The sequence below is a fragment of the Anopheles ziemanni genome, chromosome 3, assembly GCF_943734765.1.
Source record: "Anopheles ziemanni chromosome 3, idAnoZiCoDA_A2_x.2, whole genome shotgun sequence".
In the NCBI taxonomy this organism is placed as follows: domain Eukaryota; kingdom Metazoa; phylum Arthropoda; class Insecta; order Diptera; family Culicidae; genus Anopheles; species Anopheles ziemanni.
Genome location: NC_080706.1, coordinates 22,656,424 through 22,800,602, shown reverse-complemented (window position 1 = coordinate 22,800,602; position 144,179 = coordinate 22,656,424). Strand labels below are relative to the sequence as shown.

General features: G+C 46.3%; 4 protein-coding genes across 5 annotated transcripts; all 4 read right to left on the bottom strand.

Annotated features, from left to right (window-relative positions):
• Nucleotides 1-47,683: 47,683 nt before the first annotated feature.
• Nucleotides 47,684-48,701, bottom strand: LOC131284681 (general odorant-binding protein 83a-like). The gene is made up of 3 exons (XM_058313544.1): nucleotides 48,542-48,701; nucleotides 48,045-48,301; nucleotides 47,684-47,701 (listed from the first exon to the last, which is right to left on the bottom strand). Exons 1-3 carry the CDS (start codon nucleotides 48,699-48,701, stop codon nucleotides 47,684-47,686), a joined length of 435 nt encoding a protein of 144 aa, XP_058169527.1.
• A 13,504-nt stretch (nucleotides 48,702-62,205) lies between these two features.
• On the bottom strand, nucleotides 62,206-78,924 carry LOC131286192 (protein obstructor-E). 2 transcript variants are annotated; one of them, XM_058315114.1, is made up of 5 exons: nucleotides 69,617-69,659; nucleotides 67,285-67,494; nucleotides 65,314-65,502; nucleotides 65,026-65,236; nucleotides 62,206-62,260 (listed from the first exon to the last, which is right to left on the bottom strand). In XM_058315114.1, the coding sequence occupies exons 1-5, from the start codon at nucleotides 69,657-69,659 to the stop codon at nucleotides 62,206-62,208; spliced, it is 708 nt and encodes a 235-aa protein (XP_058171097.1). The 2 variants fall into 2 exon arrangements, with proteins under 2 accessions (XP_058171097.1, XP_058171096.1); XM_058315113.1 differs by lacking the exons at nucleotides 62,206-62,260; nucleotides 69,617-69,659 and adding exons at nucleotides 64,223-64,367; nucleotides 78,882-78,924.
• Nucleotides 78,925-122,086: 43,162 nt separating this feature from the next.
• LOC131284352 (putative odorant receptor 83c) lies at nucleotides 122,087-123,476 on the bottom strand. Its single transcript, XM_058313207.1, has 3 exons — nucleotides 122,604-123,476; nucleotides 122,360-122,449; nucleotides 122,087-122,299 (listed from the first exon to the last, which is right to left on the bottom strand). Exons 1-3 carry the CDS (start codon nucleotides 123,474-123,476, stop codon nucleotides 122,087-122,089), a joined length of 1,176 nt encoding a protein of 391 aa, XP_058169190.1.
• A 1,814-nt stretch (nucleotides 123,477-125,290) lies between these two features.
• LOC131284351 (uncharacterized) lies at nucleotides 125,291-126,493 on the bottom strand. The gene is made up of 3 exons (XM_058313206.1): nucleotides 125,849-126,493; nucleotides 125,564-125,653; nucleotides 125,291-125,503 (listed from the first exon to the last, which is right to left on the bottom strand). Exons 1-3 carry the CDS (start codon nucleotides 126,491-126,493, stop codon nucleotides 125,291-125,293), a joined length of 948 nt encoding a protein of 315 aa, XP_058169189.1.
• Between the last annotated feature and the right edge of the window lie 17,686 nt (nucleotides 126,494-144,179).

The window sequence follows — 144,179 nt, the reverse complement described above, 5'->3', positions numbered from 1 at the left end:
AAATTATGTATGCATACTTTCTTGTGTTTACTAAATGTTGTTTACGATAGTAAGCATGACAGTCTAATCAACATTTTTAGTAAGCAATGTCTCTATATTGACCGTCCAGCACGTATTCCCACTGGTTAAGAAACAAATACTGGATGAAAAACGAAAAATCCTTACAGCGACAGTAGGTGAAGTTATATAACTGAATAAATTATAAAACGTACCCCAAAATGTTGACTTTCAAAAAACGATACCAAGTGCTGACAGTTTGTTAGCTTTAGTTATTTAACCCTTCTCGAAACCATTCTACAAGGAATTGCAAAACACTTCCCAAGGAATCCATCGATGGCTAGAAATTACGAAGCGACGCTTTACTGTGTGACATTCTATTGCACTAACTCTTGACACTTGCAAAAGAGGGGTGGAAGGAAGGGGGTGCATTACTTGCTTCCTTTTATTGTTCCTCGAACGTAGGGTAAGGGACATTTCTCCGGCCGTTGCCACTGGATAATTTTCCCTCACGCATACTGCTGGTCGGCATTCCGGATGTCGGTTTGCTCCGGAACATGGCGCTTGTGTGCATTTCTGCGGCCTTGTCGCATTGGTGACTGCTGCTGCTGCACAGTTTGCTGCGATAATAATAATAATGATAATATTAGCAATAATGGTGGTGATTACAGTAACAATAATACCGACAAAGGCGCTTCACAGGACACGGCTGAGTCGGCCCGGAAAGCGACAAGGAAAGTGATGGAAGTACAGACGGAAAAGGAGGAGCTTTCCTACCAATACCCAAAGCCTCCGGGGGGCCATCCGGGGGAAGTGTGAAGTCGAAGTGCAAATAAGGAATTGCAATATCACTTCATTTCCCCTACGCGGCCACCCCACTCCACTTCCACTCCTTTCTCTTACGTTGAGCGTAGTATGGAAGCTGACTTCGTCGGTAATGCACATTGCGCCGCCGGAAGGAGCACTCCGATGTCCGATGAAAAGCGCAACAGTAGCACATGGTGGCCCTTCGAGCCGGGCAGTGAAATGTGAAATGCACCAACACACTTGCCTAGGCGGGTGGTGGAAAATTGGTACGGTGCGAAGGCGGTTGTGCGGTGAAAACGATGGCATTCTCATTTGAATGCGTTTCTCTTTTGTGTTTGAGCCCGCAAAAGCGCGACAAAAACGTCACAACGGTGACCGTCTCCGTCATCCGCTTGCATGTTACAAGATGTTGACGAATAAAAATGAATGTTACATTACTCTATTCATGTCGCTTGCGTTTAATGCGCTCCTTTTGGTTTTATTCTACCGTGGTGTCTGGCGTGAAAAAGAGTTTATTAGATGAACCGAATGAATATCTTTTCAGTGGCGTATAATAAGCAAACAGTTAATTAGCATTTACACATTTTCTGTGGTAGATAAACAATAGTCACCTGATTTAGGCATGTTACAAGTGTGTGTGTCAACTACAAAAAACGATTCAGAGAGATACCAACGATTTTCTTGAGGTGAGGTAGGACAAGCTGCGTGTATAGTCAAGGTAGAAATTTATATAATTTTCATGGAAAATCCTTCTTCAATTTAATCCATCCAAAGCTTCTGTATAAATGTTGAGGGTAGCATGATTAAACTTTGAGAAAGAAAGAATATTCGACTGAAGAGTAAGCTTTGCTTTCCCAAATAGAAACATAACGATCCTTGTGTTTTCCATCGAAGCTCTTGTGAGCTTTTCCTCTTGTTTTGCCTGATGCTTCGAAGCGCTGTTTCACATAGCAACTTCTCAGGTCAGGGGTACAACAGGGACACATTTCTTGATGATGATGCCGAATGTTGCAGCGTGAATGTGCCGGAAGTACGCGCTCGCGCTGGCGCTGGCAATTGCCCAACACCGGCGCACCGGGTCGGGAAAGCGGAAAAGCGTGGGCCGAACATCGGACAGCTCAAGAATGCATTCATTTGTTGTTGACGCTCCCCCACTGCAGCCCGTTCGGCGCGGCCCCTTTGCATTCCCAGCGTGAATGCCTTTTTGCGGAGGCCGGGAAATGCTTCGCTCGAGGCCCTGTCAATCGTACCGAGTCCTGTGCAGCCGGCTTGAAGGGTGAGCAGGGCCTTTCGGGTGTCCTTTAGAATGCCTTTTGTCAACCGTTCGGGGTTGCTCGTTTGCAGTCCGGCCAAAACGCAAGAGCGCTGTGTGTTTTGATCGCTCATCTTCGCACCCGGTTGGCGAAACTATTGGTGCATCTTGGCGGAGTGGAGTCGAGGAAAAAAAAAACGAAGGAAAACACGACCGGGGAAACTCGGAGTTGCAGTTGCCCTTTGTGGTGGCCGGTGGCTCGGAACATTCCGAGAGCTAACGTAATACTGATAGGAAGGAATGAAGTGATAAGGATGCATATTGTCATAACAGTTTATTTCGTTGCGATAGGGAATGTCCTGAAAATTGTTCCCCGCATAGCAACCCCAGCTGAGGGTGTGTGCGAGTCCGTTTGCATGCCACGCGGTCTTGGTGGTGGCCTGCATTTGCATATGAACTGCGAGGAAGACGAAGAAGAGGAAGAAAGTGAGCACCCAGCAAGAAGACCATTTTTCATGCTCTATTTCACTCCCACCTCCCTTGACCGGTGGCGTTTCGTGACGTTTCGAACTCGCCGGCTATTATAGACGGGAAAGCGAGGATGGCGGCAAGAGGCAAGAGTTGCTCATCAGTGTGCGCAGTGCACATTTCCCCGGTGCCACACACTGCATGCCGGTGGTGTTTTGCGAAGGAACGAGCATTGAATGAAGTTTTCGATTTATGAAATATTTCTTTGAAAATTACTGTGCATATCAGAAATACGGGCCCGAGTTTACCATCGCTATCTCCTTCTGGGAACCCTTTTCTTTCTCTCACCCTCACTTATAGCCCAGTTTCAAGAATCAAGGAAAAATGGAATGGGGGTTTCCCTGAAAACCCTCACGGCTCAATCGATGTCCCTTTAGTGAGGGAGGAAAAGTTTATTGTACGCCAGTTTCGAGACGGGCCATGTCGAGTAGGGAAGTGGCAGAAGTTGCGGCGTATGCATTAAAAGGTTTTCCATCTTCCGATGTTGTCGTTCGATACGTCGCAATGGCGTCAGATGATTTGTTGGACCAATGCGCTTCGTGGAATGAGAATTGTGAAAAGGTTGCTTTGCCCGGGGACGTTTGAACGTAAGGAATAGTAAGTTACGGGTATGTAAATATAAAAATATTGTGTCATTACAGAACAGGTATTTTTTTAACGATAGTTTTACCTGTATTGAATAAAATGCCAAATGAACGTGCCAAGCAGATGGATATGTTGATTTGCTTTAAAATCAAAATTCAACGTGAAACAGGTTGATCACGTTGGCTTTCTTAAAATAAATCATTTAAAAACTTGTAGTATGCTTTCCTCGATGTTTGCTTCAACGGTACATCTCTTGTAAGTGAACGACATTTAACTGCAAAGAAGTTTGAATAGTTTATATTTATGTCCACATTTCGGCAGATTTTCTTGCCTTATTATTATGCTTATCTTTTTTACAAAAGAGTTTCTGAAATTTTTCAAATAAGTTATTTTTATTAATTATGCTACAAAAAGCATAAGCGATGAGAAAATTGAGTTAAACTTCTAACAAACCAGTCAATAAGAAAGTTTATCGCTGGTAGCGGAAAAAAGCTAGCATGTAACAGAACATTCCATCGTTTTCTCATAAAGCATCACTTATTTGGTCAGCGTCTGCCGACCATGGGGTCAAAAGAAAAAAAAAACACATTAATGGCCGCGGAATGACCGGCAAAGCATAGAAATGGCGAAGCTTTTTCACATCGCTGCACCCAAGCGACTTCCGGTACAAACAGAAGAAAAGAGGATAAACAAACGACGAACCGTTATGTCCTGACCAACCGCTGCGAGCCTGTTCCAGCTCATCTGTGCAGCCGGAGCAAACCCCGAAAGCGGATCGCTCGTCAATATTTACGAGCGGCCATTAACGCTGAATTTATCATTGATCATTCGCACTTCGCTGAAAGCTTCCACTGGCGTCTGGCGTGGCCGTCTTCTCATTTCCCACCGAAGATGCCGGTTCGCTCATCCTTCTCGGGAACGATGTGCTTAATGCAATATTCGATTTTTATTTGACATTTCTTTTATGAGGAAATTGCCAATAAATGTGTATATTTTAATAACTAATATCGTTATCATAAAACTTATATTTTACTCCAATAAAATATTTATGTCCGCCGCTCCAGATGGAGGCTTGGTCGCTTCACGGGCCTGCTGTCTCTGCCGCTTCCTCTGGCCAGTTTTGAGGCAGCCTTGCTGCGCTACTTAAGATTCAGATTCGATTCCTAATAGGCAATGGTCTCGGGGGTACTCAGAGAAGGAGTGTCGAAAGCGTCGATTGGCACATAATCGACACACTGCTACCGACCAGCAGGTTCCGTTCCTGACTACAGACTTTTCCGTTTCGGCAAGCTCCTTCGGGCATTGGAGGATAGCGAACGAAATTGATATGCATATGTATGGAGGTCGTGATAAATTCGCAACACGGCGCATTTTCCGCATTCATCGTGTGCCATCCTAATCGCTCGGGCTTTGGCGCAGCTTTCAAACCCGCTGGCGGCCGAGCAGCTTTCGATTTCCTTTTCGCGTTTACCGTTGCCGTTCGGGTTTCCCACTGCCGTTGCTAACGCAAGCAGACCTTAGGTCGGTATAGTTAACTATAAATTTTCCCACAATAATGGGTTTTCCGGCACAATGGCGCGAAAAGACGGAAGACGCCCGGTATGGGTTTGGCTAAGATTGGAAAAAAAGGGGAAAATGTTTTCTGTGGCTGCAGTCTTTTGGTTGAGGAGCTCGGTCGGATCTATTTCTAGGCCAAGCGCAGTGCCGATTTGTGCCAAAAAATCGATGAAAAGCGTGTTTGTTGTGGGTTGCTACTGCGAACTGGGCTCGCCGGTTACTTCTGTGGAAAAAGGTATATGCTATGGAGAAGGCATGTTTTGAAAAGTCCTGTTCTGAATGATGTAAAACAAAGGCCGGAGGGTGCAGAGAAAACACAAGCTCCGTTGAGACTCCCAAAAGTTTGACTTTTTTCCGAATGGGTTCAAGTCGACGCTAGATGTTTTGCTTTGGATCTACAGTCGTGCTTTGCATCTACAGACTATAATCGTTAAGTATTTCTGGCACCAGAGAGTTCAGAAGGACAGCTGAAGAACAGTTATTAACTCAATTTTAAAGTAGCAAAGTAAATTGGTTTTTCATCCCATGTTAAACAAATGTTGCCTAAAATGGTGCTTGCCAGTTATGGATCGCAGAAGCTATCACATAAAAATATAAGATGCAGTGAGTGCCGAATTAAAATAGTTTAGTAGAAAATTATTCCTCAGAGTTTTTCATTACTTTGGGTTGTCCTAAACGCCGAAACACACCATAAACGAATGCAAAGTATCACACGTTGTAGGATCATTGGACAAACTTTGATGGATTTTCAGGTCCGAAATTTTCCTCTGCACCTTTCACGCAATAGTTATGGTGTTTTTAGGTGGGTTTAGAGGTTTGTGCATTTTGTTGTGGTTGTCATAAGAACGTTCTACGCCTCCCACCTACAGCCGGACTTCCATTTGGTAACGTCTCGTTCGGTTAAAGTAGTTGAAAGTAGTTGGGAAACTTTTGATCATCTCTGGATCGGCAAGATCGAAATGCCGATCGGGGCAACCAAAAGAGCGAGACCGAACCGCAGTGAAACTGAAAACCCCAAATCCTTACCCTCAAGGTACCCGAAAGGGCTTTGGGTGAGTTCACCTTTCGCCCCGGATTGGACTGTACTGACGGACCAGAAGTTGTGGTCTGGTCGCGGCCAAAGTTTCTGCTTCATCTGCCCGTGTTTTCGATGGTGTCGAAATAAGGTGTGGACTATCGTTTGCCCAGAGACACCGACGGAACATCCGGCGCCCGTCCGTGCTGGGTTGGCCACCGTGGGATGAAACTTTTACCCCGTTTAGTCACCGGCTTGCTGCAAGGATCCGCGATTGCATGCTCGGCAAAACTTTATCAGTCATACCGGGCCACCACGACCCCGACAGTGTCACCCGCATCTAGCTCTTGCGTCGAGTTTGAACCATGTGGTTTTGTTGTCGTGCCTGATTTTTTCCTTTTTCCACGAGGGAAAACAAAAAGTTTTCTACCCATTCCCACACAGAATGAAAACTCTCCAAGACCTGAAAAGCACAAGCCCGCGGGGCCGGTGTCAAGTTATATGTATAATGATGACATTTTGAATTTATTGATCCAACTTTCTCTAGTATACTTCATGCATTAGGGAAGGCAATGCTGGTCCGCGTAGGAGGGCAAAGGTGTCCGGTGGGTCTGCGGTCCCTCATTAGCGCCTCCATGAGTCGGTTACTGTTCACTGCTCGCTACACGCAAAATTATTATCCTGTGGTAACGTGGGACGCTTCGCGTTCATGATTTAATGAGTCTAGACACCGGTTGAGAGATCACCATTTCCGTTGCATACGTCCCACAATGCGGTGGGGGATGATGTTCGATTGTGAAGTTTTATTGTCATTTGAACTTCCCGTTCATATTTCGTTCCCCTTTCCAGCTGGCGTCGCCTCGTAAGGGATCCTGCTTCCGAGATCTTGATGGTGAGGAATTTTCTGTGCCTTAGCTCTAGCAACGAGTAAAGTTTGTACATCGACTTCACCTAACAAATGGCTCAGGTAGGAAAAGTTCTATTTCCAGACAAGTATTTTTCATCCCATCTCGTTCATACTTCCTACTGTCAACAAGCGGATTTTCCTACGGAACTCTTCCAACCTTTTTTAACGATACGGGTGTGCCCACTTTGGTGCGAACTCAAGATGGTGCGGTTTGGAGAGTTCGCTCTATTCGATCGAAGGGAGTGAGATAGGGAAAAAGGAAGACACAATTCGCGCGATGATGGGAATGGGAATCCATTTCCCATTTTCATCGTACGAACGTGATTGTTTTGCTTGTTTGTTTTTCCGTTCACAACACGATCGAAATCCACTCCATAGGATAGTTTTTACCGAAGGCGAAAAGATCGAGCCTTCAGATGCACCAGATCCCAAAATCGACCGCAAACGCTATTGCGTCTTGTTCAAGCAAGTAGGTAAGGACGGCCTTAGGTTCTGCTGCTTTTGGTTATAAGGATGTGCTGGTAGTGAAAGGGCTGATGCATCTCGTGGAAGTTTGCAGCGGGTTTGAAGGATGCATCCACAAGTACTCCAAAACCTATTGACAGGCTTGTTTGAAGACTGTCTGAAGAGGCCGATTTCAGGATTTGCTGCACTTTATATGGCGTGGTGCTAAGATATAGATCACGCATTTAGAAACGGCAATTGCATGGATAAAACTCTATTCAAATTCATAAATCTAACAAATATTACATTACAACGAAGCGACATTTCGGCGGAGGATTACTCAACTTACGATAATTATGAGCCAACGAATAATTCTTCGTTTACAGCAACAAATCAGACGCAATTGGGCTCACGAGGCAATGCAATCAGTGTCATCCGGACCTGGTCCCCTGCTACTATTAGCATGCTCGTTAAAGCGGACAGAACGATTCCAGCGAAAAACATATTGCAGTCCCTCGATGACGAAGCCAGCCTGCGCTTGACAACGGATCGATCAGAGCTGATTGCAGTCCTCGCTCGTACGGCGCGGCCTTTCGGGGGCAGATACATTTATCAACATGTGCAGCGAAGCGGCTCAAATAACGATGGCAAACCGTGTGGCAGTGTGTGTGTGTGAGGAAATATCACATCCACCGCGCGGGTTTGACATTTTCCGAACCGATTCTGTCAATTAGAGCCGTGTATTTAGTGGCGCATAATCGCGTACGCATCGGTGAACGCTACATTGCACGGCACGATGTTGATGGCACGGGCATGGCCCGGATGGAGGATGCGGTCGCTACCGGAAAACCTACGGCAATTAGCTGCCGGCGTGAGGCGGACCGGCTTCCAGCCGACTGGATGATTTTAACGATGCAAACAATTCACGGCCGACATAGGACCCTCGAAAGCAAGGAGCTTCATAATTATTTGTGCATTTGTCAGTCGATAATTTGAAGTGAGCTAGTAAGTGCATCAATTCACTGCGACCGTGCTCAATTTTGGGAACAAGTTTCTACGTGGAATGTGTGGCGAATGGGAGTTAATTTTACTTCCATCAATTCAGTGTTTTGCCGGAAAATAATCGTGAATACTGCGGGTCATATTTCTATGAAACAGAGATAAATGTCATTGCGATTTTGAAAACATTATTTAAGGAATTTTGAAAACATTATTCTGTTTTTTGTGTTCAAGGTTACTAGCACTATTTTTATCACGTTGTAAAAGTAGATCACTAGCAAACATTAGGAAGCAAACAATTTTCCAAAATTAGAAACATGTGTTTTTCAGAATCAGAAATAGAATAGAACTTTGGAAGTTTTGCATTCAATAGTTTTTTCCGTATAAATGTTTTAAGTCTTCATCCAAGACCTTGTTGGATAATGATGAGCAACATAATCATCACACTTTTAGGTTTAATCTCAAAGAGAATATTTTTCCCAGCTTCGGAAGATGATTAAAATGAATCAAACACTCATTTGTTAATTCAAATAGGAAGCCTTTACACTCAGTTTGTGGAATGAATTCTAATAAGAATTCCACAAGAGTACATCCGCACGGATAGAAGGCGAAACAAGTGAGTATTATTGAAATGTTTTATTTATAAAGTGGAAGTATTTTGTTGCGTTCAATTTAAATCCACCCTCTACAAAATGACACAATAATTCCGGGCGTCCTCTGTTGCCTCGGTCGTAGCTGTTACTGCGTTTTAGAAGCAATCTGTTGGATGGTAATAAATTTCTAATGGGAGGGGAATTTCTAATTACAAGTTCATGAGCAATTTTGAATTTTTAATTAATCCATCATCGCAACACACCAGCGAAAATGTAAATGGTGCTCGCATCCACACTCACTCAGGCCGAAGTTTGTCATGTCGAACGGAGTTCGCAAGCGTGAAAAAACGGGGATAAAAAAGTCATGCCACATCCTCTAATGGTCCGTACGATATGATTAATGTAGCAAATTCGGAAAGAACTGTTTACCGTGCTGTAAACATGACTAGCTGATCAATGGCACAAGCTGCATCCGAGGGTGGATGGGGGCCCAGTCGTATTCCAGTGTTGTTGTTCCGTCTCGTGAAGAGAGCAAACAAGTTTGCATACGTTTCAAAGTGTGTATGATGAACAGGTCGTCGGCAACGCGGGTAGCAAGCGGAAAACTCGCTGGGAGACGCCGGGGTCGTCGTTTCAACCATAGCCCTATGAATTATGCAAACGAAACAAACCGAAACCATGAGTCAGCAAACGTGTGGGCGGGCACGGCGAGGGTGGGGCGACTTTGGGCCCTAAATTGGCCTTCTGCTTCGTCGCCGGATGCCACTGCCCTTTAGCAGTGCTTCGGGTACGGGTCTGTGGTCTCGTTAGTATGCACGGGAATATCATCCAGTTGTGGATTTTAATCCATTTACAGGAAAGTGAACAGCCCAATTTTCCTTCGCCCCAGGTGTTGCCCGGCACCGGGAGTTCCATCGACCTAAACGGTGTTGTTGATTTTTAGCTTTCCCTGAATGTTTGCCGGATGATTCCACGTCGGTGCGTACGTAAGCTTCAAGCTTTGCCGAAAATAAAGGTTTACTCTAGGATTTCCAACACACACTTGCACAAACCCTCTAGCCTCTGATCTAAACATATCCAAAACCCTTGCGTGGTTGTGCCCTTCCACTAGCATCACACGCCCTCCTTCCTTTCGCATCAGACCATCGAACGCGGGCTAATACTATCGAACGCCAGCAGGTTCCGGGATGGAGCATTCATTGGGTGAATTCCGGAAATTCCACTCGACGTTTTCAATAGAAGATCTGGGTGAATTCCCCTCATGTTAGCACATTCGAACCGCCCGGTGCGGCACGTGTGCGTTCCCTGACAAAGCTATGCAACGGCTCATCCTTAAATCTATCGGCTTCAGCTTCACCGCGAGGTTCTTTTGGTTGTACTGAGCATGGAGTGGTAAGTGGAGCTGGCTGGAAAGACGTGCACCCCGCAGACATCAGCTTAGGAATGCCACTCCAAAGAAAGGGGGAGAATTTTTCTCGGTTGAAGGGTTTGCCATCGAAGGAAGCTGCAACAAGTGGAATGCTCCGTCGTGAATGGTAAAATGGGATAGTGAAAGAACGTGTTAGTATCGAGGAGAAGTGTACTGGAGGACAACATTACATGAACATATAAACTATAGTACATTGTTGCTTGCCTGGATGTATGGAATATTGCTGTTACATATGCTGACCAGTGTTTTGTCGTATTCACCACAGTTTGTATGCTTTGGAAGGTTGTGTTAATCACATTGACATAGGTGAGTGAGTTAATTAAGTGTAGCATAATCTTGAATGTTTCGTATTTTTGATGTCCCAAATAGATAATAGAGAAAGTTTTTACAAATGCCTATTTGAATAAATAAGAAGCTCATCTAATATAAAAAGTATGTTATGTGATCATAGTGTGGATAATAGTAAGATTAGTAACTAAGCTAGTTTTGTAATTAATCTTGAGTTCCCCTTAAATTAAAAGCTGATTGTAACACCTAAGTCCATTTATGTTTTAATGATACCATTTTCAGTTCAACAATTTCTGCTTCCATTCCAGCATTTCTTCGAACAAAAAGTGAACAATACGTGGTTTGAAATTCATCAATTTTCATGTGTGCTATCCATAAAGAGCGGGGTAAAGCATAAGAAATGACCCACGTCTGTTGGGGTTAAATAAATAGGCCAATGATCGATGTCATTTAATTTAACTCTTTTTATTCAATTTTGTTTTTTCGGAGCCTCCCAGGGAAGCGTAGCGCAGTGGAAGAGTCACGCGTTTTTAACGGTTGAAATATTCGTCGTTTTCCGCGCATCTGACGCAACCGAACCGCCTTCCCCGGCTGCCGTTGAACTTCCTACCTCTTGCGGCAAACCTGTCCCCCGCGACAGCTGAGCGAACCTATTTGCGTACGGATTTATAACGCCTCCCGACATGCGACTAAACGATCGTTCCAAATGAAACCATTCCGGGCGGCTGCCAGGACGCTTGTTAGGGCCTGGGTCGGGCGGCGTTCAGCCGAAAGAACAACAGATCCCTGCCACCTATCATCATCATTATCTTCAGTATCTTTCTGGCACCGATGCGAACCTGGTCGCACGGATTGAAATCTGTCACAGTACCGTGCATACACATCGGGGTCGTATCTTGGCCAAATCCAGGGCCTCCGGCGAGCGGATGCGCGGTTGAAGCTCGGCCACATTAGCATACATTTGAGCCTGACGTTTATGATAGACAGATTCGTATTTCGTCAAACATTTGACAGGGCGCATCAGTGTGCCAGTGCTGCGGAAAATATTTGTCTTCAGTGTCGCATTGTAGCCAGTAGTCTCTCAGCAGCTCCTCTGCACTGCTCTGGAGGCTCCTCTCTCTGTACTGGAAGATTTTCCTGTGCGAACTGGGGAAGTTTCGAAGGTAAAGAAAAATCTCCCCCACATCCGCTCTAGTCAGAAAATTTCGAGGTCATCGACTGAGCCGTCAGTGGTCTCCTGAAAAAAGAAGTGTGTATGTGTGTGTGTGTGTGTTGGTGTGTTTCAATTCCCGAAAAGCACGAAACCCCGACCAGCGGGGGCGTTATTTGACGCGACATCGCGATAAGTTTTTCCAGCTTCTTTGGATTTGTCAACGAGGTAAAGAAATTTAAATTGCTTTTCGCAAGATTAGAATCTTTTTTACTTGCGCGGTACAACGTTCAACATTTCCTGCTCATGCGGCGGAGCGTCAAAAAATGTGTGCCCGGAATAATGGCACCCGTGGAAATCTCCGCTACCATCCATATTCATGTGCTTGGTGAAATACATATGCATCTTTCTTCTAATTTTTTCTATCGCCTTTTCTCTCTTTCTCTCTTGTAACATCTTCTTAGAACAGGGAACCACAAGAAACTTGGAACACATCAAGATGCTTCTATGGCCATCACCAACGGACGACCTGTGTCAGTTTGCATAAGCCATGGGCGTACTTACCGGCTTTGGCGGCCTCCATTTGCATCCAGCAACATGGTGCATGGGGTAAGCTTTGGTTAAGATGAATCTTTCCAATCGAAAGACGTTTGCTCGCCAAAGCTTACAAGACGATCCATTATGTCAAACTGGACGACAGCTATAGTAACATTTAAACCTTCTTCTTTTGTTTGAACATAAGAAAATAAGTCACCGATTCGAGTTTATATAGGTTTGGGATAGAACCAAACAAAAATATCACGGATATGTGTAATGAGAGATCTTGATTCAGGTAGTTGAAGTAGTTAAGTATAAAAGAAAATAGATTGGAATACATAATAATATATCCTGTATTACTTTGTTGCGTGTTTTGAAAGAAGCAACGAATGTTAGATGAACTTGAAGAAAGGACACCAAATGAAAGGCCTTTCTTCCATAATGACAGGAAAGTAATAAGGAGTGCTTTTCTTGCTCAAGTAATTTCTGGTATGAAAAGGCAGTTTTAAGCCATGGAAAACGAATAGCCCGAACGAGACAATCTTGACAAGGCAAATGCAACAGTAAACTACAAAACTCTATGCTTACCTGCAATAAAGCATTCCATTGTAGCTAATACGTTTTTTGTAGTCATGTTAAAAAACTTTCACCTCGTATGAATGATGATTCAAACGATTTGTAAAGAAAATTGAATTTGAACTTCACTTCCTTTGCAACGTTTCCCTTGACTGCAAATCCCTGCCCAAAAGATGGCAAGTCACTACGGTCACAAATTCTCTGACATTTGATTCGAGGGTGGCATTTCTACGATCGAGCTTTCTTTACAAACCCGTCATCACCTCGTTTCGCAGCAACGTTCGGTGCAGCAAAGAAGGACTTCTACGAACTGCTCTGGGCAAACGAAGAAAGCTTTGCTTCAATGTAGCAGCCAACATCGCCAACACACCGGGAACGTCTTACGAGCGTATTCGTGCCAAATTGCAGCTCGAGACGGTATCGAAAATATACACTTTCCGAACGGTTGTGCTAGCGGTGCGGGTTCGTACAGGCAGTGTGTGGTGTGGAAGGCGATGCAATGAAATACCATTCATGGATTTGCTGAACGACGAAGCAAAGGTAAATACTACCTCATAAAAGTCATGAAAGGATTTATTGAAAGTAAATATTTGCCCTCAGAACCCGCCCGCCTTCGGCCGACCAACACCCGGATCCATATCGTCGATGCAATATTGATTTGACTTAAAAACATCAAAAGCTAAATTTGTGAAACTACTGCACGGGAGCTGCACGAGGCAGGATCAAAGAGTAAATATGGGTAAACATTGGCGATGGTTACGGAATACGGGGCTGGAATGCTTTGAAAATTAAAAGCGCTTGAATGTTTCAATTGATTATCGAAGATGTGAACATAAATGCCAGGCGATAACGTTCGGATCGGAAAGTTAAAGGTATCGTTAAGTAAATCTAGGTTTGCTTGATTCAGTTCAGTTTTTATATTGATACTATGACTTATTTGCTGACTAGTCATAGTATTGAGTACTAAACGAATAATCATGTTAGGTAATTTAAATTTGGAATCATTAGAAAACGAAGGATCAATCGGTATCAAAAGTTGCTCAAGAACTTAAAATACTATGAGGAAATTATTTTGGCTTGAAAAAAGTCAATCACTGGAAAGCGATTTCCATAATAACCAAGGGTTGCTTGTTCGAACGAGGCAAACAAACCGAATGACAAACTTCTTTGTAATTTGCATTGTACAAGAAAGGTAATTCCTCCAGCTTGATGAATTGTTCCCGGTTTGTTTGTGTTCAAGCAAACGGGGCTGGTGGTGTAAAAATGTTCAAAAGTGCACTAGTGTCCTTTGCTTAAGCAGGGGAAACCCGAGCAAATGGCGTGAAGTTCCGTCACCACCGAAAACTACGGGGAAAAAACTACGTCACTTATCTATGTCGATCCCGCTGGGGATGAATTGAAAATGCACTTTTACCAAGATTACTTTCCGCGGCCGGCCGGAAAGATTGGAAAGAAAAGAAGCGATTGGTGATAGAACAGTTCTGTTGGGTCGTTTTTCTTCCGTGTGGTCAAACGACCGGAACGACGACGCCCGGTCGCTCGGGTTCTGGTATGCAAATGTGCGGTTTTACCTCTCCCTCATTTCCGTTTTGGGTAGGTTCCGTCACTGCCATGGGTCAGCATCGATTGGTAACCGGACGGAACGATGTCCGCTTTAACTCCACTCGAACGTTACCACCCTTTTGCTTTATGTAAATGTGTCGGAGAAGTTTTGCACAATGTTTTCCACCCCCGCGGTGGAAAGCGCTCCGTTGCAGGCAGGCAATCAAATGTGCAAATGTTTCGATGCAAACGAGCGGTCGGTCGAATGCTAACAAAAACCCGCGAGCGAGTGAGTGGAGGCAATAAAAATGCAGGATTAAACGAGAAAATGGCCGGCGGCGTGGCTCGGGATGCAATTGACTTTCGCTCCGTACGCCTGCCCGCTGGGCGATGTTTGTTTATGCGGGGAAAATCGGAAAATACACGATGCTTTGAAGATGATAAAATTACAAAGTAATTCAATATCAATTTGCCTCGAGGACGGGTGAAGTTCTGGCCAAACCATGTTTGAATCGAGTACGGAGGCAGAGAATTGGATTGCATAGCTGCACTTCACGAACCCCAAAAATCGTGAAGAGTGCAGCAAAAAACAAAAAAAGGAACAGCAAGGAGTCAATAAGACTGCGAATGCAGTGAAATTGGTAGGTTTGGGAAAAATGATCGACTTAACTGTGAGCACGTGCACGTAAATATGAACCTCTGTACGGTTCATGGAAAATGAACGATGAATATGTACGTCCGTTCGCGTCACGAGCGCGGGTGTTGGACGATTATTTTTGCATGATTTTCGTGATATACAAGGGAAAAATCCGATCAACACGCATCCAACCAACGCGGACCAAAGCGTCCAATTTCCAGCTAAACCTCCGGACTTGTGCCGGACTGGGCGTCGTGCGATAAGACAGAAGCAGGATTGACAACGCATTGGAAGCGAGGGAGAAGGTTTGCTTTGCAACGGGACCGTTGATGGGATGCCACTTTTAGTGCCAACTCCGTTATTTAACCCCGCATCCAACGTCGAGCTACTGGCAGTCGGTTGCGAGAGCGCAGCCAAAATTACTACAACGAAGCGCGTTTCGTCTGGTTTTGGTAGCGTTCCGATTTGCTTTGATCACGGGTTCGATTGGAGCTGGAAGCTGGTGAAACGTAATCCCCCGCTCGTCGGGTTCGATTGCAGTCACAACGGCATGGAAAATGCACTGCTCGGGCAGCTATTCCGAGCGCTTATCATGACCGATGCACTCAGACGGTCCCAACCGCACATAGGATCGTCGAGTTTCCCGAGAACGGGATGCTTTGCACCGGAAGCCGCCAGGATGATGCAGAATTGTTCTAAGGTGGACGGGGGATTCGTCGAACGACGCCCGGAATGTGGGAAATTTTATCATTCGCCATCCCGAAGTAAGCGTTTCCTTTGCGTTTGTATGGAGCGATTGTCCATTGAACTAGGATCTGGCTGTAGAATTTGGGAAAGCGTACTAAACTCGTAACTAAACCAGTGAATATTTTTACTTTCATCTACAAATGTAATGTAAATGCTGTGCAAATCGTGAGATGCTTTGGGTTAAATGAGCGGCCATTCTTGTTGGGAGAAAGGTTGTTGCATTGTTCAATGCTTTCGTTGCTCATTGGGAAAAGCTATAAAAATGTCGAAACCGAAATTACTTGCAGGTATTGTTTTAATGTCATCCTGCAAGTTGTTTTCATGTTTCGAGCTGTAATATCTGTTTGTCTTAGCAATTGACACACTTAGCACTAGCTCAGTTAAATTAATGAACAACTAAAACAAATGTTAAATAATGCATGATAAACTAATTCAATCTGAACCAAACACATCGAGTAGCAATCAAAGACTTAGCAGTATTTTTGAGACATTTCGTGCTGTTTTTATTTTAGTGTCGATAAATGTTCATTGCAAACAATGTATGAGAAAATATCACATTATATAATCAAATAAAATCCGGTTATTCTTTGACTTTAGTGATATTAAAACCAACAGAATTGATGTGCAGTACGGTTTTCAAATAAACAAGACTTGTTTCATGTTTTTTGTCCATCAATTCTCATTAAATCCAAACAAAACAACCAGTTTAAGGGATACTCCATCAATAAGCAAAGTTTGTTAAAAACAAACTGTTCCATAGAAAATCATATTCATATCAAACACATCTTCGCTGGAAAAGATACTTTTCTTATTTCTCGATGTTGGTCCTTAAATTTTAACAGTAGAAAGCCTATATTTCTATCAAAAGTCTTATGACTACTAATAATCGTACCGATTAATTGGTTAATTTTTGCCGAGGCAATAATTTATTTTCATCCCGCTTACGCTTATACCATTCCAACATCCTACCGTGAAGTGTTCCGATTATGAAACAATCATCATCATTTTAATGCCTAATCCATCCGATTGTTCACACAAAACCGACTGCGACCATCGTACCGTTTGAGTCTGTTTTGCTTGAACCTCCAACATGATTGCCCAGCCTTCCGCTCGAAGGAAAGCGTTCGCTTGTATCCGAAACCATTTCCCAAGTGGATGATGAGTGCCATCAGAGCGATAAACTTCCGCCGAATGAATGGTGCGGAAGAAAGTTTTCCTACCGAGCACACACTTCATCACTTTTCGTGCTCCCCCGCACGGAAGGAGGCTCGCCGGTGCGGTGCTGGTACGCGTGTTCCCCGGGAGGCCTTTGAGCAAGCTCCCCCTCTAGCCATTGGAACCGTCCTGTGTTGAGGACGATCCACTGGCGAAAAGAAATACACCCAAAAACATCCCAAAACCTCCGCCTTTCCATCTCGAACAAACACACACATACACTTACGCGAAGGCAGAGTTCGCAATGCAAACGGATCATATTTTATGGCTCACATGTCAGCGGCGACACGGATGGCAGGGGATGGGCGCAAGGGTGGCAAACAACGGGCAGGACCCACGGAAGGAAGACGCGCAGAAAAATGATGATTATCATCTTTCATCACTCGGGCAAGTTTTTCCTCCGCACGGCGGACCCAAATTGACGGTGATGGGGGTGGGGTGGGTGGGTGGTATGGGTGGCAAACGGCCACACACCGTGGAACCGGCGTCGTTACGCCCCTCTGCTCCGTGGGGCCGCACTGGGTCCATGATTTTTGACATATTGCTTGGTGGAGCGTGTAGATAAATGGCATTAGATTTGGCTCGAGTGTGCCATAAATAGTCATTTCAACTAACTCTTTTGGACGGGCGTGCAGCCTCACCCGCGGAAGACAAACAAAGGAGAGGAAGTAGCTTAGTGGAAGACGAAGAAGACCAACATGAAACGACCACAAAGGGCGTCCAACGCATGTCCTCGGTCCCAGCCATAGGGCACACCGCGTATTCACTTGAAAATGATTCACCACGAATGATGATGTCGCAAAGGAACATGCGAACCAGGCAATGCGCGGTTTGGCAGGTGCAGGACGAGAACTTTCGCATGGAAATCCAATAAAAGACGCGCAGCTGTGCGTGGGGTCGGAAGAGGCGTCCCAGCGGAGCTCGATTGATGTACGGCGATTTTCCACCTGTTCCGTTTCATTACGCAGATCGGCTTCGAGTTCTCGCCAACGACAAAGGTCGTGCCGAGGCATGACGGATGATAGCAAGAGTTGATCGATGAAAAACGAAATCAACCGGCATAAAAACTTTTGAAAACAATTCAACATTGGTCCTTGCTTTAAGCTACAAATAGATGGTACTAAGGTCTTTACCATTTCTATCACATTAAAAACATCTTCTCTACTGTTTACACCACTAACAGTTGTACAGTGTTGGATTGTTCTTTAAACCCTGGCTTCGATGGCGATTTGTTTTTCCACAATAAAATGCTCCAGTGGATTAGTTTCCCTTCCGGTGGTTCCATTGGTGTTGGACATACTGTCCTTTCGGTGATTAATAATGTTCGCTTGACCACCCTGACCCACCCCAGAACATTGTGTCCGATGCCGGTACGATCTTCAAAACGGTCGTCTCGTCGTATTTCGGGCGCACCGCACCTCGCGGAGTCGATTTTGCAACAATTTTCAGGCCATCGGCTCGGGGCCAAGTTAGCCATAAATTGCAGATTATACGCCGAATGCGATCGAAATCCGGTCAAGCGCAGCTGTGGATTTGTTGCGCATGGTTGCGCATGGCCATTTACGTTGGAATCCACCGTCGCGAACCGGCCGGAAGCGGTACGAAAAGTTGTTAAAGTGCTCTTACCGGAACATTTCGTATGTTTTCTTTTCGAGAGTGGTTAAAAAAAACGGAATGGAATTTTTAAATGTTGCTTTACCAAAGAAAGGAAGCCAATTTAACGTTTGAGGAAAAGTTTGGTGCACGGAACTGTCCCGGACAGGAGCATTCCGACAGCGTAGAGTCGCGTACGGACGTACGCACCCAAAACACGCCGTAAACTAGTTGACGAAGGCTATCGCTCCTTTCGAAGGCCAGAAAGTCGTAAAGAAAATCGTTCAAAATCTCTCCTCCGATAGGAACAAAAAACCGAAGCCACGTTCCGATACGGGCAAGGGTAGGGGAGGCAAAAGGCAAAAGGCACCCAGACCAGCACCCCGACGAAACAATCGCTCGGTATTATGTGTAAATATTTATTCGAACCGATTGTAACCTTCGCAATAAATAAGCCACCGTCGACGTGTAGAGAGAAAAGTTTCGTTCGAGCGAGAAATTTAGTTCTTTGCCAAGCAACAACAACAGGAGGACACTGATTTTTTTTTTCAACCGTCCGTCGGAGGCTGAAAAGCATTGTTGCGATGGTTCGATTTTTCCGAGGCTTTACAAACACAGTAATCATGATCTTGGGTCGTAAATTTCGCTCTTTACAGTCGTTGTGCGTAAGCACGTGGCGACAGGCGAACGGAACGGGAAGGAATTTGGTAAGAATGAAACTGAGCGTTAGAAATGACAGAGACGACATTAAACGACGACTCAGAAGATTGCCGCAGTCGATCGTGTTAGATCGAAGAATGTGTACTGAACCTTTTCTTTAACTTATACGCTTTTCAAGGAGTTCGTAAATTGACACTTTTACGATGCAAAGTGGTTGGTTTTATGGCGATCGTGTAGACAGTAAGTGAAGGGTTTATAGGGTTTGTGTAATAAGCTACGTTTATACGTGTTTTTGAAACATGTTAAAAATGTTGTTCAAAGAATAAATTTAATATGAAGAAATAAGGAGAATAAACAAAATGAAAATAAAAATTTCGAAAAGGTTTCTTCGAGGGATTATAACTATTGAAACAAGATATAGTTAAAGACCAAACTATTATTGCGAAGACATACAACAAAGTAACGTTTTCTACTTTGTTGAAATATTATTCCTCGAAAATCAACTGTTCAGTGCAATGTTTAATTAATTCAGGGCCTGTGCGACAGAACAATAGGTAAAATGTTATTTTACCACAATCATTGCTTTATTAATTTCAACAAACCCGCATGAGATATGCTCCATTGATGTAGCGCAGCATAAAAAATCGAAACAGTGCAACTGAATTAACTTCGCCATTCTTCACGCCTTCAATCCACCGTGCCCGGCAAAAAACATTGTACCCGGGAGGCAACGCTACATACCTCACGAGTTCTTAAAAGCATTCACAATTTAACACCTCATCGTTTCGAAACCGGTGGGGTTCGTAACGTCTTTTGCCAGGGCTTAAAAAATGCGGTGCTCTGGTGCGTTTTTCCTCCTTTTCATCGCACTCCGTTTCGAGACACTTCCTTGAGTTTACTTTGTAGCTGCAATATTCCGGACGAAACGGGGTTCCGTGCCCGTAGCACGTGGGGCAAAGAAGTTTTGCAAAATGCAGACGATTGCGATGCTGAAATGCATCGCTGCTTGAAGGATGGAAAAAGAAAAACCTCCTGCAGGATGGAGCAACTCAACAAGGGTACGGTTTCGGTGAGAAACCGCGAACACGCTTGGCCGGGCGTTTTCTAAGGGGTAGGCGGTGGCGATGGGACTTTTTTTTTTACTCTTTATCAAACACCCCACATCACCATCAGCAGCAGCGCAACATCGTTTGGGAAGGCAACCAGGATGGCACGGCAATGCCCGGGACGGCACTACAATGAAACACTTTTTAATAATTCTTACTCAACCTGGTACGCGTGAAAGCTCTTAGGGGTTCTGGGTTGGCGCAAGATGTTAGTTGCAGCTGCCTCCTCTTATCCTCTACATCCCTCCTCGCTATCGCTCCGATGCTACATGGGGTTGTTTTGTTTCATTTGCACGAGAATCTTCACCGCTGCGCTTGGGGGCTGGGCCGGTCCGAACTTCCGGCCGATCTAAGGGACATGCCGTAGCCTGTTGGTACGCTTTTTAATAGGTCCTGCGACATCCGTGGTCTCATTCCGGCCGGTGGTTGGATGTTTCGCCGGCATAGGAAAAGCGCATTTTGAGTATCCTTGGGCATCCGGTGGTCCCTGGGCCTTCGCTTTCCCGCCGGCTTCCCGTGCTGACCTGTCAAGAGGCGCAGTTCGTATACGGAGGACACTGCCAGGAGGATGCTTCGTCGAGTCATAAAAGTCTTAATTAAAAAAATTACATTTATTCCACGTTTCGCAATAAATTACTTCATTTTAATGCACGCGACGATGTTTCCGTTGCTTTGGTAGTTATTTTTTTTAATTTTTTTGTTGTCTTTGACTGGCTTCCAAGTACGTGTCATCTGTTGCCCGGATACCGTCGTGCTTGAAACTTATGCGGAAATTGTGTGGCATGTCGCCTTTGGTTCATTTTTCTCTGCCCCCACTGGTGGGGAACACCCTGCCCGTTGACAATCGGGGAAGTGACTTCTGAAGTTAATGAATAACATGGGTATAGAAACAAGAGAGGGAAGAAGAAAACGAACGCACTAACGAAGCAATTTCAGGCCACCGGATATTTCAAGCGGCCCACAACGCGATGCAGCGTGAACACCACCGGAAGCACCGGACCGTTGAGGTGGTACGTTGATATTTGCTGAAAATTGTCTGATCTCGTTTCTTAATTTTCAGCCTCATTAAAATCTCCTTTTCCTAATTTTGGGCGCCTCCGCGCGCGCGCTCCGACACGGCAAGCCTTCCCTGTATCGCGAACCGAAAACGGACGAAAGGAAACCGAATGAAAAACAAAAGTAACAAAAAAAAAAAACGACGGTTGAAACAAAGTGTCCACGGTGGGAAAAAAAGGAAACAAGATTGAAGTTAATTTTCGCTGAATTAAGTGTAGAAAAAGGGACGCAAAATTGGATGAGAAAATATGGACCGTTGGCTTCCGTATTGTTTTGTGTTGTTTCACCTCGAGCAGAAGCGGAGAGAGCGAACCATGGTTCGAAACAAACCGTGCGATGAATTGCTTTCATGTGCTGATAAGAGTTTTCATTTTCTCCTCCACACGCCCGGCAGTTAATAAAGCCATTGGGCGTTGGAGGATTCCAAAGTGGGTCTTGATTAAACAACCTCTTGGGAGGGACGTAGAGTTCGGAGCCTCGGGTTGAAGAAGGCGTGTTGCTTGAAGTATCCAGCCAACTTGAGAAAGTTGTTAAATGGTCTCTCAGAAAAAAAATAAATGCAAAAAGACAGATTAAGATTCTCGAGAATTTTTCAAATTGTTTAATGTTCTAAAAAATCTTCCCATCCCATCGTTCAATCATCAAATTGTACAGCATACAATAAAAAATATAGCCTAAACCAAGCATCCTTTACGTATTCGACTGAAATTTTCAAATCAAATAGACAAGACGCCTTCGTAATGATTTCTGAAGGGCAGTTTCCCCAAACATTGCCTTCCAAATTGATGGATAAACTAATTCTGACTAGAACCATAAGTTTTTGCCCGCTGCTGGTGAAACTTTTCCGAATGCATCAGATAAGGAAGCCAACTACAAATTACATTACATGACACCTTTCCTCCAGAAGTAGGTTAGTGCTGATGGTGGTGGTATCATCGTCCTTCCAAAAATCGTCTTACTAGCAGGAAAAGGGCGGTCCTACATCCGTGACTTCGAGACGGATGCTTTCGGGAACAAACATCCTCCCAAGGCGATCACAGGAAGAAGGATCTTGGTCGGTTTCTCTACTAATCACCCTTGACTGAATCTCCACTTTCCTTTTGCCATTACCTCCCACTCGCTTTCCCCCCTCCCATCCCCCCTCTCCACTGGAGTCGTTTTTCCCGTGTCCGACGAGCCGAAAGGATAGATGAAGAAAGATTTTAGTCACCAGCTATTATCGTTATCTAAACTACCGAAGCATGACCGGTTTAATTTCCACCCTCCCGAAAACGGTGAGGCGAGCAGAACGGCAGACTCCAGTGCAGCGTGACAACGGACCGAAGTCTTACCGGGGAGCGGGGAGGGAGGGGGACCTTGGGTGGAAAGTGTAAAAGATAAGTTTCGTTTAGCTGCTCACTAGGGCGAATCAAGGAACAAGCGGACCGGGCCGAAGCGACGACAAACGACGCTCGGAAGGGTTGCGGTGGCCAGGAGAGAAGTGATTCGTTGCCGCAGATGGATGGCTTCCGATCGGTTCTGTACCGGAAACCGGGCGCAAGGGAAGTACGGACGATCCTCCAAATGCAATCAACAAATGACTTCTGTTCGCCGTAGCGAAGTTATCTTCTCTCTTCCAGTCATTAGCCACCGGATTGCCGGATGGAGTGGCGAACCCAATGCTTGACAGTAGTTTGCCCGGGACGTTGGACAGTTGGCTCTCCCGAGCCGGATTTAGGGTTGGGAGGTAGGGTCTGGTTTCACCGGCGTTGTCAAGAGTGTCACGTATGAGCGGAGCTGATCAAATCACTCGTGTTACTTACTGCCGGATTCGATGGCTCTCGTGGGTTCGTTCGTTAAAATGGGTACACTTACCAAGAAGCCTGGTTTTTTTTTTGGTGTTACTCCCCCGCAGTGGTCAACTTTCTTTTCCGCTTGCCATTACTACGCCCTGCCCGACAAGCGACTCTTAGACAACTGACTGTTTTAATGATGTAAAAGTGGGCCCGTCTTCGTGGGTCCTTTGTTTGCGCCCGGTTCCGCCCCCGTCCAGTATGTTGTCAGCACTGCATGATGTGATTTATGTTGTCCATAAGATGGCCGGGCATGAGAAATGAGCGAGTGAAATAACGCAGAAGCGTCCGGAGACCATGGGGAATTTCGTCTAATGCCAGCGAAGAATCAAACACCACGAAGTTGGCGGACGCGGGGCTCCAAATTAATTCGTCGGCCAACACCCCCTTCACATGCACACGCACGTCACACATCGCACTGCTCCGTGTGTTCCACACCTTTCGTTCCTGGTTCCCCACGCCAGGACGCGAGGATTGATGGTCGTTTCTGATTTAACAAATTAACAACGCCGAACGAAGCGACTGATAATGTTCGGAGATAGCGCGTTTGATATTGTAATTATAAATCAATACTAAGTGGAAATTAATGGCTTTATTTATCAACGTCAGTCGATCGTTATCGGGCGCGTTACTGATTGCTTTGATGAACGTTTCGAACGCTGATTAGGAAATATTTATATTGAAATAACGTGGGAGCTCCCGGTGCAAGTCGCGTGCTATATATCTATTTGCTTTTTTTCTGGGAATAACAGCAACTATAATTGAGTTTTCATTAATACACATGAGCTATAAATCTTGTCTATTGGTGATGAAATAGTTTACACGATTATTTCATTTGTCTTTTAATAAAGGATTCATGAAAAAGTCTGTACAGTGTCCCTAAGAAATTTGCACAAAAACTAAAAGAGATAATGTAAAAAGGAAACTAAGCTAAAGATTTTAAGTCACTGCTTTATTTGAAATTGTCACCTTGAGTAGCATACTGCTGGATAGTTTACGCCTCACGCAATTTCCCACCGGGTGGAGTTAATAGCATTAAAGTGGAAGAGTAAGCCCGAAAGATGTTTTATATTTGTGCGACACACTTGCATTAACATGGAGACGCCTCGCCGCACTAAGGATGTGACAATAAACGGCGCCGGCTTCGCAAGAAAGAAAAGAAAAGGGCTCCGGAATCGCAGCGGATAGGAAAGATAAATCATTACCGGGCGCGTTCCCAGCGGCGCTGGCAGCAAACGCAAGATGACAGGAAATTTGCTCGCTTCTGGTGCTTATCACAAAACCCAACATTATGTCCTAAGTAGTGCGGGGCTCGCACGCCGTCCGGATTGTGCTGCATCTTTGTGTGCAGAGTGCTGTTCGTGAACGGAGGTGTGCAGAGTGCTTGGTAGCGATTTTTCACATGTGCGCTATTTAATCAGTGATGCTGACGCTGGTGCGCCCGTTGCGAGGAGGGAGGGGGGGGGGGGGGGGAGGGTGAGTGTTGCATGCAGACAGAAACACCCACATCCCTACACCTGCTCACAATGGCGGAGTCGGGCGTTTTCTTTTGTCGTGCGAACAAACAATGGGAGGAAACGGATGGAGCGGGGTCTTGGGTTCCCGGACGGCGGAACGTGGAACTTGAGTACGGATCCACACCACCGTCCCACAAAGGGCAATTGCGCGCGTAAGGGGTTGGCCTGTGGGGAGTGGGGCAAATGTTGTGCATGGCGTCTATAATTCATGCAATGCGAAAAACTGCCGGTGACAACGGCATCAACGGTGACGTCAGCTTCATTGTGCATCTGCGACCGTACGAGCGATGACAGCGCCCTCTAGGTGGCACCCGGTCTAGCGCCATGCGATGTCATCTGAGTGAGCATGTGGGAACCCCTGCACGGGCACGTCCCCATCATCGCCATCATCGCAGCTATCTTCTTCGCAGTCGGCTTTCGTCGGAAATCTCATCGTCAAGGGGAGCCATTCTGGATAAGGGAAGAGGGACTAGTACAAATGAAAAAAAAAATTTCAGCAAACCTCCGATTGCACGGTGGGAATGTGGCAGAAGGTTCTGCGCATCCTTCCATGTTGAGTGTGGGGCAAGTGGTTGCAAGAATTGCAAGATTTCGCGTGGAAGAAATGAAAGGACCGAAAAGATGCAAGATGACAAATGAAGCCGTCAATTATCAAGCGATATCACTGCAACGGCTTGCAGGATATGAGTGAGCTGTTCTTCATTAGAAAGTATTTTACATCGCTGTTCAATGGAGGCGCATGGTTGTTCATGTAACAAATGTAAGAGCTAGCATAACTACATTTCATAACACTTTTTAGTCTTGTTTATTTGATTCTCTTTGTTTAGATTGAAATCATCTGGTGCATCGAATATGATTAGGTGTTCGTCATTGGTTATAATTATGCAACAAAGTTTTAATGGAGGCGCCTGGTTGTTCATGCACATGTGCAAAAACTCGGTGAATTCATCTCCCATCTTGTTCATGTTTGGCTCGGAATCATCTTCCAATAACAGTTTCAGATTGAATGAGGTGAAGTCAGGTTGAATGAGTGAAAAACTCAATTTATGGATTAGATGATTGAGCTTTATTGTTAGACCATTACATTTTCTGTCAAAATCCATTTGATAAAACATTTTACTAACAATTTATTTAATTACGCCCTGTATCAGACTAGTTATAAAACATGTTTAGCGTCTAGTGAAATGCAAAAAACTTTCTTTTTATAAAACTTTTTCTATTTTTACTTCAAATAACGTGGTGGAAAACCAGTATAATAAAAATTTATAAAAAGAATAAAAAAATTTACATATTTCTGATCTAAAATAACAACTTCAAATCTAATTTGTCTCTTGAATACCCAAAATGCAAGTTGATGAAAAAAAAGTTGCCCAAATAAACTAAAAAGGCTGAGCGAAAGATTTTAATGCAATCTATTGTGGCATCGGTAGCGCCAAAATCGTGTTACGTGTTTCAGGTTCGTGCCGCTGTTTTGCTCATCCCATTTTATTTTTGTAACAATCCTCGTTTAGTACCCCCGACCGACGCTGCCACCATGCACATACAACGATCAAATTCGCCAAAAGGTGCGCGAAGGTGAGTGTGCGCGCGTGTTCTGATTGGGTCGATTGAGTAATAGAGAAAAAAACATCATCACCGATTCAGAACGCGAAACGGATCGAGGAGGAAAGTAATTTCAATATTTCGTGACAGGAACCAGTGAGGCTCGTAATGGTGGAAAATTGATGGAAAGCTTTCAATATGTCGGAGAATTGTTGCCGTTGATGATGCGTTCGCCAACGTGGCTTGATATGTCCATGATGTGCATACGGAGGTGGTGGGAAAATTTTGTACACGACGGGGTCGTAAAGTTCATTCAACCGGGGGTGGATGAATGGAAAAACGTCTGTCTATGTAAACATGTTCTTCAATTATCTGGTTGGCCGTTGACGGTATTATTGAGATGAAAATGGTGTATTGCATTTGCAAGGATTGAAAATAAAAACGATAATGAAAAATAGTTTGTAATAAAAAGAATGTTAAAATAATCGTTGTTTTACAAGTTTTTTCACTTTTCTTAACCGTTAATGTGCAGAAATATACATTCAAAACGCTTTAAACTAAGTGTATGTTTTCGATAGTTACAAAGCAAATCTTTCCCCATAAGTCATGCATTGAAATGCTCTTTACTTTTTTTAGTACATGTTAAATAAATTGGTTTCATTAAACAGATTTGTCCACCTTTAGAGTAACGAATTTCCTTTGGTTTAAATCCTCCAACGATTGTTGTAAGATGGTTTTTTCGAAAATGTTTGATCAATTCTCAGAAAACAACAATCATTACTTATTCAAATGGATGCTAACACACAGAAGACGAGCTCCACCCCAGTCACATCCATACTCCCTTATGATTTATCGTGTACCGTGCATCGTAGAAAAGGATAATCTCCCCACTCGAGCGTGCATTCTATGAGCCGTTTAAACTTTTCCCTTCCAGCATTACGGTACATAATCGGTTGAAAGCATCCCAAGCAGATCATTTATGGATCTATTTCCTTTCGCCGTTTGTCTATTGAGCGTTTTCAGATAAATTGCTTCACAACAGAACCAGCCGGGGATGAATGTATGCACGTGCGGTGCGTACCAAAGGTCTCTAGAAAGCTCCAACTGCCGGTGAGCTCGTTCCCCGAATGCTAGCAAACGCTGCGATGCATCCGCTTGACCGGCTGCAGCGGGGAAGTTATATTTTCTTTTGTTATTAAAATTAAGCAGAAAACGATGAGTTGACATATGATGGACGTAAATGGAGTTTCATTTTATCTGCGCCAACACTAAAGATCCCTGGACGGGGGGCGGAATCCCTAGGATGCAGGTTGCAATATGAGCATGTCCGTTGGAACGAGTTCCTTTTTTGTGTTCCGGCTCTGTACATCTCACACACACACATACACACCCAACACAGAAAGGTGTAACGCTAGCTATGGCGTGTGCAACGCTCAAGCATTTGGATGACGGATTATATTTAGCTTCATCCACGGGCTCGTCTTCGTGGAATCGGATGGAATCGGGGACACCGTACGTAGATCCAGGAGCGTGTGCACTACCGATGCTTCCTGCTGCTTGGGGAGCAGCGCACTGCACGAGAGGTTGCAATCTGCCTTCCGTCCAGTCGACGCGGCGGTGGCCTTTCATTCGTTTGCCTATTTTTTAAAACCATACCGAGAATACCACTAAATGACTTTTTTCCAGGTACTGCAATAGCTGAATGGTGGTAACGGTGTGTGCGAGAAAAGTGGCCACTCGTCCCGGGCTGGGATTAAGTGTAAACATAGAACCATGGAAGGCCGGGAGGACGTGCCGGTGTGCATTCGCTGGGGTGTCGTTTTGCCTGCCAGTTGGCAGCTGGGATCCGGTTCCACCCGGCCCGGCTTGACGTTAGTTAACGCACCGGCAATGATTTAGTGAGATGCACGTTACTTCCTCCGTCCCCGATGGGCAGATACACAAACACACCAGCAGGCAGGTGAGTACGCTCGGCCAATTTCATACTCGCGTTGCAGCTTTTTCATTAGGCCGATCATGGGAGGCTTTGAAATACGCTGCGAGAAGGATAATCTGCAGTTACTTTCGTATCCGTAGCTTGCCGTTTACCTAATTCTCTAGTGAGCAAAAGCTTAATTGTAACTAAATATCATCTGGCCTAACGTGAGAGAAAAGTGATTCGCTGCTGGGAACTTTTCCTGCTGGAGGGTGAGTAAGTGGAAAAATACGGTAATATTCCTACAGAATGTTGTAACTAGTTCATACCTTCGTGTGTTATTTCCAGCGTCCTCCCAGCAATGTAAGCTATTTGTTTAATGTATGCCTTTTTATTAATATTTATTAAAAACTGCTATTGACACTGGATCCCGTACTTTATTTCTGAAAACACTCAATAAATGTTTGCTGAATGCAACAAATGAACAACAGCTGAAAAGGGTTTGGTAAAGACAAATCAACAGCTGGAAGTTTCAACTATGAACAAAATTATGTTTTGATACCGTGAGCCAGTCTGTTTTGTTCCGCTTTTGATTTCCGCTTCACAAACGCGCTCAAAAGCGGTATGAAAAATTAATTGAAGGATGCTGCGCTGTCCGTCGGCGTGTTGTTAGTGTAGGCTCGTTCTGCGCGCGTATGTGTGGCCATTATGCTTGAATTAAAAGGTAAATGTAGCATCACATTCATCGAGTGTGCCCGTAGGCATCGTTACAAAGAGTCGGCAAGCCATGCGTCGGGAAGCACATGTGAACACGAAACCGCAATGGATCATGCAGGAAAACCAACCCCCTCTCTCTCTCTTTCTCCCTGCGACTGGCCTTCACTAGCTCCTTTTCAGCATCCTTTCGCCGCCCGAACCGTATCCTGGCTAATTCCTACTTGCACCGAACAAAACGACCGCACTGTTTGTACACATCGTCTTATCGTCGTCTCATTACGGGAACATGACGCCCCTGGGCGAAGGACGTTGGCGGTCGGGAAGGAGGTGATTCGATCGCCTGTTTCTTCCCATCCCTCCGAGCCGGTGTTGAAAGCGCATCCGATACTGGGGCTTAAAACCGCATTCACGACGTCGCCGGAACCGGTCGCCTGCCCGGACGACTGTGTCAATATGTGGCATGTGGTCCAATGCGACGAGTCGCTTATCGACGAGCTCCATCTCGTGCCCGGCCGGTGTGCTTTGTTCCCGGGCGGAATTACTGTTTGTGCAATCGGTATGTGCGCCGGAGGCTGGAGCATGTAGGGTTTCAGGGGAGGCGAGTCGAGGGCGCGCGCGAACCGAAACTCTATCTGCGATGTGGAAAATGTATTAAAAGAGCCGGGAAAACACAATCGTCCTGTTGGCGCGCGTTGGTGTGCAGTTGCGGGCATTATGCGTTGCACAAATTCCAGATAAGCGAGATTATTTTTAGTGCATGCCGAGTCGTTCGCCGGGCAAGTGGAGTGTTTTTATATCACGTCACCATATCAGCGTGTAAACGTCAACTCGATACTGTTACGACCAATCAGATCCTTGCGCTGGAAAAATTAATATGAGAGACATTCAATCTCAAAGTGATACAGAGCCGGAAAGTTCGTTGAATAGGATAATTTATCTGAGACGCATCTATTTGTGTCGTGATAGCTACAGGCCTGATGATATGAAATTTATCTTTCCACAATCATTTATTGATAAAGTTATCTGTTCTTCTTTATTCAAGATAGTTTTTATTCTTTCAAGCTCATCAAGCTTCATCTGTGTGAATTGTTTTGCTTATCAGTTAATTCGATTCTATCAATCAGTTAAACAATATGCACCTGTAAATTTAGTGAGTTACCTACTAATCGTACAGATGTGCTTATTTTATTTGTTGAAAACTTTTCAAACGATTGAAACTGCTATTGTATCAATAAAACTGACCACATCTTTCAGTAAACTTTCAATAATGATCGGATCAATTGTGTTGAAATTGTAGAAAGACAAATTGAAGGCTCTAGTAAAAATGGCGAAGGTGAAAAAAGGAGAAAAGAGAAGGTAAATTAACAGTAAAATTTGACATTTAAAATTCGGTCTGATAATACTCAAGCATTATTTATTTATTTTAAACGAAGAATTATGCGATAAAATACCTTTTGAGAACTATTAATGATAATGTTTAAATTGAATTGAACAGTTAAATGTCATACAATGCTACCGATGACCAAGTTGTACATTGCATTGAATAAAAAAAGATACTGTTTCACCCTGAACCGAGGGTTTGTAGAAGCAAACCGGGGATAAATAAAAGGAAGTGAACGACCTATCAGCAGCAAAATCGAGCAGGGGCAGTGAATAAATAAATGTTAGAGTTTAGTACACTTCACGTCCGCGATGAGTTATGGGTCTGATTTACTGCAATAAATCTGAAATTTATTTGATGGACCCATTTGTTTGCACGCACGGTGATCGGGAGCTGCTCGAACTGCTATCGCATCGAATATTTTTACATTCACTTTCCCGATGCCGGCTGGCCGGGCGTTTGTGAGGTGGTGAGTTTGAAGGTACGGGCACCGGTCAGGGGTCGTTTTTACCACCCGATTTGGCCGGTCGGGCCGGTCGGAATCGTTCCGGTTGCCATGGTGGGGTCTGGAGAAAAACAAAAACCGGCGCCAAAAACAAAAAAAAAGCTATGCATGTCGTATGCTCGATAAAGTCATAAGCCCGCTGGTTTATGGTTGGTATTTTCCAGCGTCAACTCGCCTCCGCTTCACCCTTTTTTCCAATGGGTAAAACAATACGGTGCTTCTGTTCCGTGGCAATTTTGTGTCATCCAGCGCGCGAGAGAGGAAAGGTATGAATGTGGAGGGGCTTTTGATTAAGGAGAGAATCGAAACGAAAAAATTCTCGATTGAAAAATCGACTGAGACAAGCGGGTCTAGCCCTGTTCCGCGTATAATCTATGTGCCCGGTCCGATGTGGCAATTATTTATTTTTATTCATAGTTTTTACTATCTATTGCTCCATTGACTTCGGCATCGGTTCGTCAGCGCCGTTTTGGGCTGTCAGTGGTTGCAATATAGTGCAATGAGCGAAAAAAAGCAAACGGCTCACCGAGCGTTGTAATTAATGGACTTCAATCGTGTGTGCACTTTTTAGATTGCATTTTACGTGAAATTTTGCTCTCGTTGTTTTCCCGGCCGAGTAGATTAACTTTTTCTCGCTTTTCACAGCTTGTTGGCAAAGCAACGTTAAAATTGTTATGAAATAAGTTTTATGAAATTTTTCTGGTCGAATATTTGAAAGTGATTTCAAAAGAGATGAACATGGAGAATATGTTCCTCGATGAAATTATTATTTATTTCGTTAGATCTGACGACACGCCACCGCAATAATGTTTCCTTCCGCTGAAGGAACAATCCAAATTATCTCCATCGGGTTGCCCTCAGAATGTGCAATTATGATGGCATGTGCCGTTAGTGTGGCGACAAAGCGGATTCACAGCTCCCCCGGCCGTGCCTTCGGAGGTCGGAAAAGCAGAATGTAATCAAAATGTTTTGCTCGGATCTAATCAAAAAGTGCTTTACTCACCGAAACGCTCGCAGCACTGGTTGCTAGCTTCGCTGCTCCACCTGCACTGCTGTAAACCGAGTTGGCACGCGGCGTCTCCACCGTCGGCCGTGGCAGCAAGGGCCAACCCCATCACCAAAGAAATTTTCTTACGAATTCCTGCATCCCCCGGATGGAGCGTCCCGCGTCTTGAGCTTTTGTTCTCCACCCTTCGGGTAGCAAACGTCGTTCACTCGACCGACACCGTTTTGCAAGTAAGGACAAACATGTTTTTCAATCCGACTCCACCCACCCAGTGGCTGCACAGTGTTTCTGATGTAAATGGCGTAAACAAAACGAAAAAGCTGATTTATGGATTTAAATAAGCTCCAAGCTCCAAGGAGCGCCACCAACGCTGGCAGGTGGGAGGCCGAACCGGTGGCAAACACGGGGACAATAGACTCCACACACACATCCGGCGCGGGCGATGGTGGGCTCCACACAAATACACATTGTATCCGAAGCGGATCCAAAGCACCTCGCACCGGCGCACGTCGGAGTGTGGCTGGAAGGAATGCGTTGGGTGAAGTGGGAAAATGCGCCCATACACCTGGCGCTACCGTTCCGTCGAGATAACAAGGTGAGTGGGTGTGTGTTTGGTAAAATAACGGGACGGCGGAAACTCCGTGCCGGGCCGGGGAAAAGCAACAGGGCCGGCGATAGCATCGAAGCCCGCCGCATGCACTTCCATTTGTTCGCACCGATGGTGGCTACAAAGTCGCGATAATGCCTTGCGCCTGATGAGTGGCTGGCAAAAAAAAAGAAAACAACCGACCATTTCCAGCAGCACAATTGGAAACCCGAAAATGAAGCAAAGAAGAAAAAAAAACGAGCGCACCATCACAAATGACTTTTTCATATTAAAAAGGCATTCAAATTTCACGGTTTAGCGCGGTATGAATAATTCAGTATTTATGTCACAGGATTGAATGTGCTTTTTTCTCTCTCTCCCTTTTTCATCTTCCAGCTTTCCTCCCGGGCAACTGGGTGCCTTATCGTGCGGTTCCAAAGTGCGCGAGTGGTGGTTTTTATCCTGTGCATCCTGTATCCGCCCGGTACACGCAAACAAAAGTCCTTCGCTATCGTCGTTTCCGTGGCACGCTTGGCGCTGCTGCATATGAACTATTTTATTACAAAGGAGAGCACGTAGCATTTTGCGTCGTCCGCGCGACGTAATGGTTGCATTGTCAAATGAAGCACCGTTTAGAGATAAATCAGAAGAGCTGACCAGTGTATGTGCGTTTCTTTGTGGGAGCTGCCAGCGAAGAATGCCCAATTGGATGGTTAGTAATGGAGCCACAGCCAGTACTGTTGATTAAATATTTTTTTCAAACGGCAAGTGCATGTGAAACTATAAAACAGAGTGATAAAACAACTCATATCACTTGTAAATATTTTGCATAAAACGATAAAAGGGAAAGAAACTATAGTGAAAAATGTTTTACATGCTTTTAGAAGATTATGAACATTGATTATAAAAATTGTGACAAAGAATGGAAAAGAATGGAATGGTTCCGAGGAAGAATGGTAGCCGGTAAGTGAAATACTTAGTACAATATTTTATTTTGCATAAAAGGCTCCGAAAAAAGTTTGAGATGTTTACTTAAATTACTTTGAGGAAAATCCCCCTCTTCATACGTATTAAACCTTAAAAATAAAAGCAAAGTATGTTCACGCCACGACATTCGTGAGTCACAGTTTGAACGACAGTGCATAGCGACGAAACGCAACAGTCGGGGACAGATCCATTAAATCGGGTATCCCATGACGCCCCGGCAACCATCGGAACGGTTCTTTGTAGCCACCATAAATTGTATCGTTTATGCTCAGCTTTGGCTAATTGTTTGCCTGAATTTCAGTGTTAATTTATTTCCGCCGAACGCGCAATGAAAACTTCTTCTTACGGGCCTGAAACTGTTGCCGAACGGCTGCACGGAGCGAAGGAAGCAAACTGCTTAGCAAAGCTACTTTTCCCTGCTCCGAGACGGCTGACGTGTGTACGGTTTTTAATAAGCCAACCCCGGCGTGGTGCAGCGCGTTTTCCCGGCCCCTCTCCGACCCGGTCCGTGCCAACGCGATAACGGTTGTGCGAAATGACTGCGACGACACTGCACACTGATCATCTTCGCCATTATTTTCATCGCCATCATCACCCGGCCATCAAAAACCGAGCAGAAAAACCTTTGCGTTTTAGGGGTGGGCTTTTGGGTGACGGGGTTCTGTTGTGAAGTTTATCCGGAAAAATAATTCCGATGGTAGAATGGCAGCCAGCTAGGCGGGGCAAATCAACGTCGCCCGCACAAGGATGACGACGAGCAAAACATCTGTTCCCGGAGCGTTTTCCCGAGTCCCACGAAAATTTGAACGAAGGGGGATCTCGGCAATTATAAAACTTGTTTCGCGAAATCTTGAGCGCTTTATTTCGGAGTGTTGCATTTTCTAGTTTCTTTTTTCTTTTCGAGTGAAAAGTATAAAACACATGAGATGTTGAACCCATCAGCATACGTTGGAGCATGAAAGGGGGAAACATAAATTATTCTGGCTAATGAATAGAACATGTGACAAAGTTTTGTCACGTTTCGCATCGCAGCGTTTGTTTCCTTCATATCACGAGTCATGACTTCATTACGCTTATTATATGCGGAAAAACGAATTATCTGTGTCAAAAGCTGCAATTTGTCTATAACGTAACAGCATTGACAACATGCCATATAATACCATTATGTTATTTTTTGTTTGGAATATACGCTAGTTGAGAGATATGGATATTGTCTAACGTAAACAATGGAATGACAATTTTGATCACAAACTTTGATGTGAGGAAAACAAAAAGTTACAAAAATTTTGCCCTTTGATAGAATCGTGTTTGTGTTCTAATGCGTCATAAAAACATAGATATTTTGAATGATTCATATTTGAAACCTTCAATAGGTTTAATGAGCTTGAGCAAATTTAATGAACCCACCCACACTATGACATGCCTTTTCAACTCACGAAGGTTCGTTGATGTTCGAGATGCTGTTGAAAACATAGTCCAACTTCGTCCGCCTTCATTTCTTCTGCGAGTTTGTGAAGAAGTGTAAAAAGAAGGAAAAATCCTAAACCAACGCACAGCAAACAGTTTAACAACAGAGCAAACAATTCAGTGGCCTTTGGCAAAAGGACGATAGCGGCAATTTCCGGCAAATGACAGATTCGAAAACCTGAACCCATTTGTAGTATAGTAGGTGAGGCCGTTTCCAGATGTCATCCGCGCACTATACTAAGTCGTTTCTCTTTTCCTACCATTGGATACATCTAAAAACTCTGAACTGTCCTTGTGATGGAGTCGGTGGGCGTCGGGATCAGTAATCGTGTGATGCCATACTCCTTCTCCTCTCGTAGGGAAGTTCACAAGCGACACGCTTTTTCTCGGTAGGAAGAAGGTTCGAATGTTTCCCAACCGAAACTTCTGTCACTTCTACTGTGCTAGTTTTTCACTTTCAAGGTAGCAAAAGTTCACGGGCAGCGCCAATGATCGATAAACGAACCAAACTGAAAAACTACCGAACTGACAGAAATCCTAATGATTACACTTCCACCTTCGGGGTCGTCGTGTTCCAGCTGTGTGCTTTCCCTCCAGCTTTGGTGCGGATGACTTTGACCTGAACTTTACACCTTTCTTTGTACGCCCGTTCCCCCTCTCAGGTCAAATGTTTCGATGGTTCGATAGGGCGAGGCAATGGGAAGGGGGTCTCAAATATGTGCTTCGGCTGCCTTTTTCACTCCTCGTGGAAGGGACAAGGCAGTTTTTACTGCCCAAGAAAAATGGCAACCACACCGATATTGGAGAAAAACATCGCAACGAACAAATTCATCGTTGTTGAAGTACGTAAGGCGAACGCAGAATGGAAACCAGACAGGACACAGGGTATCCAACACGGTGAAGAGTGAGCGAAAAAAGTCTGTGCAATGTTAGAATAAAAAAAGAAACGAAACCAAAGAGAGAGCAGATAGTGCGATCGTCGACAAGAAAGAGTCATTATCATCTCCGCTCGGAATTGCGGAATAAATTGAGGAAAACCATTCCCAACCCCAAGTCCGGTGGCTGTCAGTTCGGGCTGACAGCGGTGGGCGTGGGGCCGCCACCGGGAAGTCGGGAAAGTTAGTTAAAGCAACGGTTTCCACCGAGAAGGGGCGGAGTTTCCCTCACGACATCGGCCTTCTCGATATGAGTGGCACGAATCCAATTTGGCGAAAGTGATAGGATAGGGCGCACGAAAGGACATCCATCGGGAAGAATCGGACGGATCGGATCAGGCCGAGAGCGGCTCAACGGGAGCCTCTTATCGTTTGCGCCCACGGCGTTCCGGTGGTGGCGCTGCTGATTAAGCAGGAAAACTTAATTGAAATGGCAATTACTGTGATCCATTGTGTGCGAGGGATTGTGGGAGAACCGGAGCAAAAAACCAAAAAAAGCGAAAAGCGGCAAACGGCTGCATTTTCTCGGGGGCCCTCTGGGGGAGGGAGCTAATGGGCACACGGGTGGGGGAAAAGTTTTCCCGAACGCCAAAGATAAGCTCAAACTTTAACAGGCTTTCGAGCGCCGACGACGTGTGAGTAACGCATAATGAAAGATTTCGCTAATGTGGCTGAAATGATACTAACTCATTATTAAGGAAAACACTTTCCCCTGAAAATTTTTCATACAAATACTTTTCATTTCAAACATTATTTACTCAGTTTTTCATGTTTTCTTACACACAAAAACCTCATCAACCTCGTTTAAACTGTTTGAAGTTATGGGAAACAAAATTTGACGCCATTCAACATTGCTATCCAGAGTGTATGTAAACTCGGACACGAGACTACACTAGAAAATCTAACAACGTCGTGTTTACACTGCATCTGTCACCAGGACAGGCACTTCAATTATGTCGCGAATCGTTTGCATGTCCACGTCCTATTATTTATTCGATGGACGTGTTTTCGGAGTCGAATGCTGCAGAACCGTGCTTAAAATGAACTTCTGACCCGGTCCGGAAGGTTCGTAGGACGGAGCGCGCACGAAAAGTAATTACCATATACACCGCATCCGGAAAAAGGTGTCCACCAGCACACGGTACGCGCCTCACAGTAATTGTACGCTCATTTTTCACCCATCCTGAACCAGTAATTAACGGCAAATAACGGGTATGCCTGGCGCTTAATTGTCCGTCACGGCAGATCAGCCACCCAGGGTGCCACCGGAAGCCCGCCGTCGGAACGGAAGTAATGCACGGATGGGTCGTGGCGTGCCATCAGTCATCGGTTAATTTGTTTGCACACTGTTTGACCGATTCGCGGGCCAAATGAGTTGTCACCCACGCTGCACCGCGATCCCGGAAGAGCGTCCGCGAGATGAGCATTAATTCGTGGCCCCACGAAACAGTTGTCAAATATGCATAAATTTTCGACTCCCCCACCCCAACGTCCCGCTTGGCACTATCGGACTTACCGGCTGGCGTAAAAGTGACTCAATATGCGAAGTGTGTGATTTATGCTTCACCGGCAGCACGCTTGGATGGTCCGCAAGGGGTGAAAAAATACTCATCGGGCTAAAAGTGTCCCGCGTTTGGAGCCACCGGGGTTTGGACTGGAGTCATCCTCTATTGCAGAGCGAGTGCTCTCGACTCACGCATTTCCCGCCGAGCAGGGCAATAAGCTGATTTAACACCCATTAACTGAATTAGCCAGAGATTTATCATTTAATGAGCATTTTAAATCTCCGCTCGGGGTTCAAGCGAATCGCTGTCCATCCGCCGCGAGCTACTACGACCGGTCGCGGGCACCTTAATGCCTCATGAAATATTCCCGAACACTCCAATAACCGGAGCATCCAGCGTCCGCAAAGTGCAGCGCCGGTGTTATGCGCGCCGCCCGAGTCAGCCGGTTTCAGCTGATCCCATTCATAATTTCGATACTCTTACGCCCGGCGTGAAAGTGCATTATTATCTTTCGGCCAAAAATGCAGCACCATCCAGGGGGTGGATGTTGACCGCCGTGGTTTGCAGACTGCCGGACTTTGATAGAGAAAGAGTGCACGCCGCCGCGATCCGGTGCTACTTGGGGCTCATCATTAAAATGGAATTTCCGCTGCGGGGACTGGCGGCAGTTTATTCGGTATTTATCATGCCCGGAATCCCAACCGCGACGGCGATCCGAGGGATAAGGCCGCCCGGCTATCCTGGTATTTTCCAATCACCCAGCGACGTGGGTCCAGCGACGAAAGGCAATTAGCAGATGCCGAATTAATGCCACCACACTACAGAGGACAGATGGGTTTTAGTCGGGAGGACACTAAGGCGCAGGGTTTGTTACATAATTTTATCGGGCCACTCTCCTCGCCTTATTGAATTTGAAAGTATACTATTTCATTTATGATAATGAGGAGCACGCTAGGAACGTTGGTTGTAATAAAACTCAGAAGAACAAGATTAATCACTTATGTCACCCCGCCGTCCATCGCTAAGTAGCATAAAACGCTTATTATCAAGCGGAAGCGCATATTTTTTATTTGACCTACCTTGGCAAGCACGAATTGTTATGGTACTTGACACATTTTTCATCAGTTCATCAAGAAATGCCCAAATGCAGTTTAGAATGTGACATTTTTCATAAAAATTAAGTTGATGCTTGATTTTGCTTATTTTGATCCTGCGAGCACATATTCTTAGTAATTTTAGGAACAAATAACTTTTAATAATTGAGATTTGTTTATATTTTTTTAAATATAACGAACATTTCATTTTATTTAACTAATGTGATTGATTACTTTGTTAAATAACTGATCTATTTTTGTTAAATTTCAGTAAGAAAAGCTAAATAATCGTACAATGCAAAAATAAATTTGTTTGAATTCAAATACAGCGTTTCCCGGTTTTTTATTCCAAAGTCCCATCCAAACATTAACAAGTGCCAGGTTTCATCTAACAAGTTGCGCTTTATAATGGCAACATTACCGTTCTACAAAGCCACATTCAATATCTAACATGTTTCATCTCGCTATCGGTTTGACAGCTCTCAAACCTTAATTTCGGTCTTCGTCGCCTACTGGACGCAAATCGACAGCGCGATGAAACATGTTAGATATTGAATGTGGCTTTGTAGAACGGTAATGTTGCCATGCCATCGATGATGCGTTGTTGCCATTATAGAGCGCAACTTGTCAGATGAAACCTGGCACTTGTTAGTGTTTTGATGGGACTTTGGAATAAAAAGCCGGGAAATGCTGTAACTCTATACTCTACAGTAAGCTTCCAGATAAAATGTTAAAACTCTTGTGCATTCGAAATTCTAGTGCTTCCGAGTGCTAGTTTTATGTTTTCCTATTTAAAGGGTTTCTGTGAGCCAATGTTTGAACTTTAAATTGTTCGTCATCATTATGTTTGGTGCATCATGAATGGTGCTTATATTCCGATTATAAATAACCATTTTGTTTCAAAAATTTATCTACGCTCGCATCATAGTTACACAACTTATGAAACCTAGGATTTAAAATTATGAGCCGTAATGCGTGCATGATGAACGTTTATGGGCATATCTTTCCGAGCATCAGTTAATAGGAGCACGCACTGTTTATTTTATCGCTTGTCCAAGCGCTGGATTGCGTTTCCCACCGACCTCGTTGCAACTCGCCGAAACACCCCAAAAATATTCCACGAACGAAAGGTTACGATGGGTTTTGATTATTTATCGCTGATAGGAAATAATGATCTTCAATCTTCCTCAGCTAGAAAGCGCCCCGAAAAGCCCATTACGGGCGCCCCCTTAGATAAGCCGTTTATTAAGGGGTTTTTCCACCGACCGGTCAGTGAAACGAGCGTCTTATCCGTAATCCCTTTCGCCCGGGCTGCTCAGGGGGCCATTTTTTCTCATATTGATAATTTATGCCCAACCGGGCGGGCCGGCTTCGGTGCTCACCCTTTCCCCGACCGATCCCTCCCGGGAGCGATTTTGGCAATATTCAACCGATCAGTTTCTGATTGGATGAAATTGATATCGTTTTTCTTGCCTTCTTCACTGGCACTGGCCGGGCAACGGGTTGGTCCCGATGTGGTACGCTTTTTTGGACACGCCGGCGGCTATCGGTGACCGATCCTCCGATGTCATCATTATCTGCCGGCACACCTTCCCTTCCCTTGCGGAAAGCTATTCCTGGTAGGACGGATCATAGAAAAACCGGTCCCGGAGGAATTCGTTGCCCCGACTTAATCCCTGGTCTTGGTCTTGAGAATCACTGTGGCTCGTTCGAAGCACCCCGAGGGTATCGAACGGTCAGCAAAAGGAAGCGAACCAACAACAAAAAATAAAAACGAAAAACACATCTCCAAACGTCCAAAAAAGGTCCCACAAGAGTGGAAGAGTTCTTTGACATCAAGCTGACCCGCCGAGCCAGCCGAGGAATCAATCATGAAGAACCATTTTTGTTGCCACGTCTCTCAACGCCTTCAAGCGCATTAGGGCGCCAAATAGGCGAATGGGAAAAGGGCGAGCAAATTTCTGACATCAGGTGTCACACACTGCTTGACTGTTGACGAAGATACGCAAACCCTGGCATTGATGAGAATTTCCCATCGGCGTCGTGACAACTACTCCCTCCGTGTGCTACGCTTTTCTTCCTTCGCAAGGCTAGGGACGTGCCAGGGGTAGCAGATTATCGAAGCAGAGTGCGAGTGCGAGTAGCAGGTGGTTTTTCCGAACCAACACTGCCGTGAATGGATTCATTCTGTCGGAGTGCGTGCTGTCAAATATTCATTCGATTTTGGCTCGAACACTGGGTTTTCGTCGGCACCAGGCGGCTGTTTGCTGCCCGGGCGTGTGTTAGTTTTGTGTGTAGTGGCACTTTTTGTCACACCTCGCCCCAAGGTAAAGATGCTATAGCGCCCTGACAGTATAACGTCTTCGATACTTCGGGCGAACCGGTACGACTGAACCATATGGGGTTTGATTTGATATTCAAATTATGAAATGAAAAGGGGGTTAATCGAGTTTTAGTTCCACCGTCACTGGTGGCTTTTCCATCTGACGTTCCGGCTTGGCAGAAGACAGGTTCGATAATTGAATTCGTCGTTCGGAAACAGGTCATGATGAGGGCAGAAAAAAGGAAACCAACGGGTGTTGATTTGAAAATAGAAAAATATTGAAACATTTCATGTTCTTGGCGCATCTCACTTTTCATACAGAATTTAACGATTTTTTAGCACAATCTGGAACGATAAAAAGCATAAATAAATGCATCAGTAATTGAATGCATTTGCAGAGGGTACAATTTAGATTGATTAGTTTGAAATCTTTATTTTATTCATTTTAAAATTTGTTATGCCTTTTTGGGTAGGCTGGTAAGAATTTGTTCCCGAGTCACGCTCCATATACTTTATCTCTTTTGATAGCAAAATATACTTTTTATTTATTTATTCACTCACATAGTCTAAAAATTAATATTTTTGTCGGTGATAAAATATTCAATTTATTCTTAGACTTACATTCGGAAACAATTGTGTTTGCTGAGATAACTTTCGCCTTTTTGTGAGTGTAGAGGTAATTTAATTGCATTCCTCACTACTCAGTTTAACACACAGTAAAAAACTCCAAAGCGACAAAGAGTTCAAAAGAATTTGAGGCACATGTTTATGAAAATACGAGCTTAAAACGATTGCTGGCGGTAAATGGATCCACCGTCTTGACGAAGGCTGCAAAGTAATAACCGAAAAGAGAGAAAAAAAAGCTTCGAAGAACTAACCAAGCAGTCAAAAAGGAAACTGTTAACAAATGTGTAAACAGTTCAGCAGCACAAAGCGGTTCGCAAAAATTAAAAGTGAAAAAATGTCATAAACAGTGACGTCTTTTATGGTACGCCTGGCAGCCTGAAATCCATCACCATTTATGCTGTTGTGCCGGGGTAATGTTTTCTTTCGTTTTTTTTTCTCATTTTCTAACGTCGGCTCCGGCGCTGTCGGTGATCCCTTTGGAAAGCTTGGTTTTTTTTCCACCGGCGGAGACTCGCGCGAGCGCACGCTGCCACGAGCCAAAACTTCTTTTCCTTTCATGTGCTATACCTGTAAGTGAACAGAGTTTTTGTTATCCTTTCATTTTCCTCAGCCACTGCGCGGCGAGAGGGAAGCATGTGATGATGTTCAATCTTTCCACCCTCGGAGCGTTGTCCGGGTGGATGCAGAACAAACAACCCGAGCCCGGGCTGGTTGAGGGGAAAGGGACACCGAGGGGGAAGGGAGTGTTTGAAAACAAGATAAAGGATCGGTAAGGCACGAAACGAAATACACACACACACACACAACAACAACAGCAGCAGCGGTAGCAACAACAACAAAAAACACATTATCATCCAGCACCCCCGGAAGTGCAATGAATATCGTGAAATTTCGCCTCGCTGGGAAGGAAAAAAGCTTCACCTTTCACGTCCGTGAAAAATAAAGCCTGCGATAGCGCCCGGGAGCGGGGGAAAACCCATGCGGTGGGCTTTGACCCGGGAAGATTGGAAAATGTGCTAAGAAAAGGCGCCAGGCGGATGGATGCGCCGGATGAAAAGGACGGAGCGCGTGCGACAAGGCCACATTAAAAGGCGTACCGGGCCGGCAGAGGTCCAGCGAGAACCGGCGCACTTAGCTCTATCCGGTAGCGATGGCTCGTTTTCTTTCGCATTATTATTTTTTCTTTGTTCGAGCGTGTCCTTTTATCCACTAGCACCTACACGCCGGCAACATACGGGTTTCCGTTTCGAGGTAGCGTGGTAGTGTATGTTTATGTGAACGAGCGTGCCGACAGGAAGCAAAAAATGGAGTCCAATAAAGCAGCGCAGAGGGCTTACAAAGAATGAAATTAAAACCGGGAGAAATCTTTTGCGGAATGGTTTCCACCGAAAGCTGGCAGTAGCACGCTTTCCTGTCATGTTGATAAGCTAATATCGCCGTTTGGGGAAAGAGTTGGGAGATGTTTGAATATCTATCTAACCAAACAAGCATTTGCTCACATAGAGGAAAATGAGCCTCGTGAGAAAAGAAATTAGATTTGTTTTTCGCGAGCAAGATGATGTCGATAAAGACTTTAAACGGATTTTCATTAGATTCGAAACGCAAAGTGAATGGAGTGCTATTGAAGTTTGCACTCAAAAGTCTACCCAACTCTACAGTGTTTCTCCTCAGCACCGCAAACACATCGGGTTCAAAGCACTGGAAAAGTGAAATTTCTTAGAAAATTGGCATAAGTGCATCTTAAATAACCGAAGCTGTTAAAAAGGGTATTTTTTATAAGTTCACAAATATCCTAGTTCCATTCATAATCAGCTCGTAAACGAAGTTACAACAGTTGGAATCAAACATAGCTGGAAACAGTATTCAGTAACAGTGCTTCGTGAACAATTTGCTTTAATTTAGTTATGTTGTGATATACATTTTAATTGAATAGTCAAACTCAAAGTAAGTTGTATTGCTTAAGGGCCAGTTTTCGTCAAATGTAATGCTCAAACAACCAATCACAGATTTTCTTCGCTCGACTGGCAATCACGCAAAGTTTCGCTAATGTAGCGAGTGTTTTAGTGGTGCGTGATTTGAGTGCACAACAATTGTTTGATGCTTTGGCAACTTTTCGTCCCTCGTCCGTTAATGCGACACCAACTTCGAGCAGAAGCGGGAATAAAAAGTATTTCGATGATTTTATAACTTTTCGGCCAACTTTCCTTCACGCTGCCGAGAGCAGGAGGGGTGAAGAATAAGACGAAACCCAGAAATACAAACAATGTACCACGCAAACAAACGGAATCCATTTAATTCAATTAATACAAACTCGAAAGTTGCACAGCCGAAGTTCGTCGCCGGGCGGAACCGCGTGCGCCTACTGGAGTGTGGATTCAGATTCGCCAAAACCAAAACATCCCTCCAGAGCCACCCGAGCGTCCCGGTCACGCCCGAGCGAGCAGCGTGCGGCCGTCTCAAAGTAGAGAACTATGTTCACGCATTCAGTTACATTCTATCAATTATTTTCCCGACCCGGGAGTGCTGACCGTCCGGGCCGCGCGCTACCGTGAAACATTTCCATTTCCCGGAAGCTGCCGGGGATAAATTTGCTAGAAAAACGAAGCCTTACCCGAGCGCAGCGGGCAACGGGTGATAGACTTCGTCAATGAAATTTCCCGTGCACGGCCACGTGGTTGCACGATGGTGGCGCGGGGGTGATGGTTTTTGTTTCCCAACCACTTTTCCGGGCATTCCGGGGCCACTCAAAGTTCTGTCCCTGGAAGCTGGTAATTGAATGTTTTTATTAAAATTCTTCACCCAAAGTTTCGCCGGCAAGTACCGGAACCACAGAATGTGCCCGTACCGTTGCACACCACGATTGGAATTTTCTCCACCAGTGCTAGCTTGTGAGTGCAGGAGTGCTCGGACCACCCCTCTCCTCACCGACGATCGTCCCGTGAAGGACGGCGGCATTCGATGGCCGCGAAGGTCCCGGAGATTTCCGTCCCGTAATTTATCGTCCAATAGTTATGGGTTCAATAAAGGTGGGAAATTGATGAAACTTTTCCTATACCTTCCCGATGGCCGGGGAAAAAGGTGATGGCCCGATTTGCAAGGTCCTGGGAAAAGTCCTCGGAGCTAGTTATCTTCTTGCAAATTTCCCATTGGAAATTTATCCGGTCCAATGGTTCGGACCTTGAGCGCTTGGCGTAGTGAGGACGCTAGGCAACGTTGGATGCACGGGTGACGGTAAAGGGGGTTCTGAATAGGTTGTAAGTGAAAAGTTTTGTGATTTTAATGCAAAACAAGCACCTTCTCCGGGCGGGAAGCGTGAACTTCGTTGAGCTGGAGTACTGCAATTGGCCAAACTGGAACAAGTCAATCGTTCCAGTTTATCTGGAAGAGGAAACGTGCAGCAAATTGTGTAGTGTAATGTCGCTTTTATTAAGTGAACGAGAACTAAACCCGTTAGTTGAACGTTGTTGGGAGATTTTACCAAAGTACAACAACTTTTATTATTCAACGTTCAACGATCGGTTACGTGGGAAGTTTTATCAAACATTTGCGTTCAAATATCGATTTTCTTCATTCGCTTGAAATCATTTCCTTACGAACTGAATTTGATTCGTTACCATCATAGGCTTTTATCGTTGAATTTGATTTTGATAATATTTAATTATTGTCAAGAAAAGCATTAAGTGAAGCTTTTCTCAGTTCTTTGGAATTATTGGTTTGATTTTATTGTATCCTTATGTACAGCAAATGGAATTTTCTCATCAAGCTATTCGTTTGTTATTTTTACTTATCGAACCATGCCACCGTACCTTTCTGTACCATTGCACCCTGCAGAACCGGCAGCAACAAGACGTCAACGAATCAAAGGGAAAGACAGAAGGACAAGCTCTTAGAGAAATTGAATTTTGATGTGCAAGATCACGATTTTCCTCGTTTATTTCTGGGCCACGAGCGATGATATAGTAAAATGAACTATATGGTGAAATGTATCTTCTAACGCAAAAGTGAAGCAAGAATATCCGAAGAGAAGAGTGTCATAGAGCGAGAATAGACAAATATGGAACGATGGAATGACTTATACCAAACGAATGGGTAGTGGAGTCGAATAGGAAAAAAAGGATACGTACGCGAAACGATAATGCCGATGATGGCGATGATGACTGGGTTTATTTTCGACTGCCGAGAAAACGTATGAGCGTACGTGTTTAAGTGTGTGTGTGTGTGTGTGTGTGTGTGTGTGTGTGTGTGTGTGTGGAAAAACTGTTTCGTGCCGGCATTTTTCTCTGTCGTTAGAAAATGTCCAGAGGCATAACAAGGGCGTCTCTTTTATCGCCAGCCTCAACCTCCAGGACCGAAGTGAGCTAATGCCGCGCTGCAGCAGACGGATCCCGTTGGATTTTATGTTTATTCCATCCTGAACAATAATTCCTTTAATGGTTATGCGTCGCCGGATGTACCGGATGGGTGCCGAGCCGAAGGATTGCCACGCGAGCTGGAAGACAATGGCCAATGTCGGATTGAAATTCGATCATCCCATTTGCGCTAACTTCGTCTGGAGCACAAAGATCGTCCGGGGCCTTTTGGAGCGCTTTTGAGTAAATGGTTCTTGTTACTTTTTACAATTTCTGAGAAATTCTGGCTTTTCTTCTCATAAGACTATAAGCGCCGGTTGTTTGGAAGGATTATTTTTGTTTTTAAATCATCATTTACAAGGAATTCATTACTTTCAAGTTTGGCCTTTTGTACCAGACACAATGGGATTCAGTAATATTATCTTGTAAATATGTTTTTCTTAAACATTAGCATCCCTTCGAAAATAGATAGGTACGTCTCACTTTGCACCGGCTCCCAAAGTAATTAAATCTTTTCCGTACCATTTCCTTGTAGCGTCGGGTGGCAGCCGGCCGGAGGAAACAAAAGCTTCTTACACGTTTTAAAATGAACTGTCACTTAATTAGCGATTTTAATTGCTCGCTAAAAGCATTAGCCAGGCAAGCGCCCTAGCGTCGGCATCCTACCTGGAGGCGTGTCCGAACCGGAATGGGAGCAATGGAAAGAAACGGTTAATTACCTACCGGGTAGATTTGTGACTGACATCGCGAAAACTGTTTTGCATTTCCTGCCTTTCGACTTTCTCCAGGAGGGGAGGGAAGGTTGGTGACCACCCGACCGTTGCTCTGTCTGTTGTTATTCGCATCGTTTTCCCATTCCGGTGCCGCGCTCCGGAGACAACCTGTCACGAACTCCAGGGTTTTCTCGATGCATCACAACATTTCGTGCAAAATTCTCGATGAAACAACGACGAGCTCTTGTCACACCAGGAAGCATGGAAATGTATTTTTTTTTTCTGTTTTATTACAATGTTTCCTAGCTCTTCTGCGACTGACAGAGGAGAAAATTAAGTTCGAAAGTGTTGCTTGTGCGAGCAGAGGAGCGGTAAAAAAGAACTTTGCTATCCTCAGTCGCTCCAGGTGGAATAATAACGTGTCAGTAAATCATTTCATGGATACACTCTTTCATTTTCTGCTGATACGGTTGTTACGGTTTGACTTTTGGCTAGCACCGCGGACGATCCATTGCAGGAAAAACCGTCTGTAATTAGACCTTAAAGGGATCCCGCCGCGATGAGCGTCGCTTGCCCATATCCTAGGCGAGGTTTGCACCGGAATGTTTTCTAAGCCCATCCACTTCCACTTCATCCTGGCGCCAATTACAAAACTTCAAGTGAGTGGAAGGAGCGATAGAAAAGTGTAGTAAAGTAAAAAGTAAACCCCAACACTATGCAAGCCCCAACCGGGCAAGGACAAAGTCCGCCGAAGACTTGTTGAAAGTTTTTTCCCGAATGTAATTAAAAGAAAATACGGTCTGATTATAGTTTCTCTTCCGCCTGTTCGTCAATGGGCGTTCGGGTACGCGAAAGCTACGTGCTGCATTTCTTTGGGCTTTTTTTGTTTCCTGCTCGGTAAGTTCTTGAACTCGTTTTATTTTTGCAGTTTTTGACTTTTTAGCTGATCTTTTATTGCAACCCACAGCTCGGTTTGGCCGCAGGTTTTAAAACCAGCAAAACTAGCGAGAGGAAGAGGGTAAGCAGGGAGTGGGATTGAAAGTTTGAGGTGGAAATTTTGAATTTTTCCCATTCCGACAGCATTCGCTTTCGCTTTTTTTTTCTTCGACGGCAGCTTTCAAGCCCGCATCGAGGAAAGCAGTGCCAGCTGGAGACGTTAAATGGTTTCTTTGAGCAAGGTTGAGGTTAGTCAAAGGTTTTTGGGCTCTTTTTTATTACTACATGTGCAGTGCGGTAAAAGGGCGAGAATAAGAAGCGGGTTAATTACTATTCCGAAGCGCGAGCGTTGATGTCTGCTGGCCGGCGTTTGCGGTAGAGCGGCTCACAGTTGACCATGGTTCGCCAAAGTGGTGCACCGAGGTCTCCACGTCTCTTCCTACCATCTGCGGGGATGATCGTAAAACCGTGCATCGCACTCTGGCGGTACTTCGGTTTCATCCGGACACAGTAAGAAAGCAACCGCTTACACTAGGAAATAATGCTGCGGAAAGAAAAGGAATGAAAGGAGGGCGTAAGAAAGCAGAACAGTCGAATGAATGAATTTTAATTCCGAATCCATCCGGCTTTTCCGCGAGCGATGGCGCTGCCCCAGAATCCCGGCGAATCGTCGTGCTCGGCCACGGAACCGGGGTCATATTCCCCACCGTTACGAGCAGGGCAGGCCAGGCGGGTTGGCCGGATGCAATTAAAAGTTAAACTTTTTCAATTAAAAACTTGCCGCCGTAAAGAAATTATTGCGAATCGCACCGAGGGTCGATCAACTGGCGCCCTTCGCAAAAACCCCTTTTTTCCGGACGGCCGAAGTTGACGGTCGGGTACCATACCTTCGGGTCGGACTGCTTCCAGCACTTGTGCAGCCAGAACGCCTTGTCGCAGAGGGTCTCACCCTCCGGATAGAGGCACCGCTTTCCCATATGCATCGCGATGTCGTGCATCGAGTTCGGCAGCATGTCGTGCAGCTTTTCCAGGTGCACGTCGCCGTTGTCGTCGACCACCTGGGCCTCGTGGAACAGGCAGTTCATGTAGCACTTGAGCTTTTCATCTTCGTGAATCTCTTCGTCGCTGAACTTTTTGATCGCCTCTGCGGAAAGGGGGTGTGCGTGCAAATGAGAAAAGATTCAGTACGATTCATGGAACAGAAGCCGATTGAGATTGTCCAAGAAGAATGAAAAAAGATGATTCATTGGAACTTTATAAAACTTGAGAAAATCTTACAAATCCTTATCATTCTACATTCGCTTGTTGAGGAAATTTTCTCCAAACCAAAAATCATGCAAATCAAGCTAAAGTGCCAAAAATGTTTCCCAGAAACATAACTCACCTTCCGTTACTCCCGTCTTGGCCACGCAAGTGTCGTGAATCGGCTTCATGGCTTCGAGCAGCTCGGGCGGAGGGTATTGTGCATCACGGCGTGGCGTCGTGTCGGCGATTACCAAACACAAACACCCGATGGCTGCACAAACAAACCCTACCGAAAACATTGCTTTTTTCGCAACCGATTTTCCGAGAAAACGAAACACAAGGCAAACGCAAGATTGTAGGATTTGATTCTTCGAAGTGAGATTGGTTTTCACCACGTCGTAGATGAATTTCCACCAACGACTGACTTTGACAATGGCCGATGCGTTAGGTATTTATAGTTTACTATTTCGTGATGGCAACGATGGGTCTAAACGCGCAGTTTGATGGTTTTTACCGAGTCCGATGCCGATGTCATGACACTTTGGAGCTTTTAGCTAATTACACTCCCGTTTCGTGCGTCCGTAAACTGATAATTAAACGGTAGACGGCAACCACCGGCTCCAGATGAGTCGGTAATTAATTTTGTTCCGACCTTCGAATCGCGGCCCGTTTTTTTTTTCAGAAAAGTAGAAGATGAAATGCACGCCGGATAAGTTTGCAAAGTACAACAAAAAATGTTTGCAAAACAATTCGCTCCGCAGCCCCAGAAACAACGCAGACGCAACTATCGCTCAATCAATCTCGGTGTTGACAAATCAATCACGAGCAACATGTTTTCCATTATCCCCATTAGGACGCCAAACTTTTCCCTTTTTCGCTTGGTGGGGGAAAATAAGGGACAGCCCGCGGTTACCCACGGCGTTCACGAGCGGGGAAGGAAAATGTTTGAACACTGCTAAACATCACATCGAAGAAAAATAAACTTAATGGTTCATTAGGCAGGAGTCCCTCCGATGTGGTGGTGGTGGTGGTGCTGATGGTGCTAGTGAGAACAAAACTTTTCTCCGGCTGCCCCGGGCCAGAAGAGTACGCTACTCGGGGAATCGGCTGCGTCACCCGGAGGGTCGCACAGCGAGCGTCGACGATGACAAGGCGGAAAATGTACGGACAGTTTTCCCGCCCCCTCTTCGTGGGGCGCTCTTCTCCAAGCTCCACGGGTCGAACGGTGCCGGAGTCAATCCCTAATCGATGCGATAGTGAGAAAATCGAAGTCGCCGACGAATCGAAGGCAGGGGAATGTAATTAAGTTCATGGTTGCAAATAATTATGCGCCTATGTTTCCGAGAGGTAAACAATTAACTCCCGAAACGGACCATTAACTCTCTTTGGTGAGCATTTTGCAAGAATGGTCCCAACGTTCAGCCGGTGACGATTTGATCAAAAACAGACGTATGGAGGCAAACACCACGCTGAGTTTAAATGGATAATGATGTTCAAGTTGAACACATTTTATAAAGTATCATTTAATTTACAAACATACACGCCATTTCTAAGTCAAAGTAATTCCTTTTCTGTTAATAGGATGTAAAGGCCGTTTGATCGTTTTATAAAACGAGAATGTTGTTGAGTAATATAAAACTTGATTTAAATGTGGTTAGGTCAAAACAATACTGCAAAAATCAATAATTGTAACAATGCTGCAATAATCAATAATCAATTAGACTTAGATTTTTAACAAGCGATTTTTTCACACTTGCTTTAAAGTGGTATAGTTTCGTCGAACACAACTTGCTTCTTATTTGTGGCTAGTCAAGTTGATAAAAAACATGAATTTGAAAGGCAAAAATATTTGTTAAATTTCTTTTTTTTTAATCGTCTATCTGAATTAATGGTATGCGGTTCTCAAAGTTTTTTTCGAATGTCATATATTGTATCTTAGGGATTCACAAGTGGTGTAAACGATTACTTTAAACATAAATGTGTTTAGTTTATAACACATACAATTTTGAATTCTTTAAAATGTGCACTATTGCTGGTTCATCTGCTATTCTAATATTTTTGTTCGATGTAAAAAGTGTGACTTGCTATCGCTCAAAATTAGAAAACATCATTCATCCTTCCCACGCTACGTACAACAATGACGAGCGTGTGAATAGAGCTTCCTCGAAAACGGGATAGAATTTCAGTCCGAATGAAAAAGTTCGCTAGCCCCCAAGGAAAAAGCGCGCTGTTCAAAACGGAATTTCTGTTTTCTATTCGATTTCACTGTTGGATATACTTTCATTTGCATACCCGAGACCCCTCGCCCCGGCACACTCTCGATAGCTTGAGATAGGATTGCACCGAAGGCGGAAACTGACACCAGCAGATTCGTACGCCCGAGCTCAGTTTTCCACCGAACGTGGACCAGTTTTCCACCGATCGGAACTGATCAAAAGCACCGCGTGCATTTGCGCGCGGGCTAAAGGCAAGCAGTAATGAGCATCGTTAGCAAAACTTCATTACATTCGTACTGCGATGACAGCTGCACCGGAGCTCGCATGTGCATGTGCAGCCGGATATGGGAACGTCATTTTCGTGTGGGTTGTGGCACGAAAAAGGAAATTCCGAACCGAACCCGACTCCAGGCGTTTTGGTGAGTAAAGTTTCGCCCTGGTGCTGATTGAATTTTTTCCTTCCCGCCATAAGTGGGGCAGAAACAAAACTCAGCTCCGTAGTTTATTTGCATTAATGCTTGCCTTAGGCGAACGCGGTATTTTTAACGTGCTTAGGAAACGTGGGACGGTTAACTTTTGTCCCTGCGTTAGCAAAAATATTGAATACAAAATAAAGTTTTCGAATCGTCAAACACAACCCGCAAGCAACTTTCTTCACTTCATCACTTCCTTAGACATTCTTGTGCACAATAGCGAGCAAATGATTCGACCATTGCCCCCTGGTTCGGGGTACCTTATTTTGACAAAATCTTTTTCCCTCGCCCATTGACAATTGATGGCCCAATACGCTTCGAGGTTCAATCGCCCTGTTCCGTCACTGTCATGGTCAGGAAAATCGACACGGAGAAAAACCACGAACCGAGTAAAGCTTAAGCAGTGCCACTACCGCGCCAGATCACAAAGCACATTTATTTCGATTTGTTTTTTTTTATATAGCCTTCCCATTCCAGGAGCACAACATTGGCTGGAGGGACGGACACCCAACGGTTGAGGAGAGATTGAAGGAGACGGCAGAAAAAAAAGGAAACAATTTTTCAACTTGCTCGCAAATCCTCAAAATCGGCCTAAGAATGTCACCAGAATGACACCTTTATTTTTTTCAATGGTTCAATGGTCGCTTTTCTTTTGTAGGTCGTTTTTGGTATTTGTGGGTGTTTGTGTGTCGGTGCGGGTTTGTTCCCGAGTTTTCTCCAAAAACCCGCTTGCGACCGGTGGCGAAAGTAATCCCTCTTCGGCAAAGGACTATAAATCACCGGAACACCCTGCAAAACCGGGTCCCACCGGTTACTTCCTGGTGGAGTTGTGGTCCTAGAAAATCCTCTCCCGCCCCTTCCTTAACACACACACACACACATACACGCGTACACACGCCCCACCAGACACCGTCAGCAGTCTTTCCATAATCATAGTGCTAACCTAGCCGGGTTTTCGGGGGGAGGGAGAACTTTGACAAAAGAAACCGATTTGAGAGATGTATTCAATAAAGTCAAACTCACCAAGGATTTACGATCCTTGCGTTCGGGGTGTTCGGCCAACGGCCGATGTGTCACACCGCCACCGGCACCAAAACTACCAACCGACACCTTTTTTGTTTGCTGCATCGAAAGGGGATCTTACAGGGGGGGTTGAAAGGATACGCTTGACACCTTGGGAGGGAGGGAATCTTTTGGGACAGGATCTAAGAGGGACCGAATTGGCCTTCTCTTTCGCCGTGCCTTTGTCAGCGCGCTCCGTGTGTATGAATGATGCGCCCTTTTTACCATCAAATGGACAAGAACTGACCGGCAGGCGGAGGCGGCCTGTCGTGGCGTTTTGTTAAACACACTATAATGGCACTACTAATAGCGGGAGAAAGTTGTGAAAAAGGACCCCTTTGGGGCAGGTATGGGACGGCGGGGTGAGGGGGTGGGTGGGTTTGAAGACCGTGATGACAGTGGGTGGAAGAAAAATTTAGCTCATAAATTTAATTTTCCACCGACGGGAAGGAAATAAAAACCAGCCCCGGAAAAGATGACACTTTTTACAACGGGGTTTCCCGTTTACCCTGCGATACTGCCAAGGTTTTAAGGAATGTCTCAGTAGACCGACGACGCAAAGGACACGACTCTAGCTGACCCCAAGGGGGGCAGTAGAAGGTTGGGGAAGAGACGTTGTAACCAGCCGACAAAAGGTTGCCGTTTCTTCCAGCTCCATCCGAGGGCAGGCGAAAGAAAGCCCCATTCCGCTCAAGGGTGCTTGGAGTTTTCTCTTTACATCGAGGGTTTCATCAGCACCATCACTCATCAGTCGCGCTGTTCCATTGCATAGATTCCACTGGCGCCCTTCCATCACCATCGGTCTTCCGAGTGGACGGGTGAAAATGAGCCCCGACAGGGAGCGTTTTGCTGTTCGCAATGGTGGGACGGCAAAAAAAAAAAAAAATACGTCACTGCTTATCAAATTTACCACCGAGTTTTGTCGTGTGTTCTGACCTTTTCGGCATGTTGTGGAACACGCCAGTTCTTAAAGATATCAGCAGCCCACGGTCGACAAGATTGTCGTCGACTTTTAACCTCCGACAATGAGCGAGAAAATAAAACTGAAATCGGGGAGGATGTTTGTCTCTGGGGTCGATGGAGGTAGCAGGGGGAGGTAAGAGGGCCTGATTCTTTAGAAGGATCCTTGCTGGATTCATTTTCCCTTTCGCTCCCGTGCAGCGTTCATTTCTTTTAAAGATTACTTGGCGTGCTTGGCCTTTCCAGAGCCACACTCGGGAGTCTGGCTCACCATTTCCACCCGCTGTTCTCCGGGTTGGTCTATTTTCCTTTTTCCAGCCACGTGTTTTTTTTTTGAATTTTTCTTTCGTCCGTTTCGTTGTAAAGCGACCTTTTCATGCGCTGCGCGAATAATGACCGACGCGAAGGATGACGACGAAGGCCACGTGGATGACGGCCCACGGGCGATGCGTTCGCTGAGGTGAAAAGATTACAGTGCTCATGCCATTATATTCGCTCGCACTTCCTGCCCATTCACGGCCATCCCCCCCTTTCCCTTTTTGACGGCCCACAAGGAAAGGGACGGCTGCCTTTCAGCGAAGCGCTTATGATTTATTGAAGCCATTCTTTGCCACCGTGTCCTCGCGTTGTCACCAGCCGTCGTCCATCCGGGAGCGGGCCGGGTTCACCGGGTCGCAACCTTCACTTCCCGGATGATGGTGCTAGTTGTGGTCAACCGAACCCCTTATCAAGGTTCCCCGCCACCCGTCGTTCCCACCCCCCACCCCCCAAGCAAGTCCATTGTGAGAGGAAATTTCCACTTCCCCGCAAACTTGATTCATGGCACCGTAGGATAATTTATTCTTATCATTCCCTCATTCTTGGACTTGGTCCATCCATCCGTTCGGTTGCGTTCCGTTGCCGACGAGCTCGGTTGGTAGTAGTTTTCTTACGATTTAAATAAAATATAAATTCGTTGGCATTTTTCTTTCACGCTGAAGTTCAGAGGTGTGTTTGCGGTGTGACGCGATAAGCGGAGGATTTCTGGCGCAACATTAGTTACTTAATAACACTAACATCGGGGTCTAGCGTCGTTCCTATGCTCCGTCAATCCCCACGACCACAGCGATAAGGCACGTGACAAGGGCTGTTGCGTTGTGAAGGGTTTTTAATGCAAGCCATCATGCAGCTTATCCCGGTGAAACGTTCGTTTAATGTGTTATTATTTTTATTGCGGGATATTTCTAGCTTTTTCTTGTCGTTGTTATATTGTTCGATGCATTTGGGAAGGTTTTCTAAACACTTAAAATTAGGCTAGAACAAAATCAAACATTTATTTTGTGTATAAATAGAATTAATATGGCTCTGAGCAAAATTATCAAAACATATATAAATTTACAAACTACCTAATTTATTCGCAAATTTACTCTTGCATTAAATGAAGTTTTGCTTGTACAAATTCTAATGAACATTTTCCACAAAAACGACTTCTTAGAATCTTTGGTTCTTGTCCTAATTTTCCACTGTTTTGAGTAACTATAAGCATGATGAAGCAAGTGGACTATCGAAACAACCAACAAAAAGCTTGTTGCTGAATTTGGTATCAATTAAGCAAGAAACGAGAAACAAAGTTCGACTAATACAATCAGTCTATAATAACGTTTTTCCAGGTCAAAAAATGAATGCATTTAGAGGAAAACCAATCCTCCCGAAACAGGAAAACTTTTGGTTGTTAGCTGCAGCCGGGGCCTGAAACACAGGAAAGAGGAAAGGGAGGGCAATAGGAATCCAACGACACTTGCCAGTGGAAAACTCTCGCAAGAGAAGAGTCAACATAAAGTCACTTCAGCAATTCACCTTCGACTGCAACTCGACGGCGAGGCGAAAAATATGTTTTCTCTCAAAAGTAAACTTCCTCACTGCAGTTCCATCCGGGTTGTGGTGAGGGGATGAGCTGTTGTGCGTGCAAGAGTGGAAGAGGACGATCGAATAAAATGGGTTGAGGTGCAGGTAGCTGAAGGTTCCAACTTTTGTACCGACGGTAGAGCAGTGGGTTGCACACAAACGATCCAACTTGGAGCCCTCTTCAAAATTTGCCGAAACGACCAAAAATCTTCACCGCAGCGCGTGCCCCACCCGTGTAACCCCACTGGCCCCCCTCCCAAGCCTAGCACTAATAGCCGGCTCGTTTTCCCGAGGTCGGATCGTTCGTTCGTTCATTCCTTGGCCGCGGTCGTCGTGGTTGTCGAATCCGGGTACGATTCCCACCCCCGGTCCCGTTCGCCCTTGACAACTTGACTGTGGCCAGATCGGCCGCATCATCAGCTTCCCTCACATATCCTGCCCATGCCCGCACATCCATCCCGCCCTCCCGAGCATCACCAGTTTGGGAAGAAAAATTCAACCGTCCGTTACACAGTTTATGAAAAGTCATAAATTTTACTTTTCGCACACATGCATCGTGTCGTGTTCGTTGTGCGCCCGCCGTGGCTTCGTATGCACACTTGAACGAAGAAGTTTTACCTTTTTACCGCCCGGACCCGGCGCCGGCACCTTCCGCTTTCCTCCACGCCAGTGGAGAGAGACCACTTGTACCTTGTGGCCAACCGACAACGAAGCCTTCCGGGCTGAGATGCTTTCTTTTCCCGGTCCCTTTCCGGCCGCTTTTCGGTCCATCCCCTCGAGCAAGACGGGGAACGTAAATTCAAACTCAATTTGAAACACATTTCCGGAGCATGTTTGGTAAAATAGCACACACCACCCGAAACAATAAACAATCGTGCAACGGATGAAAAATTAGACGACAAAGTGAGGTTTGCAGGGAAAGCGGGGTTTGGGGTGTATGAAGAGTCCGTTACAGGCAAGCATTGCGAGACAGGGTTTTCCCGATTTCCCGGTTGTGGTTACATAAGTCGGCAAATGGCATCAATATCGCTATAGGAGGATACGTGCGGGGAAAGCTTCAGAAGTATACACGTTCCACTCTTCTGGAAAGACTTACGACACGTATCTGTTGGAGGTAGTTTTTCATTTTACAAAAAGTGTTTCGCTTACCTTTCATTTTTGAATGATGTGTTACCTTTGTATAAGACTTGTTTGCTTCATATTTTTTTATGCAATATTCAAGACGCAACTACTCGCATTCTCAAATAATTCTGCAGTAGTTTTTAGTATTTACATTAGCAATGGAAAGGTTTAATAATCTTAATCTCTTAATTCTCCTTCGTTCATCTTATTAAACCAAAAGAAATAAATTAAAGTAACATAATCATATTTCTTTCATCAAATAATGTTTTGGATTGATTTTTATGCCCAATCGACTAATGAAATGCTCGAGGTGACATCAATTTGAAACCCTTCCCATTGAATTCTTGTCTCATACCCCTTCATACCAACGCAATGGAACGATTAAACGTTCGACACACCATTTGGTACACCATCACCTCAGTTCGGCTGTATCGTAACACACTCCCACCGGTTCTCATTGGAAATGCCAACGATTACGTGTGGCAAATGTTTTCCAATAATCCACACCGGGGCTTTTTTTTGTCTTCATGATCAGGATGTGACAAATTAATTGCATTACGTTTTGACACTCGCTAGCGACGGGAAGCGATGCGGAAAATGTGCCATCCGAAGTGATAAAAAATGCAAAGTAAAACATAACACGCAAGGGTTGTCCCCGGAGTTGCTCGCCGACGTCGTTCAATTAGTGTGATAATTAATTGAATGACATACGGTATGCAAAATATGACAATGTCAAAAACGCTCATGATTTGCAGTGGAATAAGCAATTGCCAGCGATAGACTGAAAGTGGAATAAGTAAAGTTTATTTGTACGTGGATATCGAAAGCGTGAGCCTATGTGGTAGTTCTGGTAACGAGTGATGTTGGTACAGTTTTCAATTCCATTTCTTTTGGAAGATAAGTTACCTTCTGGTGTAACTGTTCTGATTCTTATTTAATGCAAACCATGCACATTATTTATGATATTGAATATTTGTAAAATGACTTCAGATAATTTTAACTTATAACTCAAATTTATTTTTCAAGCTTGCAAGCCTTGGTCGTGTGATGTGCTGTCGAGTTTTTCTGCTTAAATATTAAATTAAATTGATGCATCAAGTTTGAAACTTCTTACCAAAACAATAAACCCTCTTCATCTCTGTGTAAGCGTTCGGAACGCGTTGAGCTCCCCACGGAGAGCTTAGCCTAGCTTCCACAAATGGATGAATCATGAACAAATAAATATATAGGATGTTGGTGTTTGTTTTTTTTTTTCCTTTGCCTTTAACTCCCCCCACCCAATAATGACTTGGGACCCGAAGCCATCGTTTCACAGCGGGATAATAGCGTTGGTATTTTGTTTTTCATTACCCATTTCGTTTTATTGCCCGCTTTTACAGGCGTTCTGTGTGACGATAGCAAAGGATGCCGCCAGCTGGTGGGAAGAGTTTCCTCCGGGCATGTTGTTCCCTCCCCCCCCCCCCTCCCTCCCCGTCGTACGCCGGAAAACTTCTCCTCCCATTTGTGAGTATTATTGCCGTGCGGGTGGTCATCGTTGAAGGACGGGCAATCGAGGCCGCGGAACGAATGTTTCGTTGCGATTGGATTAGTGGTCCTAGATAGCGTGCTGAATCCCGTCGCCTGGCGGGAAAAGTGGGAAATCAGGGAGGATCGAATACGAAAACGAAACAGAAACAAACAAAAAATACGAAAAAGGACACCAATAAAGCGCGGCCTGTTGCGGCTAATAATAATCAGTGCGTGCCGATCGTGGCTGCCGATGCAGAGCGCAGACATTTAAAGCCATCACGGAAACATTCCTAATCCTATCAGTTTGCCTCAATAACGAGGAGGTGGAAAGACACAACAACAAACTTCTCCCCGCCAGTGTCGGGTGGATTGAAATAAAAATCTGGACTGTAAGTGATTTGGATACGGGCTCATTTTTCCCTGCTTTCCCACCAACCTCGACGTTTTGCCCTTCGCCTTGGCAAGGATAACGATAATTGTGGCTCGTGTTTGGTGTGTGCGTTTATGTTTTACGGTCGATATTTATAAGTGATTATAATCTTAATACTTCACCGAAGCGGAAAAGCGTGGTCGGAATACACCCGCATTAAGCATTCCCCTCTCCCTCCACCTCCGGATAAGGCCCTTCCGTCGTTTCTTCGCCCGGCAAAAGGCTTTGTGCCTTCCGGCGCAAAAATACGGTGCCCGTCCGGAGCGGTTCGAACCCGAGTCCCACCGCAACATCCGGTCGCTGCAGAAACCGAAACGCGATGCCACAACTCCACTGTCGAACGGTGTTTACCATTTTCAGATTTTGACCATTTCGTTTTATTCACTGACAGTACGGTTTTCGTCCCGTTCCGCGCCGCCCCGCCTCGTTGTAGAAAATTCACCCGAAAACGACGACTGGGGACGGGGTCCGAGACATCCGCCCGTTCGCAGAGATCGTTTCCTTCGTTCGCTGTGGCCAATTTCCCTACTCCCTTACCCTTGCATCCAAGCCCCACCGATTGATGAGCAAACCGCAAAACCCACAAACTTCAAACAAGACAAAAATCGTGCTGGATGAAGCTTTCCACCGGCCGCCACCCCCCGGTTCGACATCGGTGCTTAGCGTGCGGAGTCGTTTTCCACTTTCCATCCACTCATGAAAAACAACCACCCACCCAAGCCCAGCTGAAATGAAATCCGAAACTGAAATATAAAATAAAAGGCGGACAATTTGCTGGGGTTTATTAACGATGATTATGCCTCAATTCGGTCCGTTTATCACCAGCCAAGCGCCACCAGTCTGCTGGAGTAGGTTTCGTTGGAGTGGGACGGGAGGGAAGAAAAACCAACGGCAACCCAATCGGATAGAAGCGGACGCGCATCCCTCGTCGTTTTTGGCTCGCATAAAATCGGACGCCCGGAAGCTGGAGGAGGTTTTTTTGTTCGCTTTCTTTCGGCCTCATTTCCAATGCTCTTGAGTTTGATGAACATTTTCAACAGGACGCTGTCCGGGGGTGGTTTTGTCGGGTGGATAAAAAAAGGGCCGAGTAGGGTGAGGCTAGAAAGAAAAAGAAAAATGACGAGCCCTCCCAAGTCGAGTGGCCGGTTGGACAAGCGGATTTAATTGACTAACGTCACGTTTGCTCGGAATGTTCTCCCGGATCCGGATCCCCCCCCCGTACCGTCCAGCGGGGCGACATCGTTCAAGTGGGACTCAAGGAAGTGTTGTTCCGGATTGACGCAGGCGATTTCGGTGCGGCCTCACTCGAATTTATATTCGAGCCCATCCTGTGCCTTCCTGTGCTCGCCGAAAAGACATCACTCTTCTCGAGCCGGACGGCGTCCGAGAAGGCTTCTGGAAACATTTTGTTTATTTCCCGGTCATTATGGGAGACTGATTTTTATAGCCCTCCCCCAGCCGGCGGTTCCGGCGGGTGCGGACGCTTTGAAACAGTTAAATGGAAACCCATCAACAGTTAAGCCGCCCAAAGAGATACCCATTTGGGTGCGCGGCGAAGGAAAGCAAGGATAGACACAAGTAAGCCAGTAAGTGTGCACCCTAATCGACGATTTTACGGTTTTTTGTTTTAGTCTGGCTCCTTCTACTGTGCAGTGAGAAGAAAATCTGAGACAGAAGGTTTGCCTGTCCTTACAGTGGCGCTGTAGAGCGCCTTTGTTTGGACAGCCGGGGTTTCCACATCGATCCTGCTGTTTTCCCATCCCTGGAATCGGGCTAACCCTTTCGAATCATTCCGTTTTGCCTTTTTTCTTCACTTCACTGTGAAACCGTTTAACAAAGGCCTATTACGAGTGAACGATTGTTGAAACGAGATCACATTTATTAAATGAATCGTTGCGGTTCGGTGATGAATTTGTCAAGATTCTTAAACAGTCCTTTACGGAATAGGGTTTTTTCGAAGTAATTCGGTCTTTGCGAACCGAAGTTTGATCTTTAATGGGCCATCAGAAAAGAATGGGTTCGAGCAGCGTGCAATTAAATGAGAACGATAATGTCCGCACCACAATGAAGATCATCCTTTCTCGTATGGTTTTGATTACATGAAATGTATATTTTCCAAAATTGAGATATTTTCCTCTCAGAGAGAGGTTGGGTTGTTGTTTTGTTTTGTCAGTTATTTAATAGCCTCTAAAATACTTCGATGCATCGATTGTAAAGACGATTTGTTTAATTTAACGATTACATAAATTACATTCGAGTTAAGTTGGCAGTTCAGTACTGTTAAGCATTTACGAAAAAACAAATTTCTTATATTAAATTGTGGTACAATTCTCATACTAAAGTTTCGTCGGAGAAATTATTCGAAGGAGTGTACAGATTAGATGAGTATTTATTTATTTCAAGCTTTGACCACATTTCGAGAAGGTCTGCATATACCTCAAAATATAAGTCTAAACATACTTGAGTCAAAAACATAATATTAAAAAAATAAACAACAATATCAAGTAACTCAACAAAATAACTTCACACCTCTAATTTTCATTCCCATAATCCTTCGTTAAGTGATCCCATTTTATAGTATTTAATTTTTCACGCTATAAGATCGTTTTGCCACATCAACCCTCCTGACTCGAAAAACGATAAATCTTTCAAAACCATTCATGACCACTAAAGGCGCTCACGGTATCCCATTTCATGAATAATAAGATAAGCCACCGGAATCCAATGCACACTGGTTGCAATAAAACGTTTAAGAAAGCGACGATTTCAATTACGATTTATGATAAGCAAGCGTTCCCACAGCGACTCCGCCTGCCGGCGGGCAACAGTTACGACCGACAGTCGCCTATCGTCTCCGAGCCATCGGAAAAGTGGGAAAAATGTTCACATGAACGGGCACAGCCGCATCGAACGCCACCGATCTCCGGCGACCTCCACGGCGATCGGTCATCGGGGACAAATTATTCCCATTCCCGAGCCGTCATTACCTCGGTTTTGTTATGTCAACCGGAGCTTATCTGCCATCGGCAACACTCCGATTACCGATTGGCCACCCGGGTGGGGTCACGATTGCATTCATTCGTCCCCCCGGATGGAATGTTGCCCCTTACTTTGAACCCTCTCTCCCTCTCCAGGAAAGACCCACAGTTGGTTGCCCCAAACACGCACGAGTGGTAAAAGAAGTCGTTAAAAATATGCCATCAGTAGAACGGGCTCGTCACTCGCGCTTTCATGGCGAGGCCAAAATAACGACCACGCTTGACGCGAGGGAAATCCAACAGGTATTCGGGCACTCGGTGGGAACAAAGTATGTATTTATGAAATTTAATAATAAGATTTTTTCGTGGCAGCTTGGCTCGTTCCACCCACGCCGTACGGCACGCTGACTTTGACGGATGGAGAACTTGGCGTCCTTGCGTGAGTGCGTGCCTGCGTAGAGTTCCGCCGCTTTCAACACATTTCCTTCGCAGGAAGTGCGGAACGTAAAACTCAGTCACTTTGGCTATTCCCGCGGTGATAAAAAGAAAAACGAGCGTTTTCCATGGGCCATGGGCGAGGGAACAAAACACGTCGACGGTTACGACGAATGGTTTTCTTGATTTGAATTTTTCACCACGGTTGTTACCGTTGCTGGCAGGCCTTTCCCCGGGGCTAGGGCTCCCCGATTGAAGGCGTACGTTCGACAGTTGGTTGCGTATTGTTTTGACGAGCGGGATTTTGTGAAGCTGTAGCTTGTCAGGAAACGAAGACACACCTGTCAGGTTTGCCGACAGCGGAGAGAGATGTTTAGCTGTTGTGCAATTTTTCCGCCCGGAAAAAGAAGAATTTTGCCTTCTAGAGGAAATTTGTTTTTTTTTGACTCACCGTCGGCGGACGTAACAAAGCGGAACGTTCTTTATCCCCATTTACACATTTTCAATAAAACTTTTGACATTGAGGGAAGAACTTTTGTCACGCCGCTTGAAAGCGCGCGAACCGTATCGAGAATCATACTGGAACGTTCTCAAAATGTAGTGAGGGAGAAAGGAAGAATAAAAAAACACAATCGCACACACACACCTACACTTTTATCATTATTTTTTATTAAAAGAATTCTTGTCTCGCGGCAATAACTTACACTCGATTGTGCCTACACTAATGACTAATGTTAATAGCCTTTCTTCTGGAGGGCCTTGATGTCCTGATCACCGTAATAGTCCTCGCTGTGAAGAATACAAATGACAAAAGACCGATGTTAGAAGTCGGTGGAAATTGATTGGAAATTATTGAAATCATTGCTTTTAAACTCCTTGAAAAACAATCGTACGCACACGCACGAGCAGTAGATCGAGTTGAGCTACATTTCGGATGATAAACTTTATTCCACGAGTAGAGCTTTAGAGTAAATCATTGGTTAAAGAAATAAAACCGTGCAAAAAAAACAAATGAGTGAATCAAACCGATAAAAAGTACCATCAAATGTCATCGCAGTCTGTTAACTGATGGTACCAGGTTAAATTAGGAACAGGATAAAAACAAACAAACACTCAGTACCACACACTCTGCCATGATCATTTAGTGAAAATGAGTCTTACCCGTTAGTATCGATCGGTTAAAGTGTGAAAACTCTTCCGTTATAAGTGGTAGCAGAGAGAAGAGTGAATAGCGAAAGAACAACACAAGAGAAACGTAATACGAAGTCGATTGGAATGAACTAGAACAAAACCCAGTAACAACCACCGTTGGGCGCGGACGATAGTAGAATAATGAACAGTGAGGGTCCATAAAAGGGTAGTAGAGGGGGTGGTGTAAGTTTTGAGATTTTTTTTTTATTAATATTTCATTTTCTGTTTTAGGATTTAACTACGCACTCTTCTGCGTTTACCGCAAGTGTTTTCTGGTAGATTCTTCAGCTTTTGTGATTTCGTTATGTCTACCAGACTACTTTCGTGGAGAGATAAGATTCCGAACAAAACATCATTCTAAAGCATTAACGCGAGCATTCGAATCAGCGATCCGAGGTTTTATGATAGTTAATTCAACGTGTGAACTAATCTGAGACTCTGTTGATCGGTGAACTGTGTTGAGACCTAGTCATTATAGCCCAAGCAATAGACAGTGAAAGTATAGGAAAATGTGAAATTACTCAAATTATCCAGTTTGAGTAATTGCAATATTTAAACCGAGATGAGAATTGGTTTGCGACAGGAAAGAGCTATTGCAACCCCTCTTACATACTCTTACAATAAAGTATGACGGGCAAAGAAACCCACATCGAAATGAGAGAAAGAACCATCAACACAACAACGCACGCAAAAACACCAGCGCAAAGCTTCCAAGCACTCACGGCACGAAAACAATACACGAACAAAACTCAAAGAAAAGCTTGAGTTTAGCTGTGATAGGTGAGTGTGCACACATCATCTTAACTTGAGTGGGATAAGAATCGATTGGGCTTTCTCACGGAAAAAAACTAGTCCGAAAGTTTTGTCTTCCTTTGCGCTGTACGTATCCTAATCGTTTTCAGGTAGGGTTCACGTGAATTCTTCAACATTTATCCCCAAAACGTTACTTTCTCGCATTCAAGGGTGATCATTGACCGTTTCTCTTACGAATATAAGATATTGGCCTGGGGTACTTGCGTTCATAGGGAAATAAGGTTCATCTTTCCCATCGCTATCCATTGAGGGAAAAGGAAAAGTACTGAAAGGACTTTCCATTTGGTGAGACAGATCTTAGACAGGTGTAAAGGTGTGTTTTGAGCGCAAACACTGTTCGTTCTTTCTACTCGATCCTGATGATAGTCCGGTTCACCGATTCTACTTTGCGATGGTTTAAAGGTAGCTGATTTGAAGATATTTCATGCTTAGTTTCTTTTCTCAATTTCCTGTCCAGCCTTCGTCCTGTCTGCTATTTTCCCAGCGCAGTCTGTTCATGTTTCTATTTTTTCATCTATTTTCCTTCGAAATATGTTTCGTTCTGTTTCGTTCCTTGTCTCGCTGTCTCAGTTCTGTGTGTTCCCTAACATTGTATTCCTAAAAGTCATGCACTGATACATGCACTCCCAACCACACTCCTTCCTGGTGCTTCGTTTCCTGCCTACACGTTTTTCATACACCTCTTCCCCTACACTACACCAACCGCGCCCCACTAGTGGGCTTAGTTGCTCTCCTTGGGAGTCTCGCTTAGTTGCTCTCCTTGGGAGCCGGCCGGTTGGACTTAACGTTAGCTTTGGTGGAGGCGGGCGCACCACCGGACTGGAGGGCTAGACCGGCAAGGAGTTCGCTCTTGCGGATGCTTTTCAAGTCCAAATCACCGTAGTAATCTTCGCTGTTGGTTGGAAGGGGGGGAGATTAGATGATGGTTAGCGATCACACGTAAAACGTAACATAGAAATGAAAACATTATCCACTCTACGTGAATGGGCGTGAACGGGGCAGAGAGGGGTGGGGAAGCGGAAAGCGGAGATTTTCTAGTCCCTTCGAACGGGTAGATTTTAAAAGCCAGTTAGTCATTTCAGTTTTGGATCAAACCATTTCAAACATTTCATTCCGAAGAAGTTTTGTTTAGATAGCGGAAAAGGGTGGAAAGTCGTGTTCAGTCAGGCGGAAAATAATTTGATTTATTTTTTCTAGTAAAACAAACCGAAAAGGATGCTACGGAGTCGGGACAGAATGTTTGCTTTTGATGTTAGCTACCGAAAATGATGGCTACTTCCGGAAAACTTCTCGTTTTCGTAAAGACAACAATTTAGGGAAAGCATAGCGGCATTTGAAATCGGTAAAACTAAACCAATAGAGTTGAAAGCAGAGATATCTCTTGCAGACCATACACACACACATACACACGTCCTTCACCCCAAACACACATGCCAGGAGAACACAGTGCAACACAAAAGGGAATTTGGATGAATTTATCAAACACTCGAAAAGGTGCGTTTGGCAAGAAGCTGTTTAGAAAGCATAAGCAAACCGATCGCGTCGCTTACCATCCGGGAACGTCCTCGGGGTCTTCGCAGTTGCCGGTACCGTCGGCATCACCGATCTTGAAGACGGTTCCGATGGGGCAGCCGTACTCGCGGGCCACTCCCTCCAGGCAGATGTAGTACTTGCGGCAGTCCTCCGGGTGGGCATGTCGCGAGAACGATCCGGCATTGGAGATTTCGCCGGCGGCGGGGCAGGCGAATCCATTTGCCACTTCTGCGGGGGGAAGAAAGACGGCGGAGGGGTTAGTGTCATGAGTCGTGCGGGTCGGGTCGTTGTTTGTGGGGTCTCACCTTCGTTCTTGCACTCCGGCACCTGGTCGGCCCACATGCAGACGCGGGCATCGCGGTCGTAGGCCAGTCCGGGCGAGCACTGGTAGCGCGAGGCCTCACCGTTCCAGCAGTTCCAGAAGACGTCGCACTTGGCCGCATCCGGGAAGATACCGTACAGACGCTCGCAGTGGGAGGTGGAGATTGGAGGTTCTGCAAAAGGTCAACCAAATGTACGATTTAGATTAGGTTCAATTTACGGACGGTCTTGAGGTCAATGAGGCAGTAAGTCACTCGGGAAATCGATAATGTGCGATAAGGTGCATGGCCTGTGGGACAGTCAAAGTGCAGCGCTATCTCAGCACCGCAATCGATCACGGATGAATGCATTAATGTCACCTGTCAGCTCCACAAAGCAGCGTCCGCTTCAAACAACCATAGCAACCTTCTTGGAAAGGTGTAAATAATGGCGAACATCAGCAAAGAAAGCACAGACATTCTTGCCTCTTTTGCCCAGGAATGTGTGGGATGTTCTAGGAAAATAAAATGTTAAACCACATTCCTCATCCTTATCCTTCCGATTCCTTCCGATGATTGTTGATGCTGATTGTTTAAATCAACCATGAAGGTAAGCCTAAAAGCCACATCTGATGAAAAACATTCTTCCTTGGCCGATTGATCAAGTGTCCTTTCCGTTGCGTGGTTTTCTTGAGAAACCGCACTGAGATTCGTTGCGGTTTGAACAAACAATTTAATACCTCACCCGAGAGGAAGAGCGTAATAAGCGTAGCCTTATTGAAAGCGAAAAAAAAACAGCAGCAATTTTCAATCAACAAAACCGCTAACATCGTGCTCGAGGTAAATCTGGTTACCGCTCGTTTCGCGTCGATTAAATCGGTGTGTAATGGACAAATTCATAGATGTTTAATTAATTATTGCCCGAACATTTTCTTCGCCAACGTAGGCGCGTACAAATCATCTCCCGCCCCTCTGTTTAGAGGCTCTTATCCCATGTTTGGGAAGTGTTTGATGGCATGAGACTTCAGGTCTGCGGTGGAAAGCGCATTCCGGGAGGTGGGAAAAATTTAATATAACTTCACAATTTAATTTATTGCATTAAACTGCGGCCAGCAACTCGGTTCGGGAGAGCCCACTACAAACAGATTAGTGGTAGACGGGGTGCGTATGTGTGCACCGGTGGTGAGAATTGGCGTTATGCGCGCTCATTCGAGCACTGTGGGCCATCGGGTGGACCGTTTTGGAGGATGTTTTACAAAAAAATAAGAACTCCAGATTTCAGTGGGACTGAGAAAAATCATTTCGATTGAACATTACACATGAATGAGTTTCGAAAATGACTGCTTTCCCATTGAAAAAGATTTAATGAAATGGATAGTATTTGTTCCACCAATAAATACAATATGATTTATTGTACTAGTTTTGCTACACTAAGGGCAGCCTCTCACAGTGCCATGTCTAAAGCCGTCTGTGTTCTCGAGGGTTATCGTGAGGTTGGCGTGCGCCATTTTGACTCCAGCAGGGAACAGGATCGCTTTAAATTCACGCTCGCATTAGGGACGCTGCGAAACAGGAAATAGTAAAGATTTCGCACTCAACGTTACCGTGGCCAAGGCAAACGATTTTCCACCACGGAGCAGGAACGATGCGGATTTTAACGCTTCATTCGGCTGTGGAAAAGCCTACCCCGGCTTAAATGGTGCGGTTTAAATTGTGCGCACGTGTCAACACGGAGGGGAGGCGTGTGTGTGTGTGCACTGTTTGCAGGACACGGGTTGGCAGCGAGCCGATATATAATTAGCACCGGAGCCCACCGCAGCGCAGCGAAACGCGACGCATTTGGCCACGCACGACAGCCAATCCGGCCGTGGCTAAGCAAATAAATGCCTAACGTCGGGCAAACGGGGAAACCGGAGGAGGCGGGAAGCTGTCCCGAGCGCTGAGGGTGTGGGAGTAGTTTTATGCAACAATAATTACCTAGCTGGGTGCGGTCACCGCAGTCCACGTTGTGCAGGTAGTCGCAGTTCTCCGTGAGGTATTTGGAGTCTGTCGCGTCGAACGCCAGCCCGTTGCCGCACGTCTTCAGCTCGGCCACGTTGTTGTCGCACTTCCAGTACTTGTCGCAGGAGCTGTGGTGCGGGTAGAAGCCGAAGTCGTCCGGACACTTGAAGCTATCCTGGGCCACGGCTGCAAATTCATGGGGGAAAGCATGGGAAAACGGTTAGAAAAAAAAAAGTAAAACTCGCGTTGGGGGGTGAAACATCATCAAAGCGAACCGACAGAATGGATTGTTTTTTTTTTTTTGCTAACCCAGCGTTATTTCTATTTCATTAGGTTACTTGGAATTGGGGAGAAGAAATGAAGCAAATAAAAAATCACAAAACTCCACCACCCACACCGGAATGGGAGGGACATTTTTCTAGCCTTATCTTTCTTTCTTCAGCTGCCGACCCAGCAACAACAAAAATAAAGGACGACCTTCGCAGGTGCAACTCATTCCGGATGTCCCGTGTTCTTTTTTTTTTTTCGGCGGACAAACTATCGCCAAGAATGGAAAAATGGACCCAACATCTCTCCTTTCGCCGGGGCGTCCCGCGTGACGGACGGGCCACGATGATTGGTGTCATTTTTCAAGGCACAGCCAGTGTCTTGCCCGGGAACCACCCCCTCCCCCCACTTCCACTCCCAGGGTCCACGAGTGGACTCCCACCGATGATGGATTGTTCCCGGCCCGGAGAGCGTCATCGCCGCCTTCGTCGTCGTCGCATCAAACCGCAAAAGGTACGGTTCCGTGATCAGGTGAATGATTTGTGACCTGTCGGATTTGCGGACGGCTTTTGCGTGCGTGCGTGTATTAGAATTTGTGTGTCTTTGGGCGTTTAGGGAGTGCTGGAGAAGAGTGTTTATGCAGGAGTCCTAATATTGTTTTGTTTTCCATTCTATTTGTTTGCACATTGCGCCCGTTTTTGCCTGCGAAAGATACTTGTTCTTCTTTGCTGCTTCTAATTTCCAACATGTTTCTGTGTTTGTTTTCCTTCATTTTGGAATAAAAATGCAAACCCGGTAGATAGTAGGGCGGTTGGGAAAAGTGATCTATGATTTTCCATTTTTCTTGTTTGCTGTACCATAGCCTCCGCATCGGTCCCTCCGATGCCTGGACAATACCATCGAGCGGACAGCTCTTCCGCTCCCCCGTTCCCCTTCCCCTAAGCTGTACGGGCCGTTCAATCCGTTAGTGTGTCCGCGTCCGGGACGTGGCCGTCGCATGATTAATGAACTCATCTCGGAAGCGCGCGGGCGGACAGGCGGCGATTAAAAGTTGGCGTGGTTGTGGATTTTAGGACTCCAAATTTTAAGCGACCCGAGTGCAGAAAAGGGCCCCCGTCCCATTAGTCATGCGGGCCGCGCCTGCACGACCCGCGATAACGATGTTATGCACACGGATTTTGAAGCGAATCACTGCGTTTCAATTCAATCATAAATCTAGCGATTGCGCAATCAGTTTCCACACCACGAGAATCCGGTCGACTCCGGCGGTAGAAGGGCAATTCTAGTATCACCGCAACAGAGCCACCTTTGCGGGAAATCAACCACCCCCCGGCCTCGGCCTCGGTCGATGACAACAGACCGGTCGGTGAGATGCAGGTGGGTGTTTCGGCCCGGGAATCGATAAATTTTCCCGACCCATCAGCGTTTCGGCCATCGTAAATTTCGCCACTGATAATAATTACACCGTAATTGCCATTATTTTTATCTCCACCAAATGATCTTTAATTTATGCAACGGTCCGACCGGCGTCGGCTTCATCGTCACGTGTGTGTGTTTGTGTTTGGGGTTTTGTCGACATGGTGTTCGATAATTTGTCATCTCATGCCTTACCGCCGGGACGTAAGGCATCGTTTACGTAAAGCACACGCTGTTCGGTAACGGGTTCCTACAGGGTGTAGCGGACAAAAGGGACCGAGCCTGGATCAACATCAACGCACACTTCGATTATTCCTAAAACAAAGGCGTACACGGGAGTGCCAGTGTTAATCAAACCAATTATGAAATACTGGAACGGCTTATAAAATATCTCCCTTACTCTCTCACTCTCGAGAAGTGAAGTCAACCAATCTATGCGCGCCAGTGACATAATCAACCTCGTGGTTTAACACTACCTCTTAGGGTCGCACATGTGCGTCACATATATAGGGTGGGGATTTTCTTCCATGCGGCTCGAGCGATTAGCACGGTGCTGACCGAATTTTATGTTTCCCGACCGAAAAATTAGGCTCCCCTCTCTCTCTCTCTCCCTCCGGCGGCAAACAGTGGAACCTTAACAAAGACATAAGCAACATAAAGTCGCTCATTAAAAGCCCGTAGCCCGGTTGAATAATCGGTTCGGGTTTGTTTGTATTTCGTTTCCTTGTTTTTTATGGTCAGCTCTCCCTAGTCGCTCCATTTGGTCACCGCGTCGGTGCGTAACACGTGGTTCTGTCCGAGTTTTCCCGCGGTCAGTGGGCCATGCGTACGCCGGGAAAGGGGGTTCGCTGGCACGCGGGTCGTGATTAAGCCGTCAATCGCATTTGGAGCTCGGCTTGCAGAATATCGCGCCATGCGCATCGCACATGAGGCAAGATCGAAGAAGTCATCCTGAAGCAACGCCGTTGGGCAATCCGACTCCACAGCATCGGCATTGCGTGCGAGGTGCGCTTTCGCTTTCATCGATTTCGGGCGCTCGTGGGTTGCAGTGGCCGCCTTCTATTGCTTGTTTTCCACTTTCGCTTCCGCCTCCACCGTGTTCGAGGCAACCGTGAAAGTAAAAGCTTCTTCAAGTGGGCAATTTGTGCGGAGAGAAACGGGGAGAGCCGGGTGGAAAAACAAACCGGCGGTAAAAATAGAAACCGGAGCGTTTTGCGCCAATCTCTCCATCGGCCACGACGGAGCTGCTGCTGCTGCTGAAACCCATTTCACGTGCAATTTCATTCTCCCCGCCTCCAATGCCACCTCGGCCGTCGTGGGCAGATGTTTTCCGTTCCGTGCTTGGAGATCAACGACCCGGGGGGCCGGCATTGTCTCGGCAGAGATGGGCAAGAAAATTATCCACCATCGCGAAACAACACTTCACCTCATCCGGACCGACCGACACCACGGCCGTCAACGTCGGAGAGTTCTCCACCGTCGATGAGATTAATTGGACACCCTTCACGAAATGGAAATGGGCGATTAGGTGCCAAACTGGACACCGAGCCGAGAGCCATCGACGTTCGAGGCCTCTTCACGGCATCCACGAAACGAAAGTAAAAGTGTAAAAGAAAGAAAGAAGAACGGGCTCGCGGAGGGGAATTGAAATAGTTTAACACCAGATGCAAAGTGTTTTTCTTTTTTGACTGGAGAGGCTTGAGGGTCGGGAGGCCAATTTTCCTCCCCTCGACCCCGACTGCTTTCCAGAGTTCCAGCGAAAAGGTGAAGGTGAAAAACGGCTCCTCCTCCATGCCGCAGGGGCCCCTCCCGGTCGCCCTCGTTGACCGTGAACGCTTTATTATAATTGCTCATTTTATCCGGCCGCTCTAAAGTCTTGCCTTTTTGTTTTTTTGCCTCATTTAGCGCGCCAGCATAAGATAAGTGCGTGCTCGGCGTAGCGGAGCAACATTAAACTGTGTGTTGTTTTCGTTCCTTCCCTCACCTCTGGCAAGTTCGAAATCGTTTCACAAATTGGCGCAAAAGAATCCAACGGTTTTTTTTTTCTAACGGCCCGATGGCATTGACTTTCTAAGGCAAGGTTAATGTTACCTATTGGGGGAAGGAAAAACTAACAGCCAACCAAATCTCATATCCTGAATGGGTTTTCTGTCAAACGGTGCCACTTATCCGAATGGCATTTCGTTCAAACGGGCCCGAACGATCCCCGGCAATGACTTTTGCGTTATCGCCCGCGACATGCGCTGTGTACGTGTGTGTTCGTGCGATTTTGTATCGGAGGCGAAAAGCTCCTAACACTAAACATAAGTCACCCGATACGGTGTAATGAGGATTCTGGTGAAGTTTGCTCGCATCCGGCATCGTTTCCAACCTAATGGCATCCACGATAAAGGGCAAGACGGTCGGAGAACGCGCTCGGCTCGGTAAACAAATCCGGCGTGAGATTAGATCTCGCACTGCAACCCTTTTTGCGAGACGAACGAGAAGATCCGCAATTAAATTGCCGACGCTCGTGGAGGGCCGCTTAGTTCGCGTTCGCGTGGAAAAACCTGCTCCCCCAACCAGGCGCCCTTTCTACGCGGGACGGAAACTCGCTGCCATCTTTAGTGTTGTTTGGTTTTATCAAAGCCCTTTCAAAGGAAAACAGCAATAACAACACACGAGCTTAGAGAAAAAAAAACACGCAAGAAAAACGCCTTGATCTACGATCACGCCCGTCGCAGGGCACGATAAAGCTCGCTGATTATCCACATTGTTATCCGGAACGTTATCACGGTACGCCGTAAGCCGCAGGCATTCACGGTAGCCATTTTATCATACGCTGTGTGTGGGTTTTTCGGGAGCCGCATCACACGAGTCGTGCAAATATCTCGCGGAGGAGGTGCTGCGAGAAAAACCTGTCAATATAGTCTTCCATCCAACAGGTAACACGCGTCGGTCGGTTTTTGGTTTGCCCGTAGTAAAAGGGTTTTCAAAGGGTTCGTGCTTTTATGTCGGCCCAAAAACCCGCTCACCACCAGTCTCGAACTTTGTTTGTTGCCTCGCGTAAGGGAAAGTAACGGGGAAAACAACCACACATGCATAGAAAATGGTTGAACTGGTGAAGGTCTTTTGTGGTGCCAATCGAGATTGGCATATTTTCCACGCACTCCTGGAAAATGGGCGGGAAAGCTGTCGTACGTTTATGGATGTTTGTTCCACCTTTTTTTCTTCCTTCTCTCAACTGCAATTTGCTTCCCTCCCACCACCCCTTCACACCCCCCACATTCGATACATCAAACCGTTCCGTACGCAAACGTGTGCTATCTTTGGCAACCGATCGGAAAGCGTTACCGAATGTTTTCGAACGCCATAAAAGTGGGGGTGGGAACACTTTCCACACGACAGCGGGTGCAGGGGAAAAGTGAAACCCCCCGAAGTTATTGTTGATGAAAGAAGATTCGATTTTAAACGATTGTTTGCCCTGGCGAAGAGAAAAGCCCCGAGGTGCATGGAAGCATTCAAGGCGGCAAATCACCGTCAAGCATTTGTTTGCGTCGTTCGTTCAATTTGAGGAGGCAGAAATCGCGAATTTGCTGCCGTGGGGTGGAGAAACATGGGGTGGAATAACATCCCCAAAGAAAACAGTGTGGCACGCATTTACAACATGCCGGTTACATTGTAGCGATTCGGGAAAAATGGGATTTTATCAATCCCTCACGAGTTGAAATATGTTTGATTCCTTGTTTCGTTTGACCTCATCGGGAAGACATCGTTTCTGAACCGTTTCTGAAGCAGGATGGGCAGTTAATAAAACGAACTTGAGCTCGACTTGGTGATGACCCCGTCTGCCCGAATGTGTTAATTATTTCCGTACAGGTCAATTTCCTGTCCTTGTTTCCTGACTTGATGGACTCCCAGCCCTAAATCGACCGCAGGTCGCGTTTGACTTTTGAACCGAGCGAAGCCGGTTCATGCCACATTTGGAATGCACAACATAAGCCAGCCCCGGGCTTTACTCTCGGAATTGATTATCCACCTCGGATAAGCCCGTCTTCGGCTTGAGGGCGCGAAACCTTCACCACCGTGTGGGTGGGTGGAGATATTTATTGCGTGACGTTTCAATCGCCATTTTACGATTTGCGAATGCATATAGACACCCTACAGGAAGGTTGGAGCGGAGTGAGTGTTTGTACAGCGTCCGCCAAAACACTAGAGGGCGTTCTTGTTTGTTGTGCAACGGCGTCCGGTTTTCAGGATGGAATGTGCGCGCGTTAATGGATAATAGAATTTAATTAACACATAAATAAGCAAACATGTACCGGTCGGACATGTTCGAGTCGCCTCTCTCCGAAGTGTCCGATTCGGTTCGGTGTCGCTCTCGTTTTCTTCGCTGCGTCCATCACTGTCACCGGGAGGCCACCGGGTTACGACGGGATCCTCCGGTTGTAACATGGCCGAGATGGAACTATCAATAAATCCACCACCGGTGACATATGCCAAACGGATTGCCAGCCGTGGGGCAAACTCAGCCTTATTCCCGCCGGCCGCAACTGCGTCATTTAATATGCAGCCAGAAGCAACACCGAACGGCACCGGACGCGTGAACTGGTTCACCTTTTCGGTTGACCCAAGACGGACGGCTTCGGGTGCGCTTTCCGTACCGTGGTTCCGGAATCGGCGCCAAAGGTGAGCTCCGTCGGCTGCGCAAAAGTGAAAGTCGCGCTATGCAAAACCACAAGAATCTCGGCCGGTTCCTGGGGCAGCAGAAGAAAAGGCGAAGCGAAACAAACCATGCAATAAGGCAGACAAAAACACACGGGCACATAAATGTAAAGAAACCCGCGGAGGCTGACGTGAGAGCAGGAGTGGCAAAAAAAAAAAACAAAACCGCTGGTGGAAGATCTCGCAAGGCCTTCCGCATTTTTCTGCCGTGCTGTTGTATGTTTTTCTTTTAATGGCCACCGCCATTTTTATTGCTCCCACCGTCGGGTGAAGTCCCCGTGGAATGCCGCTGGACGGAACGCTGTTAATGAATTGCGAAATTCGAACGAAGCAGGGTGGTTTCGAGAGCAAGAAAAAACAAGGAAAACAACACCCAAAAGGGTGGAGGCAGCCCGGGTCGGGTGGCGCAGGGGAGGGCGATTATCGAAGATCGAAATCCGATTGCGCAACCGTCGTCACCAGCAGCTCGCTCCCTTCCCTACCCACCCGCCCGGAGGAGTGGAGGAGTCACAGCTTCCAAAAACCTGTCCCCGAGATTCGATAACGGTAGTCGCCTGCATGCATACTCCTCCCGTGCGCCCGGGTGACACAATCACGGTTATGTCACAACCCTGCCGACCGAACACCAACACCGCGTCCACCGGTCCCTCCCTTCCCTTTCCGCCAGGGCGTGAGTTAGCGCGATCTTTCCCGATCTTCGGGTACGGGTTCACCTTCGCACCGCTGGACTCGCTTGGGGAGGGCAAATAAATATTACGCCTCATCCGAAGGAGATATTATGAAAGCGCCGAGCGGCTTGGAATTTGAATATCCGTGGGCCGCGTGACATGCCATTAAGGAAAGCGATCAGCTCCTAACAACAACATTAAAAAAAAATAAACGACCCCCCCTCGAGGACGCACGTTTCGTGCACGACTTGCGCATCAACACCTTGGTTCCAAGATACTATTTAGCATCCCAACGAAACCGTGGACCACGCGAAACCACCGTCCATTTTCCATTTTCCATTTTGCGCTTTCTGGGCCAAGTTCAGCGATTATCGTTAAAACCCCCATCGGAATTCAGCACCGGTCGCAATTTCTTAACCGACGCGTACTTGCACAATTAGCGCACTTCCGTTAGTGTGTCGACGCATCGATGGAGTGCAATAAAAAGCCAAGATGGCGTCGTCCGGGAGCGAGTAACGGTAGGCCTCGATACCCGCACGAGTGGAGCCACAGCCAGTTCACATTACTTTCTAAATCGATTCGAAGATCCGTCACGAGCCAATGAAGGTCAACCTGTTTTAGCGCGCGCCGTGCAACAATCTTGCGCTCGGTTGCTCCAGTTTTGTTAAACGCTGTCCCCACGGGCCATTCCGTTCGTGTGCCCGTAATAGCCTCGGCGCGTATCGCCTCCGGATGCGGCAAGGGTCATTAGTGGTGCCAGGGGGAGTATGAAGGCTGAACGTGGTTCGGTGATGAGCGCACCGATTCGCACACCCGGGGGATTGGTTCTGCAAGACGCAGGAGAAGTCGATTGGCAATGGCAGTGCAATTGCAGTGCGAGTGTCTTCGTGCCACTTTCAAGACTGCGGTACCCGGTACGGTAACATCCTCTCACATCGAACTGGAGCACTATGGAAAGTGGTAAAAGGATAATCGCCCCATCGATGCAGAAGGGAACGCGAGAAGGTCACGACGCGTTGCCATCGATCTCAAGCTCAAGCGCGCTCGACAATTGTGGTTCGATTTCGAAAGGGAACCCCCGTAAGTGAGGCACTTAGTCCGCTTGCGTCGGAACAGTGCCAGTTCAATGCCAAACCCGTTCGGTTCGGGTGACATTCGTGGGTTAGCAATGAAAAAAACCTCACGCGACATTCACTCGACATCACACGTCAACTGCTTCCCGAGGTGTTATTAGACCCCCGTTAGATAGTGACACCGAACCTCCGCACCTCTGGCCACCTCGGGCTAGGGAAGGATGGGAAGGATCAAAAGATTGGGAGTCGTTAAAATTAACTAATTTAGTCACGCGTTTTGTCACCGGAGGAAATGAACCGGCGATCGGCGATAGGGTCGTGCTGGGCTGTCAATGAACTTCGGTCCACTTCTGACCATCCTCCGTGAGCGTGTGTACATGTACGTGCGTGGGGGTGTGTGTGTGTGTGTGTGTGTGTGTGTGTGTGTGTGTACGTGTGTGATTGCTTGTCACAATTTGTTGCGCTGTTTTTTTTTTATGGTTCCAGCGAAGAGAAACGCGACGAACGACGCCGAGTTGTGACGGATACGCGTCACCGTGTGGTACGTGCGTGGAATACCGAATCCCGGAACGGCCCGGGGTTCTGTCCACCACCGGGCTCGTGCGTCGTAAAGCACGCTCCAATGACCGCTGGACGCGCGTTCAAGCCCTTTGGCGTGGAGGAAACGGCACGACGGCACGACGGGGCATCGGTCATCGCACGATTTTAATATCTTCCAAGTGCACGGTGGGAGACGCACCGGCGGAATACTAATTGAGCGATTATCTAACGGCATCGGACAGTGGAAACTGATGCTCATAAAAAGGAAACCCCAAAACCACAATAAACGCATATCCACAGAAAATGCCGGCAGCCAGCGTCAAATGGCCAGTGTTGTTTTTGTGTTCCGGTATCCAGCGTTGAGTAATAGGAAACACTGGAGGGACAAAAAAAACCCTCCTCACATCTCATATCCTCCTTTAGGCCAACACCGTCGAAGTGCTAACAGTTCCACCCGTCGGGAGGGAGACTTTGGTTTCGATTTAGTCCCGATAATCACATTATTCGGGCTGATTTCATTTAGGCACTCGGCCGAACTCTCAAACAAAGCCGGGGAGAAATTTGGACGCGACGCCCACCATCGTGCCGTTGACGTGGAAGGTAGGGGGGGGGGGGGGGGGGGGGGGTGTACGGGGGGCAAATTTTGATTCGGTGTAATTTGTGACGGCATGAATCGTGCCCGGAAAGCGCAAGCCATCGGCATCATGTATGCGCGCGGCGTCCTCCTTCGGCAGACGCCTGACATTTGCCCGCGGGGAGGAGCGGGCCCGGGAAGGAAGCCGCCGCCGCCGCCGCCTCCGGCGAACGTCTTCGAACGTCGGGCGTGGTGTACGTGCCGACTAGATCCATCGATTGCTGCACCGCACAATGATTAATTAGCTCAACGACAGGCGGAATGAGGGCGTCCCACGAAGTTCTTCGAGGTGTTTGGCGAGTGTAATTCAATTAAGTATTCTTACGTCCGTCGATCAACCGTGGCAGACAGCGTGGCGTGGGAGGGAAGGAAAAGGAAGGAAGGCTTGTGGGAGGGGGTGTGATGCTTGAGCAGCTAGCACTCCGAGGATTGGAGGCGGCACATCCTGAATCGCGCGCGGAGCCCATAAGTTCCGATAGTTCGCCGACCCGTGGTTCGCAGAAGTGTAATTAGCGTAATTGAACGCATCTCACGGTCTGACTCACGGCAGGTGATTGATCCCTATCCCCTCCGCAGACCATCACATCTCCCACGAGCCGGCGAAAGGAGGGTGCAAATCGATAATCCTTCCCCATTCGGGAAGGCGGGCGAACTCCGTTGCGATTATCCTTCTTGAATGCCGGATGCGCTTGGAGCAATTGCCAGGGTGGCCAACGTAGCAGACCGGGCCTTGAACGCCGATACTTGCAATAATGGGTTGCAAGCGGAGTTTCCTTCGGCTCGCCGGCTAATGGCAGTCCGTTGCACAAGTCCGCGGTGAGTGATGGCATGATACGAAATCGGTGTTACTTCAAATCCGACACGGACGGAAAGTGTAATTAACGGCCAACTCTCGGCCACATTCCGACGCTTGCCAACGTCGATCGATGGTGGTGGCCTTTCGATCCCAAAAGGCTTCGAATCGAACTGCCAAGGACACCCCAGCACAGCGACGGTGAGGATAATAAAAGTCACCCACAAGCGAGTGTCACCCTAAGTGTATCGCATTCCGCTAAAACGCACACGGTGTCATATTCGATGCATGCTTGGGAAGGGCCCAAGAAAAAAGGTCTCAAAGGTTCGAGAAATCTGAGACCGAGCGCTTGGATTAACATCCGAACATGGATCCCTTGCGTGTGCCAACGCCCCGCAACGAGACGCCGGGCCTGGAAAGCGAGCGCGAGTTGTTCGCTTTGAATAAATTTCCATTCTACTACCTTCGCCCCCCCTTCCGTCGGTTTGGCAGGATGAAAGGTAGAAGCCCTCCACCGTGGGCCCTCCCTCAGGGGCGAACCGGCTGACCTCGACTCATATTTTTCGAGAAGAGGCGAACGGTACGCGCAACTCCACACACACACACACTCACACAAACACACATCATCATCGTCATCAGCATCACCGTCATCTACCCCGAGCCGTGTTCTGCCCCACCACCACCACCACCTGAACCTCACCGATCGTTTCGGTGTCCCAACCTGCGGTACGGTTAGGAAAAACCAGTTCGAAACGAAAGCGAAATCATTCCGGAGATCAAAACGGGCACGGGCATGTGTTGCACCATGTGTTGGTGTGTTAACCAACGCCAAGAACGTGGTCACACATGGTCGCGAACGCTCGATCTCGCGATCGTTTCAACCACGCAAAGGGAGGCTGCTGGTACGACCGTCCGTAAAAGCGTTCCAACCGTGCTTGAAGCCCAACGATCCAACTCGCGCACGATGAAAGTGAGAGTGTGCGACGCGTTGGTGGACCCGGTTGTGTTGTTCGGCGCGCGCATTTCGTCTGGCGACTTCCGCTTGCCGTTTCACTCCAGCGCAGGCAGCACTTGCTGGGTCTTGGGAGGGAGCGAAAGCAAGCAATCTCAAGCCCGATCAACAACCAATTCTGAGCCCCGAGAGCGTGGAGTTTCGTAAACGGCAGTGGAATGTTGAACTGGCGGTTCGAGACAGATTCTTTGTGCCTCGACGAACTCAATGGCGCATTTGCATCGGGCTTTGGAGCTAGACTCCTCTGGAGAACTCGTTCGGGACTGAACTGAACTGTCCTGAAGACAAGGAATCAAGGAAAGATCCTCACTGCCGGTGGTTGGGGCCACTCCTGTTCCCTTCAACTTTGCTCAACTTTTCGCCCTCTTCTTCTATCCAACGAAACAATATTCCAATCCATTCTGGTCGCTTTTTTTTGGAAAGTAATGCTCTACATTTGCCTTAGATTTTTTTTTTGGGTACGTACCGGCTCCAAAGAGTGCAACCACGAACACTATGCTATACTTCATTGTGACAGTTTGTCTGTTCTTCACACTGCCGAAACTTTGCAAGTCCTTTGGAAGTTCTTGGGAGATTCTGGTTCAGAAACTCCTCTTCAGGGGCACTGGCGCACAAACTTCTCCGTCCGTCACTGTTGTGTGGCGTGTGAGCACTTCTTGGCACTTCTTTTGGGATCGCGTCCTTCGGCGAGCACTGTGTCCCCGTCACAAACAAACAAAAAATTGCAAACACACAAAATGGTCCTCAAAACAAACGGTCCTGTCTTGTGGTTCCGTACGCAGCGAAACTTCCAACGAAACTGTGTTAAAAGGCAATTTTACAATCGGTTTTTATACCCAGGTAGGTGGATGGAGACCGTCTTCTGGTTCTTCGTTGGCGTCTTCGTCTTGCCCCACCACCCCTCCGGCAGCCCTCGCCAGCCCATTCGGGCATCTCGCTCTGGTCTCCCCACCCATTCGTGGATCGTGCCCGTCGCGCCCCGCGTACACCAACACCAGCGCGATCGTTCGACTCGATCGCGCCCTGGAGAGACGCCCTCCACCTTGTGCTCCTTCCCCTCCCACTGTAAGCCCACCCCCCGGGCTGATGAACGCAGTTCGACAGAAGGAGAGCGCAGCGACGAGTGTTCGTGTGCAGACTCTTGCGTTAGTACCGTAAAAGCGCGACCGCAATGTTTTTGTATCGCCACCGTTTGTCGCGCCATAAGTTTTCTTGCAGTTTGCTTGTAGTGTGTTGGGTAGCCCCCCCTCAATCCTCATCCATTCCTTCGTGTGTTATTCCTTTCTCTCTAATGGCGCACGGTTCCCCACCACCACCACCACCGAGAGCGAGGGCTGTTTGGTAGAAAGCCAACAAAACGGTTGTTGTCGCGGTTCGTCCTGCAATCCCCCACCTCCCGGGGTTTCCTTTCTCTCACCAGTGCCTTCATGTTTCCCGTTCCAAACTCCAATTATCCTGAATCCCATCCCGTAGAAGGGCTGCTAAGCCCCATCAAATGCAGCAGTAGCTTCGTGTGACTAACGAACGACACATTCGAAACTTACAAACACCACGCGGGCCGACCTACAGCCTGGTGCGGTTTCACATCTCACTTCCCCCCGAAGTGCATCGCCCCGAGGGGTGTAGCAGCTCATTGATGCTGCTCCCATCCGTGAACGAGCAAAATAATTAGGAATTGGGAAGGAAAAATGCCAATCGGCTCCCAATCCACCCCGCGGCCGCGGTTTCCGTTCAGCCATCGGCGGGGAGTTCGTTGGCCGCTCCGTCAAACTCGCTTCCTCCGCGTGGGAGAGGTGTGGAGGAGGGAGGACCCCCTGGGGGGTGCTGCCTCGATCGGTGTTGATCTTGATACTTTTCCTCCACCATGCGCGCGCCGAGTGCTACCGCATTTCCTTGAGCGACCTTCTCCTTTCGCTATGGAGTCGCACCCGGGTTTGTCTTCGCGTTAGCGCGGTACAATATTCAAGGTGTGAAATTATGAAACAATAGCGTGATCGGGTGCCGAATCGGAATGGAAATGGGATCGTTTACATCAAACAGAAAAAAACAAGGTCCAAAAGTGACAAGGTGTAGTGGTTGTTACGTTGGACTCTTTTAAAATGCCGTACAGGCTTTCGGAACTGAGATAAATGTTATTTTAATAGTATATGGTTGAATGGAAAATGTTCAAATTGTTATCACTAACTAGTTGCTTTCCATAATGTTTATGGAATGAAAAATAAAATACGTTCTAAAATTAAAGTGAAGAAATTTAAGCTTATGAAAGATTTAAGAAACAACTTGCTCACCAAGTTAGACCCGGAACTATTTTTAGTAAGAATTGAGAACAATTTCATAATTATTCGCCATCATCTCAATTTTTTTTTACTAAATAGAAACCAGCTAAGACTTTTGAAAAGCAGTTAACGTGTACTAACCTAACCGAAGCCAACTATCCACGATGTTCTCTTACATTCTTTAAAACTGTTTATCATTCGGCAATGGATTATTTGAACCCCAATTATGTTGCAACTAAAATTAATCAAAATTTAGCTAGTCTCCAAAACAAAGATTTTTATCGTTGGGGGAATTATAAATCTTGCTGTGTATTTATGAGAAAATGCAGTTAACAATTTTGGGAATCTCTTGTAAAAAATTGTTTTACTGTAATCATAAGAATAATTTTTGGTTTATACACAAATAATATAATCGGTGAAAAGTAGTTTCCATCCAACATAATTTGCAACAGGGTAAATCAGTTACAGCATAATTTAATCTCTCGTAAAGATTTTACATTTTTCTAGGGCAGCGCTGGAGACTGGTTCCCCATTGGCACGGGATGATGTAATCAGGACATTCGAAAGCGCTCCACCTTTCTGCCAGCGAAAAGGAACAGCACCGAAATTGTGGCATTTTCTACCGAACAAAACGGTCGGCACCAATTGGTCTTGGACCGTGGACTACCGGTTGACCATCGAACTAGCCTTCCCGTAAATGTTATCACCGCACAACGCTGGTCGTGATCGCGCCGATCGAAAAGGCACCTGAGCTTTTCGCCAGCCTGCGGTGTCCTGCCCGAGTTCAGTCGAGATGGCGCCCGAGACGTTTCGATCAGGTGAAAGGGTCGATACCTTTCTTTACGCTCCCGATGGCCCCGCTCCCGTTTCGATACGAAAATCATGTTTCCGCGCTCCGGCGGGAAGAAGTCCAAATGGCAACGGCCAAATGGCTAAGCACCGGGAAGAGAGCCACGAAAGAGCCGCTCGATCAGACATGCAAATGGAGCGCCATGAGTTAGCACCCTTGGCCTGGGAGCCAGGAAGTGCGGCGTCCAGCGCGCACCGTAACCGCAATTATCAAATCTATGCAAAATCCCTCCCCGGACCCGGACGGAAAACTGCGGCAATAAAACCGCAACCTTTCGTCGACCGGCGAGCAGCGGGAACGGCGGGGAAATGCAATGGAAATGTTCGCCCGGACCATGTGGGCGTCGAGGAGGCACGGAACGACCGCAAACCAGTGGACCACCACCGGCAAAAAGTGCGGCGGGGCCGATGACTGCGTTGAAGTCACCGTGCCTTTAAGCGACGAGCGGGAAGTTCGTTCACATTGTTTGACATAATGCAGCATAATGGGAACTGGGATGCTGACGGGGACGGTACGAGAGGGAGGAGGGTGTATGGCGTGTGGCAACGGTTCCGCAACGGGAGAGCACGAAAAATTTCACTTTCGATCGATCCGATGACGGACTGCGCCATCATCATCGGCGTGCATTGGGCCGCGTTGTCATCGCGTCGTCGGACGTCGAGGGCGTGTTAGCAAAAGATGGTGCGGAAGGGGACCGACGGTTAGATAATCAGTTTCAAGGTGCGTACGCCCAAGCGATCAAAAGGAAAACCACGACGGCCAACAGAAAAAAAAACCCCGAAATGCTCCCCCCAAAAGGGTGACATGGCTGAAAACTAAAGTAAAGAGATGGAAAAGGGGGCCAGTAAAACCAGTTTCCGCACTCTCTCGAGCATCGTCAACGAGGCGGGGGGAAATAATAACGCCCGGGCTCCGGCGACTTATGCACCCCGCGAAAGCCCGCATGAAGGAAGTCGAAAGCCCGAAAATTGAAACCACAAACGGACTAGTTTTTTCCCTCTTGTTTTGCCCGGTGAAAGAAAAGCCTTCCCAGGGGTTTTGAGCATGAGCTTGTCTTTTTCGGTTCGCCTCACTTATGTCTTTCTTTCCCCGGGCGGTCCGGTCTTGAACGACATTGAAGTAATTGCGGGCAGCTAGTTTCAGGGCGGTGTGTTACGTCGTTACACGAATTTGTTTGTTGTGTTCACCCCCGTTTTCGCCGGGTCGGACTGTTTGCCTCCAGCATCCCCGAGCGCGTGAGGCGAGGCGCGTGTGACTTAACTTCTGCGCGAGAAATGTCAGCGAAAGGAAACGACCGTTCGGGAAAAATGGCACCCGAACAACCAACCCCAAAACCAGATCGAAGGAACTAGGGCAATGGCTCTGAATGGTGAAGTACAATGCGCATGGTTGGCCCGATGAAATGCCTAGTGCGCTTAATTATGCTATTAGTTGACTGACAATCGGTGCGACAGGCGTCTGATTAACGGAAGAATGTCTGATTGTTTTGCCACCGCCATTGATTTGAATATTTTGACATCTATTTGAAGTTTCGCGCCAAGCAGTCTATCTTTTGAACCATTTGAGTTGTGTATAGAACATAATGAACGTTAATTGAAGACTTATTTATAGTAATACCGATGCTTCTACCACAGTATTTCGTACCGCCACGTTATAAGAACGTACCATTTCCTATATTTGAAATGGAGGAAAAGTGTGGAAAGGCAACCGGTATACCAAAAAAGCAGCTTGGTGTTTTATTCTACGTTGTGGAAGGTCTTTCAAGTTTGTCAAATTAGATAGCTATGAATTTAAAATGGTTTCAAAGTAATAATGTTCAATGCTGAAGAGAAGTTAAAGCAAATAATTGCAATATATCTTGAAAAATTCACGGAACACGTCAGTGACTTCAACGTAATCTAAAGCGACGAACCTTTTTTAAATGTCGTACTGGTTTGTAAAAGATACTTGGTATGAACTGTTTATGCTGGACTTATGAACCGGAATCGTCAGTAGTATTCAACGCATGTTTTTCAGCATAAATTCTGACACATCCATGTGTAAAATTTGGTGAGTTTCGTCGGTGACTTCAACGGGCAACATAAAGCGACGAACCTTCTTGAATAAACGTGCTGCCCCGAACCGCACAGGATGTGGTTCCGTTAAAGGGCCAATTCGCGTTCAGTTTCCTAGCCGGGCGTATAGCCGCACTAGATCACCAGTTTAACAGTGCACTAGCGATGGCGCTGCTTATTATACAACCACTCAAACCGTGTCATCTGCGCCTTTTCCAGGCTGGTGTGCCCCGGTGGCCAGTTTATACAATCCGCTCAATCAGGCAATCAGTATTCCACCCGCATCGCGATGCTCTCTCTCGCTTCGCGCCGGTGCAGGCCGAAAGGTGAATGAACGTTGAAATTTGCATCGGTGGCATTTGCCTCTGGCCGATGCGTCCCCCGATGTGGGTTTGGGCAGGGAATGGGGGAGACGAGCCGTCCGCACGACATCGTGGATTGAAACATCAATTTCACGCCCGGATCGGGCGCGGATGTCGGCCATAAATCCGTGCAGCCAATAAAAAAAATCCACCCGCCGGTGTTTTAAGAATAGAATGTGCGTAAAAAAAGCCCCAGACTGCACGTGGAGCGGGGGAGAAGGGGATTTTTTTCGTTACTCGACCGACCGACGACTTATGCGTACTGATGCTACGATATGCTCCAGCGCTTCCAAGAAAACCATAGGTGATGCCAGTGTGGTAGCACAAACGGGCGGCATACGGCGAACACTGCCGTCTCGTCATCGCGTTCGGGCGTGAAGCGACCCTTTCCAACTCCATCAATCGATCGATTGTGCATCATTGGGCAAGAATTTGGAATCGATGGCCAGCGAGGCGAATCCGCCCCGCGAGAACGAACGCGGTGGATCGCGGTCGGGCATGTAAAAATAAAACAAATGGAATTGGTAAAACGTGTAAGCCATGTTTCGGCGAAAGGGACGAACGCGCGAGCGGCTGCGACGTAACGGTTATGAGTGTTGGCAGCTCGTTCAAATATAATTTTTGCTCTTTTTGCGCCACACTTGCAGGAGGTGTCAATCGTTGTTTGTGCCATTCGTGCTGAAATATGCCCACGATGAGGGTTAGTAAAAAACGTTACATAGTACTTGATTTACCTTTTTTTACCTGTTAAATAATGGGTGGAGTCTACCGTTGCAATTTAGTTTATTTAATTATTTAATATGTTTTTTTGTCTCTGGTTTAAAATGTCTGTAATCAGTTTATTTTTTGTACAACATAATAAGTACTAGAGTAAAAACAAAAGAGCGACAAAGTAAAGCACTAAAGCGAACAAAAGAAGCGTGAATTAAATTGTAATTACAACGAGCATGTAAGCTAATCCGTGACAAATCGAAATAATGAAGAGATTTAGAACCCTGATCACTTTTCACTCTCGCATTTTTCCACCGCTCCCAGTAAGGTCCCCAAGCACCCCCTTTCACTCTGGCTCGACGAACTGCCCCGGTGCGAGCCGATCAGCTAACTCGTTTGTCGTAACAATTTCCTCATTGGAGCCTTTCTTGCCCGGTCCGGCGGTTTGGAGCCATTGTACTCGGCACCGGTCCGGGTACCGTATGGGGCTTTGCAGCTCCACCGTCAGCACACATGCACACTCACGCTGGTCGCGGCCAAACCCTGCACCCAACCCGACGTCGTATCGAACGACCCATTCTCTGCCGTCGTCTGGCCAAGGTGTTCGGGGTGTCGACGGGGACAATGGGGGGGGGGGGGGGGGGGGACGTAAAAGTCCTGTTGATTATTTATCACGCTACTTGTGCATGCACGTGGTAGAGGCTGTTGGAAATTGTTGGGGCGCTGGACTTGGCGCGTTGGGTGACGATTTTGTTCAGTTATCCACTCGGCGCGTCATCGCGGTCTGCCGGGGCGTCGATTAGCTTTTGCCGCCGACTAATGACTCCCGCGGCGTGGGGAAGGTGGAGAGAGGGGGGGGGGGGGGGGGGGGGGGGGGTACAATAAATGGTCGACAAAAGTGGGCTTACGGGACTGTGGCTAAAACCGACACCCGTGATTGCCATGCGGGCCAACTATGTGCACTGTTAATTGATTACAAACTAATACCTATTAGTCTCTTCGAGTCACTTCTGGGAAATCGTAGACCGATAACCTTTAAGAAAAATATCGTCCCTCACTGCCCTTTCTCGCATGTCCAACAATTCTTTCTCATTTCTTATTTCCTTGTCCAACACTCTTCCGCCGTTAAATTATGTTCGTGCTCGTGCTCAGGTTTTAACCAAATATCCAATGCTTCCTTGCTCGTTCGAAAGACATTAGAGACGAGGAAAGCGAGTCAAGAAATGTAAATTTTATTTCTCTTCCAGATAAACGACTTCTCTTTTATTGATTTTCTTCGGTCCTGCCATGCATCGAGTTATGCAATAATTGCACTCTGCATTCCAAATAAAAACGTACGGAGCTGGCTTGAAAGCGACACACACGGTGGTGCATTACGGAATGGAAATAAAAGTGGATTAAAACACCTCTCATGTGACTATAATAACGCAAACACAAACATGAACATACACTTGGACATGGAAAGAATTCCTTAGGACGTTTCGAGCAGGCGATTGGAGGGGAAATTGGGGGAAAAGTCGTAAAATATGTGAACGTAACGCTTGACTACTTAAAAACTCAATCGGGCGGTTTTAGGAAGACAGCAACAGAAAAGGTTTTAAAACTGACACACCAAGGAATGCATTTTCTTTTGAGAGAAATTATTCCCCACATGCAAACGTGGCGCTCGGTCAAGCTTCGGCAGTGTTTGTGGCCCTTAAAGTGAAGGCCAGAAAGGGGATCAAAAGTGGAAAACGTGTACCGAGGAGGCAACGAAACTCGATCCGGTGTAATTTTATCCCGGCGGACTTCTTTCTCTCGCCTCGCGCGTTGCATGAGGTGCGTCGAGGGGTTCCGTTGCCAACCTTCTGGAGTCGTTCGACCGTGCGGAGTGGTGGAAAAGGCAACCGGGCAGTCGGCAGCAAAGGCGCTCACCTAACGAACCGGAGTAATCTTGAAATCGAGGGTTCGTAATTTGAAATCGAGAGCAGCCCATACCCGACGGCCCGACTCCGGAACGCGTCGCCCCAAGCAAGGTCAGTTCCGAGCCGTCGTCCCGATAAGCGCCGCGCTGCCCGCCCGCTTCCTACTTGCCGCAGCCAACCCCGTTCGCGGACTCGTTCGGCATGGTTATTATTTTTGCCCCACTTGGGGCCGGGTTCCTTTCCCAGCCGGGCCGCGGAAGACATTACGACATTACGCCGAGACGAGACGAGACGAGACGACGCACGGTCCCTCAATCTCGGTCAATCTCGGGCGGGCAGAACCGGTCGGGCAAACAACAGACACGAACACACACACGCGCGCAATTGCTGGCAGCAATCGAGCAGTGTCCGGTTCGAACTCCCTTTTTCCCGTGGCCGCGCGAACGTTCACCGACTACGTCACTCGTGTCGACGGCGTGGTCAATCATTTCACGCCCGACCAAAGGGGAGGAGGAAAGGGGGGGGGAACACTGAATGGCCCTGGAGGGTGGCGGCTGGCGACAGGAAGGACTCAGTAGGGCAAAGCGATTTCGACGCGGTCGGATGTCTTCATCACCATCAATCTGGAGCAGTAGGTACGCCACTACGGTGAACCAGTCGGAAGGCTTGAGTTTGGAATTCCCCACACTTCGACCGACGGTCCAAACAACGCGCTGGAGTGTGCAGGGTGTGTTGGGCCGCGGGAATAGTGTTTCGAGCCAAACGAATTAGAAGCGAACGAGCGGTAGCAGTAGAAAGCCCTCGGAGGTGTTTTGCGGCACACCGAACCCGGCGTCATCCGGAAGATCTAGCGTGGACCGGTGCAACGACTGACTAACACAACATTCGCAGCCCAAAACCCTGGCCGGTAGCGAATGAAGACAAACCCCGGCGAAAAAGGAAAAAAGTAGAAAAACAAACCCGTCCGGGGATTTCGGTCGTAGCACTCATCAATCATCGTCCCTGTTACTGTGCCCCGCGGGTTCCGCGGACTCCGAATGTGTCGAATGGTAATCTCCGGCCACGGACGGCTCCTTCGCTGGCATAGGCGGGCCTGTCGGGTGGACAAATTGCACCCAGCAAAGAGAACAATCCCGCCCCGGTTTCGTTTATGGTTGTTTCGTGTTTTATTTTGCCTCCCCCGGGCCAGGTTCGGGTTCGCTTGGAGTGATGAAATTTGATCCATTACGGTGGGGATCCGCCTTTTTGTGCTGTGACCTTCCCGGTCACGGCCCGGGTGGCATCGAGCACGAGATGACACTGCGCTCCGATGCCCGAAGGGTAGTGTGTAGTTCAGCTAATTTGCCTACCGTCGGCAGTAGTCGCGATAAACCGACGGCAACCGGCCTAGAGTGTGGTCCTCGCTCCTGGTCCGCCGGACAACCGCCGGCGGGTGTTTGTGGATTTCGTGTGTAGAACCGTACGCTACAACTGCTGCGAAAACACGCCGACACGCACGACCGAACCGTGCCCGACGCGAAACGCGAACCATTAAAACTTATTAGCATAAGTGATTTCCGTATCGCCGCCGCGGACACACGACCCTACAATCCGAGCAGGAAATCCGCCGACCGAAGAGATCCGAAAAAGCAACCCGAAGTCTGGAAACTGGAAATACCGGACCGGTGTGCAAAGAATGCACATTGTTTGTCTCTCTCGCGGGGGTCATAAGGGTGTGTGCAGCTCGAAAACGGTGGCGATAGGATCGACAACCGATATTAGATCGATCTGAGCTGAGCTGACGGCCTATCTGACGACAAACCGGTGCTTTACCTTCCTGCTTCGCCGCTCCCAGGAGCCACGCCGGTTTTGGTCCCCGGGCCGGCGGTGAAACAATTCACACCACTTCGCAGGTTTTTGCGTCTGGTAGTACCTGTTTTTGTGCCGGGTTCTTTTTTTGTTGTTATTGTTGTTTTGCTTTGCGGTTTGCTCTCGCCGCCCTCCCCAAGCACGCCGTCGTGACCTTATATGCGGCATAATTTGCGCCACTCTGCGCCTTCCGACATGCGACATCATGGTGGCGCAGGGTCATTGAAAGTCCTTCGGTCGGTATTCCGGGTCAGTTTTCGTGGCTTTGCAGGGGGAGGTAAGCTTGAGATTACGAGGTTGGGTGGCACGTCTGGAAGCTGAGCCCAAGATCCCACCGCGCTCCGGATGGGAAATCACGTGTCCAGGAATCACACCGGAGAGGTTGTCAGAATTGCCAGGATGGATGAGTACTTGAATAAATTAATTTATAACCACCCCTGAGCAGTGATTGCGAGCTGTTGGCATGACGCTGGGACGCAGGAGGACAAAGAGGTGCTACAGATTCGTTCGCCGTATGCCGAGACATACTGACGCGGAGATTGAGATTACGTGGAAGGAGGACCAGGTCACTGTCGACGAGCTTTGACAGTGAGGTCAGAGCAACATGAACCGGTCGATGTGTATTAAAATTATTATTTCACAAAAAGGCTAATCTCATGGCTTTTTCAGTTTAAGTAATATAGCGCAAATTCTTCCATTTTTTTCCTTGAGGAGAAGGCACGGCTTTTTTTTAACGCGGAGAGTTAAAAAAAATAATTTAATGGTCTCTATCAAATAATTTTTCAAGTTCTTGTGAAATATTTATTTATTTGTCTCTTTTTACCCACTCTAGTTGCTTCATAAGGTAATTCCTGTAACTTATAATGACCCTGAATGGTTCCATGAAACTGTTGATCATTTTGTTTCAGATAATGGCGACCACATTCGCTCGAAATGAATATGTTTGAGGCTTTGAGTAATCTTTTAATGTTATTTTATATTTTGTTATGTGTGTTTGTTGCCTTTAATATTATAGTAGCCCTTCGAGCCTTTTTCAATAGTACCAACCCTTCCAATCCTTTCAAAATGAAATAAATTTTTATCTTAATTCCTACTACTTTCAAGCCTGCTTTAAACACTCACTAAGTTATGCTATTGGCAGTAAATATTTACCACACAAAACAAATCAAAATGAGCTGGAAGGTAATTTTTATTTATTTATTCTTAATTAGAAAGGCGTTTTTTGTTAACCCTGAACGTGTTGACGATCTGTTTATCATCTATTGCGTAGATTATTTCGGCTTTTTGTTTACGTTCGGAGGGCTGAAAAACAAATGGGCCGTATCGTTGAGGTCGTTTTTCGGTCGGAAACATTCGCCGATACGGTTGACGAGTAAAGAGTCCACTAACTGACGCTAGCGACGTCTAAACACATCTGCTTAGGCGGTGAGTGGTAAAGTTTAGGCGCATTCCAAGAGAATGAAAATAGTATAGCCTTTCGCATGTAGAGTAGCAGCAAAGTTGAAAGGGGGAAAAAACTGCATACTTTACTACGAGGGACAGTCGAATAAAACCCACCTCCCCCTGCAATATCCTAGACGAACGACGACGAACTACGGACTGGCCGAGCGAGCAACATACATCAAAAGGGACGAAATTCGCAGCAGGTCCGCTTTGCCACCGGGCCACAACATCGTCCGACCGCTCGTAAATAAATCGTAAACAAAGAAGAAGGTAAACGATACGGAGTGGGAAGTGAAACAAAAACAAAAACTGACAACATACATAACTGGGCCGCCCGTGCGATTGCGGAAAACAATTTGTTAGAGGTTAAACACACATGTGACAGACAGGTGTGGAGCATTGGAATGGCGTGGCCCGAGCACCGGCATCCGTAATCAGGAAGGGCGGCCTGCGCTCACATCCGCCCGTGCCTCCCCTCTCTTTTTCACCCGCCCCAAACGACCGTCCTTTCTTACGTTTGGCGCGTGATTTTGGTTTGTCCTGCTGGTTTGCGTTTTGCCTGGTTGTTTCGTTTCACGCCGATTTATCGTACCGATCGTCCCTTTACGGTGACGGTTTTAGTTCGAAAAGCGGGGGCCGGTGGGCAATTTCCGCATGCGACAGATTAGATGATGGAAGGCATTCGGGTGTTCGACTGCATCAACTTGCTTCTACAAACGACTAACGGACCGTGCTTTCTCATTACGAGGCTAGGGACCTTTCTAAACCTGTGAGAGATAGTGGAACCATAATAATCCCTAGTGAAGGGAGCGAAGTAAAACTAGGTTCACAAAGAGGAAGTTGTTTATTTTCTAATAAAAGTATCGGACTCGAAATAAAAATGGAAAAACATTTTCTTAGGAAAACTTTTTCGTTCAAAGAATGGGCTAAGCTTTCCTGTTCACATTCCATCAGTATCACAATACGATGATCTAAAAAACAAGCAATGGAACCAACAAAGAACTAATCCGTTCAACCTCAGATAAGAGATCAAATCATATTTATGCGCAGCCTTACGGCTTCTGATTTTATACGAGCACATTTTCCAAACATTAAATCAATTTGCTCTCTGCAGGAGCTTGAACTCTCGTCCACCACTGGGCACTGATGAGTGTTTGTGATTGTGTGTGTGTGTGTGTGTGTGGGTATGTTTGTATACATCTTACGGCTTTTGGCTTATCAACCGGCGCCGGGTAAAAATGCCCTCCTTTTCTCCAACACTATTATGCTTTCCCCCTCGCAACGCCAACGCCTGCTGGAAGGAATACCATCCGACCGAAATGGACGTAGATGCTGGCATTTCCCATTACTTCCACCCCCCTGCCGTGCCGTCGAGCTTCGGTTCGGTTCGAGCACATTTCATGGCACACACGATGAGGTGTAAATAAATGATGGTCCCTCAATTTTCATCCGGATGTCCGCTCGGAGCTTCGGAGTCCGGTGTGCTGTGGTTCGACTGCGAGAAAACTCCTCCCCCCCCCTTCCTCCCCCCGCCCCATGCCGACACCGTTGGCCGCTTCCTTACACTTCATTAGTGATTCTTGTAAAGTAAGCAGCCTCCGGAAAAGGAGCCCAAGCAAATTGAATCATGTACACAACATATTCACATTCATGACCATATTCTGGCTGCCAGGGATGATGGGATCCATTGTGCGAGTGTGATTTGCAGGGCCGCACGAGCTGAGCTGGGTCGGTTGCCTGACGGACGGTGTGCGAACCGAAGGCAAAAGGATTCTCTTTCCCCCCCATTTCGAACGGAGCTTCGGTAGGTTGTTCGAATTGCACAACAAATGCCCGGGCATCGCCGAGGTAAGGATCTGCTGTTTGGTCCGGGCGATGGTCGGTTCCGTTTCCGCCCCCGCACTGCCCTCGCTGCTGCTGGCGACGGTAGCACTTTCCATTATCTTCACCACAAACTTCAATAAAACTCCCATTGGCGATCGAGAGAAATGGCAGAAATGAGCAGCTTCTTTGTGCAATTGAATTGTGATTGATCTAGTGCACCGAGGGCAAGTGGTTTGGGGTTTTGGAAACTGCAAACACACATTCGGTGCCGGTATCGAATTTCATTACAGCTCGTGGTAGTAAGAGCTCGTAATTTCGATTCGATCGAAGCTAGTCGGAAAGGCTGCGCTGGATGCCTGCTGGCGTACCGCAATCAATTTCCCATTCTTGACCAAACTCAACAGCTCATGATGTTTCGCATGTTATGTTCAAATTTTGGATTGCAAGCAAACCGTTAGTGTCGAGATTCTATGACCGATTCCACGAAGGATGGAAAAATTAGACTTTATCGGTATGAAGACTTTTCAATAAAAACACATCCATTTTGTATGATTATGAGTGCTAGTAGGTGTGTCGCAGAACAAGCGCTTGAAATGTGCGACGCTTCCCACACACGCCACCACCATATCGAGCCCAGATGCGCCAAGCCTGCAAAAAGCCGTCTGTTCCATAATTCATCTTAAGCTCATCGATCGTCGCAGCCGGGATTCGTCGTACATCTCTAGATCTTGGAGCGAGCGGAGGTTTGGGAGATTGCAAAATTCTTGTCCCGGATCTTGGGCCACTTTTAGAATAGAGACTCACCTTGAAGATGTCACAAAGTGTCGCCTCCGCCTGCGGTAACGATGGCGCGGCTTCACCGCCGTCCGACCGCAAATCGTGATCTTAATCGTCTGCCAACGGCGTGCCCCGCTAGTATCGCATCCCCCCTCCCCTTCAATGACAGTGCCGCCGGCGGCAGATGGATAGCGGCAAGAGACGAACCAGGCCAGTTCTCGGATTATGGAACATGATTTCCGACCAAGCGCCCAAACGGAATGCCGCCGGGTACCATCGCGCCAGTGTCGAAAATGGTGAGGAATTAGCATTTCTTGCTCTTGGTATGTCGAACGTGGCGCTAATGGACCTCCTCCGTAGACGGCGATGAAGCGGCATTTGGTTCGGCGTTTTAAAGGCGTGTTAAATTATACCACGAAATGTTGTAAATGTTGGCGGCAAACATAATAAACTACATTTTATTGCACCGATGCCATCCGTTTGGTGTATTTGTTTGCCTTAGCCTTTGACGGTAGAGTGTGTAACTTGTGTTGTGCTACTGATTTGGTTATTTTTGTATAGCTACTCAATGAACGATACTGCTGTCCAACCCGGAGACATCCACCGAAATATTATTTGTCCGCGAGTCAAACCATCCCGTTGCGTCGGGAATTCAATCGTTACGAATGCTTTTTGTTCAATCTCTTCCTGGTCGCCTGGCCGCTTTTAACTGCGAAGCCGCGAAGGGACTCGCGTCAATTGATAAATGGATTGCCATTACAAATTGCATAACAGAAGTGTCAAACGAAATCCGATGAACAGACCATCCGGGGGGCCCGGGGACTGCCCGCGTGCCGCACCGGACACGATTCAATCGACAAATCTCACGCCTTGGGCTCGAGGGGCGAGCCAGGGGATGGACGAGAAAAAGAAGAAAAAAATCCACGTGAAACGTGGACACCGCGAGCAGTTTTCATTATTCAACCCAAACGAGCTCCGGGTGTTATAATCGTAAAAATTAAATGAATAAATTTTACATCGTCCCTTCCACGCTGTTCGCACCTCGGGTCGGGCGAGGAAGGGCGTCGGGACCGTTGGTGGAGGTGTGTGAGCATAAACTTGGATGGCCATTTTTCGGGGCCCTGGATGGTGCCGTGTTTTTACAGAGACCCGAGAAAAAAAAAACACCCTCCAAGGGTTTATTGATGATGGAGGGAGGAAGAAGAGAGTGGGTGGGGAGGGGGGGGGGAGGAAAATCCTGACCAGGGTGGGAAAATGTAAACAATACCCGTAACGGTTATTGATATGATAAATATTCGACACCCGGAATGGACGCTTCCATGCAGTCGAGTTTTGAGCCGAAAGCCGGGAATCGATCGGGCCAGAGCGGGAGTCGCGTGTCCGGTGTCCATTCAGTACAACCCCTGGAGGCCTATTATGAAGACGGCCTTTTTGTGTGCGAACCCACTACAAACCAAGCATTAATGGTATTCATCATCATTAACGCCAGTGAAACGCCCACCGGAGGAAACCGATTTTCCAATTATCGATTTTCGACCCGAAAAGTATCGATAAGCTTTCGTTCGGCATCGCATCGGAGGTTGAAAACAAAACAAAAAAAACATGGATGATTGTTGGTATAAAATTGACCCCCAACGTTGACGAGAGGAAGCGCCATTTGACGACTAAGACGCAATACAACCCTCATCCCGCTGGACCAGCCCATTATCTAATGCGTGCCTGTACGGTAACGATGTTTACTTCCATCTCATAACGACGCCAGTGAGCGGGAGCGATTCAGCGGGGTGGGGGACGGGGGGGCGGAGGGTGTGATAAGATGAAAGTCAAACTGTGCTACCCCCTAGTGGATCCCAAAGCCGAAAAAAAAATCACATCTCTATTGTAATGCTGCAATGTTTGATGTTGACAAAACACTGCCGAAGAAGCACGCGGCGGGCGTGGCCGCTCTCCGTTGCATAAGGCGAAAGGAGGCGCAAGGTAAACGTGCCAGTAGATTAACGGACTCGACAGATGACAGCAAAGGTGAGTAATACTCTCGGTGAAATGCGGTCAGTAAAAGTTGAAGCAGCGAGAATAATAAATGCACACATGGGCAAGCGCTCGAAAATTCAAGGTACGATGAATGTTTGATTGGTGTTCTAATTGCCGTCACAAAAAGCTACCGGCGAAAGGACCGGAAGTAACTCACCAATCAAAAACATTTCCGACGAGCTTTTATCGAGTGCCAGACTAGTTTTCGGGGGTGAAAAGAAGCTACGTCAAGAACGAGCTGCTTCTCGAGCCAGCCAGTAGTGTCTACTTTTCACCGAGCAGCTCAAGCTAAGCTGCCTAGACGGCATTACTGGAGCGGATATTTACCTGCCGTCGACGATGGCGTGCCACATGCACTTCCCTTCCTCCTTGGGTCGGAAGTATTTCGACGCAATTTTACATCGGGATTCGCACCCACGGCGAAGGGAGGCGGAGGAAGCAGTTTCGGTTTCGGTATGATTCTCACTCGACTGAAATAAGCTGAAAATCTTCCCCCAGTGCTCCTGCACGCGAATATGCAACTGTGCAACGTCAAAAGGAAAGGCGCTCGGTGCTGATGCTGGATCCGGTAGGGGCGGTGGTCTGAGTGGGCAAACAAATAAATAAAACGAAAGATGCCAAGTTGAATTCAAACCAGAGCTTCTAGGGTAGGATCTCGGTAGGGAGTGTAACTGGTTTGAGATGCTTCTGTAGGAAACTCTAGCAGCGAGCGAACCGTGGCAGCATTCCGGACGTAGTATCCGTCACATAGACTTCCGAGTGGAAAATCCCGCTTCATTCCCGATCTTTCCGATACTCGCCGTTCCAAAATGGTACGAAATTTAACGTCCTGCTGCATTTCGCGCCGACGAGGGCGCACGATTTTCCCCGGAAAAGGGAGAGTGGGAGCATGGCTTTGGAAGGGGGGAGGAATTTGTGGGGCAAAAGTTAAAATAGAGCGAACCCATTTTATCCCGAAACTGTCAATGATCCTGGACGCACGGGAAGGGCAGGTGCAGCCAAGTGTCGGGGGATGACATCGAAAGGATTGTCAATAGTTTTCCACGATTTCCCTTGCGTTCGCCGTCGGTGCTCTCCTCCTTTTCTTCGGAAACAGATAAGTGGAGCTAACGATTGCGGAGATGCACTGATCAGTATTTTTTTTATCTCATTCGTACATTTGTTTTTCACTCAACCTCTCTCTCTCTCTTCTCTCCTCCCTGTTTTTCCATGTTGTGCACTTTTTCCCTCCTTCTTAACGGGGCTTTCGGGCGTGTTTGGTGTACTATTTTCCAGGCGTTGTATCTGTTTCCTATTTGTTGCTTGTTCGCTGGTTCATCTGTCACGATTCGACACTGATCGAACTGCACCGACGTGCAACCGACCGTTCTTCCCGTTGTGTCTCGATTTGTTTTTCATTTCCCCTGTTTTTTTCTCAACCGTGCTCCCTTCGAGTGTCGTTACCGAAAAACTTTTTCCATCAATTTTCACCCAACCGGGTTTCCCTGTGGCGCATTTCGGGTGGGTGGGTTTGAAATAGTTTTTCCGCGCAAGCAACAGCTATGCACTTGATTTGTTTCGCGAATCGGTTGGGAGAATGTTCGCACCATGTGCACACGATTAGCGTTGCCAATGCAAATGGCAAAAGTTCGTCCGTGATTACGTTCGCAGCTTAAAAACGCGGCTTTAATGGCTTCTGTAGAACGAGAAAGATTGTTTTTTTTTGCGTTATACTGTTTTAAACATTTATCAATTTGTGTGATCGTATGATTAATTTTGTGAAATAAGAAATGAAAATTACCATTACCATAAAAATCTAAATACCATTTCAAAATAAGACCCTAAATCCTTTCAAAAGTTTTCCCACAGTTAAATAAAGTGGGTCTGGTAATTGATCTAATTGTTTCTTTAGTGTTTGTTTCCAAAATAACAGATTCTTTTCATGTATGACATAATTTACTCTTATTTTTTATTTATGATTCATCGATCTACATTTTGTGTGTTTTGATTTAACGTGTCTACATGTCGCTCTGAGCACATTACAGTGCATTCTCTTATAACCCCTCCAAACATATGTTTGATTACACCTCCGGAGGCAATTACCTTCGTACATTTCCCTTTTGCCCGATGATGTTTCGTTCGGTGACACTGAAGGAAACAAAGAAAAGCACGGCAAAAATCCTCAGAACAACAGATCAATCAGATGCTTTCCCATTTACCCATCGTCTGTCAACCGGGCGGTTCAAGCACTTTTCCTTTACCTCAGCAGGACGAATCCATCACGTGCGATGTCTAGCGGAGGGAACGGAAACACGAAACGAACAAAATCTCAGCCATTCCGATGAAAGAAACACATCCGTACCAATTCCCAGCGGAAGTGTTGTAACCTTATGTCCGCTTCGCCATTCAACCGGACCAGAAATACATCAACCGACGCTCCGGCTTGAATAGCAACCATGGTTTGGGGTTTCCCGCAGGAGGTGGGTCCACCTTCCACCAACCCCATCCACTCAGGCTCGGTCGTCAACGGAAGTCACCTTGATTAGCATTGTCCCGCCCGGAAGGTGGGCGGACACAAACTGACCGGAATGGAATCGACGACGTGACGTATCGCCGTTGTCCAACTCAGCTCACCGAAGGGAATAAATAACAAGTAGGAAAACAGGAAAAAGAAAAGGAAAATGGATGAAGCAAAAGGATTCGCACGGGAAGGCGTAAAAAAAGAAAACATTAGCATGGATTCTACACTTCTATGCGAGTGTCGGAGGGGGGTAGAGTGGAACGAACCATCAAGGAAATGAAACTCCATGTGTCATTTTTCATGTGACCAAACGAGCGATCCCGGCCGACGTATTGGCCATTCCTCCGATTACCGGATCCGACCGGAAAGCTAACCGAATGCGCTCGGGACAGAAGGTCCTGACTTTTCCAATGGGTGCCAAAGGACAAGAAGGAAGAAAGGGGGGGAGGGGGGAGAGAGTCCTCGCAGCCCAAAGAAAGAAAGGAAATGGAGCAAAACGATGAATCCAATCAATCATTCATCAACGAACAAAAACCGATGGGGTTTTTTTTGCGTTTTGCGGTTCATTTGGGAGTTGCCAAAGGTCCGGAAATTATCCCATTATTGTTCCACCGTGCAGCCAGCAGTCGATCATCGGTCACCGCTCGGTCAACCTCGGTGTCCTGGCCCTGGGCGCAACATTTACGGCTGATTGGAGCCCTCGGGGAGCCCAAAAGCTGATTGTTACCAGCTAGAATATAATACCACCGTCGAATGGTTGGGTTGAAGGGGGGCACGGGAGGATTGGTTTCGGGATCGGTAAATCTTTCTCCCGACCACAGTCCCGGTTTGGCTTCCGGATGCTGCCCCACGCGGACCGAGGGACAAACACATTAAAGAGTGACATTTAAATTAGTCGATCAAATGAATCTGATTGTGCGCGGGATCAAACAGATTCCACTTCGGGTGAGACGTTTTTTGCTCGTTTTCGGTGCTTATTCCTTCCACCCCCGCAGCGGAGTGGATAGGAAATGGCATTCAATAATTGACCGATCATCGTAATTAAATGTAAATAAGCGACTTACAACAATGCCCGTCGGTTACTCACCGTTATTCGGGACACACAGCGCGAACGCCATGTAAATGCGCCATGTTAATGATGTTAAAACGGAAAACATGCGCTGCCCAACGATGCGAATCGTGATGGCGATTACACGGCAAACGCATGGCGTGCGGCGAAGCGATGGGTAATGTGCACAGCGAGCCGGGAAAAGCTGGCCCCAAAAACTGGTGCACTTGTGCGCTCAGTAATCAAACGGTTTTGCCCATACTCGCCCGAACAGGCCGCATGTGCAGCGAAACTGATAGAGAAAGGGTGCAAAAATTCGACCATCCAATTGGTTTCCAAAAATAACGTTCTTTCCATTCGCTGCTGCTACTGCTGCAGTCAATCCGACCCGATCCGCTAATAGGCTTGACGGTTGCAATCGATGGACGTTACGAACGGCGAACGGTAGGAGCGAAAAGAAATAAATCAGGACGATCGGGCATCAAGAAATCAAGCAAATAATCAAACACCGAAATGGTGAATCGAAACACGTACACACATGAAAAAAATATCTCCCCAAAATTTTCCCAAACCCCCCCGGTCGACTAAAATCAAATGCAAACAAGCCGCCCCAACCCAACAAATAATTAACCGAATGCATTCGATGCACTTTACATGCCGGCTGTGGCACGGTTTTGGTTGTGCTTTATTTTATTCTTTAAACTTTGTGTTTTTCTTTCTCCTTCGGTATGCTTTCTGCGAGGGTGGCTGGGAGCCTTTTTTCGCGTGTCTGTTTGCACAACGCTTTTCGGTGGCGCTATGCTGCAACATTACGGCAACGGCGGTGTGTGTTACGTTTCGGTGAAAGATCGAAAGCGATGATCTTTTTCACTCCCCTTTTTCCTTTTTTTACATTTTTATTTGTTGTCTGTGCTGTTTCGCTTTCGTCAAAAGCGGTCCGATTCGGGTTGCGAATCGATTAACAAGTAGCTCAAACATACGCCCAAACGATGATCGATGGTCCGATGGTGGTTCATCAGCAAGGAAAAAAAAATCGCACCCCCACACACATACAGTCAAAAACACATGCTAAACAACGCCATTTCACAAATGCGATTATTATGCATCGGCGCCAGCGGTTCCCATCGGTTTCGTCCGCTGGGAAATGCGCCGTGCAGCAACATGCTTTTAGGAAATGAAGCATCATCATCAACAACAACATCATCAACCTAGCTAGGGAGAGGGAGGGGCGCTAGTGGGAAGTGCGAACAGGCGGAAAAATTGGGTCAAACGGCAGCAAAATTGCAGCGGGATTGATGTTTCTGCCAACCGCGCTCCAGCCTGATGCACTCGCTGCATCGATTGGACAATATGCAGTTTGTTGTTGCAGGCGACTCGATTGCTATGTTTGTGCCACCGGGTAAACCCTCCGGTGTGTGCGCGCGTGTGTATGTGTGTTTTCCTGGGGGCGACCGCAAGCCGCTCGGAACACAATTTCGTGTTCGGCTCCACCATCCTTCGCTCGTCATAATTCATTTCAATTTTAATGTAAATGAGCTGGAAAATATTTCAATAGCCCTAGACAAATTAATAATATCACATCGTTGCCATTAATAGCTACTCGGGCGGGCCACCGCAGGCATGCCCTGGTGTGTGCGGATCATCGGAAATTAATCGATTTGATTCTAGATGTAGCGCGACGGTGAAGGTCGGAATGTACACGGGTTGTTTTTTTTTCTAACCATCGAGTAAGGTGAGCGCTGGCGTTGAACGGTTGGAAAGGAAAATGATTTAAAAACATCACTCAAGCATACAGGTTGGACTTTAATCGTCAACGTAGCGTGATGTTTCATGCAATGCTGAAAAATATTCCAAATTTAGTTGTTATCGAATTGGATTTAAAATGATCATAGAACGCTTTAAGAGACTATATCAATTGAGAATATTAATTTTCAATCCACTTGCATTTAAATAAGGATAACATTACATAAGTTAAGAAATTAAAAACTATTTCCTTTGATTTTGGCAGTATTCCCTTGTTTATTTTCTAGTATTTTCTCAATGAGGCATAATATTATGCTAACGTAGCTGACTACGTTTTTTATTTTTGTGTTTATAAAAAAGTGAAAAGGAGGTTTGCAATTTTTTATGGTATAAAAATTATTGAAACACAATCCAGGAAATTAATGATGTAATTATAGATTCAGGTGGAAATAATAACATAAATCCAGTATAAAGGTTTGCTTTTCCCGAAAAGATGGAAATTTTTTTATGGCAGAATATTAATTTTTCCTACTTTTCAAACATTCGTATTTACTTTCGAAATGAAACAAGTACTGTGTCAATACTTTAAACAAAATATTTATAAGAACGTAACAATTTTCTTGTCTTCTCCACATCCAAGATGTTAACCAACCTTAATCATGAAGAGTAAGAATATTCCATTGTGATTAAAGAAGTAAAGCAAGACCCAGAACCGTGATCTATGTACTGTCACGCCACGTCAGATTTAACAAAACAGCATTTTCTTTTCCCCCTATGCCAGTTGCAGCACTCCCCCCGAAATGCAACAATTGCATTGCGGTCCGTACCGTTTACCAGCGAGGAGTGTCCCTCGTCGAGGGTCGATCTTTCACGTTCCGCACAAATTTCGCATTCAATTCGAACCACTCCCCGCAGGAATGTGCTGACGCGAGGCAAATAACATGTCGCTTACCTCGAGGGTTCGCACTCGACACCCCCGGACGACCGCGGGGTGGTGGTGGTGGTTCCAAAGTTCATATGCCCGAACCGTCGTGAACCGGCGCATCAAGGTCGAGCGCGCTTTAAGACTTATCCAGCGACGTGAAAGATGAAAGCGACCGTACACACGGAAAGCGGATGGGGTACGAACGGTGCACCGAAGATGTTTGGAGCCTGAAATCAGGGTGCGAAGCACTGCCGGGCCTGTTCTCGGCGGTTTGCAATGCAATCCCCCCCCCCGAGTCGTTCGGGGCGAAGAAATCACGCTGCGCCAAAACCGACCGATACACACGGTAACGGCGAGGACGATCCGATGGCCGCCGGTGCTAAGAATAAATTTACATTTCATTTCACACCCTTTGCGAGCCAACCCGGCCGATGATGGATGGGTTCGGGGGGCGGTGTGCTGTTTGCGGGTGCTATGAAGTTCTGTCCGCATGCCACACAACTCTGGCAGACACAAGAGGCTTTCCTCGGAAGAAGTCCTTCCCAAGGGGGAAACGTTCCGAACGGCGGTCCAGAACGGAACGACCGAGACGAAACTCCGAGCGTCCGGCCCGTACTAAGATGTTTTGCACCATCACCTCGCATAATAGGCTTACGTCTACCGTGGCCACCAACGGGCCGAAATGTGTGCCTCACGAACTCACACCCAACTCCGTAAGGATGTGCTGGATGTGAGGGTCGAGACATCTTCTCGAGACAGATGGTGCGATTGCCTTCGGGTCGGGCACAACTTGTTGCATCTGCCACGCTGCATCTGTGCATGATAAGCTTCCCGGTTACTGCCAGTCCAGTCCCTTACCCTCAATGGGGTCGTCAACCTCTAACCACTGACGAGCGGTAGCATCTAGAGGTTCCCAAGGAGTTTTTCCATTCGAAAATGTCTCCCGTGCGCGCCTGCCGATCGGAGGTGAAGAATGGGAAAGAATTTGAATTAATCCGGGCCACTTACACCCCTTCAGGTGCAACCCACCTTACCCTCTCTCTCTCTTCTCTCCTCCCTTCCCCTATCGGTCGAAAGAAAGGAAGGAAGTTCTGGTTCGTTCCGGCACACACTGTTAACCTACATCGCGCGCGTGCATATCGTTCGTCGCCTGGGACCGAATGTGGTACGAGTGGTGCCCGTAAGGTTGACCATCTTCTCCCCCTTCCCCTCCTCCCCTCCGGTACCATTGCGAGCGGCCACTTCCCTTAAACGGAACGCGGGCGAACAGTTAGCTGACACAGTGGAAGCGCGTAATTGGATTTTCGCTAACCCTTCTATGGCAAGTTGGTCGGAACTGGGAGGTTCGATTGTACTTGTGCCTGCATTGGTTACCATTGGTTGCTCTGTGTGTGTGTGTTTGTAAGTGGGTATGCGTGTGGCGGTTGTCGTACGACGACGCCAGCGCCGACCTACGCCATTGCCATCGGTGATTGCGGCTCGCGGGTGAAATGGGGAAGCAATTTATCTAATAATCGTTCGTAACTAGCTGACGTTCCGTTTCCGCGGGAAAGGATAAGCCGAACCCGTAAGTAGCACACCGTTGCGTGGACGGTGTTGGTGGCGGTGCCAGGGTGTTAGGGTAGAACCGGGACGGGACGTCCCGAGGACGGAGCAGGAATATTAAGCACCGGTGACGTGATACGCCGCATACATGCGCGAAACCGCCGGTTGCGTGCGCTGATTTTCGACGGTCGAAACCCTTCCCCGGAGCCGGCCTGGTCCAAGGCTTCGCATGCAGGTCTTCATGCAGGGAGTTGGGTTGAACCTCAAGCGATGCGCCGTCCTTTCGCGTTCGCACGGCCGGAAGTCTCGAGGTGGGGGTGGGTGTTGGAAATGCACGAGAGGGTGGGTGTAGTAAATTGCAATGGGAGGAATTCTCAGAACGTACCACCGAACGGTGTGCTGCACAGGGTGTACGATTAAAAGTAATGTTTTCATTTCGAAAGTTCGCCACCTTGCTGATGCCATGGTTCGGCACAGAAATCGGTTGGTGGTGGGGGGAGTGGGGACATCTTTGGGCTCCCGAGATAATACGGGCTCATTAGGAATGCAACCGAACCAGCACACCAACACCAGGTCGCAGGTTTCGTGGCATGGTTTACCGTAGTTTAATTTGTTGCCCGTACACAATTGAAATAATTTGAACGCTGACACTTTTCATTCTTGGCCAGGAAAACCGTTTAGAACTCAACAATCTACTTCACTGTTCATTTGATATGTCTGTTAAAAAATAAATTGAATTCATACTTAATTAGACAAACAATCAATACACTTCCATTCCACATATAATCATTTCAATGTTGAAACGCACTATGCAGTTCCATAACGGGGGTGGGTTTAACAAGTGGTAAAAAAATAACAACGACGTTGGAATATGATTTTATGACCTCATTTATTTTTGTATCTTTTTGAGAAAACATCACGTACAGTATCTAAAATTGTTTTGCTTTCTAATATTGATTCGATGATATTTAATTGAAAAAAATCCGGGTACCATGACAATTTTTTTATTAAATCTGTTTTTAGAACTAGGTTTCATAACCAACAAGTGTAAGGTGGACTTTATAACTCTAACTAAGAATATTCATGTATGTACATGCTTTCTAACAGGAGCTTCAAAAAAATTTGTTCAGTAGGACAAAGAAAGTAACGCATTAGAATATTGTCATGATTTACCTGCAACGTGTGCTTTGAAGGTACAAATCACATTAAAAGGTCCGAATGGAGTGAAAATTGTACAAAATGTTTTCGTACTCCCGTTCGTAAATTGCATAGTTTGTGCCCGTGTGTAAAAACACGACGTGCATTCCATTATTTACGCTATTGTGGCCCACGCACTACTTTTCCCTTCCTTGCGCACGCAACGGCTGCGAAGCCTTCGTGACCCGGCGTGGGTCTCTCGGCCTGAACCATGCCATGCGCACTAACACACACAAGTGCACTACAGGCCAACAACATCATGCTCATCAGCATCGTTCAACCGGTCGCCGTGTAATTGTCCACTCACTCGCTTGACTGCCCAATTTCGGATTCAATTAAATTATTCCGTTGTTTTCGCCGCTTCGTACCGCTGCTCGTTGGGGCGCTTTCCCATGCAACACCCAATCCCAATCAGCTTCAGCCCCGGCGTCCCAACCCCCGGCGCAAATGAAGTCAAACGATATCAAATGATACAACGATACGGCGGCGTACAAATGTTTATGCAAACACCGGTGGGCCGCATGAAATGAAATAATGCAATCGCAGCATCGCGCTCCTTGTCCCCCCACAACTTCTACCTAGCCTCCCATCAGGCCATCGTCAGATGGATGGAGCACGGGTTCACTGTGTGACCTTACCCCGACCTCTCCGTCGGCAAGTTCACCGATGCCCTTCGCGATGCATTGTACGCGAGAATTGCACCAGTTGCTAAACGAAAGCCAACCTCTCTTAAAACACACTCTCACAAACACCCACATGCACATGTCCAGGGGTAGATAGACTTTGGGGTTTCCCGCCCTGCACCTCCAGCATCCGATGATCGATGGATGATGACGAGATTGGCGTTGGTAGTGAGCTGCGAATGGCTCAAAACGTGGGCTACAAATTTGTCCGCTAGCGTATGTAATTACCGGCTAATGATTGCATCTATGCAGCGGCATCACACGCACTACATTTAATGGTCCATCCACAAACTTACGCCAACAAAAAAAAAACACACACACAAACATGCGAAAAGCACTAAAAATAGTCCGCTGATGATTCGCATCCCGCCAAGTGACTAGCTAGTGGGAAAACCTGAAACAACATTGAGCTACAATTGCATGCTCAAATTCTTGTTCAATTTCAAATTGACACCTCCACGGGGTCAGCTGGGCGACTGCGTGCGAGCGTGTGTGAGCACACACATTCAATAAGGCGACCACAATGGTCGGCAAACCATAATTAAGGATCACATTCCTTGACCTGTAATTTAACGATTTCACCCGGAGCAGCTTCACCAAACCATCCGAGTCATTCTGCATGGCATGAATCATTCATCGATAATTCTGCGGTTTGGATCAACGCAAAACGCGCTGAGGGAAAGGGGCAAGTTCAATTCGCCGAATGATGCCGATTAGTGGTGGCGGCGCTTAATGCTGGCGTTGGTGTGGTTGGTCCGCCAAAAGTACGGTTGCGAATGTTGGTTACTGTTTAGTTACGAGTTTGGCCATTGATTACGTGCAGTTTGAGCGAGCGCAGCAATTCTTCGATTTCATGCCAAGCTAGCGCTAGAAAGGAAGGCGTAACCGAAGCTGAGCTGAATTCGCATTCACTCACATCACAAAGGGAACGAAAGCATCTCTTTTCGAATCCAGGCTTCATCAAAGATATGTACAAATTATATGGGTTTGGCCTTTTATTTTTTATAGGCTTATTCATTCGTTTTTCCAGGAAGAACAAATAAATTTAAATAAATAGTAATTTATTTACTTCAGCAAAAGCAGGGAAAACTGATCCTTTCATTTCTATGTTTGGCTACCTTCCGACTACCTTTTATGGCTTTCGAATTTACCTTTAACAAAGCATATGAGCGCTTCTCGCAAGCGTAATTCTCGGAACGGAATACGATTCGTACAATTATTATTGCTCATTAAAAGTTCCAACATCAGGTGCATAAAATAGAACTTGAAATAATTATTGAAATAATTGGTAGGCCACAATCACAATCGAAATAATTTCTAAAAACCAGCCCCAGTCCGTTTTGTTGAAAATTTTAAGTTTAACTCCATATCATATTCATATCTAAAAATGAAACGTTTACGATATCAATAAAGATAAAGCCCTCGCAAAATTGAAAACTGATTTAAACAAAGTTTCTTTTCAACATCGTATGAATCAATCGGAAGTGAAATGTAGAGAAAAACGGCTTCACAATGTCGCGTCATTTCGACAGGCGACGAATTGATATTCAATGTGCAAGAAAATTGCAATAATTTCATGCTTGAAATTCTACTGCTCGCTCGCATAATTCACCACAAAGTGGGTGGTGGGTTGGTGGCAGACAAAAAGGAACGAAGATCGTTTCAAGCTTCCGGCGGGTTTGAACTCTGGTCGCGCCGTTTCTGTGATAGGCCACCGACAGAGAAAGGAACGATGTGTTTGTGTGTATTAAGGAGGAGAGTGAAGCAAGGAGAGGAAGAAGCTGTAACGAGTGCGAAGTGGCATTTCGGAGCCTTCCCTTTCGAAGCCACGGAGTGTGGGCCGCGTGCGCTCGAACCGTGCTCGTTTGGCCCGTTATGTGATGAATTGCTTCCGATTGTGAATTTTTCACGCGAAACCGATATCCATCACGCACGATTCGATCAGTGCGTGCCGCGTTTTCTGCCGGTCATTATACTGACCGGTCTCCGCTGCTACTTTTCTCTCGCCGCCGTTTCACTTTCGGCTTTTTGGGGGGAATTTATTTTCGCGCGCTCATCAGTTGTGCACACGCAGGTTGAAAAATTGCGTATGCACGAGCGTGCTCGCCTTTTTCTCTGCGTAGCTCTGCATTTTTGCTCGCTGGCTGGGGCGTCGGACGCGGTGGGAAGGTTTGAAAGACGAAATAAAAATTTTCGCTCTAGCATCATTACCTGATCGGTGACATGTTTTTTGTTTGTCTGGTGCGTTGAATCGCAAACAAAAAAAATTAACGCTTCATAGAGGATCCTCTCGACACGGTTTTGTCATTTGTCTACTTTGGTATGCCAGCATCGTCGCGCGTGGCGCAGATCGCATCAATCGAATGTCATCCATGTGCGTATGTGTATGTGTGTGTGTGCGCGAGTGATTGTGTGTTTGATGTCTGCTAAAACATCAACCTGGTTTGACATTATGCAAGCCAGCTACAATGTCCATTTATGCAACGCACCGTCGGCAGGGCTGGCCCACTAATAACGGCAACCCTTTGGAAACCTAGGTTTTTTTCACCCCCTCCACGTACACACACACACAAACAACCCTGATCGCACCTTATTTTTCCAATTTTGCTTTTCGCCACCCTCGGTTCGATTCGCTCATCCGAGTGCTAAAAGACTGGAGCCGGGCTTGTTACGCCGAGCAGAAGATTCTTTCTCCCGGCCGATCAATCGTCGCCGCTGGCATTTCATTTTCCGTCTCGGCAAACAATCTCCGCCAGGAATGAAGGATGTCAAGGGATGATAGGATGGGGGGAGAGGGGGCAAAGTAAGCGATCGTAGTAACTCAGCCGGTACTAACCTTTTCAAACTAAACGATCGGCAGGCAAATGACAGTTTGACATTTGATCTCATCGTCCCGGATAACCGCTTTTCCCGGTTACTCTCACCGCCACACAGTGTGTTGTTTTGTAGTCGTAAAAAGGGGAAAAACATGATACGCGGATGAAGATGCTTCACTACAAGTAAGATGATTTATCGCTTACACTTACAACATCAGCGGGAATTCCACACCAAACAGTGTTTTATCCGGAGTCTTCTCGACTGCTAAGGTTGTTAGGATTTTTCAATTCTATTCATATTTTTCCATTTCTTATGGATACTTTTGCGTGAATACCTTTAAAACTTGTCATGTTTCAACAAACTTGGAATATAGTTTTTCTAGTTGGCAATTAATTTTGGTTCTTAAGGATCCTGCCGAATTTGAGTTTACTCTCTTGACAGATTTCTATTAATTTTCATGTCTGCAAAGAAGTAATCTTAAATTACCCGACATTTTCTTTGCACTGATGGACTAAGATGTATAACTTCCTATATTTGTGTTAAACAAATTATAAATATAAAAAATCAAAGTAACATTCTAATACTTTTGTCGATTTACCCTCAAAAAGACATGACCATCAACCAATCAATTGGTTTTGGTTTTGACAAATTAAATTATTTATTTTAAGAAAAATTACCATAGTTTCAAATATGACCGTATGGGCCACCAGAATGTATCGACAGTGAGCCTGCAACATTGTGCCGGTTATTTACTTCTGAAAGCCCTCACACGAAAGTGATGCGCCGTTCGGTTTCACACACATCACACGATAACGTCGATAAATAAAAAAAGCACACCATCGTCGATGTTCCGAAGACGTGCGGGGACGCCTGTGGCACCATTTTTCAGTAGCGGCTTGCGAGCGCGTTCGATGCACCATGCACTTGGGCCGCTGTTGCCTCACGCCGGCTGCCCCTCGTTTGCCGTTCCACTTAGAGCCTCCCTCACCCCGCGCCATGATTCACATAACACAATTTCATCCGCCACCAGCTTTGGCGTGAGCTGCTTATCGATGATGGGGGGCGCATCTCGCGGTGCATCGATTACTTTCCCGCGCCGCAGACGACGACTTTTATTATGATTTGCCCGCCGCCACCTCACCGTTTGCCCCTCCGTCGGAGGTGGATTCTTTTGCAGCCTCCGTAAGAAGCCGGGAGAAGAAAACCGATACCCGCTGTAGTGTACGCTTGAGTAGAGTACCGGGGCGAAAGTGCACCATCTCCGTCCCGCGGATCGACGATGGAAAAGATTCTCTTTTATTTCATACATTTTTCTGCTTGCGGGGGCGACTGCTTGACTTCAAGACGATGGGCGCATTGTCGCGTGGAGACCGTGCCGGAGCGAATGGAACCGGTTTGGCAGCATATTTCTCTTACATCGAAAATAAAAGCGAATTCATCACAACCGCAAATGCCTGTTGTTGCCGTCGTCGTTCGCGCGGTTGAGGGTAGTCATATGGGGCGAGATCGATGGGTGCTAGGGGCAGCAACACACCCAGAGCTCGTTTACCAATTCTACCGCCGAACGCCCCGGGGCTGGATTATGGTGGAACGTTCCACCGAAGGCTTCGCGTTACGCTGACGTGCTTCACGACTCGCGCCACGCGTAATGTCGGCGTCCCATTCGAGATGGCAACGGAGGGGAACCCATTTTTTAGATTTCTTCACCTCCAAAAACCACACTGCACACATCGCGAGAATGCACCGGGAATTTCAATATTCGTGCGGCACCCTGGCAAGTATTTGTAATATTGTGGGCGAATAATAAATTCCCAACATCACCGCGTGGCCACGTGGAGTTTGCTATTCAGCCAAGGCACTACACAAACCCTCACTACGGTATATTTTTTCCAACATGACGCTGTTGACCTTTAGGTTCGGTTTATTTTACGTCAGTCTTGCCGGGAAGTCCCACTTATTTGATATTTGGAAAATGTTGATCGAACTAAGTAGAAATTACTTTCCATAACAACAGTTTGCGAACCTTTGTGCCTCGCACTTTCCATGGGGAATAAATATGTCCATGTTTCTAAAGCAATTCAATAGCGAGGGAAATTAGAATTAGATGTTGAATTCAATCGGCATGTAGAGTATATTTAGCTCCTAACGCACTCTTCATTAAATTCTATTAATTTTTTTCGCAATTTCACCGGTCAATGTAAAGCATAGGCCTAACGACGGAAACCATGGTAGCCTTACTTTGTGTGGAATTAATTTTCTTTGCCTCCCCTGTGGCATAGAATACCACTCCCTGGTTTAGAGTTCGCTGTTTCGAGTCGCATTCATTCATTCGACTTCCTGCAATGGATCGTTCTTGCTAGCGTCACCTGATGTGTGCCTCTCCGTTCAAGATGTCGACGAGATCGGCTCCCCGTCTCTTTCCCACCCCCCGCGAACGAGCCTGTTTTTCTCGAGGTCTTCGTACACCGGGACAACCGGTAGGCAAAGCGGCCTAGGGGGGAGAGAGGCACGCAGAAAGTGACGTACAGGTTTTACTTGCGCACGGTGCGGAAGGTGCGACCAGGGTCATGCGGGGAAGCGGGCCGGTTTTCCTTGGCCGGGCGCCCGAGAGAGTTCACTTCCCGATAAAGAGTCACTTCCTCGGTGGGGTCAGCTTAAGCCGGGTGGACAATTAATGGAACTGCGCTCGATCTGGATCAGAGCCGGAGACCCGAGTGGCCGCGACTCGTGACCCTGGTGAATATTCAATCGCGCGCTTCTCTGGTTTGAGGTTATGCGTGCCGGGTGCACTTTCGACGCGAAGGTTACGCTTTCCGGTCCGGTAGTTCTTCGGTGGTGGTGGTGGTGATGCTGGATCTGGTTCGCCAAACGCGTACGGTTTACCAGCGGCTTCGAGTAGGAGAAGGAAACTTCGCTTGCCACTCGCCGCAAGCGGGCATACTTGGGGAAGCCGCAGCCGGAGCGGATCGAATCCTTTCTAATTCGCTCACCATCCCTCGTGGTGTTTGGTGTGGCTTCCTGCGGCGTACCGGAGACCCCGGCCCCGGACACAATCGAAGCAATCGTTCTAACACTACCATTCCCTGTGACTCACTCCCGTTTGCCGTTCGAATGACGAAACACTATCGTTATTTTGCTTCTACTTCTTCCTCCTCCCCGGGCCACTTGTATCATGTTGCGCCGGTTCGAGGTTAAACGCCCCAAGTGCTCCATACCGTTTGCTATGACTCACGAACAGGATCTTATGGTGAGGCAAAGAACGACAAAAAAAGGAACAATCAAACCAAACTTTTAGCGAGTATTTATAGGGGGATGGAGGGAGGTTAAGGAAAATGGGAGCGATTGAAATTGAAGCCCTCCCATTGCCAAGAGCCGGGTGGTGAAATTATTCGGACAGTTTGCGACCAAATTGAGCTCGGAGTACCTCGGAGACGGAGCGCACCGTGTCTGCTCCAGTTTCGCCGGACACTACTGGGTGCGGTTGGGGCAACGGCTAGGTTCAATTATGTTTTGCATAGGAAAAAAAGGAACATGGGTTCAATGAAAGCCTACACAGTCATTTCATTGGGGGCTAACTAGTGCCAAATCGGCAGTACAAGATAGATTTTAATTCCAAAAATGGTTGGACCGTTGGCGAAAAAACCAACTCGCTCGAACGCGTTGAACTCGAATCGACGGCGTTGAACTGTACTTAACCCTAGCCTACTTAGCTTTAGTTAGGGAGCAGCCATTCTTTTTTTAGATGGATATTTTGCTTTATCCTATACATCGTAACATTTCATAATGAATATCAAATAAACGACACGAAAACCGAGAATTTAGAGCTTTCGAAACTGATGTCTCACCCTTGTTTTGACTAAACCTAATCGTTAACCAGTTCGACTAAGCATTGCATGCTTCCAGACAATGGTTGGTTCAAGGTCGTCGGCTGAAGAGCTACGGTTCGGTGCAACATATTGCACTAGTCACATCAGCTCTGTCGATTGTTTTACAGTGCTCGTGCTGATACATCATATACTTTATTTTATTGCACAAATCGACACCGAGCGCTTTTATCCGTCTCGTAATCTCAAAATTCAATCACCAACCACGTGCACAACGATCGGTTGCAAAAAGAAAAAGCCAAAATGGTGGCGCAGCAGACGGACATTGAAACCATCAATGGATGTTCCGCTTCGGCTGCGTTTCACCCGGAGAGGGGAAGGAAATTTTAAACACGTCCAAGGTCAACGCCTAAGCCAACCCCTAAGAGCGCTTCCAATTGTGGTTCAGTTCCATGCCGGCGGTCGTCAACCGGTTCGAAAAATGATGCGGCGAGAAACACGACAAGCTTAAGCGGCTGATGCTCCGCTTCGGAAAGGGTGACTAATTGGGTGCGCGATAAGATACACAGCCAGCGTTGATAGTGTCGGCTACCGCTTGGATGAACGAATCAAATCGTGGAATGAGTTAAATCCATTAGCCTCCGGGTGCTCGTTGCGGATTTTTACAGCCCACGGTGACATTTGGCCACGGTTAAGCCGGCGACTGGAATGCCAATCCGTGTACGTACAACCGAAGGTTAACGAGCATTCCTTCTGCACACTTAAGAGGCATGCATTTTTGAGGAAAATAAACACCGCGCCGAATTTTCGTCGCTTCTTTCCAGGGAAAATTAACTTAAAGTTGATGTCATGGTGATTTTGGTGACATTTCATAACCTCTTCTTGTCGGTGCATTTATATCAGGTGCGTCAATTGAACATCATCGTGTAAAAGATCACAATACCAACGGGTTTTGGTAATGTTCAAGGACACCAGGTGCAAGAATCTCCACTGCAACTGGTGGTTTAAAAATAATTCCCATGTGCCATTTAGATATTTTTAAAAAACCATATCGCCGCGGCGACGGACTCTTTTACGATCGAAATCCAGGCGTCCAAAAATCGAGCTCCAACTTAATGTCTTGTCGCGAACCGGACAGACAACGGACTATAAGACGATTTTTCGAGCTCCGACTCGTTGGCATTGAACATTATCACTTCTGCAACCCGCACAGCGTACGGCGAGAGCCAGCGCGCGTCTTAGGCTTATTTATTTTTCGGTGTTTGAATATTTATAGAATACAAATTGTACTGTTACTGAAGCCGTTGCTTCAGCATCGCTAATGCGTGCGCTCATCTGTCTTCGGTGTGGAGGTGTTTTGTATGGAATGCATTTGTTTTGTACGCCCGCGCCCGCACAAATGTTGGCACCGGTTTTCCGACTGGGTTTTTATTGCCTCAACACTCCATCCGACAACGAATGTTGTGACGCGGGGTAGGATGATTGCTTTTGCGTAATCTCACTCGCGTTTGACGCCATGGGGTGTTATACATATTTGTTTTTAAATTAAGCTGCATTCTTTTTCCTTTGGAACGCCCCAACCTCAGATGCGACCGACGAAACGCATACGGAGAGTGGTTGGCGAGGTTTATCGAATGTTTGGTGCAATTTCTTTGACATTGTTCAAATATTGGAATTTGATAAGTTACGAACGGGGATGGGCGGAGGGGGGGAGGGTAGAAGGGTCGGAAAATTCCGGATACGAACCGGCAACCCGGTAAACATAATCAAAGTGATTTTGTGATTCCTGCCGCCGTCAAGACGATGGTGGCTGCTGTTGGCGTGCCTTTGGAGTGGCAGCTTTGGCGAGGGGGTTTGTGGAACGCTTGGCAAAATATGGATGTCGTTACAATAGACGCCCACACAACACACACGTGTGTGATGGTGACAGTAAACAACGGCTCCCGGTTCAGCTACAATGGCTTTTCGGCAAATGGCAAAGATGGCACCGTGGGGTTGGCTTTGATCTTCGCTTCCTACACCTCACGTTACGACCGTGCAACTCTCATGGCTGCGTGTCTGCAGCACAGCGCACACCGATGTTGTTGTTACTCCGACAGCATATAAAACTTATAAACACCGACTTCAAAAGGATTTTTCAAAAGGATTATTTCCCTGATAAGCGTGGAGCAGCACCAGGGACAAGCCGCCCACCAGTCAGAACCTCACCTAGGACGCCCGTGCCCGTGTGTGGGTGTGCGTGTCGATGGGCTTAGATGCCATCGGAAGCAGACGCTGCAAGGCACTACATACTTCAAGATAGTGAAATACCACAATCGCTCCGACTCGGGAGCCTTCGTGCGGCAGACAATGTCGGAACCGGAAAGAGACGGATGCCGGGGGAGGCATGATGGGGTATAAGTAGGCATGTTTCCGATATGGTTGAATTGTGGTGCACGCCTTTGATACGGGGACCGGTATCAACCCCCTCGCTCCAACAACCGACCACCCATTCAGCCTTTGATTGATAGTAAAATGAAGAAATCTAATTTTCCGGGCAAATATCGCATTTTGCGATTCGAAACACAACCAAGTCGCAGCACCTCCGGGTGTTCCTGGTCGCTCCCGGGCGTTCGCAGGCCTTGCCTGCCGGACGCTTTGCTGGTGAGACCGGGAAAGGACCCGACCAGTTGCTGGGAAATTGACGTTTGATTGAGGTTATGTAATGAAATTGAATCCAAGTTCGTACTATCGTGTTACCAGAAGCGGGGTTGAGAAGCGCCTACTTCTTGGGAAATTCCGGCGTATGTGTGGCAGCGATTCCTTGCAGCTTGAAGCAGCTTTGCAATAAGTCACCCGGATTCGCTGCTCGAGCTAGAGAACGCACAGGTACACGAGGGCACCTCATCGGGTTGGGTGTGATTAAATTATGGATGTTAAAAATCATTGCTGAATATTTCATGCAGCTTGAGCTCATCGTTCTTGCAAATCATCGGGGAAAAGGTCCTGGTAAACAAAAGCATGACAGTGCTCAGCTCTCATGTTGGGTTTCATGACTTTTCGAAGAGAGACACTGTGCATACGCATCCTTTGCTATTTAAAGCAATCCACTTTTAGTGCGTTGGGTTGGTTATATGTCATTGATTCTGAGAAAATCAATTTTAACAGCTTTGTTGTTTTGATCGAACTTTCTTTGAAACGAGTAGTAAAGCGGTTTCTCACAAAATTCTTTTTTTTTATTTTCCAACACCAGAAACGGCACAGAAATCGTAATTTACAGGGTAATCAATCAACACTGATGATCTAACGTCAAATAAACTGATTTACTGTCATATTTTCTCGTTGTAAATGTCAACAACATGTCTTAGCATTTATAACTTGGGTCAGACTTCAAGTCGGTTTTCTTTTATTACGATTCACAAGAATCGAGAAATTGGATTATTTGATCTAGTCAGTGCGTTTTGCCCCGATATCCCTTACGTCGGAACGTGGCGTGCTAAAAATCTACCTTTCGGCGCTTCATCAATTGTGGGTAGACGTCACATGGATATTGGTTTGCCAAACAACAACAAATACAAGGTGCTTTACCTTTCTTTGAATTGCTTTGCCATATTTACACACATCGTGCTTAGGTTGACGTCATTTGCTCGAAATTTACTTACTGTTCTTTGCACCCCGGTGACTACGGAATCCGGAATGCCCCAATTTGGCAAACCAGGCAGCCGCACGATACAGCGAGGAGCCACAGCTGGCGTTAATCAGGCGGTGGCGCAAAGTCGTCGGTTCCCACAAACTGTCACTCGAGCGAAAATGGGTGACTATGCGTGTACTGCGATTTACCCGCACACAGCAAATGCGCTATCGATTAATGCGCCTCAGTGCCGCTGAGAATCAATTTGCGTCAATCAATTTAACCTTTCACATCCAGCCGGTAAGCGCTCGTTTACAAATCCAGAGCGTGCCCTAATCAAATTCCCGCGCAGCAGTGAACGCTTTTTCGCCGGTTCTGGGCTCAACCCGGCCCGCTCCACCCACACCCCACATTGGTAGGCCCCACTGGGCCAATTAAACAGGGGGAGCGCTGTAGCGTGCACCTTTGCCACGGAAATTTATCATTCGGTACGCGTCGCTTTTTCCCATTCCCATCAGTCTCTCGCAACCCATCCCGGCGCCACGTTGTCTTTCACGCTTGCGAACTTTTCCACCGGGCGGCGGAACGCAACGGCCTGGGGGTGATGAGAGGAAAAATTTAAATCCATTCAAATAAATACAGTTAAGTATTCCGCATGCAAGGAAACACCTGGATCGGGCACCCCATGGATGTGGATGGCGCTATGAATCACCGACCAGTACCGCAAAACCACGCGACAGCTTGCGCGGGAGTGAGAAATTTCATCGATTCAAAATAAAACCCCCCCACAGTGCCAGTACTTTGCGCCTGCAGGTATGCAGCGCTCTCGCACCTTTCGTCGAGCGGCGGATGTAGATGAACAAATACCCAAAACCGATTCCGGAAGAGCTGCTACAGCTGCCTTTACGAGGCGTTCAGGTGTTCAGGAGTTAATCGCGTCTCGAGCGCACTCGTATTTGCTGCGCGAGAAAACGGAAGCAAATTTACTTTTGATCGAAATTACTAGCAAATATTTGCCCTGTTCGTTTCGTTGATTTTTCACGACCCGTTGCATCGCCCCAGAAACTTTTCGTACGTGAAATACAATTGCTGTCGTCATCGCCATTCGGTGGAAAAAAGCGGGCACCAGGTTCAGGAATGGACACGGCATGGAGCGTTTGGAATGATTTGATTTTTCATTTCCTATCATCACCAGCGAATGATGCAGCGAATCGTTCGTTCGAGGGAGAGAAAGCTGGAATGCGAGAAAAATGTTGCAACCGAAAGCCCCCGGGAACGTCCAATCGAGCGCTAGGGCGATAATTGTATCTGCAAAATCACAAAATTCGGACTGTTTGGAAACGGGATTCGCACACTTTGGACCGTCTAGTGTTCAGATGAGTTGAGTAACATTCTAATCGCCCAGCCCGTAGCCTGCCATTCTAAGGATCAAGTATGTTTTTTGTTTCGGTACATGCCGCCATTTTCACCACAGGCTATTCCGGAACGAACGTTGTCCTAGACTCGCCGGTCCGGTTCGCACAAAGACGGCTTCCACCGAAAAAGGGCGACCGAGCGCCGAGACTGGACGGAAGTGGGCGATAGGTTTGCTTTATTAATTTTCCCGACCACTTCCGCCCGGAAACTCGACGGGTTTCGCCGGCAGCGCTTTTGCTTCGGCCGCTTTGACCTTGCCCAACGACGCAAAAGGGAGAAATCGGTCACTCGCCACAGATGAAGCAGTTCACACCATCATCCCGTGATCGCGTCCACAGTTCCCTTTCAGCGCACTACGGGCCCTCCCCCTCTATCCCACCTTCAATACGCGACGCGAAATCGGTAAAACCTTGCCACCGGCGAAGGCCAACGTGAAAAAGGGGGGAAAGTAAATTAGTTGCTGTTAATTACATTTTTTATCACTTTAGATGATTATTTATTGATGCTTGTTTTCTGGGTACGTAAGCTTTTCTTTTTTTTTTGTTTTGTTTTGTTCCGTGTCGCTCCGTACCGTCCGTCTTCTCCCACTTCCGCCATGATCGTTTTTCCGAGTGTTGCCTGGCCCTTCACTCCCGCTGGCCAATGGAACTGTCGAAACGAGCGCGGAAAACGAAGAAAGTGCGGCGAAAAGAACGAAAGTAATTAAGATGAGTGTCGATTGAGTTGGAGTGCAAGTTTTTAGGGGAAAATGATTATTCGCAAAGTTTTGGCGTGGCGGTATTTTCTCGTTACGCAGCAGTACTATAGCTGGGCGGGGAAGGAGAAGTTTGCAAGTGGCAAGGAACAGGTGGTAACAGGTGTGAAGTCCTGCCGAAGGAAGCGATGATTGATAGGGTTGTTTTCGTATCACTGACAAAAGAATACACGCCTCACGCCAGGCGAAAACGGGAGAAAAACTTGTTGATTATTTTTGCGAGCGGTTACTTCATTAAAATGTAGAAGAAAGGTTTGGGTGGCGAAGGAAAAGCGAAAAATTAATCTATTATTGATAGTGTACCACGATTTAGCGTAGCCAGTTTAGTAATAAAACGGAAGAATCAATCTCATTTAATTTGTCCAGAATAGTCACGGGAGGAGTGTATTTCTCTATTCTGTTCAATATATCGACAGTTCGTTTATTTTTATCCCCTTTGGTATTTCAACATGTTTGTGCATATACTTCTACGCCAATTCCACTATTATATATGTCTTCATATAATTTGCTCTTAGTAGGTATACGTTCTTACAAGGTAATCTTGTTACGAGCTCAACTGTAAAATCAGCTTTAGAATAAGCACAAATTGTTTAGACATATTGCGAGAAACATATAGACATTAATGTCGTTCCCTGCTAAATTGAAACAGGTCTATCGACTGATTCAAAAAGATGGTATTATTAAATACTTAAACTCTTCCTATCCCATTCCGACTTATTATGTTCTTTGCTTGCCAACTTGTTGTGCATTTTTTTCTGTTTCCAATGTACGTGTAGATTAACTTAAAAAAAATTTATGTGGTCATTTAAAAGCCTATTGTTCACCTTTAACACTGTTAACTCGTTCTGTATAATAGTTTGTGCGCTTGTGTCTTGTAGCATATGCTCGATGGCTTTCCAAACAAGTCGAACAATCCTCCAACCGCCCAAAACCCATCCACACTTTTCGCTTAGGTTTGTGTATTTCCTATCCGGCACGAAGCGGAGGGTAATTTTCCTGTCCCACCGAATGGCATGGAGGGCAGATTTACTGGCCGCCGTGCACCAAAGACGAGTACCCGAGCCGCGCGAACGCGCCCCGCAGCGGCACAGTGATAAACTTGACGTGTCATACTGGCAGCGGGAAAATGGCGCCCCTAGGTTAGCCTGGTTAGCGGGAGTTGGCTTCCCAGCGCTTGTAGTTTTTCGGCTGATTTTCCCGACCACCCCGAGCCCGACGAATAAAACGAGAAATAAATTCTTCGCTTTAAATTTAAAACGTGATTCCATTACGTTGGAGAGAAAAGTTTCGCCCCAGTGCAGGCACAAAGAGTAAGGTAAAAATACTCCCGAAAACCCTGATCCGGTCACCCCGATCTCTGACATCCCCCTCTTTCTTTCCACCCACATCATCGCGTGGAACTAAAAAATAGAATAAAATAGCGATTTCAGCATACAGTCGAACGCTTCCGCCCTTCGCCGAATGAAGAAAAGCGCCAACGATCGCTCGCTCGGCAATCTTGACGCCTCACATCCTAAGCACCCTTTTCCGTGCCTTCCCGCTAGACTACAACCTTCCGCACGTCAAACAGCCACTTCCTTGTTCGGTAAACCTACGCCTTTTTTTTTATTTATACAAGCTTTCCACGTTCTGGCGAAAAAAAAAATAGGAATTTCCCCAGCCAAAACTCTCCAGAAATATAATTCTTTAGGACGGTTTTACCCACCCCGCCACACACCATATCCCCGCCCCCGCCGACCTGTGTATTCGGTTTATAACCCGAATTTCTTTTTACCTCGTTCAGCTCGCTGTCGGTTTTTCTCTTCGAACCCTTTCCTTAGTCCGTGCCCCAAACTAGCTCCCGGCGTCACTAAGGTATTTGTTTAGTAGTTTCCGTTAGCTGTGTCCTTTCCCGGTCGCGCGGGGGCCGACGGGAAAGGCGCCGGGAGGAAACCGAAAGTTCAGGCTCCGTCCGGATATTCCGGAAAGGCAAACGCTCCTTCCGCTACCGTACCGCGAGGGGAAACCGTTTTGCTTCCCGCGCTTTGTTGGCGCAATTGGTGGACGGGGAGGGGTAGACTCGAGGAAAATAAAATAACGAAGCAAAAACGGCCAAACCCTTCACGAAACTTTTGGATACAATAGCGGGCTAAGCGGGGACACGTCGCGATGATGAGAACCGCGTTAAGAGAGATGGTGAGGGAGGGAGAGAGCGAGAGAGAGAGAGAGAGAGAGAGAGAGAGAGAGAGAGAGAGAGAGAAAGAGAAGAATTGCTTTAATGTTTTTGTTTCTGCTAGTTGGTTATTTAGTTTTACTCACTTTTAGTAAATGTTTCTTCGTCAACCATTTTCCGTATTTTTTGCCCATGTTATGTCCTTGCTGTCGAGTACTTACTTTCCGTCGGACCGATCCGTTTGCTGTGCTCTGCTTTCATTTTATAAGGCCCACCTTCACCACAGCTTTGCCATTCCAACAGTGTGTGGGCCTCAGCTGCTTTGGGCCCCTGCTTTCCGACCCGTGAATTTGCTCGTTCCCGTGTATTAAGTTTTATTTCTTGCCCAAACTTCCGGCCGGAGTTGTGCCGCGGTTCCATTTCCGCCTTCTCCTAACCCGTGGCATTATCCGGCCCCGCATGGCGCCCTTCTACGCCACCAGGTCGCGCCATTGTGTGTTGCATTGAGAAAAAAAAAACTAACCAGCTTCGAAACAGCGATGCAGCAAAAGCGCAAATTCGCGCGTACTCACAACTGGTGCTACAAGTTACTGGTTTCGCGGTGTATTCGATGGGTGTCCAGGGAAAGGAAAAATATTTTTTTTAAAAATACCTAAAGGAACACGAAGGTTTATGTATCGCATGGCGGGGGTGGCTTACCGAAAACCGGCCAAATCTAAAACCGGAATTCGAACCGAACCAAGCCCGGGAGCCCGGGAGCAAATAAAGCACGGCACGGCTTATCGTGTGCGGAAGCATCTCGCGGGCTAAAGGCTGCAGTGGGAGTTGCGGGGGTTCACACGGCCGAGCGGGGTTGGATTTTCGGAGGATTTCCGGTTGTTGCGGCGCTACGATGTTTCTGCTGCGCTACCACACATTAAGCGGGCGCCGATTGTCTATTTTGAGGTGGCAGTGAAAATATCAAATCGTGACCGGAAAAAGACACACCGTGGGCCGGGGCGGCAACACATCTGCTAAGCTCGCTCGCCCGATGCGGAGGCTGGGTTCATTATAAAAACATAAATTCACAGCATAAAGCTGACAGCGTGGCGGATTTTGTGCGCGAAGCGAAGCCGGGTCGTTCGCTTTTCGCCCACGAACGAGCAAATCGAAGAACAATTGGTAGCTTTTTCCCTCCCGAATTCTCGTTACTGTTGCCCGATTTTTGTTCCCGTAGCTGATAAAAGCAGTGGTAAACAAACCGGCTTCCATTGTGCTGTGAGTACGATCGTGTAAAAATCCTTCCCTTACAATGGCATCAGTGTTATATTTTTCTCATGTCCAACAAGCGTGCGCTTCAGGTGCAGAAACACATTTCGTTGAAAAAGCATCACTTCTCTTTTCATTTGAAAACAGTATCTGCGGAGGCGTAGTGTTGCTACAAATGCTACAATCATACAATAGAGTCGAATCAATTGAAACGATGTTTTTATTTTACGCTGAAAAATTACACCTAACGTTCTACGTTAAATTTTAACGTTTGAAGTGAAACAAAAATGAGAAACAAAGCGAAGTTCAGCACAGCTTTCAACTCTAGCACGTACGTGGAGCGGTGTAAAATTTCATCGAGATTACGAGAAAATACCCACACAAGGACCACACACACGTGCGCTCGGGTGTATCTTCGCGTGCGAACATCCGTTCACCTCGTCCCAATCTAATCAATTTGAAACATCGAGCACATCGTTTGAAGCCTCCAGCACAGAGGAAGGAGAAAGGAAAAAAAAAGAAAAGCGGAATGCCCTAATCCGCCAAGAAATCCGGCGGAACGCCAGCTCTCCATCAGCAGTCCATCATGAGTGTGCCAGCAGTTTCGGCTGCCACTTGGCACCTCTTCCGGAATTGCTCCGCGCCGAGAAAGGGCGACCCCAAGTGGCGCAGGCAAGTCGGCAGTCAGCAGTCTAGAAGCAGGAATTAAATTATTCATCCCTTGGCACACTTTCCGATAATTCAGTTTCCGCCTCTGTTGCTCTCCCGGTGCTGTTAGTGGCCCGGCGGTGTACCTCGTTAGTTCCCTTCCCGCCCCCTCACTTCTGCCCCTTGCCACGAGCGGAGAGATTTACCTACTCTTGTGTAAGCCACTCGCGTTGAAACGAACACGACTGCGGGGATCCGAGGATCGAAAGCAAACGGAAGCAACGCCGGGGAGTGGGAGGCGGCGGAAACCATCCACAGCAATTCCACTGATAGATGTGGTCCTTAGAAACGGTCCGGATGGAGTGTTTTTTTCTTTCGGTGTGAAGAAGACTCAAACTGTAACGGGAAGGAATACGCGGCGAGAAAGAAGCCAAACAAACTAGTTGAAGCAGGAGTTTGTGCTTTGCTCGATGCCGGAGCTGGTCAACGGTTCATCATCCATTTAAGGGACTTGGTGATGTGCCCTTTTTTTACCCGTCTCCACTATCTGCTATCTGGTCATTTCGGAGGTGGCGCGGTTCGCGGCCGGCAGTGAAGCAAAAAAGAAAACCCGAAACGACACGGTGCCATTTCTTAGCACTCACTCTTATCTTAACACTCACTTCCGCTCGGGCGTCCACATTTGCTTTCTTCGTCACTTTCTCCGGCGGACGGCGGTGGGGACGGGGGGAGGGGACGACACTCTTGTTTGGCTTAGTAAATGGATTAGCTTATTCCGTTTCCATATTTAATGCCCAGTCCATTAACAATATAAATGTGATTATTTTCCTGTAATTTGATTTTCGCCAAACGCCCTCCGTCCCTCCGTCAGAGCGCTCGTTCGTGGTGTTCCGCGCTCGAACGCCATCACTCACCGGACCGCTGCCCCGGCTGCCTGATAGCATTACGCCTGGGTCTACTACCGGAAACGAGGCCCCGTCGTGTGGAGCCTTTTTCCCGGGATGGCGTTGCCTTTTCCGAGCCCGTCTCATACCAGGCCGGAAGCGACGGATATCGGCGACAACGGCCAAAGTGCAGCTTAAGAGCTTTGCTGCTAGAGCTATTTCTTCGGTGTGAGTGCGCGGTGTAGGATGTGATTTTCGGCAAACTTTCTCACCCCGAGCCCCGGGCGTTGGATGGTGCGATGTTTAGCAGGCTGATGGCCGAGTTGGGCTGGATTTATTTCATTGTTTACGAACTATTCCTCTTCCGACGCGGTGATTAAACGATCGGGCGAAACACGAGCCGACACGATGGTACTACTTTCGTTCCGCCGCGATAGCTCCATTATGTCGCCGATTAATTTAATCCCCCGTGACTTCCAAATGGAGTTAAATGCAGTGCAGAAGCCACACACACACACACACGCACGCCGCCAGTGAAGGAGGGCCAAGCATCTTGATTCACGGGACCTCCGGGCGTGAATTGTGCACCGTGCTGTCCTACTCCTCGATGAAGCTGTACATCATCATGAAAGCCGAGTAGATCTTCTGCATGATGGCGGTGAACGTTTCCATGTTGAGCGGACCGAAGCCCCGGATGTCCATGTCGGCCGGAAGCTGGCTGCGGTACAGCATGAAGAGGAACCGCTTCTGCTCCCCGTTCGGCAGCAGATACCAGGGCAGGTTCAGAATAACTTGGTTCAAACGATCGTTCTAGCGAGATAAGGCTTCCGTGAGACACCGTGCGTTATTAGATCGAGTGCTATAGCTTACCATAACTTGGATCACGTTGCCAAGGATGCAAAATATCAAAAGTTGAAACAATGAAACTGCCAAAAAGCTGTATGTTGCGTACCAGTCGGTCTAGGTAGAATAGATAAAATTAAAATAATATGACTTACTAGAACGCTATAAAACATTTGAAAAATTATACATAGTAGCACATCGGAAAAGAATTCATAATATGTTTAAACTTAAAATAAGATGATGTATTATAAAACAGACTAATTTCACTCACCGTAAGAGCAAGGAACAAATTAAACATGATCGAAAAGCTACTGGTTGCCACCTGGACCATACACGTCTGATAGTAGCAAACTTTCAACGAGTCCATGTAGTTGATGATATCCTGATGGAACCGATAGAGAAAAACCATGTTTTGCCTGCAGAATTTCCTATACGCCACCGAATGCCAACGTTCTCGCCACTCGCTGGCCAACAGTTCTGCTTCAAGCTTTTCACACTCCACCCGAAACAGCTCGACGTACGTCACGATGTGCAGCACAAACATCATAAATGCGGTGTCGGAAGCAAGTGCCCCAAACAACCCGTAGACGGCAATCAGCATATGCAGCATGTTGGTGACACTGTAGCCGTACAAGGAGTAGATGTTGATGCCAGGAACATGCAGCGGAAAGATCGTGACCTTTGTGTCCTCCCAGAAGTACATGTAGGCCGGGTAGAGGGAAAACATCACCACCGAGAAGCTATAGAGCACGGTGGTCACCTTGACCAGGTCCAAGATAACTGTGATCACGCGCAGGATCACCTGCTTCTGCTCGGCCGTTCCACCGATGTGGCCATCGTAGATGGTCTGCTCCAGCTTGTAGTAGGTAGAGTAAAAATTCTTGTGATTGCTCAGCGTGTAGTAGATCTTTAGCGTACTTTGGAAAAAGAACCCAAGGAATGCGAGTGTCTTAAGTGGTTCACGAGTACCCTCGGCGGTGATGGCTGATTGTAACATCCACCACAGATACAGTCCACAAAGGAATATGCTAAAGTATGATCGATAGTTCATCTTCCATTCAGCATTGAACACATCGAATCCTAGCACGCGACATAGCCGACGGATGTATGCCATGTATTGCCCGAATTTATTCGATGCTTCCATTGCAACTGAACACCACAACTAGAGATTTACTTCTGAAGATTAGTTCTCTATTCTCTGATGCGTCGTCCAGTGTCGCGCCTTCGCAAAGCATATGTTTTTGCGCGATCTGTGTATTCCTCACCATGTGCCAAAGCCATAAATAATAAACATCGATGGTTTTTCCATATCGATCGATGTGTTTCAATCGAAAACAAAAAACAGATCGAATGTTCTCGATGGTTCAGAAGTACACTTCGCTCTATATGTCCAACTTTTCATGAGATGTTTGTTTCATACGAAACAAATGTATTTGAGAATGAACCTAAAACCTTCGATACCCACTGCGTAAGTACATGTATCATAAATCGGAATATAAAAGAGAAAGTTAAGTTTTGAAGGAACTTTTTGCCACTGATAATGTGTTTTTCCTTCAAACTAGATGCATAAAAGGGGCCAAGCGAACTAATCTTGCTTTTCTAATGGGTGTTCTTCGCCGTGAAGTCCAGTAAAATTTTGATCAAACGTTCTGGGAAAAAAAGGGTGAACAAGTCATCCATCTTCAAGTAGAGTACTTGAATGATCGTGATCTATATGTAAGAGGAAGAACAATGTGATTGATTTGAAAACTTCTTTGATACCGAGGAAGTTCAAATATTTATCGACCAGTTTGAATGAATCCATAGCTCGGCAAACTTCTACGCTTGATTGATTATTGTTTGTTATGGTTGCAACATCGCACCTTGATAGTGTTAGCAGAGTTAATTCTGTAAATAATGAATGATTATTTGAACTGGTTACATGATTGACTTAACGGTACTGAATGAGTGAAGAAGCAAACAATTGTAAACGTTCGTAAAATAGCACATGTTAATTTCTCATTCTTCAATTATGTATTGCACACTTGTACTAGAGCGGTTTGTTGCAAAAAACATTGTCGTAAACACCATGATAACTCAATTTGAGCTATGTGGTACTGTGGTAAACTTTTTTTTTCTCTTTATGTGCTTAAATTATCAGGCCTCTGTTTAAATTTAAATTTGAACTAAATCGAACCACTTTTATACTACTACTACCATACCGCGAAACCCCTTCTTATACTAACAAATAGTTCATAGTTGATCATAAACAAATCAATGAAACATTTTTTATATGTTCGAATCGAATCTAGTTCGACTGATTTGAGTCAATTTTAATCAAATTTATGAATAGTCTCTAACCAAACAAATAAGGTGTAGTAATGAAGCAGTAATGAAGTAGTTAAAGCAGTAATGAAGTTTCATAACTGACTGCTTACGTATATCTCTACAACTTTGACGGGATAACTAATGCCGGGGTGGGCTCCCTATGTTTTTTATATGGGTTGTTTAATTAAGCATACCTTAACAAACTGCACTTTTTCCCCTTTCACATAGCTCATTTTTCTTTTATTGAATAAAAAACTTGGAACGGACGCTATTTGGTTGAAGGTATACTGGCCAACGTTTTAATTGCACCGATAGAAGCAAAAAATAACACTACATGTTTAAAATTCCCACGATATGCTTCTATTAACTACTATAAATATTGAAAGAAGAAATGATTTCTAGGTTGATGTTTTTATCTAGCTTTTTTGTGTAGCTCTGGTGCAACGATGGGATATCCAAAGTAATAAATTGCAACATTTGCTCTAAATTGCTGAAATGCTAAATACTTGAATTTGTTTACCGTGATTTTTGCGCACAAATCATTTGTCACTTTAGCATATTTCTGCATTGATTTACATGCTTGAATACAACTAAGTGAACTAAAATTTCTTTCTACTTTGATAAATATCTGCATAGTAGTGTTAGGCTGTACTATTCCTCGATGAAGCTGTACATCATCATGAAAGTCGAATAGATCTTCTGCATGATGGCGGTAAACGTTTCCATGTTGAGCGGACCGAAGCCTCGGACGTCCATGTCGGCCGGAATCTGGCTGCGGCATAGCATGAAGAGGAAACGCTTCTGCTCCCCGTTTGGAAACAGATACCAGGGCAGATTCAGCATGACTTTAATCAAACGATCGTTCTGAGAAGATAAGAATATTGTAAAAAATAATTCAATTCTGAAACAATCGCATAGGCTTACCATAACTTGGATCACGTTGCCAAGGACAGAACACATCAATAGTTGAAAAAACGTGACAGCCAAAAAGCCGTATGTTGCGTACCAGTCGGTCTGTGTGGGAAACAAGGAATGTTTATATAATACTTTAATAAGTAGTAAACTTCATTTCATTGCTTTATAAATTTCGGGAAAACTTGTTAATTGAAGTTATTTTTTTCATCTTGAATGAGCCTGTAATGATTACCAAAGTCCTGAAAATTAATTTGAGCATTTCTCAACCTGATGGTAAATATATGAACAACTCACCGTTAAGGCAAGAAACAAGTTCAGCACCATCGAAAAGCTACAGGTCGCAAGCGCAACCACACAAACATCGTGATAACACATCTTCAATTCGTCCATGTAGGTGATGATATCCTGATGGAACCGATAGATTACCAGCATGCTTCGTCTACAGAAAGCCTTATATTGGTTCGAATGCCAACGTTCTCGCCACTCGCTGGTCAATAGTTCTGCTGCAAACTTTTCACACTCCACCCGGAACAGCTCAACATACGTCACGATGTGCAGCACAAACATCATGAATGCACTGTCGGAAGCGAGCATCCCAACTATACCGTAGAGGGCCAGGAGTAATTGCAGCATGTTAGTGACACTGTAGCCGTACAAGGAGTAGATGTTGATGCCAGGAATTAATAGCGGAAAGATCGTGACCTTTGTGTCCTCCCAGAAGTACATGTAGGCGGGATAGAGGGAAAAGATCATGATACAGGAGAAATAGAGCACGGTGGTCATCTTCATTAGGAGTAGGATCAGTGTGATCACGCGCAGGATCACTGTCTTCTGCTCGTCCGTTCCGTTAATGTAGCCATCGTAGATGGTTCGCTTGAGCTTGTAGTAGTTTTCGCGCAATGTCTTATGTAGGCGCAGTATGACGAAGAGCTTAACCATATTTTGTATGAACAAACCAGCAAACCCGATCGATTTTAAAAGTTCTTTGGTACCGTCGGCATTAACGATAGAATGTTTCAACCACACAATGTATTCAATGCACCAGAAGAAGGTAACGAACAACCGATAGTTCCAACTGATCTTCCACGTTTTACTAAATATATTCAACCCCAACACGTCTCCGAGTCTGGACAAGTAGTTCATATATCGATCGAACAACTTTGATGCTTCCATAACTCTACACGCGGCTGTGTTTAGTTTACTTATGATAGTGATCACTACAATGTATGAGAGAAGGCTATGAAGAGAGCTACCAGTGTTTGTGGGTTGAGTAATGAGTATTTTCTTGGCCACATGTAAAATCAGTGAATAATGAATGTGTGTCTAAACGGGTTACATGTTAGCAGCTTCAAAAGAGATTTGAATTGTAAATAAATCAAAAAAGCTATTACTGTAATGAAAATATCATATGTTAACTTCTCACTGTGCAATTGTAAATTTTTTTATCGCATCGTTTACAAGCATGGTCGGGAACTCCGTAATAGCACAATTTCATTCTATTTTTTGTCGAACGACTTTCTCGTATGGGTCTGTGTCCTTCAAAATTTAAATTGGCAACCGATAGTCGCTTTGTCACTGTTACTTAGAACATGTTCCCAGGTTTAGGACACGAACAACTTGTTTTACCTTAACAAGACTGGTCCGGTTCTTAAGTGTGAAAGTAAAAATCACGGGAAATTTAAAGTACAATCTCTCAGTGTTCCCAGTTTAAAATAACCTAATCTACAGGAATTCCCAGAATACTGTTTCAACATGGTTCGCGGTGGACAAAAGGTGTTCTGCCCAAACAATTTACATTGTCCCTGTGAATGGGTTTGAATATTGACATTCCAAGAATATAAATAATCGTGCATAATGTGCATAAATACTTGCATGCGCTTTTGATGTACGAGTATGTCAAATATGCATAAGGATTTCGCATTTTTTGTGTATGGATTACTGGGCATATTTGAAGTGTGATTGACGCAAAAGGTGTCAAATCGCAATGATTTACCACATTTCATTTACAAACAGAGCCACCGTTAATATATGTTGCCAATTCACCGACGGGGCTATGATGCTGCACATCTAAATTACTCGAAGCTGAAATTAAAATTCTAGAACAAAACACAGTCGAAAAATACCATCAAGAAACTATGAAAGGAGTCGGACCAACACAAAACATCGATTACCCAATCAGCAAAACAAAATAGTTTATTGTGTGAAGTGTTTAGCATATGTGAGTTATGTACGCATAGGGTGGGTAATAAACACCATTTGTGTCGGTATTCAACATCTTAACCTCAATATCAAATGGACCTAACAAACCAGACAAGAAAAATATTCAAACGCACCTCATTAGAGAAATAAAAACAATTTCGTTTATATAGCGCCATAATGAATTGGTCATTGCGACACTGAGCAACACGGATGTAAAATTTGTCCCCCATTAATGCGTTGAATCCTTATCGGATGGAACAGCGCGACAAACATCTCAAGCGTGCCGTCCCTAATTAAGACTGGAAGGTTTGTCCAGTGACTTGCTTGCAACGAGTATGGTGTAGAATAATTCATTTCCTTCCACTTGCAAAGGTCTCCCTACGCAAGTGGTCCGTGCCACGGTACATGGTATAGTGATTTATCTCCCAGCGGACAGGGTGTTATCATCTTCCCCGTGATCACCGGTGTCACTTGCCGGGATTTTCGCTCCATGCCAAGGACACGCGAACGGAAAACACACATTTGCGTAGCCGCTGGGGTACGCACAAGCTCATCCACACAGCGTCGGCAGTGGTTCCGAGCGGCCGGGGAAAACCGGTGTGCGTGCAAGGATGTGTTATCATAAATCTTAACCGAAGCGCATCATTATCGCACACTTGGCCACACCAATGGCCCCGCTCCGACGCGTGCTTCGTATCACTTGTTTGCTTTTTATTAGCCTCGCCGAAGAAGCTAATGACCTGCTGATCAAACAACGCCGCCGGTCCCTAGCGCCAACCATCCCTGGCGGCGCGTTTGCGGAAGTGTGTAGTCTCAAGACGATGCGCTGTAGTGGGGCTAGATAGGACAATTATTTCTTGATTAGCTCCTCTATTCGACAGCACTTTCATTAACTTGGGGCCCATTATTTCCTGCTGCAGGAAGGTCGATGGGGTGGGTGGGTTAGCACTGGGTGGCGTTCTTCGGTGTGGAAGTGGGCCACCTACACCTGCTCCCGCCTCGACCTGCTGCTTATCTTTAATGCGTTGTTTTACCAGATTTCCCATCTCCCGGCTCACAATGGTTTCACATGGGTGACCCCGGGAAAACCCACCCTGTCAGCGAGGGGAACACTGACGGTGCAATCATGAAAGACACCACACAGTTTCCGGTCGATTTTGTGATGAAAGTTACTTTAACGATCCATTCTAAGAGGAGGTGGATAAACGTGTGAAGTACATGCCTTCTTTTTAAATATCTTATCTTATCTTTCACTCGTTCACAGCATTGAATAGCTTGCAACCAATATTGTGCTCCGAGATAATCACAGGATTCAATTTGTGCATCATAATCGGTTCATTCACTACAGTTCCGGACCAGTGACCCTTTAAATTGAATTGTGTTTTCATCCAATGTATGTTCAAATATATTCCAGATAATTTGAACGAGTTAATTTTGAATATTTCAATTGATAACACCAATTGTATTACACATTGGCGTAAGTGCTATCTGTTGGTGCTATATGTTGGAAAGAAACGTTGATTCTGAAAATCTTGATTCTGAAAAGACAATCTGTTGATTAAAAACTCCATCTTTCTTACTACGAGTTTTTCCCATTATGAGTTTTTGATATCAAATAATATCTAAAACTACAATAAAAAAAGCAATGTCATATGGTAACAGCTTTTCATATTATCTCAGTGGAGGTCAATATTCTGCGTGCGCGAGGAAAAGTTACGTTCGGTTGATGTTTTCCTTTAATTTAGCTCCTCCCGCGAGAGGTGAATTACATTGCGGTCAAAGAAAATATTCTCGAGTGCGCGTGGGAAAAACTGACGTCCTACGCTGTTTATTTTCTTTTGGTCTTTTAGGATTTCTTTTCGTTACCGTTACCACCAGTTACACGGTACCGTAGCGATAATGAGCAAAGACGAAACGCTGTGGAAAACACGTAAAGTATACAAGACAAAAATTATGCAGCTATGCGTTCGAGAACCATGCACACACACACACACATGTATATATGCGCACACGGTAAATCCACCACCGACGACGAGTGACTAAAAAATCGTCGATGAAATGAGTCATGCTGTAAACGGGCGCTTGAAGCTAGAAAGCTTTTTGCTCCGGTCGTGGGTGCGAGATCACGAAGAGTGCGCCGCTGAAGATAATAAAAATATGGTTTAACTTTAAAAATCATCCCACTGAAAAGCAGCAAGCGGTACGGGACACACATACACAGTCAAGTATTCTACTCGTTATCCTAGCGCGCAGGGCTCGGTGGCAGGATAAAAAGCTAATAAAACGTGCCCCGAATGCACCCTTCCGTTTGTGGGCTGCAGTGATGATGGACGATGATGCTGCTGGCCATGATGATGGTAGCAGACTTTGAAGCACACTCGGAGCATTGCACACTTGGGGTTTCTGTTATGATTTCGGTGAATATGTCGAAGGTTAGGTCGGGTGATATTTTTCAAATTTGTGAGATAACTCATTATTGTAATTTCCAGTGGAGATTTTGCATTTAAATAATTTTTATAAATCATTTAAATTTAATTCAAGTATTTAAAACATAGATACAATATCTTACGAATTGTACCACTATGCACCATTAAGCTGAGCCGACAAAGTGATGCTTATACATCAACCACCGGCATATGTAGAGAATGGGGGCTAGTTGTGTAGAGGCCAATCTCAGAAGAAAAGAGTACGATAAAAAAGCCACACAAAAACCTCAACAGTGAAACGAAAGGAAACAGAATCGAAAGATGATGATGGTCCTTTACCCGTTGCAAATGCTACTGCCAATGTTATTCTACTCTCTACTGCAAGCTATGAAGTGTGTGTATGTGCATTTTTTTGCCATTTTCACCATCAAATTCTACCAAAAATTGGCAACTACCACATCAACAACAACAACAACAACAACAACACTCTCCAGAGGCCACACGAGGTGTCTTGCATAACGTTACGGTTACGTTGAAAAATGCTGCCACTTCGGAAGGCCTCCGTCACTCCCACCGGTACGAAGGATGTGCCTTACTGCGACCGCTTTCGGAGCCGTCCGTTTCTTGCTATAATTTGTGCACTGTTTTTCTGCCTCACACGCTCCAGCTCCACTTTCGGTCGGAACTATCAATTTTCGGGTGGAAAAATGCAATCCCCCGGACCGGATGGAAGGGTTTCCGCAACATCCACCGCGGGGCCGGGGGCGGAACCGGGCGGTCCTTTCGGTCTGATTGCACACAGTGTAGGGTAATGTGTCTAACCAGGCTTAAAATCAAAAGCGAAGAAACAAAACTCCGACCCCGGCCGAGTGCCGTAGGCCGCCCTCGCTGGCAGTGACGGTTTTCTGACTGGTGGATATGCCGGTGGAGAGTTTCCCGTTCAGCCCGCACGGTTTTCGCCATCGGCCCGGCTCATTTTCCCGCTGCACGAGCCTGGGCCGGGCGTCCTGGAATCGAACGAGATGCAGTGAAAATTGCATATATGCCCTTCCGGGTCCCGGAAAGGGTTCGCCAGCCGGGGAGCGGGCGGCCCCCTTTTCGGTGGATTCCGTTCCGTTTGCTTTCTCCACCGTTTCCGCAGCGGCTTTCAATCGTTGCGGTCTATCGTGCGGCTTCCGTCGACTTTTCGTATCGGGCTCTAGCCAGCCCCTAGCCCGCTTCGATGCCGAGCGTGGCCAGTTCGCTCTTCAGGTTTGTACCGCTTCCGCCCAAAGATGCAGAAATAATTTCCCATTTTGCCGGCGCTTTTCCCCCCAGATCCGTCTGCGGGACGGAAGGCCCACGTTTACCACCCAAAATTGGAGCCTACGGACTGGCATCAAATTGAATGTAGATCGAAGCCGTCGAAACTGCATAGGAGCGTGCAATAGGACTGCGTTTGGGCTGGGGTTTTTTATTTTATGACCTTTTTGTTTCCCCTTTGTGTACCGAGGGACGTCGTTCGTTCGGTAGGGTTTCTTCTTTGCTTTGCGGCAAAATTGCCACCCAAGTTTTTCGGCGCTCAAAAGCCAACTTTTCCATCACACCTACCGCCTACCCGTAATCCAATCGCGCACTCGGGACGAACAAACAAACTTTCATTCGATACACTCCGCTGGGAGGGCGGTCGTTTCGCTTGACTCCATTCGGCATGCAGTGGGTGGGGAAAAAAGTGTTCCTGTCTTGTTTTCGTATCATTACGTGGAGGTTATGTGATGCCGTGTATGTAGCGTGTGCATGATCAAAGAGGTTTTCCGTGACCGTCAACCCGACTGGATAATGGCAGCTTCTTACGACATGACAATCATGTTCAGGTTCGCTTTGGGATGTGTTTCAATTTACTTTTCAAGTTTTATCAGTTCGGTTCGCTTCATCATGAAAAGGAATGATTGTTGTAAATATTCACCATCTGAAAAGAAATATAAATTCAACCAACTACGCTTTTTTATTGTAGTTTTCTAATTAAACTTCAGTGGAATCAAGAATTCGATTAGAAGCTACAAAATATTTATATTGGAGGACATAGCGAGCAAGTTACTGATATGAATATTTTAAAAACAATACATTTTATCTCATAAAGGCAGAGTTACTTTTTGAATGTGTCAGAAAAAGGAGAGGCTGAAAGGAATAAAAAAATAAAAGTATATTAATTATTTTAGTTGGCATTTCAACTAAGAAAAGAAGTTGATACCAAATTACGTTTTTGTAAAAATTTTACAAGATAGAGTTTTGGTCAGGTTTCAACTTTTAAACTTTTGCTGTTCTTATTTAAATGGAATATTTGATTTTTAATAAAGACTTACTATTATATCTTGATGCATTTAATTTCCAAGCCTTTTGTATTTTGGAGTTTTATTCATCGACCAAAGATATAAAATGTTGTTTTGTTGTTTCAAAATAATGTACTCTCTAGCAAAGTTTTTAAATTGTATACATCATTTGAACACTTATGATAATGCCTACGAAAGCAGCACTACAGAAAAATTTAACTTTTTTCGGATGTATGCTAAGAACATGTGCGAAAAGGATATCAAACTTATCTACATAGAAAATAGCGACCATCTCACGGCCAACAAACAAAACTCAAACTGCACAAGAGTCGAACAAGTCACCAGAACACCGCATTTAAACGTCCTCGATAACTACTCCAACCGGCTTACTATCGCTACCTCGGCGATCGTTAGAGACGAATCCGCCCATTACACCGGTCATGCTTAGTTTAGCCCGGAATAACTCTCGAGCATTATCCGAGGGTCATTCCAAGTGGTCCAAAGTCATGAATAAAACTCGGTTCAAGAAACTTGCTTATTGGCCCGACACTGCCGTCTCCTCCACGCTCCATGGTGGTACCAGAGAGCAGATAACTATTTTCCCGGCAGGAACCGGGACCCACCGTGGGTTCTGCTAGTGCTGGCAAAATCCAGGATATTTAAGTCAAGTGCTAAGTGTTGGGTAAACAAAATCATCACGCTAGCGCTTACGACTGCCCGTTTGCCTTTCGCCTCTTATCACCGTTTCGGAAATCATCTTCGGCCCGGGCGGGCCGTTTTTCCCAGGGATGCAAAACGGGCATGGCAAGGTGGGAAAAACTTTTTGCCCATCGTTAGCGCAGAAACCGTTTCCATTCATTCATTCTTTGAGCCACCTTTCCACGGGACAAGCTACACGGTATGCTCGAGTGCAGGCGTGTCGGAGGTAGAATAAGAAAATCCCCCCACGGGGCGGGCGGGTTTTTCTCCGCCGTCGGATGCTGAGGCTCGTTGTTTTGTTGGTGTTATTCGGTCAGGAACAAAGCTCCCACAGGCGGTGTATGCAACTTTAAGATGAGGGCTGACGGTATCGGGATGGGGCATCGTTGGGCTGGCTGCAGAAACACCTGTAAATACGTGAAAGTTTATCCGAAGCTTGTAAACAATAATCATATTTTCTTTGTGCACTTCATCGCTTCGCCTTTCGCTGATCGACGTTGGCAAAGGGGAGCCTAATGGTGCCCGAGGCCAGCAACGAACCCGTTGAATACTCAGCCAACCTGACACAAAACCCCATCATAACCTGAAAAGCGAATACAGCTTCGCAACGCTGTCCCTTGTTCGCTGTTTCGCGATGACAAAGAAGTCGAAAGTTTCGCGATGTTTCGTCTCGCGATCACCACATGCTCGGTGGTTGTTTCGCCAGCATCGGCATCTGAGCGACCTGAAACGGTGGCCAGACGCGCGTTTGGCGACGACGGGCGAATAATTGGATGCAATCTGGGAATAATTTTGTATCCCGGCGAGGGCCATTTGCGTGTCTTCTATCGTTGTGGGAGGAAATTCTTTTGATAATATTACACCGAACCACGTGGTGGGAAAGCGTAGCGCTTTGTGGCATCGAAACGGGTCCAAAAACAATGCACATTGTATGTGTAGGAAACTGGGGACAGAGGGTGAAACGGTGACGTTCAGCAAGTGCCGTGATAATAAATGTTTATGTTTACCTCGGAGATTTTGTTAATGGGCCAAGCCAAAGGAAGGAAGAATAGAAGTAATTTTATAATTCCTTGGACATTTTTAGATAAACTTTCGTTCCTTTAATCCAAACTAGAGTTGTGTAAATCTGAGTCAGATTCATGAATCTGAATGAATCTCTGCCTTATTTGGGATTCACGAATCTTTCGTCGAGAGTTTCATGAATCCCAAAGACACACCAAATGATGAAAAGTCACCAGACAAAAATGGGTTGAGGGACATGAAAGATTCATGAAGATTCATTAAAGTTTCGAAAGATTCATTAAGCTTTGAAGATTCAAATCCGCAAAGATTCATGAATCCATCTGAATGAATCTTAAGTGAAAGATTCATATGAATGAATCTCGCCAAAAGATTCATTAAGCACAACACTCATCCAAACCTAGTATAGTATAGTGAAGGTAAGAAAGCTCGATAACAATAATTATTTCGTCTAAATCTCAATAATGTGCTTTTCAACATTGATGTTATCGATTTCCATTCCTTCCTATCCTTTCCCTAAGCTTCTCCGTCACTATGGAGCCTCTTGTCGATAAAACAAAGACGCTTACTCTAGTGTCTAATTTTGATTCATTTTCAAACGCTCATGCTACATTGTACTCTCCATCAAGGGCTGAATCACCTAAGAGGCGGCTGATTAAATCAGACCCTTTCCCCCCCCAAAGACTCGCACACCGAACCCACTACCCCAGGAACCACAACTCCCTGCAGCGTAATGCTCCGCTGGGAAAAGGATCAATAATTTATGTGCTAATTTTCGCTACTTACTACCGTAAACGATGCCCGCCCGCGTGATTAGTGCTAGTTGTGCGCCGTTATATTCGGTATTCCAATTCCAACACCGCCTCACCGGAGCCAGATATTAATCCCTTAGATTTATGACAGCAGATTGCATTAAAAATGAATTTCACCTTTTCCACCGCCTCCCAACCAGCCGCCCACGGGACGGGCGGCTCCGATGGCGACATCGCGCTCGGTTTCGGGTATGCTCCCTAGGGTCGACTTTAAAGTTAATTAAAAGTTCAGTGGAAAATTTATACTTCCACCGAGGGCCAACCGAAACCGAAAGGCGCACAGATAGCTTATCGATGGGACCGTGCATTCTTTTCGCTCGCTTTTCGGATTGTTGTTCGCGGAGAAAAGATTCCCGTCCGCGCCCGAGGAGGGTGATGGTGGTAGCTAGGAAGCGTTTCTACTTCTTACTTTCATCCGTGGCTCCTCCGTTGGCTCCAACCCAAGGGGGAGGCAAAGAGGTACGTAGGCCCAGCGCGACGCCTCATTTTATCTCTTCCCATGGTCTGATTTATGAGGCCTCTCGTGCATGAAATCTGTTTCCCGTTCGCAAGCAGCAGTTTTCCCCATTAGCGACGGGCAACGCGTCATGGGGTTTTCTTCGATTTAGTAGGAAAAAGAATTGGAAACATACTATGCGTACAGCTAACTTAGCACCATTCCAGAGTAGGGCCAACAAAACGGAATAAGTAATGGCATCGAGTGTCTCACGTGGAAGAGAGGAGATCCATTTTTTCAATTTTCCTCCCCGCCGTACCATTTTTACTGGATGAAGAGCCAGCCCATTTAGACGGCGAAGTGAAGAAAATGAAGAGGTCTCTTGAGAGAAGCTGGAATTGCGAGTAGGAGGCAAAGAACCATCGGCTGGTTCCTTTCGATTACAGGGAACCGGGGATGAAGAACGGCTGAGTTAATAAATATAAAATAAACTCCAGTGTAGGACAAAAGCTAAGATGCGTTGCTGTTTTTTTTTTCTTTTACCTTCTCTCATTTTCCACCTTTCGTGCTGCTCGTTGAATACAGCAAAAATAAAAAAGACAGAATTCCTACAAGATGGCAATGAAATATGCGACTGGTTTCCAATGCTTTCGCATAACGATCGATAATAGAATCCGGAACGAGGGTTGTTTTATGTAGAGACAACCCATTGATTGTGTCTACTAAGGATTCTGTACACAATACATCAATAATAAAGTATCAATTTGAAATACCTCGATCGATGGCGGACGAAAATGTTTTGTCCCCTATTTGACTGTCCCTTCCTTTATACTAAGCAAATAGAATCTACGCAACCCTTGATTTCAGTTTTTTTACTAAAATGGATAAAATCTTAAACGTCACTCACTGCTCACTGAAAATGCAACTATATTATGTAAATACACGAGGAAAATTCCGGTCACACATCGCAACTGCCCGGGATCAAGCTTTGACTTCTGTCACTTTGTTCCGGAGGGAAATGTCAGAATGTAAAGTGCTTTAAAAATGGAAAAAAAAAACCCACTCCCTCGTAACCACGTTTACTGACTTTACCTTCACAAAAGTCCAACCCGGTTGGATAATGTACCGTAAATCCAGTATCCATCGTAAATCGGTTACCAGCGGGAAGCTTGTGACGAAAATGTTTTAATCCAATTTAGAGCGAAAATGCATTAAAAAATTTAATTCAATTCTACACTTCCTTCAGCGCGCATTTCCACGAACCTCCAACGTCCCCACGTACGTACCTTCGCCCACATGCTGCCCCCTAACTGCTTTTGTCTCTTTTCAGCTTTGCAATTTTCCGAAAGCAATCTCTTTCCCTTCCATGATAACGGTTTCCGGTAAGGATGGATGTCACTGTTCGGGAAAGGATGCGAATGTTTTGCGATTTGCTCCGCAGACGAACCAACAAACACACACACACACTCACTGAATTTCCATCGCAACCCCCGTCAGTAAATCTCCCGAGCTTCACCACCCGTGGCCGTGGACTTGTTGATGGTTTCTTGAGCGGATGAGGGACGCAAAACACCATCAGGCATCAGGGTAAAAAAAAGAAAACCGGAGGAATCAACCCGCCGCAGGCTGTGAGATTTATCCCCGACGGTGATGCAAGTTGAGCACCATTTCCGCGAGTTGAGAAAATTTTGAATGACAAATTTAATAAAAAGATTTTAATGTCTTTTCAGCGTTGATTCATTTACGAGGCAGCAACAGCAGCCTCCATGGGTGGCGGATTGTGGGTGAGGCTTTAGGTGCGGAAACATGGAAAGGGGAAAACGAAATGGGATAAGCCTTCGAAGAAGGGGAAAAGCGTGGTGCGTTTGGAAGGTGCGTTTTCAGGAGGTGTCGGAATGGGAAAAGGAATTCCTTCCGAAAAGCATCCGAACCCGCGAACATCGGGAAGAGTGCGCTCACGGGATGAGGAAAATCAGCATACTCCAAATTTGAATCGCTTTGGTTGGGTTTCGTTTTCGCAACACAACACAACAGTAAACCGAACCGATCCAAAACCGAAACGGCTGGCGGAGAAGCGTGTCGGATATGGTACTGATTTTATTGCTCCTTTTTGGAGCAGCATTTTCCAAATGAGTTGCTCAATGGGAAGACGGTGCTGACGAGGAGGCTGGATGAGGCGTTAGACCGTTGAATGGCCTGAGCATGGTACGTGGAGGTTCCGGACCGAACACAGTGCCATGCCAACAACACAAGCCATATAGCTGGCGACATGCCGGAGAAGCGATGCGATGAAGAATCGATCCGGGAAGCGGCAAGTTGTGTCGGGGAGGTATGCAAAAACAGTGAAAAAAAAGCTTTTCCAAGTGGCTTCCCGGCACCGGAACCGGAAGGATGGAAGCAATCAGTTAAATATCAACCCTGATTTTAAGGTTAACGAGCAGGGGGAAAGCGGACGCGACAAAGGGAAACATTCGTTCGAATGGAGGATGGAGAAAATTAGAGAAATGTCACCACCGTGTATTAACCTCCCGGTTTTGTTACTGCTTGCCTTTTTTCTCGTTGCAACATTCAGCCGACGAGACGACCGAGATTGGAATGGCAAAAAAAAAAAAGAACAAACCCAACCCGAACATAAAACCGTGAAATACCGTGACGTGAAAACGCAGCGTTTTTATTTTCTGCCGCTACTTATCAAGCTCTCCGGAGGCGGCACGCTAATTCCCAGTAACGGTTCGTTCTATTTTCACCAACCAACTCGCCAAAGAGAGTTTCCAACCTCAACCTGAAGCTGCTTCCGCCACAATCGCCACCATTCGCCGCCCGTGTGGAAATAAATCCATCCAGGGACTGATTTTGGGTAATGAAATTTGTCAAATGTTTTCATTTGGCGCACTCGCGACACATGCTTTTAAAATCTTTTGGCATGGCATGCTTCGGCACCGACGCAAAGCGATGTACGTGTGAGCCTGCATGTGAGTGTGAAGCTGAGAGAGCGGGGGTAGCAAATGTGAAAGATTAAATTTATCACCCGAAGGCCAAATTCTGAGCCAACAAACCGTGCAACAAATATTAAATTCCACGGGAGGGTAGATTTTTGAACGAAAAAAACAGGGAAAGGGAGTTAAATGAAAACAACATTAAACCTCGATTGTCACTGACAGGCACGTTTGGCTTCTGCCTAGGCCCGAGTGGTGGGGATTGGGAACGGGGAAAAGTTTCTAATCAGACTCACGATTAGCGCAAATTCCATTGGCATCAGGCGCTTTAACGTGACACCGACACCGGAATCGTAGATTAATGAAATTTTGCAATCCGAACGAAAAGTCTGCTGGGATTTCGGGCAGTTTGTTTTTTCAATACAGCACTTTCATCTGAAGTGAACAAATTGTTCTAGCAAGAAGCATTGTGAATCCGATAAAGCCAATTTGCAATGTTTAAATTATAGTATTTCAAATTTCAATAGTACATGACTTTCTAATAGTTTAAACAAATAAATAAAAAAAATTACTTAAAATGAATTGTTCAACAACCACAAGATATGGCATGATTTAAAAGTAGTTGAAGCAAGTTTATTAAATATATTAAAATGATATTTAAAATAAACCTAAATCATGTTTTTGTAATAAATTGTTAGAAGCATCAAACGAAGTAACCAAACTTGCCAACAAAATAATTAATAAAACTATACTTATCATAAAAGCCCTTCCTGGTTCGCACTAAATAATATAACAATCTTTAAGGGAAGTATTAACGAAACGTGTTGCACAAGTGAATCGAACAGTTCCGTTTATGTATCAGTATCACTAAACTGCAAGGAGCGACTCAAAATTAGTTAGTTTGTAGTTGATATCCATCCAGTTACTGCTAATTGTTTTCGTAGTAAGCAAGCCTTCCGGGAACGAGTCGCCGCCATAAGTACTAATGAATGATATCGATTTCCACCAGGCGCAGTCGGTTTGGTTCGATCGATCATCGTTCAGGTTCGGACGACATATGCATCGTATAAGCTTCGAACAAATCGGACAATTGTGGTACACGGAGCTGCATGCCTTGCACCGATACCCTCGGGTGAAGGACACACCGAGTGTGTAGTTGCTGTATCTTCGTTCCGAACAAATTACGTTCCTCGCCTCCGTTCGCTACGCAAACCGGAACCATTGCAGCAGAACTAGGAGCGAGCCAATGGACGAAGATTAATTAACTGATAACGTGTAAGCCGGTTCTCATTCATAACCGTTGGGCCGACGGGCTGCGGGTGGAGTGGCATCGCTGCAGTGTCTCAGGTAACCAGCAAGTAGCGCTCTATCACACCGATTTAGCACAAAATGCCCATGGTACGGAGGTGTGCTCGCTAGACAAAGGCGTTCAATGAGCACCGAATGTGTGTTTACGTGTGTATTGATCAAGGCAAGTACGCCGAAGATGTCGGCTGATGTTCTGATGCTACATCAAACGCTGCTCCAACGGACATCAGTGTCTTATTCAGACGACCAACATGTTGATTCGTGCACTAGGTGCATTGGATGCTTCTACTAACCGAGGATATCGTCCCACGTTGTGGCATTTATCGTTACAAATAGTTAAGATGCAAATGGGCCACAATCCAGACACATGTTGTATGTAGACGTCCTTCAGTCAATGCGAACATCTTAAGATATGTTCGCACATGAAATTTCTCAGCTTTTAATTGCTTTTGTTACCGGGAAGAGAAAAAAGTTTGACTTAAAGTGTTGTAAAGGTCTCTCGAAAAAATACTTTTACGATACATAAAATCCTCGTAAATGTGAAACATTTGCTTGTTTTTAGTGAATCATATTCTACCACAATGAAAAGTAGTTGTTGATTACTGTAGTTTATCTTCGTAAAAGAGACTTACTCATTGCGACACATTTCTCGACTGGAATGTGCTTAATGAGCTTATGTAAGCAAATGTAAAACTTGAGGCTTTCTCTGTCTCCTTACCAGGGGTTGCTTCGAAAACACTCTTGTTTTAGAATAAGTTTGCTGTAATTTGATATCAGGTAATTATATTTTATGCCATAGGTGGGAGCACGTATTCCAAAAACGATCCTTGGTCGCTTTGATTCCACGGACTTCTTTCTACATACATTTGCCAGCCCACGGCAAGGACTTTCGTGCAAATCCGCTTGCTTCAGGGCGGTGCAGCACAGTTTTTCTTCCACCCCAAGGTAAGGTGCTTTTCGATGTGATGTGTCTGGTTTACCACACTGCATCCGATATGCTCGTCTCGTGGCACCGGCCATTTTGAAGAGGATCGTACGGCACTTCACGGGAAACCGAGGTGCAAGTGTTGCTTAATCCACTTATGTGTCTAAATGGGTACCATCATTTTGTGAAATTTATATAGAAATGCTACAGCTAAGTTTCTGTCCCCTCGTCTGTCGCTCCTCTACGAGCCTGTCTTTGTGGCGTTTGGACTCGATGTGTACGTTCCTTCGTATGTTTTCAATTGTGTTTTTATAACTGTCTTACAATAGCAAGGAGTTCCGGGGGGAACGAGAATCAAACCAGCACCAGAACGTGGGAAAAAGTTTTACCATTTCCTTCCCACTGCAGCTAAAAGTTTTACAGTTCCCACCCGTTGGAAGAGAAAGTGCATTTGCTCCACCCACCAACAACGTTGGTGTTAGTTGGAACGAAATGAAAGAGATACGTACGGATTTTCTTGTGGTTTTCCAAATGAGACAACATTTGCTGAGCGAACCGGGCAGCCTACGCTTTTCCACGTGCCGGGGAAAATTGTCCGAAGAAGTCTAAGCATGTCGTGAGTTATTCGACTCAGTTGGAACGAAGTTTATAAACATTATTGTTGATTTCTGTCCCCAGAACTCCGTGATGATGGGGAAGGAGAGAGAGGAAAAACGTCTTCTCAACACGCAACATCTGGAAAGTGCAAAGAAGAGCGTAGTACCTTTGATGCTTTTCATCTTCCTTCTCATGCAACCCAGGAAAGATGGAGCAAAACAGCATCCCGCCCATGCAAGTGCGGGTCATGAGTTGAAACGTTGGTGCTTTGATTTAATGTGAAATTTGATATAAGCCAGAGAGATTTATTCGGATCATTTGCCCGGACAGGAAGTGATAAAGCGAAACGAGATGCAGGCACCAGGATAATCGTGGGGGAGCGGGTCGTTGGTTATCGCAAAAGACGAGCCAGGGAAAAAGTTTTTGCCCGCAAAAGCAATGAGAGCAATGATCAAATTTCGTAACAATCCTGTGCTCACCGTAGCATCAGATGATGGGATTGTGTGGCACACAAGTACCAGCATTTGGTTTACCTCGAGCCGGAGGTAAGCTGAAGCGATCCAACGCTAAAGTGGGACGTATAATTAAACCTCCAGAATCGGGGTTTAAATCAAGTCTTTCCACTTGCAAGACGGAGAGGGTTTTTTTTTTGTCTGCCACTCGCATGTGAGGTATAGCTTAATGACTACTATGAATGGCACGTAACGATAGCTCGCCACTCGGATGTTATAATGTGCAGCCCAACTTGTTGCCGTAAATCGTGCCGGTACCGTCAAAAACTCCGTATGCCCGGAAAATGTAAAATGCGGTTGTGGTATCGTTGGTTTATTTACACCTATTAACATCCGGCGTAGCGCTGATAATATGTTCCCAGTTTCCACCTCAGGGTAGTGTTCGTCCCCAACAGATAAAGCAACGCCGGGAACGAGTTGGGGGGAGTTAATAAACAACCGCATTGTCTGAGCTAGTTATAAATGGGCTCAAGGGAGTTTTTGATCGTGAAACTAATTAAGTGTCACTTGAGAACCCTCGTCACCAACAATGCGAAAGATAGCGCATCATTATAATACCACGAGATGGGGAAAAAATGAAGCAACTATTATGCAGTGATAACATATGCCTTTCACTGTTTTGTGCTGAAAGCCTTTTGTGTTTCTCTTACACTGATGTTGTATGTCATTCCGTATGTATTTTATGTTCTTTTGGATATGTATTTATTAAAACTTTTTCAGAATCTTGCTTTTTTTATATATATTATATATAAACTCATATTAAACCAGCTGAATCATTTGCTCAGCAACTGTTTAAACAAACCATAAAAAGAATCCCGAAACGATTCACGTACAGCCTATTGTTTGCTAGCCATATTAAATGTAATAAATCATCTCGCTTAACCCTGTTGGTTTTACAGAGAACCTAACCTTCGGCGCCACGGTAACGAGTAATAAGTGGTACCGGCATCAGGCACCGGTCCACGCTCCAGGTAGCCCTGAGCAACCATTTTCAGGCTCCCAAACCATGCCGCCAGTTTCCGCCATCCATACGCTGCCTCACCAACTACTGGGCGCCTCCACCACCAAGTGTGTGGGAGAGCACTGGTTTCCAACCATCACTTACATTTTTTTTCTGTTTGCCGAGCAGGACTTTTGCTTCTGTGACTCATGGAGCATGGGGTATTCTGTTGGCTTAAGATGGGTAAACCGTTTGTTTACCGATGAAGTATTTCACGTACGTTTGCCCGAGGCGGTAGATTTTCACGCGAACGGAGTGGTTCTGGTCGAAGTGGTCGTAGAAATCTGGAAAATCTGTGCGAACACGCATCACGCAGACTAATGAAAACTTTAAATACCGCGTGTTACCAGAACTGATTTTTTTCACGTATTCAATGACTCGTTGACTAAACAGCAGTAGTAGAAATTGGTGTAAGCGATCCGGTTGTTGTAGATTATAGCATTTCCTGGGACGAAGATGTAGTTGCATCGTTTAACATATGTTTCCCATTGAAAAGTGTCTGTCTGATTACTGTTGAGCGCGTCGTGAGCGGAAAGTGGAGGCAACAAAAAATCATACCCAATTGTTCCACGTACGTACCGACGCCGGAAACCGAGCGGGCCACTTGCCGTTCCGATCCAATGCCCTCGAGCGAAAGTCTCGGCAGAAGCGTTGCCGTGGTAAAAGCCCACGAACCGGGGAACGGATTTGAAGAAGGTGCCTTGGAGCCACACTCCCCCGGGTGACAGTTGAACATTTCGTCGTGGACGTGGCAGACGACCGTCCGGGCCAATCCATCGTGTCGGGCTCGGTCTGCTGCCCGAGTGCCCATTACGTGACACTGTTATCAACAACCTACATCACGTTCGAGCACTAACGCTGCACCGGCGCTACGTCGTACGTTGCCATACTTTCTTCATTAGGACGTTGGAGGAGCCGGCGGCCCGATGGCTGCATCGGGCGGACGGGGACCTCCATTAGGGCTGATGCCGGGCTGCCGGTGGAGGTTATTGAAAGAGAAAGGCGTTTTGTACGCGATAAACAACAGATTGAAGGCGGCATCCCCATTACACACGGATGTGTGCGTCTGAGAGTGTGCGATTATGGCACATTCTGGCAAGCAAGGTACGGGCGATCAGTTTAATGTCTTACTTTTCGACCCGTCAACTTCCTCTGTGGCTCTGGTTGGCAGCTGTCGACTTTTTCAGATTTAAACAGACAAGTGATCACAGTTGTGTGAATGAATTGCTTAAAAATTACAGCAAATTGATTAGCCAGCTGAAAACCAATGTATTCAATTCTGATGTTATTTTTTTATGTTACAGTTAATCAAAGAACTCGCCTTTACATTATGGAACAAACATTTTTCTGTCATTCAAAATTATTTTCCACTTTTATGTCATTGTGTGCAGTTGTTTTGAAACAGATCAAATAGCATGAATAATTACCTTCATGTGATTACTTCAT

Bases quoted from the DNA above. Each gene is read 5' to 3' on its own strand.
- LOC131284351 (XM_058313206.1), bottom strand. From the start codon at position 126,493: ATGGTTAAGCTCTTCGTCATACTGCGCCTACATAAGACATTGCGCGAA. The intron at 125,654-125,848 runs GTGAGTTGTTCA...TTTCCCACACAG, and splicing joins ACTTGTTTCTTGCCTTAACG to ACCGACTGGTACGCAACATA. The intron at 125,504-125,563 runs GTAAGCCTATGC...TTATCTTCTCAG, and splicing joins GCAACGTGATCCAAGTTATG to AACGATCGTTTGATTAAAGT.
- LOC131284352 (XM_058313207.1), bottom strand. From the start codon at position 123,476: ATGGAAGCATCGAATAAATTCGGGCAATACATGGCATACATCCGTCGG. The intron at 122,450-122,603 runs GTGAGTGAAATT...TATTCTACCTAG, and splicing joins ATTTGTTCCTTGCTCTTACG to ACCGACTGGTACGCAACATA. The intron at 122,300-122,359 runs GTAAGCTATAGC...TTATCTCGCTAG, and splicing joins GCAACGTGATCCAAGTTATG to AACGATCGTTTGAACCAAGT.
- LOC131284681 (XM_058313544.1), bottom strand. From the start codon at position 48,701: ATGTTTTCGGTAGGGTTTGTTTGTGCAGCCATCGGGTGTTTGTGTTTG. The intron at 48,302-48,541 runs GTGAGTTATGTT...CCCTTTCCGCAG, and splicing joins CAAGACGGGAGTAACGGAAG to AGGCGATCAAAAAGTTCAGC.
- LOC131286192 (XM_058315113.1), bottom strand. From the start codon at position 78,924: ATGAAGTATAGCATAGTGTTCGTGGTTGCACTCTTTGGAGCCG. The intron at 65,237-65,313 runs GTGAGACCCCAC...TTCCCCCCGCAG, and splicing joins GCCGGAGTGCAAGAACGAAG to AAGTGGCAAATGGATTCGCC. The intron at 64,368-65,025 runs GTAAGCGACGCG...TCCAACCAACAG, and splicing joins CCCGAGGACGTTCCCGGATG to CGAAGATTACTACGGTGATT.